This window comes from Desmodus rotundus, chromosome 7, assembly GCF_022682495.2.
Source record: "Desmodus rotundus isolate HL8 chromosome 7, HLdesRot8A.1, whole genome shotgun sequence".
Lineage (NCBI taxonomy): Eukaryota > Metazoa > Chordata > Mammalia > Chiroptera > Phyllostomidae > Desmodus > Desmodus rotundus.
The window spans coordinates 126,136,585-126,280,763 of NC_071393.1; the positions used below are offsets into that span (position 1 = coordinate 126,136,585).

General features: G+C 45.9%; 1 protein-coding gene across 3 annotated transcripts; it reads right to left on the reverse strand.

Moving 5' to 3' along the window:
• Window positions 1-4,335: 4,335 nt before the first annotated feature.
• On the reverse strand, window positions 4,336-118,748 carry KCNK10 (potassium two pore domain channel subfamily K member 10). 3 transcript variants are annotated; one of them, XM_053928701.2, is made up of 7 exons: window positions 118,439-118,748; window positions 65,103-65,437; window positions 46,527-46,644; window positions 36,929-37,089; window positions 16,403-16,589; window positions 12,318-12,460; window positions 4,336-10,405 (listed from the first exon to the last, which is right to left on the reverse strand). In XM_053928701.2, coding segments are annotated over exons 1-7 (1,566 nt in total). In that variant the 5' UTR covers window positions 118,440-118,748; the 3' UTR covers window positions 4,336-9,784. The 3 variants fall into 3 exon arrangements, with proteins under 3 accessions (XP_053784676.1, XP_024423782.1, XP_024423783.1); XM_024568014.4 differs by lacking the exon at window positions 118,439-118,748 and adding an exon at window positions 117,607-118,190; XM_024568015.4 differs by lacking the exon at window positions 118,439-118,748 and adding an exon at window positions 71,356-71,553.
• Window positions 118,749-144,179: the final 25,431 nt, after the last annotated feature.

Consider the following 144,179-nt stretch of genomic DNA (forward strand, 5'->3'; position numbering starts at 1 on the left):
GCCAAAACCTGGGATTTCCTTGATGTGAGACAAGAGGGAGGGAGAAACACAGGAAAAGAAGGAAGCTAACATACTGAATAGTCACCATCACATTTGCCTTCAGAAGGAGTTACAATTTCTGTTGTAATCGGTGACTAGTAGAGCTTGACTTCTATTTATCTTTTGAGTTTTGCTTAGAGTTTGTGATTTATTTGTCATTTTAAAGCATGTCTCCCTTATTAGAAAATGTCTTACAACAAAGTTACCCCAAGTGAGAAATTATTTATGGTATCCTCAGAATAAACAGATCAATCCTAGATACTATTATGCAGAATTATGCTTGAGAGCCATTCACCTTCCTCGCTCCCTATGTTCTTTTCAGATGTTGCCTCTTACAGGAGGCTTGTTTTGACTGTCAAGGTCACTGTGCACTCCAACCCTCATGCTCTCTGAATTTGTTGCATTCTTGTGATAATTCCTTGTACTTCTGAACAGAATCCCGTACAGTCCTGTTCTTGTTCTTCCTCTAACCAGATTGCAGGATTTCACCTCCCAGAACGCATTGCACAGGGCTGCCTAACTACACAACAAGAGATTCTTGAGGGCAGGGACCATGGCTTTGCTATCCCCATGTCACATGCTAAGGGCCTCACGCAGAGTAGGGTTCCATAAGTGTTTGTGAAATGGATGGATGGATGGATGGATGGATGGACTGCACAGCCTTAACGAATTACCATCACCATTAGCTACTTCTCCTTCCCCCATAATAATAATTCAGCAGAGAAATTGTTTTAGATTCAGATTCACTTAGGGATATAATAGAGTGGCCCATTGCTTTTGTGTGTGTGTGTGTGTGTGTGTGTGTGTATGGCTTCAGACAACCAGGGATCAGAGTGTTCTTTAATGCACACATTGATGTTCTTTGTGTGTATTAAAATATTGAAAGGTACCAGCCATAAATTATGCTAGCATTATGCACAGTTCTATTTCATACATTTGCAGCTAATGTTGTTGATTCTGGGTGTGAGGGTTCTTCGAGGTTCTTCAAGCAAATTTTTATCTTACTGAAGTCTTGCACTTGATCTTTGTCTCAGGTGTTTGCAAATAATTCAAAAGAGCTGTTGATGTAGGCAGTTTACAGATATAAACACAGATTACTATATTGGAAAATACTTTAGTGTTATCATATTCTAATGAGGAAAATGCTTATTCATCCTTAATGATTTCAAGTAGTGAATGATGACCTACTATGTGCCAATAAAAATGTATCTTTCAAATAGTGAGACATTTTAAATACTTTTTGAATTTCAGACCGTGAGACATTTTGGTACTTTTAATTTTTAGATCTTTATACTGTATGTTTAAATTTATTCCTAAGAACAAGTCATCAAAATTTTGAAATATTTTCCATGAAGACAATGGACGGGTATTGAATGATTTCATCTCCTGCAGCCACGCACTAGCATTTTAACACTGGGATAGGTTTGTGCTAAGGGTCTTCCCACCACTCTGGTTTCTGGGGTTGATGTGAGTTCAGAGAAGTAACCAGGTTCAAATTGCCATTGGGGTCAGTATTCTGCCTCTAGAGAGCTTCCGAGAGATTCCTATTTGCCAGGACCACTACCCTTTGCCCCGGGATCCCCTCATACAGTGCAACCTTTTAACTCGCCTCCAGCTCCCTGAGATTTGCAGTCTCTTCCTCTGCTCCTATGCTCAGCAGAGACCTTCACTCGATCTGTGCTCTCAGACTGGCTATTTATCCAACAAATATCCTTTGAGCTCCTACCATGTCCCATGAAAACAATGAGGGAAAGAGAGTTCTCTCTGGAAGTTCTCAAAACGGAGAAGATGGGCAGTTTACCAACATGGAGTGACTGTTGTTACCAGGGCATCATTGGAAGGCTAGCTAATCCACTCCTGGTGGGCAGGGAGGCTTCTGGAAAGCTGATCCCAATGCGGTGGTGGCCAAGAAATAGAGGACCTGTGAGAACCCTCTGAGATTCTCAGGGCTATCCGAGGAGGAATTTGAGGAGCTAGACCACCCGAGAGCAGCTGGGCAGGGCCAGAGACATATTTTGCTTTATGGCTGTTGCCAGACTCATTCCTATGAGTCTGATCAGGAAGCCCTTTCTAAGAAAAATATATTTAGGTACTTCTGAGTTCCCTAAGAAATGCAAGTTCATTTACTATAATTTTGGAAAATCCTTTAATGTTCAGAAAAATGTGTCATATTACCTTGCCCATTCTCTGAGTGACTAATGCCACTCAATTCTAAATTCTACACACTCATGAGAGAATGAGAGTGAAAAAGGCAAATAATGTCTTAATATTATTCTCAAAATTGTTTTGACCTCATGGATCCCATGAAAGAATCTCAGGGACCTACCAGGGTCACTGGACCATATTTTGAGAACTACTAACCTCAAATATAATCTTAAAATGAATTCTGAAAATGCACCTGAGTTGACAGGGAAGGAATTCTGTGACCGGTGAGGAGGGGTGGCACATTTGCCATATATTCAACATCCTCACAAAGCATAACCTCATATTTCATTAAGTTCATGGGCATGCAAACTAACTATAGCAATGACAGTGGTTTTAAAATAAATATTCCCTTACCTACACATCTAAATCAGAGCTATTCTTCAGAGTAGTCATCTTTAGAGGTTGGTTATTTCAACAGCTATCACTGTGACTAAAATGTTGGAGTTCTTCGTGTACCAAAAATACAAATCAAACTAACTACTTTGTAGGAAAACTTGGTTTTTTGACCAAGATGATACTGAGGAGTTGGATAAATTACTTATTCCACCAACTGACTCCAAATGACCTCCAATTCATGAAAAAATTAAGTCTGCCTTGAAGGATGCAAATGTGCCACTAGAATTATTCCAAAAGATGTCAAAATTATTCTACCAATAAGTTGAGTATGTGTATGGTATCAGTTGCTGTGCTCAGTGCTGGGAATGGAAAGGAAAGGCCTAATTCCTGCCCTGAGAAGTTTATAATCTGCATCTAACAGACAAGGAAACCAGCAGTCAAAATCCAACAATAGCAAGTCAACTATACCAACTAAATCAACTACAGCAAGTGCTATAGTGGAGGGAGCTCCGGGCATGCTGAAGGCGGCTGACTTTCTCTGAGAGGATGGGAGGAGTGAGCTCAGTGGAAGGACTTCAGTGAGTCAGGTGGTAGTGGAATGGGAGCAGGGGCACATCAACGAGGAGGACTTTCAAAAGGGACAGCACAAGTGAAGGCCTAGGAGAGGAAAGCACAGGCCATTTGGACAGCCTGCAACTGATTCAGAAATGGCAGCAGCAGAAGCTGGTGTACAGCGAGGCAGAAGTGCACACAGGCCCGATAGACCCGAACTGCCAGGTTTTATCCTGAAGGCCAAAGAGATCCATGACCAAACTGCATTTCAGAAAGATCCCTTTGAGCTCCTGCCATGTGCCATGCACTGTGCCAGGCCCCTAAAAGCAACAGAAATGTGTATGAGCCAGATCTGTCTCTGCCCAGCCCATGACCAGTAGTCACATGGGTGAGCCTGGGTGAGGTTCTTGGCTTTGACTACCACGTTAGGCCACTTGACCTTGCTCAGTCCCACAGCCAGCATGCCTCCTTCCCAGATAAGAAGGGAGAGATGGCAAGGACAAGTCAGAAAGGACCACATCACCTATACTGGAAGAGTGCTCCAAGTACCTGTCCCACGCAGCTACACAAGCTAGTGAAACCCTAAGGTTTGGGGCTGACTCACTTGGACTGGAAGTTTCTTATTCCCTCTAAGCCTCCAAGTCGTCACCTACAAAATGAAGAACCCCAGCTTGTTTCATCTGGAAGACTCACATGTTTGTAAACTGCCTAGCACTGTACCTGGTGCATAATAGCTGCTCAAAAATCCTGGGCCTTTTTTCTCCCTGACTCATTGGTTCAAGCCCATGGCCGGTGGACACACGGCAAGGGCAAAACCAAATACAGCTTGGAAATGTGGGCACTGGAGGAGTTGTTCACTTCACATTGGAAGACCTGTCGCAATGTCTAAATTTGGTGTTTCACCTAAGTGATGCGACATCATGATGCCCAATCTCCAGGAACAAACCATCAGGATCAGATAAAACTGTGCAGGTGAAAGTAACAACAACACTGCGTTGTTCTAAGATGCTCTTCCCGGCTGCAGTGCAGTGGGCCCCTCCGCCGGCCAGACCATGAATCTGCCCCAGTGAACCCGTGTGAGTGCCCAGCCACGCAAGGAGCCTGTCCCCACAGGGCCTGTGGTCCTGAGTGTAGATTCCAACCCAGCCACCATCAACCACACTTGGTCCCGCAAAAGGAAGGAAAACAGGAAAGACATCAGGTTGGATCTTCCAGAAGGTCTTTGTTGCGGTTTTCTCCATTATTGAAAAAAAATTACATCATCAAATAAAGACAGTAGCAGCACAGCTTCTTGAAATGTTACAAGCAAGTTTGCTTTTGTCCTTTTCCTAAGGACATTACGCATTATGAAATTCCCTCCTCCCCCCACCCCCACATTATTTTCTGTAAAATGCCTTTTTTTTTTTTAAAGCACCATGAAATCCTACAGAGAGAAAAATAGGTAAAACACCTCCACACATGGGTTTAGCATCGTCGTTGTCACTGGGTCCCCTGCCTGTGACTCTGGGACGGGGAAAGAGGCCTGAGACTGGTGTATGGGTTGGTTTGCATATGTCTTCTGGGCACCGCACACCTTCTCCCTTCCAGCTCGGTGCCCTGATGGAAAAGGAGAGGTTTTTCAATTTTCTTCTGCAGCACGGGTCTGTTGTATCGATGGGGTGGGAATCCTTGCAAGGGTTTTTTGTGTTTTTTTTTAATGCACAGGGAACTATTTGAGATTTGTCTCCTAAGAACTGAGAACAGAGAGTAGATTCCAAATCTCTTAGGCACCTGTGAAAATGATAATGACGTTCAGTAAAATCAGAGACACCTCTTACGTCTTTCTCCTCAATGCCACTGCGCTGATGTCACATGACTTGGCCTGCCATGGGAGGGCCGAGGTTTGCATGGAGAGTGGACAGGTTGGTGAAGTCCAAGGCAGCTGGTTTATGGTGCAAGGACGGAGTGCAGGGCTTTCTTTGCAGCCACGCCATTGGCCTACTATTCGAGAGTTTCCTTATGCAGAATTAACAGCATCCACAATGCCAAGTGAAAGACACCTTTGTTTCTGAGGGTTACAATTTTTTACTTGTTTAAGGCCATGACTAACTAGCTCTTACACTATGCCACCAAAAAACTCCCTCTGCTCACACAGCCGCTGCTTTGCACACAATTGCATCGTAACGGCGAGGAAGAATAACCCCCACTTGAAACGTTAGCGGGTTCAGGAAGCAGAGACATGACTGCAGTACTGGCTCTTTCCTCCCTCTTTCTTTAGAGAGTCTTTGCAGGCTTGTGTGTTTTCCTGTGCCTTCCTTGGGTTCACCATGCACATTGGATGGTCTGCATTCTGACCCCACCCAGCAAGTAAAAACCTGCCCTACCCCAATTCTGGCCACATTCTCACTTATTTCCCAAACCAAGCACACAAATAGATGAGCGGCATTGACTCGGCCAGGAAGTGATATCATCTCAGAGGAAGGCGAGGGGGTGTTTGCTAATGTCTAGCACAACTAGGGCTTTCAACATGGAATGTTCCTCAAAGAACCCAAAGCAGCCATTTCCTGGGAGTGTGCTTGTGTGTACGTGTGTGTCTCTGTGAGAGATGTCTATAGTAAACGAATTCATGAAGTAATCAAAGGGAACCTTTACTTCAATTGACTGCAAATAGCAACAGCTTAAAATTCTTCCAACAGTCTTAACACCATGCAAAAATGCCCGCGCAGCATGAGCCTTCCGGGTGTGCTGTAGGGGAGGACGGGCTGAGCGCACCACAGGGCACAGTCCTAATTTGGACACCAGGTTCTCCACTACATCTGGTCTCCATCAATCACCCAGAACACAAATCCCAAAGAACAGGAGACTAAGCTATTGTCTTAGCCTAAATGAGTGAGCCCATTAGTCAGCATCCACAAATCCAGCTAGTAAACATTCCTAATAAGTGTGATTAAGTCATAGGCCGGGAAACGTCAGTCAGAGAACAGCAAAACTAAAAGGACCTTGACAATTCTCTTTGTTCAACTCCCTTGATGTGCTGAGGAGCTAACAGAGATGTAGGCATGGGGCAGAGGGGCCCACAATCACAGGCTAATAATCCCAGTCACCTTCATTGCAGGCCAGGGACACCCCTACCTGCACACACATTCAGGCCTGACCCCCAAAGTGATAAATTCCTAGAGTCCCAATTGGGTTAGGACTGGGTATTGAGCTACATAGTCTCTTCAAATTATCTCTTTGCTGTCACCGATAAACTTCCATATCTGTTTTGGAAGAAAAATTCAGGACCTAACTACCAGGTGAAGCAAAAGACACTGCCCACTAAAGACCCCGAACATGTGCCCCTTCCGTGTGCAGAGGCAGCACGTCTACTCCAGGGGCACAATGGGGTGCGGGTGCAGGTTGGAGGGCAGGGCTGTGCGTTGGTTAGGATGGGCCCTGAGACCTCGTAACAGCCTTGTCTTATCCCCATGTTTTCTACATGCTATCTGGCCCCATCTTTAAACAGTAACATGCAAGCCACTTCAAAATAACTGGCCACTCCCCGAATCTTCGCTTGTCCACGTGAAGAGGAGTCCAGCCTCCTGTTCCCTCTCAGCTTCTCTTTTGGAGATTATATTATAGTTTGTCAACCACTTTGCCCACATTTGAATCGATCACTCTCCATAGAGGGAGGGGTCTTCTTTGGTTTTATTCACCAGGGCCTTGGGCTCATCTGTCCTCGGGGAGAGAGTTATATATATTGGAAACGTCCCCACTCGCAGCCAAGGGCTATTTTCAATCCCTTCACATTACTGTGATTTAACTCATCTGGGGAGGCGTCTGTGCCCACACCATCACCTGTAGAGAATGTGGCTTAGTGCTCGGAATTGTTTTATTCCTGCTGTATGCAGAGTTCCTACAAGGTAAGCAAGTAAAGTGCAAAAGAGTGCTTTCAAAGGGCATTTTTAACAGTACAGAAAGGGTGCCACACACAGTATCCCCAAAACTAAAACCCAAACCAGAAAAGCATACAGTAAGTGTCTGCAAGGCCGAAACACTGTAGGCCCTGTTTACACAAAGACCTTGTACCCTCTCGGTAGCAGAGATCCTCTCCCATCTCTGTATGCTGTGTCCACGAAACTAGAAAGACACGCGTGTACACAAACAAATACACATTCACTCACAAGGGCGCATGACACGGACATTGTAGCAAAGGCGAGAGCAGACTTTGGTCAGACATGTTGTGAATGCCAGCTCTACCACTTCCTGGCTGTGTGCCATTGGGTAAGTTACTTAGCCTCCCTGAGCCTCCTTGTCCTGGTCTGTGTAAGGGGTTTGCAAACACTTCCCACAGAGTGTCGTCTCAGGTTTCAGTGAGCTAACGCCCCTAAAGTGCCTACTCTGGTGCCTGGCCCTCAGAAGCCTCTGGGCCAATGACAGGGAAGCCTCTGCCAGATTTGTCTGCCGGGTCTAGAATTTTAACATCCTACTGTAAAGAAGGTACCAAGTAACAGAGGGTGGAAACCCAAATATATGAGATCCACAGACAGTTTAATCGGGAGGCTTTTAGCTTGACAGACTTAGAGAGAAAGCCCCGATTACCTACCGATTTCTGAAAACACATTTCTTCAGGCTGCAATGGTCCCAGAGCAAGCACCATTGCCCACACCTGCACAAACATCATGTCTCAAGTGTGTGTTTATTGACATGTGGGCACAGGATGTCACCAGTGAGCCGCAGCTCCCGCCCCGCGGAGGCATCAACCCAAACCTACCTTGGACAGCAAGGGTCTCCTCAAAGTTGATTCTTATTTGGCTCCTTCCCCCAAACAAATGCCAGAACTTTAATTAGAGCCTAAAAGTGTGGGGGTAGGGACGGGGTGCTGCCTGTGCTCCAGGCAAGGGAGAGCTGTGCGTTCGGGGGGAAACAGTCAGAAAGAAGTCTCCCGTGGTACCGGCGGTCAAGGAGGTGGTGGGTATAATTTTCCCTGGAAGTCTCTGCTAGTCCTCTGATCTGGTGACAAACCCACTTGCACATCAGTCGTGTGAAATACCCTAAGAGCGGCACTGAGCATCGATGGCCCGTAAAGAGCAACTCTCTGCTGTGGCCAGGTCAAAATTCTTCCGTGTGGGGCCCAAACAGCTCGGTTTGAACCAGCCCAAGGACGAGCCAATTATGGAAAAGACTGCAAGGCTCACGGCGGGGCTAGTACGTATTTTTCCCTTTCTGATAAAAATCCACTTGAAATCCTCCTCTCAAAACTGATGACTAGCCATTCCCCCGCTTTCTTTCCCTGGCGTTCTAACCTCGTGGGGAAATTACAATCACCACGTGCTGGTTATTGTTTGACTTGAATGAAACAAGCTCGTGGGTGTTTCCACTGGCGTTGGGACAGCAGGTGTAGATAAAGAAATGAGCAAAGAAGAGGAGCGCTTTCGAAATAAAGGAACGCCCAAACGTAAAAGTGAAATATTTGAAATACTTCTTTTAAGAATTATTTTTTAAGTGGCATTAATGGCACTTAAGCTGCAAGCAATGAAAACGATTCAGTCCTCTTGTACAAGAGTTGGCTGAGGGATTAATTTTCCTTTTGTTTGGGGATAGCAAGATTGGCTCTTGTAACTGCGTCTACCCTAAGACACCCAAAGGGACAAAAAGCCCTGAGATGGAATGATGCCATGGTCCTCCTTGGTATGTCTCAGACATGCAGGGTGTCCATTTTCACAAAAATTTGGGATCAGTTAGAAGAGCAAGCCGCTGGCATCATGCAAGGCAATAGTTTTGGTATTTTCCCCCCTCTTATCAAAGCAAGTTATAACTGAAGTTCCACTAGAAAAGGGAACATGAACATTTCAAAACCAGTTTATTTTCACCATTGCACCCACTGAGGAAAATGCATGATTTTTGCTTGTAACCATGCAGCTGTTGAGGTGACCAATGAGGTTTTCACCAATGCGTGCAAGATCGTTTGGACTACCTACCCCTGCAAGAAAGACCAAATTCAGGAGGCTTCTGTCCTTGGTTGAGGTGATATCCACAGTGAGATGCTTGTGATTTTTTTTTTCTTTTGAAATGAGGAAAGCAACTGCACCTTTTAATACGTGTGCTCTGATCTGCTTCCGGCCAATCCCAGGTGCTCTCACTTCCCACGGACATGAGAAAGGCTAGGCATGCACTGAATAGTTTGAACCAGAATTCAAGCTCAGAGCTACCTGCCAAAGTGCCAACTCAAACCCTAGTACAGGTACCAGTTCACCCCCAATTCAGTCCCCTTCTGTGTGTGCATAGGTCACCAACGGTAGGTTCAGGAAGTGAGACTCCATGTAAAAGACACACCTGTTCCTTTCAGAAGGCTGGTCTAAGGAATAGCTGCCCTTTCCTGTGTGCGGTCCAGGGCGGCGCTGCACAGGGGTACGGCATCACCCCTGCCCCCCGCAACGCGCCCTTGACATTTGCAGCCATGGCCTCCAATGGATGCAAACGCTCCCTGGGTGTCCTGCGGTCGCTATGGGAAGCGAAGTCCTTGTTCTTTGATTCCTTTTGGCAGAGCAATCTTTCTCAGTCCTCTATGGCACAGTGAAATATATTCTTCAATGCTATGTAATTCTGGACTAAGGAGAAGTCTGTTTAAGGCACGTGTCTCGGGGTGAATATTAAAAAACACAACGTTTCATCAAGTCCAGTGTCCGGACATTTAAATTCTGTCTTCGAATAATACGTTGTTCTCGTTTTCCCTGTCTTTGGTGTCTGTGGGGACCATTCCGTTCTCCAGCCCCGCCGGCTGCTGGATGCAGTCAGTCAATATGGCAGTGCTGGAGTGGTCCGAATTACACATCTTTTCCGTCTCCTCCTCTTTCTTCTCTTCATCCAGAGAGTAATTCCGGAAGGTCTTGTAGATTTTCTGAACGTCCTCCGGCAAGGTCTTCTTGATGTCCTTGTTTTTCCTCTTGGTGAGTTTGGAGGTGGACCCGAACTTGTTGATGATGTTGTCCTCGGAGGCCCCCTGCCCGTGTTTGTTCAGCTGCTCCGTCCCTTTCAGGCGCAGGTTGTTGGGCCGGTTGTTGATGCTCTCCTGGGACGAGGCCTTGAAGCGGCCCGTGTCCAGCGCGGCGAAGACAGAGCGCTTCTCCGGGGAGAGCATGTCGAGGGAGTGGGCCCTCTGGTCCAGGCCCAGGCGCCGGCGCTCCATGCTGCGGATGGTGGCCGCCCGCTGCAGCTTGTCGTGGATCTCAACGCTGAGCCGGCGCCGGGTCTCCCGGAATTCGGCTGTCACGTTGGCCTTCCACTCGGCCGCGTGGGCCTTGATTTCACCCACCTGGCAGGGCACAGAAGAGCGAGAGCACACTGAGAAATTCCTCTCCGCACGGGCCGCCCAGCGCCCACTGCCCTAGTGTGTCCCAAAGGGAAGGCTGGCTCAGGATCACCTAGAGCACATGCCCAGGGCGAGGGGTGAAACGCTGCCTCTGGCCTAGTCTCTAGCCCCCTCAATACCCGTCTCAGATTGGCTCCTGACTAATGAGGCTCAGGGAGGCACAGGTGCTGGAGAACCAAGGGAAGCTTGGGTTTGGAGATGGGGACTGAAGGAGAAGTGCAGGGCATTCTGGGGGAGACAGCAGTGTTTTGAGTTGGACAGGCATGTAGAGTTCCAGTGATGTGCCCATTCCCTTTTTAACAGTATGGCCTCATTCCTCCAACATTACTGGGGTAATCATGCCTAGCTGATAGAGTTTTTAGTGTTATGTGAGATAAAGACATGCTCAGTCCCGGGCACAAAGCAGACATTCAGAGGCTCCTTTGCCCGTTCCCTATTCTTCCATTGCCTCTGTCTGGGTAGGGTGACCAACCTGTCCCAGTTAGCCTGGGGCTGTCCTGGCTTTAAAAGGGAACGTCCTATGTCCTAGGTACCCCCTCCATCCTAGGAAAACTGGGACTCCTGGTCTTCCTGTATCTGGGCCCTGCTATGATCTTGTGCTATCAGGCTTATTGTGGCTTAAGAAGACCCTCCAGAGCACCTAGTAACGAAACTTTCCTGGTCAGGATGCAGGGAGGAGGCACACTCAGAGCGAAGGGTATCAAATCTCTGGGCCCTTATTCAGTCAGGCAAATAGTACAAGTCCCATGCTTTCCTGTACACGTGAGGAACTCAGAATTTTGCATTAAGGAAAGTCAATATTTATGTTGTTACTTTCTTTGGTTATAGCTGATTTTCCACAGGCCAGTTAGCTACCCGGGGAGTCAGACTGGATGGAGACTGCATTGCCAGTGTTTTTGTATGCCAGGGAAACTGACATTGTGCCCAGCAATGAAATGGCAAATATCTCCACTCAGCAACTTTCTCCTGTCCATTCTATGGAGAATGACCATATTCTGGGATATGAACAGGCGCTCTTAAAGAGGCCCATTGAGGACTCTTTTGATTTCTTGGTGGGTTTTTTTAAATCCCCTTTCCTTTTTTTTTTTTTTTTTTAAATCTCTTCCCTTCTCCTTCCCTTGCCTCCTACTTTCTCCTTTTCCTCTCTTCCTAGAGGAACCACGTGGAGTTTATTTTTTAAAACTCACAAAGAATCTACCTTTCTTTCCTAGGTCTTCCTTTCTTTGCCTTTGAGTGGGATTTCACACATGTTTACATGGGGGAGTAAAGGCTGCGTGCTCCTGGGACATAATTATTTCTACAGATCAGACAACCGGGAGGGGATATAGGTGAAAGGGACCCCTTGAGTTCACGTCCCATGGCTGACCACTGCTCAGTGACTGCAGTCTCGTATGGAATCAAAAAAGATGCATGGCATTCATGTGCATTTCCATACAGACCTCGTGACCGGAAGGACAGGCGTGCTTTCTCAAGCATTTTATGAATTTTCTAAGCCTCCCCCACATATTTTCTGATAAGGGGCAATGACACACCTCCCTTAAACACAGTCTACCTCTGTTGACTATTTCTATATTTTTCTTTTCCTTTTCATTCCATTTTTAAAACTAAGTTGTTTACTAGTCTTTCCAGGATCCGTGGGCTGGTGAGTCACCATATTTTTCTCACCTGCCAAAAAGGACCCAAGAATGACTGCTCTTCCATTGCATTTGGCTTTTAGGTATTGATTCCAAACAAGAAAGCCTGTGAGCCCTCCACTTAGTAAGAAACACTCTAGCCCTCAGAATAGAAACAGCAAATCGTGGACACGAGTTCATCTGATCTCAGGAACATGTGTAGAATCTGGAAGACGTCCTACCTCTTCTTTTGTCTTTTTGGACAGAACCCGTAGCCAGTCTCCAATCATACTGAGGACAGCTGCAAAGTAGGCAAGGCCGACAAGGATCCAAAACCACACTAAGGGCTTATACCACTCCCGGTAATTGATGCCAGCATTTCCCCCTGAAAATAACCAAACGTTACTTTAAGCAGGATCTAGCATACGGTCTTTGCAGAGCAGACGTATTCTGGTCCACGGAGTGCAAACGTCACCCCATCAGCATCTCACACTCGCCCGTTAAGCCTGCTGTATACAAGATACGATGGGGGTTGGAAGTCAAGGAAGAGACATGTCCATCCCTAAAGGAGCCTGACTTGTGGCCAAAATTCTTTAGATTCTTAACCACGAACCACAGTACCCGTGACAAAAATATATCAGTGACCAAGCTGATCTACTTAGTCTCCACCTGAGGTTGGCAATGAATGGCTTGAGCTAGAGGACAGCAGATCAGGCCCAGCCATCAATTTTTCCTTAAACTTCTTTGAATTGAATAAAAATAAACACCATTAAGTCATCCCAAGTGGTTTGGAATTCATGGAACCGTTTCCTTCCTAAGCGCACATGCATTTACTAAGAGCTGAGTGTAAAATTAGACTTAATGGCTTTCCTGAGACTTTGATCCAAGTCACAGTGATTTAATGCTAACTGAGGATGGGTGTGTACATGATGCTAATCCAAAGGGTCAATTAGACTGAGTAATGAGAACCACCAGGCCCATGCTAGAATAAAAAGGGACCTTCAAGGCCCGCAAGTTCAATCCCTGTATTATAAATAGGGTTACAGGAAAAATCCATCAAACCAAATTGGCCCGTTGCCTGATTGCATTGACTGGCTGTTTCGTCGAAAGGACCAGTCATTTATTCCAAATAATTAGCCTATTTATTCCAGCGTTCCTACAGGCACTGCCAAAGGAAGCCATGCAAAATAGTATCCAAGCCCAGCCCCCCCTCCTAAAGAAGTGGGGATGTTCCATGAAGTAACTCTGAGACCTGCTGCCCAATGAACCAGGCAGGTGGCTGTTTCTAAGACAACCGACATTAGCAATGGGTCGGCCACCATGCCATTGCACGATGCCTGACGACTAGTCTTCCCCACTGGGCCCTGCTTGCAACCTCATCTAGCGCCACTGAATCCATCCTGAACCCTTATGGTATCAGTTATGTGTCTACTTCCCAAAGGCAGCAGGGCCGGCACTGTGTCCTGTATCTCTTCTCAATGCAACTGAATCCACTTTAAAGAAAAAAAAAATTCAATTACAGTTTACTTTCAGTATTATTTTGTGTTGGTTTCAGGTGTAAGGCTTAGGGGTTAGACCGTCCTAGACTGTACCGAGTGTTCCCCCGGATACCCAGTACCCATCTGGCAGCACACAGTGTTATTATTACGATATTATTGACTATGTTCCCTAGGCTGCACTTTACATCCCAGCGACTATCTTGTAAGCACCGATTTCTACTCCTTAATCCTGCCACCTCTGTCTCCCAGCCCCACACAACCCCCCTCCACTCTGGCAACTCACTTTTCAATGCAGCCCACGAGGTCTCAACGGCTGCCGCCATTTCTTAAAATTAGAATTCCAAACATGGCTAAAGAGCGCCACGGCAGGCCCCCTTGGTTTGGTTTAGCTGCCTTTGCTTTTTCCCTTTGGGTAACTCCCCTCCGCAGCTTTCTCTAGGGTGCTACTGCAGTTCCTGCAACACTGAGTGGTTTTGGAGGCTCATTTTGTTTCTGCGCTTGGCCAGAGAACTCTGCAGCTTTCTCCTTGGGGCTGACAGCAAATATTCACCTCGGCCAGTCACCAGCACCCAACAAAGATTGTCACTAGGGTGCGCTAGCGAACAACACATTAATCACCCCACCCCTGCCTATTCCTTCACTGGCTGCTAGCCCAGAATTCAACGCTTTCATGGGCTCCCAGCCAGAGCCGTGGAAGGCTATAACGCTGTCCACTGCCCTAAAGTGAGGCAGCCACCAAATAAACCAGCACTGAACCCGGTGTGCTCATTGGTGTGTTCCGGTTACATTTCTAGTAGAGTCACAGCCACCATCAACTCTTGTTAATATACCTTTTTAAACGATTGGGCACCCTTCCCTATCACCCTTAGGGTACTGCCAAAAAAGCTGTGATAAACTTTGGTCACTTAAGGCATGCATTCCTCAGACCAGTCTATGCAGGCCTGGAAGCTGGAGAAGGGCCTGGTCTAACTGCAGTCCGCACTGTGAATTATAAGAGATCCCTGGCTGAAGACCTCGGGACAAAGGAAATACGGCTCCATGATCAGTGGTAAACGCGGGAATTAAAGCAGTGCCGGGCCTGTGACTGTGGAGGTCACAGCCTCACTAGGGAAGTAAGGATAAGGCCCAGAGCTGGTACGCGCTAAGCGCTCACAGTCGGTGGTGGCTAGTACAAATAAATAGAAATCATAACAATTTCAAGAGTCCCGTTCCTGGGGCAGTGCTATGTGTGCCCTGGATTAACAGATTACCAGATTGAACTGAGGGATATTACAGGGCAGAGGTGGTCACCAGTGTCCTCTAACAGGCAGGCCCCCGCAGAGCCCGGGGTGGCACAGAGTGCTCTGAGGCCCCACCCAGCGCAAATTATGCTGGGGGCAGGCGGGGGGGGCTCCAAGATGTTTGTGAAAGGGTTCTAGGCCCCAGCTGCCCGTATAGCCTTCACTGGAACCTCCGCTGAGTTGCACCACAGACCAGCTCCAGACGATGCTAAGGGATTAGCTGGACAACCGTCCTGCTCACTTTTCTCAGTCTCTCTGTGCTTCTCTCCAGAGCTTCAGGCCCCTAATCAGGTGGCACCTGGTGACTTGCGCCCCAAGGTGAGTGGCTGCCCAGCGGTTGAGCGCTGTGCATAAAGGATGGCCAGTGGGTCCCAGGTTTTTTATAAACAGTGTGCCGTCACCTCAACTTTGCAATTCTTAGTATTTGGTCAATAAGAAGGAAGAAAAAATTAAAATTGCTCTTTCTACACAGCGGACAGCAATCTTCACCTGTCCAGTTGGAACAGCTGCAAAGCCACTGTGTTATCTGTACCACAGAATTAACAGGGGGACACTGGCACCTCATGACAAGCCTCTGTCACGCCCTCCAAAATCTCCTGTTCTCCAGATTCCCAGGGACCAGGTCCCTGTCCTCACGTGCAACGCACTCCCACGGAGAGGCCAAGGCACAGCCAAGATCGGGTGCCAAAGGAAGGACAGTTGGCCAGGGGAGTGCAGCCTGCAAACATTCAGCAAAGCACCAACTTCTTGGAGTAAAAAAGAATCCACAGACAGTGTCTGACTCCCTGGAACTCCTGCATTAGGAAGGAGAAGGGTGCCCTCCTCTTTCTGTTCCTGCCTTCCTCTCTTTCTCTGGGAACACGGCACATGCAAGCAGCCAGAAATCAGTTCATTTTCAGCTCCCCGTCCCTAGGTGAAAGGGTCGGTGGTTTTCTTTTGCTTCCATAAACCCAGCCCATTGGATTTCTTTTCAAAATGAAGGTTATTGCTTCCACATACATGCAGAATCCACTGTGCTATATTTCCTTAGGGGGCAGTTCTCTGCTCCCCATTGTCAAGTGAGTCCTAAGCCTTGCGAACATGCCCAGGACAACTTTTTCAGGGACAATGCCCTCGCCTCGATGGCAGCAGGAAGCTTATACTGCAGATCATTGAGGCTAAGCTCTGTGTTAATGTCTCCAGAGTTTCACATTTGCCACTTGCTAATACAGCCTTTATCAATTGATTCAAGGAGCCTTAATATAATTGAGAAGTCCAAAATGCAATGAGATATTCATTTCACTCATGCATAATTCATATGACGATAAGGACGATAAGCATCCTGGGGAGGGTGAGGCTGGCTTTCCTCTCACAGCAGAAGCCTGATGCTGTTTAGATCTCAGAGGACCGAGGGCTACAAATGAGCCCATGCACAGCGGTGGGGATGCTGAGCCTTTTCTATTTGCTTCCCCCACAACTCATTTTCTCATGGTTTGGAAAAGCACTACCAACAAAATATTTCCACCACCCGCGGGGACCCTGGCGACCGCAGGGACCCAGGGTGCTTACCTGCCACAAAATCACCAAAGCCCACTGTGGTGAGAGTGACCACCACAAAGTAAATGGACTCCAAGGCTGTCCACCCCTCGATGTATTTGAAAATGACGGCGGGGATTGTCACAAACACAATGCAGCCGGCCAAGATGAACAGGATGGTTGAGATAACCCGGATCTTGGTCTGACTCACTTGCTTTTTCTGGGAACAGCAGAGGAGAAAGACAAGTCAGCTTCATCACCCCAGATCCAGAAGGCAGAGATACAGAAGAAAATGGATTATGTTGGTGGCTTGCTTTATTGAATTTATTGGCTAATAAAATTGGACAGGATTCAGGTGTACAATTCTATAGTACATCATCTGTACATTATATTGTGTGTTCACCACCCCAAATGGTCTCCTTCTATCACCATTTTCCCTCCTTTACCCACTTCTACCTCTCCCCAAACCCTTATCCCTTTGGTAATCACTGCACTGTTGTCTGTGTCTATGAGTTTGTTGGTTTGTTTTTGCTTAATCCACCCTTTTTCACCCAGCCCCCCAACACTCCTCTGTGACAGATGTCAGTCTGTTCTCTGTATGAGTCTCCCCCTTTGAGACAGTACAGATGGACCTGGAGAGTATTACGCTCAGTGAAATAAGCCAGGCAGAGGACAAGTACCATGTGATGTCCCTCATATGTGGAATCTAATGAACAAAATTGTGACTGTTAACCTCTCTTTGGTCATGGGCAGGCAGCTGTGTGAGAATGTGATGGAAGCCACGGACTTGCCCCTAGGAAAATGCACATCCGGGTGTTTTCAGGTGTTCTAGGCGGCTCTCAGCCCCGTGCAGCCTGTTCGCAGGCTCCATGCAGCTCACATGCTGATTGTCCTCTGCGTGGCCCCACGACCGCAGCCCACGTGCTGGTCCCGCCTCCCTCACTGGTGCAAACGTGAATTCCCAAGAAGGGCCTGCGGCACCCGGCTGGGGAGCCCTTTGCCCAGGGCGGGAGGCGGGCTCTACCTCGTTTCCTTCGCGTCAAAGGGAATCTGCTGGGGGAGAAAAACGGCTGACCTGAAGCAGGCCAGAGTGTGTGTCTGACAGGAGAAACACAGCCACCCCACCGACATGTGTGACAGACTCGAGGCAAGCATCTGTGTGCCTCCTCACCCCGCTCCCCGCCGCTGAGACTGCGCATTTGCCGCACACTTTTAAGCACGCGGGTCCGGGCTGGTGCCGCGTCATCGTGCGTGTGGGCTGCGGTGCCCACAGGGGCCAGGGCAGGAGGCGCAGTCAGAATGACAGGGTCACTGTCTACCATGGGTAGCAGGCATGTCGGCTCACACCAGCTTCCGAAGGAGTCGACAGTGAGGAGGTAAGAATGCCCGTGGGGTGGGACTTACACTGACGCTGGGGTAGAGAAATCACACCCCTGGAGGCGAGAGGTGGACAGGAAGCACCACTGGTGATCCCTTGGATGCACCCCCAACAACCTCGGTGTTCCCGCCAAACTGAACGATCTTTAGGGGCTCAAAGCCCCCAGGATCGGCGCTGGAGATTGTCTTCAGGAGACCCCAGTTCTGTAACCTCGACAAAGCGATGTGCTCTCATAAGTGCATCCTTAACACCAGAGTGCGTGGGCCGTTCCACGCTGCCTGGATGGATTTTCTGCAAAAGTGCACCACATTTGGGGCGGTTGATATAGGAAATCCTTACCGTGTGATCTGTTTTCTAGTCATGGCCGTCTGGTGAATTAGAAAGCAGACGACCTCAGAGTGCAGAGAGACCTTTGCGTTCATAAACCTCATTTGTGGACGCAAAAACAGAAGCCAAAAGGGGTTCAGGGACTTGCGTAAAATGATGCTGCTAATTAAGGGCAGAGCCAAGAATAGAATTCTGATGTGGTTAAGTCTCAGCCCAGGGAGTAATGAAAGAAGCCCAGAAACAGCTTTTCAAGTAATTCAACAATTCACCGGCTCAAACACCGTTGCCAGCATCCTCCCCTAACCAAAGAAACCAGACTAACCTCCATGAAGAAGAGGCCACGCTGTCTCCCTTCTGCGGAGGAAGACTGAGAATAAAAAACTGTCACTGGACGATCTGTTCCAAAGCTTCAGTCATGGCAGACACCTGGGCCAGGTCGCCCCGGACAGGCACTACTAAGGTCGGCCGAGTGGCTCAACCATGGAAATGACTGGATCTCAGAGGACGGAAGCGTGACTACAATCCTGTTTCCCTTCCTCCCATCCCCCTCTCCCTCCCTGATTTTTTGGGAGAAACATCGATGCTGCCTCTTCACTGGAAAGCTCCAAGGGACAAGGGCGGAAAGGGGACAAAGCTGCTCTCCTGGTGATCAAGCCTCAAAACCAGTCAGTCCCACCTGACGGGGGTCCTGAGTCCCAGGTAAAGTCAATACGGCAAAATGGAGGGGGCAACAAAATGAGTAAAAACGGTGTGAATAGAGAATATTATTTGCACACAGCTAAATCAGCACTATTCACGCCCCAGTTCCCAGATCAATATATTCCCTCAACATGCATAGAAAAAGCTAGAAACCTGCCGCAATCCTTCTTTATGAAAAGAAGTCATGTACTCCCACTCCCAAGAGGACACTCGGTATATAAAGTGAAAACGGAAAAATAGTTTGATTCGTGAGCTTATATGGTCCCTGCCCATCTCTTCAGAAAAGCCATCTGAAAAAAAAAGATATTTTATTGATATTTTTGAAACTGCATGTGAAATACCATTTTTCCCACAACTAAAAGTATCAGGGTAGGATAGATTACCTGAAAACCACAGGGAATGGTTTACACGTTCCACGAATTTCCACATTGGATATTACAGGAGGACTTTGGGGGGCAGTTGAGCCCCTGTCAGAACCCAGGACCTTAGTTACTATTAGCCTAGATTTGTATGCAGACGTGTGCAAAAATCCAAAGCCGGAAAGCAGCTCTTCCCAGACCATTCAGTTAATCTAATTACTGGCCGCGGGAACACAACTCCCCACCCCATCTGTCAATCGTCCTCCTCAAACACATGATGAAATTAAAGTGAATTAAATGTCTGTGAGACACTTGTCAAGTCATAAGGCAGGAGGTGAAGGCAACTATACACAGGATGAGGTTGAGGTTGCCGAAGGAGGGTGGCAAGTCCGGGGGAGACCGGAGACACTCTCCCGGGGGTGGGCAGAGGGAAGGTGGCCCAGGACAGGAGTTGTCTGGTGGCCGAGAGGGAGGTGTGTGGCAAAGCCCAGATCCTGGGGTCTTCATGGCATCATCTGTAGGAGAGTTTCTCGGCAAGGTAAACAGCACTGCCAGCTGCTCACGCCAAGCGGTGTGTCCCCAGGCTGCTTCCTCCAGACATCTTGGGGTGAGGGCTTGGGGAATTCAATCCCCAGGGTACTTGGAGTACTTGAGAAATCAAGTGTCATGTGTGTGTGTGTGTGTGTGAAATGTGAATACCCATACTTCACTATGAAAGGAAGAGGTGTAAGGGTTTATCAGTGTCTGTTATTCTGATACTCATGTTTTTTGCTGCCATTTTTTTTAAATGTTGCCTTAATTGAACTGTAACTTTCAAAACATAATCACAAACTATCTTATACGTTATCTGGTGATCTTTGGGCTTCTCAGCCTCCTTAGCCACGCAACTAGTCAGCCCTACTCTAGAATGGTGTTTAAGAGCCTGGGGTTTAGGGGCAGACTGGCTGCCTGAGGCACATTCCACCCCCTCTGAGAGATAGCTGAGTGACCACGAGCAAGTATCTCAACTTCTCTGTGCAGCTGTCTCCTCCTCCATACAGTGGAGAGAAAAGAATCCACCTCCCAGGACCCTTTGGAAGATTACATGGGTGTGTCAGAGCTTAGGACCTGCTGAGTGCTCAGCGATTGCTCACGACCGCTTTTGACGTAACAGCCCGAATATTTCCTTAGTGCAGACAGTCCCAGACTAAAGCTACCCTCGGCTGCAGAGGAATGTTCCCTCACGGCTGACTTGTGATAATCTTTGTTTGGCTTCAGGAGGTCACTGTTGTTGTCCCTTCCTGGATTCATTATCTCATATAATTACCTCATTTCCAATAAAAGAAAAGTCTGCATTGGTTCTTCTAGGCTGACTCCAGATTGAGTTATCAGACGGTCTGAGGTCACAATCCTGAAAGCTTTTTTTTATTTGTCTTTCCATTAATTCCCGCCCCCCCCCCGTCCCCCCCCCCCCCCCCCAGCTCTTGATCATCCCTCTGAAACTGCCAATAATCGCAGATAATGTGTGCGATGTCGGGAACCAGCTGCAGAGGGACCCTGAGAGCCACTGCTTGGCTTTCCTCACTGACCCCGCCGCCCCCCCATCCCCGTCCCCGCCCTCCGCCCCCGACCGCCCCAACCACCACCACCGCTTACAGAGTCAAGCTCTGTTTCCACGGTGGGGTTGCTAGGCGAAATCTCATTGCTTATTTACCAGTAAGCAGAGCAGCTAGCAGAAAGCTTTCGGAAAGCCCAGATCTGACTGAGCTAATGTGTCCTTGGACTGGCAAAACTGTGATCCCAGAAAAGGTGGTTTGATACAGTATTTGGGCAGAAGTGATAGGAGCATTGTGCATATCTGTCCAAATCTGCCCACTTGGTCGATTGTAATAGATAATGTTTTCTCTCCTTCTCCTTGTGCAAATAGTATTATGCAAAACTATTTCCCGTGTCTGATGGACACTAACTGTAGGAATTTTTGAAGAACTCAAAACCTACCTCCTGTAGAGTTCATTTAATTGTCAAAATTATATGTGTGATTGTTTCAAAGAGTGAAATAAGCTTCATAAGCAGGAGCAGGCGGGGCAGCTCTGGGAGCTCTCCTCCGAGAAAGGGATGTATGCGCCCACAATTCTGGAATGTGGACATGTCTCAGACCTCAGGGGGCCAAGCCACATGCCCAGTTCTCATTAAGCACAATGCCCTGCCTGTGTTTGTGGACTTCCACAATCTCATTTTAGAGAGCAAGTATATTCTGTTCATCTGCGTGCTATTTCATTACTTGATTTTTACCCCCTCTCCAATGGTCTTTTTTTTTTTTCACTTTTATATGCTTTCTTAACATTCTGAGAATAGCAACCCAAATTGTTGTGTCTGGCCGAGAAATTGTGTACTTGTTGTGATTTTCAGCCAAGACATTGGAGACTTTTTATAATAATAAAGACACTGCGATAAAGATCCCAGGACAAGAGGTAGACGGGAGGGGCTTCCCAGTATGTTCCAGTTTTGTTTCGTTGAAATGCAGATGTATCACCATGGTAATACAGCTGAACTGAGAATAATTTCTCATAGTGGAAAGACAGGAGGAACTGCCTCACAAAAGAATTGGCTTTATTTTCTCATGTTATGATGTTTTCTACAAAGATTTTTAACAATATTTTCAACATCACAACAAATATTCGTGCAGTACCATATCAACTATGAGAAGACTTTTTAAATACCATTAGCCTATAATCACCATGGCAGAGATACTGTAAACACACATTAGTGAGAATCGTGCAGTAAAATCTCCATGGAGACAATGGAAAATGTCCTTCTCAAAAGCTGAATACACAAATGGATTATAACTATACAAAAAATAATAAAGTTATAGCTAGCCTCTGACTCTGAACCCTGCTGGGGCATCTAACGGATTATTGGCCAACTCAGTATTTTGTTGGTATCAACATGCAAAGTTTTTCATATATAAAATAAAATTGTTTTTATCATGGAAATGCCAAGGTAGGTGCATCTGGGGTGGAAAAAAATTAAGTCCGCAAACAATAAAAATTCTTAGCTCTTCCGCTCCAGGAACCCCTCAGTTAAAATCTTTGAAAATTTTCTGTTCAAAAAGTCAGTGACTCTTAACATTTGAAAATAATACTCTATTGAAACACAAGAATTTGCATTCAAAACTCAATCAATCAATTCAGCACATAATTATTAAGAACCTTTTATATGTCAGGGCTGTTCTAATGGCAAGGTACATATACCCGTTCAAAGATTTTATTTATTGATTTTAGAGAGAAGGGAAGGGAGGGAGAAAGAGAAGGTGAGAACCTTCAATGTAAGAGTGAAACATCAATGGGTTGCCTCTCGCAGGTGCCCAGACCAGGGACTGAACCCACAACTGAGGGATGGGCCCTGACTGGGAATGGAACCAGCAACCTTTCACTTTGCAGGATGATGCCAAACCAGCTGAGCCACGCTGGTCAGGGCAAGGTACACACCATTTTTTTTTAACAAAAAAAGAAAAGTTCCATTGTCATGCACACAAAGCCCGGTGGCAGGGGCAGGGCAAAAACGTCTGAGTGCTGTTGGGCTGAAACCCGGTGTGTGGCGCTCTCCACGGCACCCTGCCCTGGTCCAGGAACTGAAGGCAAGGTGAGCGCCCCATGACATAGCCCTGATTGAAAACATCACCTGGGAGAGAAGGAAGGGACATTCTTGCAGCTCTGGTATGTGGAATACACACGCGTGTCAAGGGACGAGCCTTGGAGCTTTGGCAGCTGAGCATTCAGAAACTGTATCACACAAGCAACCATCTGAACCCCCTTCTTTGCTTTGATGAAAGACAGAGACCTCCTCTCAGTACAGAAGCTGAAGGGTGCCCACTACTCACGTTCTCAGCCTCCCCACTGCAGGGACACACACATGCCACCCAGGCTCCACAATCAGCTAAAACCGTAATCAGATTTGCTTTAACTGCTTTAACGTCTCTGATATTTCTAAAGCTTTGGGGAGGGAAAGTCTTATCAAAAACTGACAGCTTGCTTTGGCTGTGATGTGAAAGGGGCTGGACCCATTGGTGGGATGGGCATGGCAGGGAGAGCAGTGCCAGCCTCCCGCCCTAGGGCCAGCAGGGCAGCAGCGAACGCCAACTGAGGCAGAGGGCTCCGGCACCTGCAGAAGGGGATCGGCGGCACTGCCCAGAGAAGCTAGCTGGTGGCTAGAGTGGAGGTTGGCAATCCAGTGGAGGTGGCAGGGAACACAGGCTGTGGCCAGGACAGACCTGGGTGACACCCCTCCAAATACTAGAGGACAGGGGACCTTGGACAGGAGAGCTAGAGAAGGGCCTGCTGCAGGGTCAGGGCAGCAGCAGGGATGTGGGCTAAAAATAGATGCAAAGAGAAAAGATTTAAAGGTACGATTATTAACATGTTAGTGGTGGATCTCTTTGGAGGATGGACTTTCATGAGATTTTATTTGTTTCATTGTACTCTCCTGTGTTTCCTGGAATCTCTGCAATGACCGTGTATTCTCTTTATAATCTTTGTGAAAAAAGAAAAGGAAAAGGAGGAGGGGTGGGAGAGAATGCAAGGAAGAGGAATAAAGAGGAAAAAGGGGAAGGAGAAAAACTATGAACACGCTCACAACCCCACCTGGTTCCCTCATGAAATAGCACAGCACCCTTGAAAATCATCCAATTTGCCTTCCTTTCTTTGGGAAAGGGATGACGACCATGCTCTTGAGGGAAAACTAAGAGGAGAATAGATATTCCCCACAGTAAAGTAAGAGAGATGGGCCTGTCTGGGCCTTCCGAATCCCAGGGACATCTGCCAAAGGCGGTGGTGGGAGCCGGGAGGAAGCCTTGCTCCAATTCAGTCATTGCACCCCGCTCATTGCCCAGTCCACCTCCTCTGCCTACAGAACTCTGCAACCTCCTCCCCGAGCAAAAGCGCCGGGGGCCCTGCTGTTGGCAAACACTTGCCTTCCCTCTCCATCTGTGGATAATACCAGTTATTTCTGCACCTCACTCTCTAAAGGGACTGGATTGCTTATTGATGCCCCAATACAGCACCATTCCACGCTTCTGTGCCTTTCTAAAGGCTATCCCATCTGCTTGTCAAACTCCTGTTTGTTCCTCGAAACACAAAACACAACATTGCCTCCTGCAGGAAGCCCTCCAGCCTTCTGGTTAGTGTTACGGTGTCCTCCACCCTGCTGTCTTTATGCCTTGCATATTCTCCTCTCAACGGACCCACTCATCCTGAATTGCTGTCTACCTGTGAGTGTGTCTCCCTATCTTTGTATCCTGAGTACCCTGCAGGTACATTTTTCTACACCTGCTCCCTCTTTTTTCACACCTCGAGCCAATGTGAAAGTAATTGGTTAAGGTAAACTACTTGATGAAGGAAATAAAACTACTCATCCAACAAGAGTCAGCTGTCAGGATTTTATAACGTGGAAAGCTAGTAAGAGCGCGCAAGCCGGAGAGGCACAGGGACCGGCATGCGCACACGTGCGCACATCCTGTATTTGTTCAATTGAATGTCAACGCCACAGGAGCCGAGGCAAGGGGAGAACATTGACTATTTGAACAGTCATTGACACAGGAATAGAAATTACACATGTGTGTTTCTGAAAGTTACACTGGAGCTCCTGAAAGTTGTCTTTGTTTTATTTTTTACTTTTTATTTTGGAACTGCATTTAGATTATAAACCCCTGGGAAGTAACTCGAAAATCTGTGAGGATGTTTGTGGTTGTCACACAACTGAAGGGACACTCTTGGCAAGTAGTGGGCAGGGGCATTTCCTGTAAGGCAAGAATTAGTGTCACAAATCAGTAAATTATCCCAAATTTAGCATGAGTTTTAATGTCCCAACAAAAACAATTTATGTTTATAATTACCCAAGCTGAGACCTCCCTTTTACATATAAACACACACACACACACACTACTTTTTGCACTCTTTCAATATAGACTGACTTTTACAAGGATATGACTCCAATGTAAATTGCAAGGCGACTGAATTTTGATTAGTTGGAACCTTGCCAAAAATGGCTCTGCATTTTCATAAACCATCTCACTGACAGGAAAGTCCCTGGTGACATCTCACTCACTGATATGACACACTTGAACCAGCGTGCGTTGGGAACTACAACATTCCACGTATAGATGCAAAAGTCCCACTGCTTCGGTAGGTCCCCTGTAGTTTCATGACCAAGCACCTATTACTGAAACATGTATTATTTATTCTAAATGACCTTCCTTTTATTTCTCCTTCATATTGCAGCTAGAACGTAGTGTTGAATTTTTCAGTTAGATGTGTAGGTATGTTGCACTATCTAATATAAAATTCATTTCAAGGTGGTAAAAGAGCATTAATAAGTATTTGCCCTAAAAGGGGTGTTGGTATGACAGGGCTGAGAACAAGTAGATAAAATTAAACTGGGCATTGCATTTATGGAGTTTCTGGAAGGTTGGTTGTTTTTTCTTTTCATAACCCTGTGCAGAAGTCTATAGAATTACACCTGTGAGGTGACGGCCCTAGTGCGGAGAAAGACCACACGCAATAATCATCCTCAGGGGACAGGACCCCTACTAAAAAGCCCTTTCATCCAAATAATTGCAATTCAGAGGTTAAGACTATTTTGCTTCCCATTGACATTTACTTGCATTCAATACTATTTTTGGTTTCAAGGTTGTTTTCTACATCAACATATACAAGGTCATATCCAGCAATATTCAATCATTCATTCATTCACCAGGTCTTGGCTCCAGGCCCTATCCTGGAGAAGGTGCTGGCCGGGCAGGCAGGGCCCATCCCCACAGAGCTTTCAGGCTGATGGGCACAGCAGGCGTCTGAAACGTAACTCCAACCAGAGATGTGAGTGGTATTCTGGGGGTGAACAGGGTGCTGACCTCAGTGAGGAGTCAGAAAACCTCCCTGAAGGGCTGACATTCACCCCGAGAGCAGGAGGATGGGGACTGTCAGAAGCCCCGTGAATATCACGTGCAGAAGTCTGGAAGTGCAAGGGCATGGCACGCTCAGTGCGAACACACAGGCCCTTCGAATTTCCCCCTCGGAAACAGATTCCTCCCCGATTACGACCCTCCAGCATCTTACTCCAAGAAAGAACGCTAACTGCAAAAAACGTAAATTTTTAGCCAATATGAACTTTCCACAAACTCTGGTTAGTGGGTTCATTTTTTGTTGTTTCCCTGATCCTAAAAGAGAATTGAATTCAACACACTTTTAGAAATACTATTACAACTCAATGCATGTGATAATTTTTTTTTAAATAAGAAAGATGAAAAGCAACATGCCCATTTTCTAGGCAGGGAGCAATCTCTCCAAACCGTCAAGCTCCCCAGGAGAGCTCCCCAGAAGCAGGTGTCACATGTTTATATGACCATCTGGACGGTGCTCTTCCTTCTCTCCTGTGAAGGGAAGGCTCACAAGCCCCCACAGCATAGGTAGCAGAGAGATACACTAACAGAAATATAGGGTCAGAGGGCTAAGGATGACGGAGACTTTCTTAAAGAGGAGCAGAGCAAGAAGCAAAGAGCAAGGGGGAAAAAAGCCAAAGAGAAAGTGGTAATAACACTGCAAGAACACCATATGGCATCTATATGTCATGCATTTCATTATAAATGTTGATATTTGCTTCTTTGTGAGCTTTGCTGCCAACGCCGTTACAGTAACTCAGTAAAACTCATTTTTTAAAAGATCTCAAAGCAGCTTTTGGTATAAACCCCTGGGAAGTAACTCGTAAATCTGTGAGGATGTTTGTGGTTGTCACACAATTGAAGGGACACTCTTGGCAAGTATTTTTCTAACCTTAAAATCATGCATAGATTCCTTTCCTTTTTTAAACTGCATGATATATATATATACATATGTATGTATGTGTATACACACACACACACACACATATCTGTTTCTAACTCTTCAAACTAAACTGCAAAGCAGTGTTAAATTAGAAGGAAAAGTCCTGATAACTGATAGGACATGCCTGACACATTGGTTTGTGCCAACCCAGCAGTTAAAGGGGACCTGGGAGGGGGTGTAGACAGGTAGACAAATATTAATAATAATAATAATTTAACACAAGTCCTTTCAACCATTCCCCAAGCTCATGTAGAACATTTTTTAAAATTATTTTATTGTTGTTCAATAACAGTTGTCTGCATTTACCCCCCCACCACTCCCCTCCCCACCCCAGCCATCCCTACCTCCCTCCCTTGCTTCCACCCCGCTTTGGTTTTGTCCATGTGTCCTTTATAGTTGTTCCTGAAAACCCTTCCCCCCATTATCCCCTCCCACCTCCCCTCTGGTTACTGTCAGATTGTTCTTAATTTCAGTGTCTCTGGTTATATTTTGCTTGCTTGTTTGTTTTGTTGATTAGGTTCCAGTTAAAGGTGAGATCATATGGTATTTGTCCCTCACTGCATGGCTTATTTCCCTTAGCATAATGCTGATTATTGATGTTTACAGTGAAATCCATTTCTGCCAAGGAATGGAAGAAACTAACCCAGGGGACATTGCTCCATCTAACCGGCACCACCGTGGCAAGAATGCAGAATCTAAACACAAGCGCAGCAAAAGTCTCTTTTGAGGGTCCCTTCTGATAGTGGAGGACCAGTTATCTTTTGGGAAGAAAGTCTAGGAGCACTTTGATGCTTTGTAAAAGTATGAACGGGCCCACGTGTTCAAGATCTAGTAAGAGCACCCACAGGCATGTAGCTAAAATAAATTCTTTCCCATTCTCTGATTTTCCTTTCACTAGAATCTATGTATGAAGCAGAATACCATGGGCACATCTGCATAAACAGCTGCAGCCCATTTAGTACAGCCAAGGAAGCAGAGCACAACCTCCCCCCTTGCACAGACTGAATGGCAGGGGTACAGTCAGACCTTCTGTATTCTTTTTGGCTGAGTTATGGCCAATGCAACTTTTCCTCCTAGGGCAATGACTGGTGATGGGAATTGAGTCCCAGCCCCAGGCCCTACTCCCCAACAGGTAGGACTGAGGGTGGTGTCAACAAGCATCTCTTCTTTACTCGGGCTTGTCGGCAGTGTTCCACAGCCTAAGCGTGCAAGGTGTGTGGAAAGGAACCTAGTTCATCCCTCTCTCATCTCCAATGAACCAATAACCAATTAAGTATTAATTGAACACCTCCAAAGTGCTTAGCGCTGAGCAGAGATACAGGAAAAGACATAGTAGCCCTTAGCTTCAAGACCCTCATGCTTTACTTAAAGAGAACAATCCACTCATCAGCAACATAAGACAGGCGCATCACAGAAGATGGGTGTGATGTCAAATACACAAGCTAGAATTAACAAGTCCCTCCTCTGAGCTTCCATGGCCCACAGTGTGCCTGTCATAACGGTGTTTAGCATTTATTGAGTGTTGACAGTATGCCAGGCATTGCTCTCAGCCAAGTACCAAAATACGTAGCTACAGATTATCCCCATTTTCCAAACAAGGAAACTGAGGCACAGCCTGAGGTCACATGGCTCAGGCACTGAGGCAGTGTGACCTCAGAGGCTGTCTGCCCCAGCCCTGGTCTCACCAGGGACATTGGTCTTTACTACGCATGCCTTCTGTTTCCTTCTCAGGTGAAAAGACTGTCTCTTGTTTATTGCCCCAATCCCACAGTGTTGCAAACACAGATGGGGTTATTTGATAATTGCTTCTTAAATTGATCTGGGAAGAGGTGTGAAGGAGAAGTGATAAGAGTGAATCATTATGAGGTAAATAAAGGGATGGCAGTGGCAAGGCAAGGTAGAAACAGATGTCCCCAGCGTGCAGAGGCCCAAGGTGGCCTGGCTTTGGGCCACCCTCCCTCCCAGGAGCTCTGCTGTGGGGCCAGAGCTGGGCAGGCAGGATGGAAATAAGCGGAGGACACAGTTGGAGGTGAGAACAGGAGGAGGGGCAGGTGTCAGAGGGAGGCAAAGCACAGAGCCCCACCTCTTGCTTTCGCTGCCAAGGTAACGGAGTGGCAGCCGCTGGAGCAGCCAAAATTTAAGGAGCCACGAGAGAACAAGTCAGCAAATGCTGTTTTTGTGACCCATAGAAGTTGAAGAAGAAAAAACAAACAGAAAATAACAAGTGTTGGTGAGGCTGTGGAGAAATTGGAGCCCTTGAGCATCACTGGTGGAGATGGAAAATAGTGCAGCGCTGTGGAAAACAGTATGGCAGCTCCTCAAAAAATTAAATATAGAGCTACCATATGGTCCAGCAATTCCACTTCTGGGTACACACCCAAAAGAACTGAAAGCTAGGGCTTGAACAGATGCTTGTACACCCATGTTCACGGCAGCATTCTTCACAGCAGCCAAAAGGTGAAGCAACCCAGGGTCCACCAACAGATAAATGGACAAACGAAATGCAGTAGATACACAGAGTGGGATATTACTTAGCCTTAAAAAGGAAGGAAACTGTGACATGTGCTACTACCTGAATGAGTCCTTAAAGACATTACGCTAAGTGAAATAAGCCAGACACAAAAGAACAAACAAATACCATCTGGTTCCACTTAGGTGAAGTGTCTAGAGCACTCATAGTCAGAGAGACAGAAGGCAGGACGGAGGTTACGGGGGTGGGGTGGGGGCACGGGGAGAATGAGAAGTTGTCACTAAATGGGCACAGACTTTCCGCTGGGGAAGATCAAAAAGCTCTGGAGGTGGAGGGTGCTGACGTTGGGGTTTTTTTCACATTAACAAATATAATTATTTTTAAAGTAGAGTTCTGTAAAAGTGCAAAGGGTATTATTCTATTAAATCAGTGTGCCTGGCAGATGACCCAAACTAGCCTGTGGAAATGGGTGACGAGGGGTGAATGTGGGAAATCATCCATGTATTACACTGACTTCATGATACTTATAAAGATGAAGGCCTGTAAAATTCCTGCATTAAACTAGCAACTCAAAAGTACCTGGAAGCTTTAGTAACAGGTCACCATGTAGGAGATCTAAAGCACCTCTGGACTTTTGGTCTCCCCACATGCAAAGATGTAACAGGTTTGCATTAACAAAACCCGTGGGATCATCTCTTTAACGGGTACAACCTAGCGGATGATGAATACAAACATGTTCCAGAGACTCGCCTCTACTGGGTGACAGTTCAAGAGGACCTTCTTCCAGCACTTTCCTGGAGTTAAGTCCCCAGTGGGAATTAAAGTCTTGGTGTCAGCACTCTGAAACTCCAGGTTCTCAAACCCACTGCAGCCAAGTGCTGAGGCAACTGGTGGAGCCTAGAAAGAGGGCAAGACCAGCTGCCTCGGCTCGCCACAGGCTTGGCTGTGAGCCGGGTCTCCTCTTATTGTCAGCACTGAGTGGTTTGTACAAAGTGTACAGAGAGTAGAGAATAAGAGAATTTCGTCTGCCCAGCTACTTCTCTCTCGGAGGTGGGTCAAAATGAGTCAGCCATCGGGACAGTACCAACCCCTTTTATAAGCCCACCTTCACAGTAGTCACATAGGGGACATGAGCAAGTAGGCATTTAAATCTTAGATTAATCTCCAGGAGTAGAAAACACTGAGAAAGAGATGCTCACTAATAATAAGTCAGTATTGGGGCGGTAGGACAGGTGAGTAGAAAAGAATCAGAGGCTACAGTTCAATTCAAAGCATCAGTAGATGAAATAAAGTTGGAAAACCCTCGGTAAGCAGACACGGGGCCAACATTAACTTTTTCTTAGTTGCCCGTCTTTATCTGTCCCCAGGCCACACTAACCTTCCATGAAGATTCTTCGGAACCATCTGATGCTACCCTTGCCTTATAAGAGAAAGAAGGAAGCAAAGTGGAAAGACTCAGTCTATGCACGCACACTGGAGCATGGAGATCTGGTTTGAAATCCTTGCTCTGTTCCTTATGTGAACATCCTGACCTCCTAAAATTAAGAAGGCAAAATATTCTTTTCGAGGGGGTTGTTGTACAGCTTCCTCTAGGCAAAGTCCACCACCAGTGTCTGGCACAGAGTAAAACCTCCAAACAGATTTGCATCTTATCTCTAGACTTTGCGACTGAAGCGCCACGGTAGTCAGTCTGACCTCAGTCAAATCCTATTGGACAGATAGCAAATCCAGGTCTCCCTACAAAGGTCACTACACACAGAAGCTCATGAGTGACTTCCCAGAAGTTAACAGATTCCCAGAAGTTACCTGTGATTAAAGTTTGCTGGAAAGAAAGAGACTGCTAAAGCTAACATAAAAATATTTAAATGATAAACACTATCCAGCAGTATTTTAAGTGGTTATATTTTAGGCAGAGTTGGATAGCTTTACTGCTTATAGAAAAGAGGGAAGATGCATTTTAAAGGCCATTAAGACCTGCTATAGTGATCTCAGATGGCAACAGGAAACATGAAAGGATGCTGGCCAGTTATCAAAGATAAGCTGAGAAGGAGGAAGAATCATACTGAGTCAGCTAAGGTTGGGGCTGAGATTGTCTGCTTGCTGAGGAATAATAGCAGAACAATCTATCTGGACACTTTCATTGAGTCAAGTCCCCAGGCATTTTCCCAGTGCAAAGTGACCTTATTCCCAGAGTATAACATCTATAAAGCCCACTTTAAGGACCCATCTGAGACAGGAGAGTTCTGAGCAGGAACGGTACTGGCCTTGAAGAACTGGTTAAGACCTTTGGTAGAGACACCAGAACCCATGTAGAAGATTCAGCCAGGAGACCAGGGCATGACCCTCAAGACCTGTGGGGCATCTGACCGCTTCTATCCCAACAGAGTTGTGGTTCTTAACCAGAACGATTTCGTCCTCAAGGGGACACCTCGTAATGTCTGGAGACATTTTTGGCTGACATAACTCCAGGCCTGATGATACTTGGATTTAGTGAGTAGAGAACAGGGATGCTTCTAAACACCCCACAATCACAGGACAGTCACTCAGCCTAATATGTCAACAGTGCTGGGACTGAGTCACTCTGCATTAGAGGAGGGGAGAAAAGAATGGACTGTCACAGACAAACTGTGTCACAGGCTGTCAGTAAGAGATGCCACATAGTCTGTTCTGTGGATGTTATTTATGTAGTCTGTTCCAAGTACACATGCAGACCTATCACTACAGCTAGACAACGTCCTTGAACTAATTTAGAAAAGACCTTGTTGACAAAGGTTTAAAAACATTTGCCTTCTTTGCATTTTAAAACAATTACCTCCCACCCCCTCTAGTCCCTTAGGGAAAAATAAGAAAGCAATTGTTCAGGTTGAAACCAGAGTCTCCGTTCTGATAGAAATAAACTCGTATTATCTGTGTAACATTAATCCCACTGAATTATTTCTCAGGAATTTTTAATAGGGTGTGCACTGGGGCAGGCCTGTTATAGAGGCAGACAGATACACACACACACACACATTCTCGCACACTCTCAGCCCACCACCTGGCTCCCCGCCACACCTATTTAAGTCCAATGCTGATATGCATAACTACTTCCTCAGCAAGCATTTCCGCAACTTAGAAATTCTACCCACACAGCTGAAAATAACACCCAGTTTCCAAAACAAGGATTTTTCTCTTCTTGAAATAATAATTTTTTTTTAAGTGAACCCTATTGCTGCTGGGAGCTCACTCAAAGAGTCCTTGTGAGAAGCAGAAGCCTCCTACCAATGTGTTCCTCAAATCTTTCCTGACTCATGCCAGGCACATGAAAAAGGCCTTCAGGAGTCCTTGGCTTTCACTGCCAGCCCCTTCTTGCAATCCAAAGTAATTGATTAGCCCACCAACTGAACATCATTAGCAGATTGAGATTGTCATCACCTGGTCTTAAGCATTTGGCAGGCTCCGAAGTCCCCGGATAATCGTGGCACCCATAAACCTAAGGTAACTTTGTCATTATTTGCCAACTACACCCAGGGTCCTTGGCCTTCAAAGGCTAATAAACATGTCTGCTGTATCCTTGGGGGAAAAGGCCAAAGAAGAAAAATAAAGAGTGCCCCGTGCTTATAGAGCTAATATCGGAAAGCCTGCTAATCAGCCAGATAAAGAGGCAGCTGCTTCCTACCAGAGACCAAAGTCCAGCTCAGAGCAAGAAAATGGGATCCAGTCCAAAATCTGAGCAGTTTTCCTACAGCATCCTATCAAATGACAGTCGGGCTGGCCCAGCAAAAGAGCCAGCCCACAGCAGGGGGGCAAGAGGCTGCCCATTTCCAAAACCCACTTTGGAACCCGAGATCAGCCTCGCTTAATCCCAAATCATTACCCTTTCTTGCGAAGTGACCAGATTTCCCCCTGGAAACCTAGGAAGAATTCTTTTTACTTTATACTATATAAATATTTATAAATCAACTCCAAGAATTAGTACAGTATATTCAAGACACCTAAACTCCACACCAGTTTCATGGTCTGGGTTAATACATCTGACTGTATTTGTGACCCACCTGGAAGGGGTTAAGGCAGGATTAGTGGTTCGAGCCCAGGCTGTGCCCCCAACTCACTGTGTTGCACTAGGCAAGTTACTGAGCAGATGACAGACTCCATTCCTCGGATGTGAACTGAGCCTCACTAGAGTAGTGTTCCCCGAAGAGTAATCCCGAGGCCTTGTATTCCAAATCCTAAGGATGCTAGAGTGAGTCCAGGAATAGTCCGAGGGAATAAGCACACGAGATCACTATTTTCTCATCTCCTCCCCTTTCTGCAGATCAAACAATACATTTCAGGCCCCCTTTGCAGTTGGGTAGGTCCGAGGGACTGGTTCAGGCCAATGGGCTGTGACTGGAGGCCAAAGCTCTTCACAGCCAGTGTGCAGTGCCTAGCTCTCTTTCCCCAACCCAAACCCGTCAAAACCCCTAAAGCCTGGAGAGGTGCCTGAGCTGCAGCAGACCTGGCAGGGGTGAGAGTAAACTGGGGGTATTTGTTACCATAACATAACCCAGTCTCCCCTAATTGATTCGAGGATCCCAAAGGCCACCTGATTTATGGCAAAAGGGAGGAAAGACCACTTCCCTGTAAGTGGCCTGTGTGGCTAGCAGTTGATGACACCTGTGGCCTATGTTGTCATTCATTGACCCCAGCTTCTTCTTTGCTAACAGAATTCTAACTTAGCCCCTCACAGCAGTGCGGTCAGCCCCAGAACTGTGATGTAATAATGGGTGTTGTTTTCAGTACCCGAATTTGTGATCATTTGTTACACGCAACAGAAAACTCATACAGCTGGGAAGTCCTTCCAACCTAGGGTGAAGTGCTTACTAAGTCCCTCTGGCATCAAAGCTAAAGCTATACTCTCTGGAGAGCTTATGAGCAATCAATTTGACATTGTAATCTCCATATATAACTCCTATGTCTATTTCTTGATCAGTTCTGGGCTTCAGAGGGCAAAAGAGAGTTTTCTCTTATTCACCCCATAAGAACCCCAACAGTCTAGCCAGAAACATTCCTAAATAATACAGCTACCCTCAGCAACTCTTTAAAATGAGGCTCGGAGGTGGTCGAAGGACCCAAATCATGTCACCTCAGAACATAGGCACCTAAAAGGCTGATTTATATTCTCTCTTTACTCCATGAAAAATATTCTCTTTCCCAAGAACTAAAAAAAAACCAAAAAACAAAAACAAAAACAAAAAAAACCCATAACAAATAAAGGGAAAGGCTTAACAATCACTGAGCAGGTAAAAAAAAAAAAATGAACCTTCCCCACAGGAACCACAATTCACAACCCCAAGTTTTGTTGGTTTTTACAATGTTCAATTCTCAAACAATCACCTAAGAGTAACTGGCATTTCAGATATAGTTTAAATGAATGACAATGAGCTTGGAGATTTTCTACCGAGGCTACGTGCAACAAGCCAAACTGCTGTTTGTATCTCCAGGAAGTGTGCTGATGTGGCTCCTGGAACTCATCATCCTTTCCAATTTCCCAACAGCGCCCTCCACCGGGCTGCAAATGCCTACGCGGTGTGCTGACAATTCTGTGACATACTGCCGTCTACCTCCTGGAAGACACCCAGTCTTCAGTGGCGCTGTAAAGAACTGAGTGGGCCATCAGCTTAAAAATGAAATGTGAGATTTTTAAGGCTCTGTCCCTGAGCCAGTTGAATGACCGACTGAGAGGCAGCTTTCAGGGGAGGGAGAACAGCACTCGACTTGGAGTTCAAAATACATTAGGGGAAACTAAGTCCCCAAATTTGGTAACAAATGTCAAATGAGTGCAACCTCTTCCCTCATTTAGAATATGGTAACTCATTTTTTTTTCATAAAGCAGAATTTCAAAGCTCATCCAATCCTTTCCTTTCTACAAATGAAGGCACCGTGATCCAGAGAGGCTACCTGTACCCAAACTCCATTTGAATCCACCAGCTTTATTTTCCTCTAACTCAGGGGGCTGAAAGGGCTCCTCCAAGAACAGCTCTTGGAGACAGGGTTGCTCTGTCTAGTTTAGGGAGACCTGAACCTCTGAGAAGCAGAGAAGCAGAAAAGCTGAGCTCTGGTGGTTTCCATGGTGACCACTGAGCCCAGGTGCATGCTCTAATGGGGCTGGCTGACCAGCCAGTACTTAGGGAGCAAAGGTTGTTGGACATTCCAGAAAAACCCACATGCTGGAGAGCTACTCAGATGACATCCGAATGGGTGGCTAGCCTGCCAACGAACACTTCGTTCTGAGCTCTACGTGTCTGGCCCCTTGCCAGCCTCTTTCCCATACGTTAGTTCGTTTAATCATTATCAAAACATTAAAAGGTAGATTAGAAATCTATCCCCTTTTGCCAATGAGTAAACTGAGGCAGCCCATCCAGGATCACTGAGCTTCTAAAAGGCGGCTCTCAGCCAGCCATTGTGTCGCATTCACCCGCTCTAACAAACTGAAACTGCGCTAACAAAACTGAGCGGGGGACTCTCCTGCATCTCCTAAAGAAAAGTGGAAGTCGTGATTTCTGGTCTCAGAGGGAAAAGCAAGTTCCTATTTAGAGCTTACCACTGGTTTATCATTGCTAGTTTCTGAAAAAGATCTCGAATTGTCATTTTTAAATATTAAGTCATTATGAGAAAAATTCCCTAAAGGAGGTTTGAAAGACTTGAAAATTAGGTCAGTAATGACAAAGAGAGCAAAAATGACCCTACACCAAAGCACAACAAGTGTTCTGTTAAATCACATGACTGGGCGTGAGTGAACGGGCCTGGGAACCCCAGTCCAATCACATCTACTTTACATACTTGCCAGGAATGCCATCGTTACTAACGGAATTGCTTGAGTTGAGAATTTTGTCCCTTGTTTAAAGATAACTATTCTCAAGAGTGGGGGGGAACCACTAACGCAACAGCAATCACCAGCACTGTAGTATGAATGAGTACATCCGTGTACTATTGCTGAGGGAGCATTCAACAGTGGGAGGAGAAAGAGGGAGGGGCCACGAGGAGTCAGATCCAAACACAAAGCACTGTCCAGAAAAAAATGGGCTCTGGAAGAGACCCTCGAAGCCAGGATCATCCTGCAGACACTGTGCTTGTAAATAAAATGCAAGGAAGAAGTTCCAAAAACAAAATGGATGAATTTATAGTTCTCTGTTGCAAATACACTGAGGAACCCATCTTCCACCTTTAAGAAGAAATAGACGCTTCGCGTCTTCAGAAAATCTGTGTTGGCAAATCCATACTTCACCCTCTGTATTGTGATTCCAGAAATACCCTCTGCAGAAGCTAACTACCCAAGAGAAGAGTTTAGGCACAGTACCTGTGAATACCATCAATCAAAGAGATAATGTGACCATAGCATTAGACCACTCTGTTAAAAGTGGTAATGATGTGATACCACCCTGATGATTCCTTCTGCATCCCTAAAGCCAATCAGATCACAGAGGTTTGGGTTTACATAGAGGCAGTACTCACTCGAAAGACCTTCTCCACTCTTGCAATGCTTTTCCCAAAGATGGTTCCAAGTTGGTCTCCAATTCCAGCCAATAAGAAACCAAAAAGTGGAATTCCAAAGATGGCATATAAAATACAAAAGATTTTGCCTCCTTCAGTGCTTGGAGCAATATTCCCATACCCTGGCGAGAAATGTTAAAAAGAGAGAGGGAGAGTGGTGAGGTGGCAGAAAAATTAGAGTAGGGAACCAAAGACTCCACAGACCCCCACCACCACAGACTTTAAAACATTTCTGCATCCCCACCACCACCACCACTTGATGAGCTTTAGGAAGTAGAACTTCATTTCAAAGGCCCATACAATTCAGAACACTGTTCCATTGCTGCCTTCTTTTCTCTCATAAGTAGTTTTAAGGAGATCCAGGTTTCCTGGATCTAATGAATTGAGTTAGATGGCATTTCAGGAAATTTGTGGTCACCCAGAATCACATTTCTAATGGAAAATGGTACCATCCATTTCAGAAGCACCCAACATCCTGGACCTGTCTGGTTTAGGAACGCCCGCACACCTGAAAAGGACTCACCATTGCCATTTGGGGATCAGAAAAGAGCTCCTCCTTTAGAGTCTCATCCCAAGGGCTGCCCCTCCACCAGCCAGACCGTGGCTGCCTTCAACATTTGCCTTCCTAGGGCCCCGGGTGCACTGCCTTAAAGGAGGCTCTGAGGTCATGCACAAATTCAGAAAGGACCCATGGATCACACAGCCCTCCCCCGGGAAGCCTGAAAATAGTAGAGTCAAGGAAGCAAGGCCATGCCCCGTTGCTACTCTGAGTGATGTTTATTCCTGCCTGGCACCCTCTGTAAGACCAGCCTGTCCTCACCCACTTCTTGTATCATGGGTTATCAAGGGCTAAATAAATGTTTGTTGGTGGAATTGATTTTTAAATACAAGAGAACCCTTTCATAGCCAGGTCTGCTAGTATGTTTGTCAAATAGTGCTTTGAAAACACCAACATCCGCACTCTTAAGAATTCTGCAATTGCATAAGTGACTTAGTATGGTGAGCAGCGACCTTACTCTATAAGGATGGGACCAACAACAGTAGTGTTGGAAGAAAATGGCTAATGGCATTAGCACAATTTGTACAGAAATGAGAGTCTGAATTATTTGTCATTCATTTTTATGAGTATCTATAGTCACCTAACTATCCTCCCACACGGGGGTTACTCATGAGAGGTCCGAGTCTAAATCCATCAGTGGGTGAGTCGTTGGGTGCCTGGTTATCGGCGGGCTGCGAATGCCACACAATGAAGAACGATGCTGACGACCGGCGCGTCACTCACCTTCCTGCGCTGGTAAAGAACGCACTGTTGCTTTCTGCTCTTGAGTAATGAGTCACCTAGCTATTTTCCCTTTCAATTTTCCACTCAGAATCATTCAAACTTCTTATCACAACTTATCTAAATTACAGTTTCCATTTTATCAATGAGTGTACAAGCAAACCTCCTAATCTCTCATTTCTTTACTCACCAACATTTTGATTTAATGCTGGAAAAAAAAGAAAGGTCTTGGAATTTTTTTTCAGGAACTTAGACAAAATATTTTTTTCTAAGCATTCCCTTTAACCTGATTTACATTAACATAGTCCTCTTGAAAAGGGAATAAATGTGCCTATACAGCTTCACACTATGCTGGCTTATGGTGACTCTCAGAAACATTCTAGCAACTTCTGGAAACTCTTGCTTGGCTGTCTCATAATTGCTGGATTAGCATCAGGGAGTATAGGTTTTCTGTTAGTCTCATAACTCAGAAAGAAATAGACTGCGGACGCCGGCAAACAAACTGAGGCTTTGAATCTGCTGACTAGGCACCGTCTGAGCCCTGACAAGTGCTGCACACCCTCCCTCTGGCTCTCAGAGAGGATCCGCACCACCCCTGCCTGGGCCCGGGGCCATTCCAGTGCCGTCCAGGAGCATGAGAGGGAAGTGAGAACACAGAAGCTCCAGATCCAGTTCAGTTCATTCTATCCGGTTGTCCTTAGACTCACTTAGCCAACCCAAACCCTAGGAATAACATGGATTCCTGTTCTGTTTCTTCTGCTTACTGACTCTCGGGTCTTGCAGAATCTACCTAACTTTCTGCCTCACTTTCCTCATCTGAGAGGTAAGGCTATTAAAAACACTCACCTTACAGCTATTAAAGATGAGTTGCATGTGAAGCGTGAGTTACCTGTGAAGAGTAAATACGTGTGTGCAAAGCCTGACACAAAGTAAGCCCTCAGTAAGTATTAGCAATTATCCCCTGGCCCAGGGTTTTGTGTAGGAGGAAATCACTTCTGAGCAATATGTCTCCAGAAATAAAAAACTAAGCCCCAGGAGAAAACAGATGGTTGGTTACTACTTTCCCTCCGGAAACTCTGTGGTTCTCCCACAGCCCCAGAACAAGGGACAAAGTGTCTGTACCTCAGTTTGGCTGGCTCGGTGACTCGGGTGGGCCCGTGACTGGACTTGGGGTGCAGGTATCTCTTGGTGCTGCCAGGGGTGGCGAAGGCTGGGAAATGAGAGGGGATACACAGCCACAAGAGAAGCAACCATTCAGGCAGAACTAGCCCCGAAGATTGGAACTGGATTAAAGTAAAGCAAAAGACATCCAAGAAGCTAGTCCGCCAACTGGTGGACTAGTGACTTTCAAAGGAGACGGCCAGCCCAGCAAGGATGGTCTGTTACGAATGAGAAGGACCAAGGCGGGGCTCAGCTCTGTTCATCGCCAGCTAGAAAACAGTCCCACACCTTTTATGAAGAGAGCGCTGATGTCTAAAGAGGATGTATGTCTGAGTAGCACGCATGTGATGCTCCCTTTTGTTATGGACGTGCCAGAGTCAAATCTTTGCCAAACCATGTGCTGAGCAGCCCTGGGACATGGTGAAGAGTGTGCATCCTAGAACCAGAATGCCTGTGCATACAGGGCTGGCTTTATGGATGTGCCACTTGTACAAACAGGCCCCCCATTTAGAAGGGCCCCATTCTCTGTTTAACACTCTGCTCTTGCCATTTTGAGGTTCTTCATCATTTTTTAGCAAAAGACCACATTTTCATTTTGCACTGGGCCCCACACATTATGAAGCTGGTCCCGCTGAATGAAGCGAGGCTCCATTGCTTACCAACCGTGAGATATCAGGGGAATTACTTAATGTCTACAGGCCGCAGTCTTCTCATCGGTAAAATGAGACTAATACCAGTACTCACCTCATGTGGTCAATGAGAGACTAAGATAAGGCGTGTGGAGCACAGTGCCTAGACTCTAGTAAGTGCTCACTAGATGTGACTGTCAGCCACAACGATCACTATTTCCAAAACCATGGGTTAAGTTTCCAATTCAAGTGCTGGTTAATTAGGAATAGCCGCCAGGTTCCTTGGCAGGTACAGCTCTTAAGTGAGGCTGCCAGGCAAGTAACACAGTCACCGGCTACCATCTGGAACCTGACCATGGGCTCTCACTGATGTGGGCGGAGTCAGATGACTCAATCCAAAATTGCCTCAAAGACCAAAATCCAACTGTATTCCAGAGCTGTTGGTAAGAATGCCGTCACTTGCGGCCCTTCTGCCAGTGATGGTTTGCGGGAAAGTCTCTGCCCACAGGAGTGAGTGTCATGCCTCCAGCTTAGAAAAGCCAGTAGCTGGGGACTCACCAGCAGAGCCCGCATTCAAGGGCAGTTGGGACTTCACATCAGTGGTTAGTCTCTGAGAAAGGGGGTAGGTGCAGGGCAACCTCAAGGAAGAACAAAACCAGTCTTCCTTCTGGCAGGGTTCTTGGTTTGGAAAATGCCTGAATGCATTCATTCCCGTTGGCTATACACTTGTAAATCTTCCTGAATGTTGAGTACAAGAAAAGCTTTTTTTAAAAAAGAAGGCTTTGATATCCTTAGATAAAAGGGACTTCTGAGACTGAGTAGGGCTGCTGCTTTTCAGAAAAGAATCTATTATTCCTCAGATCTGTCTATTCACATTCTAAGTAATGGACGTGGTTTTTGTGTGTCTGCAAAGTACATAACCTCATGCAGTTCCTGACAGTCTTTCTGGAAAGCAATTTGGTGAGCCTTTTAAAGGCCCATGACCTTTAACACAGCAATCCCTTGGGGATCTTTCCAAGGAAACAACCAGAGATGAGACCACACTTCACGTGCAAAGGTTTTCATTGTGATGTTAAAAGAAGCAGCAGCTTCGGCCTTGGACAATACGGGATTACAGTGTGGGTAGTAGATCCAATGGAACCCATCAGAGATTGTCTTTCAAGGAAGCTTAGTAACTGGGGCAATGTTTACAGTATCATGTCGCAAATTACACGAACTCAAGCAAGCAGGCTAATAACGTTTGTGTACTTCACAGACAATGAAAAGACAGCTCCTCAGCGCCAGCTACTCCACTGCCTGACTCTTAAATTATGGAAAATGTCTCAAGAAACACGGAAAGAATCAGTGAGTTCTGACTTTTCTTATAAGCTTTCTACCACATGTGATGAATGATGAAAAACCATTATTTCCACACCTCATTATTTTTACTAACGTTGCACCATGGTTCTCTTTAGAATTCTCTACCTGTATGACTTTACACATACTCTCCACTCTGGAGTTAAAATTTAGCCATCTAAATGGTGGACAATTTACAATACATTATTTTGCAATGTATTGAGAGAGACAAAATAGCATTTTTTCCCATTGAATTAAACAAGGACCCGATCTCTAGCACTAACACTGAGTCCTGATACTGAAGTGGGCTTGCAGTTTGGGTTGGGTTTTATTTCTGGTTTTGTTTCATGCCTGTTCTGTAGTTGTTTCTTGTTCAACATCCACCTTCCTTCAGATTTTTGGGAAAGGTGCCACCCTGTGCCTAGGTATGACATGGTGTCCTGCCTCCCGCTGTAGAGGCGGCACCTTCCCAAGCAGCCAGGACACAAGCACATGGACTCCCAGGCCCATCCCATAGGATGCTCTGCCTGAGACTTTAAATCCAGAACAAGTGGCCCAAAGGAGGCAGGAGATGGCAGCTGCAGTGTCCAGCGAGGTCAGGCCCTGGCCATGGAGGTCACAGGATGCTTAGTGGCCCTCCATGATCTCTGACCCCTAAGTATTTGTTAGAATTTCTCCGTGTTAGGTAATAGAAAACCCAATGCAGCTGGCTTAAGCAGTAAGGGAAATGCATTGAGCCCAGTAAATAGGAGATTTAACATTTACTTCTTAACACTTCATGGGTAGCTCCATCCAAAGCTCAAAGGGTGTGAACAGGACCCCCTTTATCAATCCCCTTTTCTTACTCTGCTTCTTTAATGTTAGCTGAATTCTAGGCAAAGCAACACATCAAAGGAAGAAAATGACTGACAAGTCCCAGGCCTATTATCTCTCTCCAGATTGACCTCCATTAAGAAAGGAAGACACTTCCTCCAAAGGTCAAGTAACAGCCCAGGAACTGAGGTTCTTATTGGGCTCACCCAGATCTCACGTCCATCTCTTAACTAAGGACTGTGGCCACTCGCATGCAAGGCAATGGATTCTTAGTCTAGACCAGGTGATTCTTCCCCTGGGACCTGCCTGGTGTGGGGAAGAGGACCACTGGGAAATGGTTATCAGAATAAGTAAATAGGTGTCAGGTGTCAGAAGCAAAGGACTACATGTCATTTGAACAAACTCGAAGATTCTAGAATTAGCATATAAAAAACATATAATGTTACATATCAAATGTTTCTCATTAGAAGCACCATTCCTTAATCACAAATTGGCATGTGGGTCAGTGAACACAGGTGCTCAACAGCCCAGCCCCTGGGTTCCTGACGACTTGATACAGTAAGTACCACCAGAACTCACACCAGTGTAGCTACAGTGTAGTGTTTTTCAGGGTGTCGTACAGGATACTGATGTAGCCGTTTCATGAAACAAGAAAATTCCATTTTATTTTCTGTCGCGGGCTCTGAGGCTGTGGAGTAATAGGGTCCCAATCTGGTCTGGAATGTCTGGAAAGGCTTCTAGGCCCCAGACTCACTAATGCAATACACACCCCTAATATTTGTAATCATTGATCTTAACATATTTGCAGATTTGTGAGCGTGAACCTAGTCTGACATGTAATTAGATGAAGCGTCTTTCTAAAAAGGAATGACGATTCTCTCTCATTCCAAACGGTCTTGTTGCCCATAAAATGTAGAAACAACACAGGACCTAAATACTAGGCCTAAGAACAAAAACAAAAATTTAGAGATTGCGCCTCTAAAACAACCCTTAGGCTCTGCAACTTACACCAGGAAGAAGTTGATCACCAAAGATGTGCACCCCCTAAGGAAGGTGTGACCCCCAGCACCCATTTAGCATGTGGTCATGAAGGATAAGGGAGAGAGAAGCACCTGCCAGAGGGCACAGCTGGCCCTCAGAGGGCAACAGATGGGAAAGTTCCTTCCAGACGTTAAAGAAGGAACCCTCCCACTGTGAGGGCAGAGGGCTCCCCCCCATGCCTGTCCTTCATGGACCGCTGTATGTCTTTCATTCTCTAAATGAAAATTTTTATTGCTATGTGACTTCAGTATCGTATGGGAGTAGATAACTGTCAAACTTTTTCAGCAGAACTAGGAAAGGGATATAATCTAGAAATTCCACCACACAGGAAAAAAAGTAAAGAGAAGTACAAAGAATGACAAAAGGGCCTATCAGCAGCAAATCTCAGAAAGTGCCAGCAAAAATCCAATTATAAAGGTGAGGGTCTCACCCTGGCCGGTGTGGCTCAGTTGGTTGGAGCATTGCCCTGTAACCCAAAATACTGTGGGTTCAATTCTAGGGCGCATGCCTAGGTTGTGGGTTCAGTCCCCAGGGCGTGCACCAGAGGAGACCAATCTATGTTTCTCTCTCACATCAACGTTTCTCTCCCTGCCTTCCCCTACCCCTCCCAAAAAAAGTGAGGGTCTCATCTTGAACTTCAAAAAAAAAATCTTTGTTTGCACCAGGTGTAGACATAAGTTGAAGAGGGATAGCAGCAGAACCCCCCTGAACGGAACGTGGTCCAGAAAAACAGACAAGGCAAGACTGATCATGGAATAACACAGATGGACCATATTTTTGGAAAGCACGTGTCTTTCTTCAGCAGCAGGAAAAGAAGGCAGTGCTTGGGAGGTGCCACCTGAAAAGCTACCTGCTGCTCCCTGCTCTCCTCTCCCCAGCTGAATGGAAAATTCAGCAGATGGCTGGTGCGGGAACATTCAGTTTGTTTGGCGTCAAGTATGTTAAAAAGAAACTGGCCCAGCATAAATATTAAGCTTCCATTTTTTTTAAATGTGAAAAAAGCAGCAAAACTTACCAATGGATGAAAGACACTCAACAGAAAAACGTTGCCTCAACCAGACAAATTGTAATGAACTACGAAGTAATCATCTCTAAGAATCTTCACAGAGAAACCACAAAGCAGAAATGCAAGAAATCAGGGGGGGAAATAGTGAGATAACAAGTAAAGATGAAATGGGAGCTAACAGAACTCAGGAAAGAAAAGGGAAGGAAAAAATTCCACTAATGATCACAAAATGAAAACAAAATTGGAAGGAACAGATGGCAGAATAGGCACTGTGAAGGACACACACACGCACACACGCACACAAGGAATAGAGAGACAAAATTACCGAAATGAAAACCAAATCTTAAGAGTTAAAAAGGTATAGAGGGAAAACGACAGACATAAAATACAGGCAAAGAAGTGATGATATATGTGTAGTTGGAATTCCCAAAGGACAGAACTAAAACCATACAACAGAAAAAATGTTCACCTATGAGTGGAACCTAATCAACTAAACAAACAAGCGAGCAAAACAGAACCAGACACATGGAAATAAAGAACGAACTGACAGTAACCAGAGGGGAGGGGGGAGGGGGGTAACTGGGGAAAGAAGGGGAAGGGTCAAGTCAAGGAACATGTATGAAGGACCCATGGACAAGGACAATGGGGTGGGGGGATTGCATGTGGGAGAGGGAGAGTGGGCAGGGCAGGGGAGAGCAATGAGGGGAAAACAGGGATGACTGTAATTGAACAACAATAAAAAAATTTTTTTTAAAGATTACAATCAGGAATACTTCCCTGAAATCAATAAAACAAAACCTAGTAGTAGTATCAAAGGAAAGATAAAGATAAAACCTTTTGGGCAGTTGAGCAAAAGATCAAGTCACTTACAGAAGGGAAAAATATTGGGCTGACATCAGGTTTCTCTACAGAAGTATAAACATCAGAAAAGAGTGAAATGACACATACAAGACCATTTAAAAGCAGCATGTGAGTCAAGGATTTCATTTCCAGCCAAACTGCCATTCAAGGGCAAAGCTACCATTCTGAAGAACACAAGAACTCAGGGGATATTGCTCCTATAAGCCATGTTTAAGGGAACTATTTGAAGATGAGTTTCAGCCAATCAGATGAGGAAAACCCTGGCAAAGGGACTCGAGATGAACACTAGCGGTATTTAACTGAGAACTACAACTAAAACAAACATGAGCACCAGAGAACAGACCAGAATGTAAATTATATGCCCTGATGTTACAGAACGGCACAAAGAGTAATAATTGATAGTGGAAGAGAGAAAGAAGGTGGGATGTTAAGTTCATTTTACAGGCAATAGCTGAGAACCAAGCGTTATCATCTAAAGTGGGAAAATCATCTAATAGAAGTGGAAGTATATTTAATAACTTAAAAGTAAAAATTAAAAGGATGATGTTGAGAGGAAGATGTCATTGCCCATAATAGGGAAGTAATAGATACTGCTTAAAGACTAGAACACTAAGTCGTTATATACTATTATAATTATAAAGTTAACCCCTAAGATAAAAATATAAAACTCCCCAAGTATCAGGAAAAGAAGGAGGCGTGCAAATATTATAAGAGAAAAATTGCTGCAGGAAGGAAGTATAGATCACCCTCTATGGTCAGTTGTGAAGAGCATTTCCCTAGTCAAAAAAAATGCAAATGCTCCCTTTTGATCTAATCCAACGACGGTGGAGGACAGGGGGATGGGAAGAGCGCCCTTCTCCCCTGGAGCGGATGAAAGAACTAATTCCTCATCTTAGCACCATAGGAAGTCAAGACCTAACCCCCAAAACTGAGCATTCAGGGAGTGGCTATTCAAGTGTGATATTTAGTCATGAAGATGAGTATCAAAATAACCAAGCAAAAGAGAATAAAGAGGTGACCCGGGGGACGTGAACAACTTCTGGTTTTCATAAACAAACTTGCTAGAACAGTCTGGTTCTTTCATATATAACTGTAATAAATAAAACCTACAATTTTAAAAAAGGAATTTGAGTGCAACTGAGCAGTCGGAGCCCCACTGCCTGAGCGATGCATCGTTTCATTTTTCACTCTACCCTTCTCGTGAGGTCCTTGCAAACTAACGGCCCCTGCATCTTCCAGTGTGAAAAATGAAGTTCTTCGTCTGCTTTGCCTTTGACTTAAAGCCACCACAACCACTGCAGTAACGTGGCCGTGTTTTATAAGCCTCCTGGCAACCCCAATATCTGCCATGGATACTGTGAGGGCTGAAGTCTGACTCGGCTCCATTACCCAGGACGCCTGCAGAGGAAGAGAGATCAGCGAACGGACGGCTACCTATGGTGGTGATGACAGTCCCAGCGAAGAAGAAGGCACTGCCGAGGTCCCAGTGACTGCTGTTGTTGGAGGAGTTCCCTATCGGGCTCACCCCCGCGTTGTCAGCGTCCAGGGCGTGCTGCAAACAAAGGGAGAAAGCGTGAGACCCGGTTTAAAAAGTTAAAAAAGTAATAATGATTTCCCTGCTGAAGAACCTTCAGTGACCTACAGAGGACTGGTTACGAAAATGAGGGTACAGTCACAAAGCGAAGCACTACACACCCACTCATTAAAATTAGAAAGCTCATTGTAGGTAGGGGACAAAAACCAGTGTATGTAGTACGGTGCCATTTGTGCAAAATTTGCAGCCACAGATTCATGTGGTGAAGCCCTGGGTTATACAAACTGCAGACAAATTACTTTGCACATACATAGAAAGATGTCTGAAGGATTGTCACCCGAAGTGGCCATTCCCAGAAGGCAGGGTTTCGGTTGCTTTTGACTCTTTTCTGTTTGGTTAGAATGTTTTACCCTGAGCTTGTTTCAGGAGTACTGGAGGTAGGAGCTGGGGCTCCTGGGGCAGACTACGCTGGCTCTGCCTGGTGTTAACTGCAGCACCCTGGGCAAGTTATTTAACCTCTCCAAGCCCACATCTCCTGCTTGGAAAACCAGGAATAATACCTCCCCCACAGAGCCATTGTGAATATTGAATGAGATGGTCCATGCCACGCACTTAGCTCGATGCCCCGCACTGGGTGAGGGTTGCCCTGATAGCCAATCTCATGACTGTCATTTTGCTGTCCTCCAACACAAAGACACAAATTGCTCCTTCTTAAAATATGAGGGTGACTCCTTGCTGCCCACTGGATTTGGAATTCCACAACTTAAAATTCCCAATAAATTGGCCATGATGATGATTCACCCCCGTCTCATAGTACTAAAGCCTGCAGCCTGGCAGGACACTCCATGAGACTGTCCCTTACACTTCTGGACTTTTGAGTCTCGCTTGTGCCCTCCCTAAAATGCCATTACTTTGGGGTCTAGACCAGGCTCGCTTCTTCCAGGGGCATGCGCAGAATAAGGTGAAAATCTCTCCGCAGCCCTTCTGAGTTAGACCCTCCCAACCCCTTTTCCAGACAGAGGAGAGAGAAGGAGCAAACAGATGAGCTGCAGGGAGGAAGGGACAGGTGGGAGTTTCAGGGGGAGGTGACAGACATAGGGCTACTTCTAGAACAACTAGAGATTCTGTCCCCCAGAATGACCCCATGTGGAGCAAACAAGACACAATTAAATACAGAAATGTGATTATATTTATCTTAAGTAATGCCATTTAAGCTTTGTTAAAACAGACATTGTTGCCACATAATCAGATTACAGGTGAAAAGGTCAATCATCAGTATATGTTGCCTTCATGAATCAGAGATATTCTAAAATCTCTAGACCAGGGATCAGCAACCTTTATTTATAAATTACTAGATAATAAATACTTCAGGCTTTGTAGGGCAAGTGTGGTTCCTGTTGCATGTTTTTCCGTTCATTTTACAACCCTTTAAGTATGCAAAGACCATTCTTAGTTCACGGGTTGTACCAAACCAGGCTACAGGATGGACTTGGCAGACCCCTAGACAGTTGACCGAACAATAGGAAAAATCTCTTTTGTTTAAGCCTGTAGCAGATTCTTCCCTGCCTCTAAGAACAGGACGTCCATGCGGGCCAGTTTCTAACATGAACCCTGGCACCCCAGAATGTAAAATCCAGCTGTGCGGGATGAGTACAGACTGGCTTTGCCCATGGTTTAGATCGACCTAATTGACATTTATTCATCAGGGGCTCCGCTCTGCTCTGCTTTAGAGAAAAGACAGCTGGCAAGTCCTTTCTGCTAGCAAACGATCCATTTTCATTATGCTGTGAGCGCCATCACACCCAGCCACAGGCCTAGCTAATGTTCATCTCCCCATTATCCATTCAGCTCTGATGGGCCCACCTGGAAATAATATCTCTGGGACAACTCAAGGCCTCAGTCACTTAGGTGACCTCCAATCACACCACCAATACCTAATACTTACAACAGTTATGATGCCGCACAGAGAGCTTGGTTTCAGCCAAGTCTCACTGGGCTGAGCATGGCACAGAGGCATCATCAGCAGACCCAGTGCTGCGTGTGAAAACACAGATTTGCAGCAAAGGCAAACTGAGATGCTGATCTGTTTCATCAGAAAATCCAAGCCAAGATTCCTTTTCAAGTTTCGGTTTTTTGAATCAGGTAATTTATAGATATTTAATCTTTACATAGGCAACCCTCAAGGAAACTGTCCATTGAAAGGAAACATTTGTTGAGTGTTTGCGTTGAGCCAGGTACAGTAGAAGTGTTATATCCTTTTATCCTTTGCACAACTTGCAGGTTACTCAATTTTTACCCTTTCTACAAATTGCAAGAAAAACTGAAATGATCCCCATCTGCAGTAGTAAGAAAACGGCCTCAGGAAAGTTAAGTAACTTACCCCAGGTGACACAGCCGGGAAGTAGGGGAGTCAGGATTCACACCCTGACTGGTCAGGGTCAAAGCCGTGGTTTTGTCCTGTCCTCTACATAGGGTGCCCAGAGTGCACTTTTCCTGGCCCATACCCATGATCGCCTCCAGGGAGGACAGAAAAGAACAGCCATTGTCTAAGGATTTAGGCAGAAGGGACCACAGGGGATCGATTCTAATTAGACTGCTTCCCTGGAAGTGGAGGCACCAAACTTCATTTTGTCTCCTGGAACTGGAGAGAGCTTAACTGTGTTGCATTAAAAACCTAATTTAAAAACAAATAGACAAAAATTGGGAAAGGTTGATTTTATACCCTGAGAGGGAGGGAACAGAGAAAAGAGACAAGAGAGCCGTGAAAAACAAGGATGGAAAAAGAGAGAACAGAGTATCAACTGACATGTGGGAGGTTCAAGGTGAGTTCCAGCAACGCCCAGAATTTTTGAAGAATACATGCATCCAGTATCCAACTTTCACTTGCCTTATTATGATGTAAATTCTTCTCTTGATCCCCCCAAATCTTCAGTAAAGTAGGCTATCCACGCAAATGCATTTGGGAAGTGGTTTTGTGGACATCACAATACAAGGGCTGTTATGACACTAGGGGGTCAGAGTGTGATTTAGAACCAGAAGTAAGAAGGAAAAGGATAAGCCCTTCAATGAGTCACTGAGCTCTTGCTAAGGCTTTGGACAGTCCCCAGTCCCAGCAATGAGGTTTGACACTATCTAACTCTGATGAGTCAGAAACACTCCAACAAACTGCCAGCATTAAAATGAATCAGCAAACGCGGGTTATGTACCTACAGGGAAAACACAGTGCAAAAAAGACTGTATTCATTTGAATTAATAGCATCATTTTTACTTCAATAAGAATATTTCCCATTGAGTTCATAGTTCTAACTTGACCCTCCTAAAATATTTTCTAATGACCTTGTTTGAACTCAAGCAAACGTTTTAAAATTAAATGCACTTGCTTTAAGTTTCTCTCTCTCTCCCTCTCTCTCTCTGCATCCAGGCTGCAAAAGTGAAGCTAAGCCAGCCCATTAGAAATGTCTGAGCAGAGACAGTGAAATGATGGAACTTAGCTGTGTGCTGTTTGGCTTAAACTCTCCCTCTCCCCCAACGCATCATCCCCGCCCCACCCTAGCGTTAGGACCACCCGGAAGATATAACGGAGAAACTGCAGCCTCTCACAAGTGAGGCGTGTCTGAGGTTGACAGTGAAGGAAGAGAGAAGGGACTATCGATCACTTGGCCCTCACCCCCCGCGGCCCCCCTGTGCTGTAATCCCATAAGGCAAAGCCTGGCTGAGTAAATCACTCTCTGGACGGCGTGCGATACCATCATGAGTGTTCACACTACACCGAGATGAATGGTGACCCACAGGGGACCACTAACTGTCCGTGGCTTTTCTCCTATGATCTGTGTACTCAGTGAGATAATCTGTTTCCTTACGTGGCACCAAAAAGGAAGACGTACAATAATCACTCAGCTTGTCTGAGATTGGCTAAAGAAGAACACCAGTGGGTGCCATTTGCGTGGATATCGACAGCTAGGGTGGTCATCTGATTGATGGCCCCATCCAGCACACTTGCTGAGAGTGGAAGGGGGCTCTCTCCACAGTCACGCTGGGACCACAGGGCATGTGCAACCCAGGATGCACGGGCACTTTACTCATAGCCTGCACCACTGGAACTAAAGGGAAGGACCCCTCCTCAGAGGTCACAAAGGTGACTCTGTGTCTACAGTATACTTCGTCCCAGCCGGCAAAGGGATTTATGGAGTAGAAAGTTAGCCAGGGGTTGAGGCAGGATGACAGGGTGGGTGTGAAAGTGGCTTCACAAATGTATTAAGAGTGAGCAGACTTTCAGCCATTAATAGAAGAAGAGCCGCAGACCCCGTGAGGCAGACGAAGGCCATTGGCAGACCATGTGCATGCCAACTCAAAGATGCCCCTGGTGAGTCAAAGCCCCGCAGCATCCTTCCACCTCCTCACACAGCGGTGGCGGAAGGGCCTCGGGAAGGAAGTGGAAACATGGTGTTAATTTGTTTGCCACGGTTGCTTTTTATTTCTCCTGCTTCAGAAGTTCCTTACCTATAAATATTTAACTGCAGCAAAAGTGAATAGTGGTGCTGGGGGAGGGGCAATTTCACATCCACATGCAAGACCACATCCTAACATTTCAAACCAGAGTGAGAGGGTATCAGGGAGGATATCTGGACCCACCATCAGCAAGGCACTTCCATGGCTGATTCCAAGAAGTCTTTGCTTTAATACAGAGAGATAGAGTATGTAAGCAACTCGTGTTTCTCCTGCAACAGAGAAATCTCATGGCTGAAACAGCAAATGCTCAGCCTGTGCAAGTTACGTAACTTCTCTAAGCCTCATTTTGTTTCCTCATCTATAAATGAAGGACCTTCCTTGCAGGGATTTTTTTTCCATGTGTTTTTGATTTTGGACAGTTGTCCTTACTATTTCGTATTTGATAATATTAATAATACTACAGGAATCTTTTCTGAGGGTTTAACTAGGGCACAGGTTAACTCAGCTCACGCTTGTGGTGACCCTTTGAGATGGGTATCACTACCATCCCCATGGGACACGGACTTGCGCAAGTGCACACCTCACCCACGTGCACGCGCGTAGTGCCCGGCCACACCAGCATGCGGATGCTATTAGAATTGTCAACAGGAAGGTCACCATCTGAAAACGCTGGGAAGGCAGCTTCTCTCCACCCTCTGTGTTCTTTCTCCCCATCTCGGGCCATGTTGGCCCAGCTTCCTGCCTCTGGGGAGAGCAGGCTGCACCCACCCAGGCACCTCGAGTATCTGTGAGAGTGGAGGGAGAGGGAAAGAGGATCGACGCCCATGTGCCTTCGCCGGGCACCCAGACAGATAGCCGGTGGTGGCCTGAGTGGAGCAGCCATCCTGTGGCCACACCACACTCACAAAAACCAGGCCAGGCCATAAAAAGGCCAAGAGAAGGGCACCTTCAGGGCCATGGTGACTATTACGATGGTGTTTATTTCCTGCTGTCCTAGTATCCAGTTATGTGCAAATATTAACCTTTCCTCAGGTCCCCGGGGGAGCCAGGCTTCAGCAGGCTTTCATCAGAACTTTACAGCCTAGTTATAAACCTAAAGTAAAGGCCAGCTGCAGAGAGGAGAGGATAAATGGAAAATCTGTCTGGAAAGTAAGAGAGGGCGAAACCCAAGGTGAACTGGACTGCACAATCCAGAGCCGATGGTCTGGGACAAGTTCGCCTTCCTGGTTTCCACTAGTTAATTCTTTTGGGGGGTGAAATGTTCTAAAACTCAGTTCATCAGCACCTAGGTCTACACCCATGACTGATCTATCGAAACATTGTCACGTGGACCCAGCCCTATTCACAGGAGCTCTTTCACCTTCTGAATTGTGGCTAACAATGCGGAATTAATTTTCTGTCTCTTTGACTACACAGAAGGGTGAAACAAGAGAAATTTTAAGCCACGAGGAAAGCATCCTGTCTACTAAGGAAGCGAAGATGTATGTTCTGATGCGATCAATGAACTTTCAGGCTGTCACCTCTCATCTGAGTCTGGGCTCGTCCTCTACAGACTCAGTAGCAAATTTGCCAAGAAATGTTGAAAAATCGCCCCGGTCCTGAGGAGAATGTGTGACGTACGCTCTGCTTTCTCTGCTTCTGCGATTATTCCTATCAAAGATGAGTCTATCCAGTTTCTGGGGGGAAATTTTTTTACTGGGCTAAAAAAGCAGTTACAGGAATTCTGATTCAATCGCAGCTCGAGCTAAATCGAAGATCGCTATTCCTTTCATTGTCATTCCATGCACTGGAGAGAGTCTGAACTTTAATAGACGATTAAAACCACAATTTAAAAAAAAGAAAAAGATTCTTCTGCTACCTTGTTTTGGTTGTAGCTATTTACTTGAAAGCTTTCTTGGTCTTGAGTGTTCGATATTAATCCCAAATTAATATTTCATTTTCTGGGCACCCTAAGAGAATGTCAGCACCTACAGTCACCACGTTTCTTTGGTACTCACACAGTTTGACATGACACAGAGTGGAGACAATCCCAGGGACTTCAAAGAAAGTTCTAGAATTCTCATAAAAATAATCTTAGGTCAAACATTTGCAATGTGCTTTCTATCTTATTCATCCCTCACCAAAAAAAGAAAAAAATCCTGTAGTAATAAATCCTAGTATTATTTTCATTTTCTAGATGAGTCAAGGGACACGAGAGTAACTTGCCCGCAGCTGTAGTAGTGAGCAAGTGGCAGAGGAGGTTCCGGTTAAAAGTCCACCCTGTCAGCCCTGGCCTTCTCCTGTCCCCACAGATAGATATCTGTTTCTCCAGCCTGCAAACACTTTTCTAAAGCTCATCTGTCATGTCACCTTCCTCCACCTGAATAAAAAGACAATAAAGAGAGGTAGGAATTTGTACTTCGGGTCCTCATTTTTCAAAAAACAAAAGATTAAAACCCTCATTCACTCAGTAAAGTTAACCTGCATCAGCAAGCTTTTCATCCCTTCTGCCCGTTTCCACCGAGAACAAAGGAAAATATATGTTCGCCATCTAAACTGGTGCGGACCTGACTCGCAGCTCATGGGCTCTGCTTGTACAGACATTATACTGACTCAGCCACACCACCTGATGTGAAGGCAGAGAGCCACATCCCTCTAGAGCAGGGGTGTCAAACTCATTTTCACCAGGGGCCACATCAGCCTCGTGGTTGCCTTCAAAGGGCCGAATGTAATTTCAACTCCTTAATAGTTAAGGAGTAATTACATTTTTATAGTCCTAAAATTATTTCATCCCTTTGAAGGCAACTGCAAGGCTGATGGGCCCCCAGTGAAAATGAGTTTGACAGCCCTGCTCCAGAGCCCAGCCAACAGATCATCATTATACCTTGCAGTCTTGTCACAGGTAAATGAAGGCCCTTTTGGGGTCCCACGGGATGAGTCAGAGACTCCTCTCTGTGCATAGAAGCCTGAGTGTTTCCTTATCTTCCAGCACCAGCCACACTGGGCCCTAACTAACTACCCAGGCCAAGTCGCTCTCCCCAACCAGGCACGGAGCCCTGTGGTTATAAAGGGCAGGTGCTGGAGCCCCTGTCCAGACCCCACTTTAACTTCTCACTTAAGCTTCGGCAAGTTATTTAGCGTCTCTGCTCCTTGGCTGCTCCCCCCTCCTGAAAGGGTCCTTATGAAGATTAAATGACTTAAAATACAGAAAGCATTTAGAGCAGTGCCTGGCCACCGTCAACCCCAGGTGGTATCAGCTAGTGACACAATTAATACTGGACCAGAAGCTTCTGGAGGACAGGGAGTAGGCTTCCTGCACCTTTGTTTTGTTTTGCTGATCACCAGAACCTCACACAGCACCTGCTTTATGACAGACATTCAGTAAGTATTAACTACCTAAATGAACACATTTGGTTATAAGCAATGAAAATAATTGCATGAGCCACACACCATCAAAATTTTGCGAAGGGTCTTGCTTCACTTAAAATAAGGAGCAAACACATGCACATTTGTATATAAATGTGGACACAGTAGCATTCATTTCTGGGGTTTTGTTTTATTTTTACAGTAGTTTTTTGGGGAGGAACACTGAATTCTCATTTGCAAATTCATTTTTTCCAGTGACATGCCAATTTCCATTAGCTCTTTAATTGCTGGCTTAGAAGCTCTACATCTTCTTCACTCACCAGTGATGGAATCCACAACCTCAGGGATAAAAACAACAATAATAATAATGAAGTAGAGGCCTGTAAAGACAGGCCAGAGGCTGCAGGCCCAGTCTTGCACACATTGACGAGCTTCCTCGGCATGCGGGCTTCACTGGAGAAAGGGCAGGCCTCCAACTTCAGGGCGACAGCTGCAGGGAGTCACTTCAACTCCTCAGAGATGGGTCCTTCAGCACAAAGAACCCAAACCCGCACTCCCCAGAGGTCACCTGCTGCTTGGGCTGTGGCCTAAACTTCCTGCACAAGATCTACTAGGAAGAAGGGACAGCCCAAGGCAGGGAAAGAAAAAGCTCATCTGGCTTCCATCTCCTACTCATGGCAAGGGTTCCACAGGCTGACAAATGTGTGTCTCAGGTGCTCCCCTCCCACCCCCACTAACATCCTTACATCCCTAAATATGTAAAGCTCTGGGGGCTGGAGATACCAAGGGAATCTGCTCCTGCATAAGTAAGACAGAAGAATGATTTGAAAGGGGTCCTCTTGACAACTGTAAGGGAAAGAAAGGTCTTATATTGCACAGGAACAAAATCATCTTCTGCTTGGTTTCTTGAAGGTTTTAAATGAAGGGCTCTTGGTCTCTAAAACATATTTAGAAGGTCCCATTTATTCCTTTGCTCCTCAAACCTTACGCATCTTCTTTGGGCCAGCCACTGGGCCAGGCATGAGGGATGTAGTGATGGAAGATACAGACTCAACCTACAAGACCTCACAATCATGGGCAGCAGACAGAGGAGAAAAATGATTATCCAACAGAGTCTAAAAAGTAGAGAGGCCAGCGTGAGTGCCTCATGCTTCAGGGCCAAGCAGGGCTCCACTGACCATGGAGGGTCCATGAAGGAGTCCCCTGGACTTGACTTTTGGCACCTCGGAGGATAAACCAGTTCCAAAATCCAGATCAGGACCCTTCGCAGAGCATCATAGTTGGCACTCCATTAATGTTTAGTTGTCAAATGAATAAATCAGTGAACCAATGACTTCAAACCAGCTTCTAACTCCACTGCTACCCTTGAGGATGCTATGAGGGACCAAAATGACAATGTGCTAATTGATGAGATCATGTCACCCAGCCACTCGAAACTTAGCCACAGCTTCACAGTGCTCTTAGGGTTCAATCCAACAACAGGCCTGGCACGATTTGGCCTCTGCTTATCTCCAGTCTAATCACTTACCCAGTTCCCTTTGCTCACTGACCTCTGGCCCCCTTGGCTCCATTCTCTCAGTGCTTACACAGTCCAGCTTCCTTCCACTGCAGACCCTCACTCAGCTCCCTCTCCTAGAATCCCCGTCCGGCTAGGTCGGTTCTGCTCATGTGTTCTCTTAGTGCCCCACGGCTCTACCTCCCTCTCCTTTGCAGCATCCATCCTGGTGTTATTTACCCTTATTTGTGTGATTATATGCATAAGGTTTGCCTCTGCCACTTCCTATCAGTAGGGTGACTGTGAAATTTATCTTTCAAACCAGGAGAGCTTTGAGAAAGAAAGAGATGCTCTTAATTACTTCAGAATCACAAAAACTGGGTTGTTTGGTCATTCTAGCTATAAGCTCCAAGGGGGCAGGGCCCATGTCTGTTTTTTATTCACATGATGTCCCCAGTACTTAATGTGGTTCCTGGCACACAGCAGGCAATCAATACATTTGTGGAATTAATGAATGATTGAATGAATGAGTAAGTGAGTGTGTGAGGACTGATTTGGAACTTGACAGAAGAACAGGATGGAAAATGTCACAGCCTCGGGTCATGGCAATTAATCAACACTTCTGCTTCTAGAGAGAACGGTTTGGCAGCTCATGGTCTCTGGCCGCTCCCTTATCAGCAGAACGGCAGCCTGGGTCACGACGCCAGTACCAAAGGTCCATGCCCAGAAAGTGCCCAGTCCTCTGCCCACATCTTAAAGGAAATCCTGCTCCCCTAAAGCACGGTGGCATCAGGCCCAAAGAGCACAGCCAGGAAAGAACACAGTGAGAGGCCCACGCTCCAGTGCCCTGACTTGGCACAATTGCTCTCTGCAGCTTGGGAAGGTTACAAATCCAGGGAGAAAGGAGGAGGGGACTCTGTGTCAGAAGGGAGCTTTCCCACCCTGTCATTCGAGTGGGTTTTCCCTTAGTCAGGAGGAATTCGTCTTGATACAACTTCACACTCCCCAGCCCTGTTGTGTCAAACCAAGGACAGAGAAAGACAGTGTGGGCCTGAAGTCAGGGAGATCCACATTCCAGACACCTAGCCTCTGCAAACCGGGACAGGAACTGTGGCAGCCACGTGGGATAATGGGGAGTGAAAAATGGGGCTCAGGAATAAGTGTGTAAACTCCCTGGCCCCAAGCCTGAAGAATCGTGCTGAAGAAATGCTGTCAAGTGGTACTCACCAAACCAGCCTGAGGCCCGAGTACTGAGCAAAGCACCTAAGACTTTGTTCGTTTATTAGCAAAGGATAAAAGTCCCTGAGAGGTCACAAAGCGAAAACCAGTGGCTGAGTTTCCATTCACCCACACAAAAGGTCACAAAGCAAGCCAAAGACAGGGAGACATCTCAGGATGGGAAGGGAATCCCCCCCACCCCCCGACCCCTGCCAACAAAGGATCCACGGGATCCTACGTACTTCCAGGAAATTCCAGACCCAGCCCATGCAAGGCAGATGAAAGCTTCAGGCTTCCTTTGGACAAAGAAGCTGCCGAGCATAAAAGGTAACCCTTTTGAGGTCAAGAGGGTTCCGAGAGGTTAAGTAACTTTCCCAGGCACAGACTGTATGCCAGGGGCAGAGCCAGCCTTCTGGGCAGTGAGGTGACCTGCTCAGTCTGGGGGGGATCACACCAAGCTGCCCCAGGACACTTTCCAGCCGGAGAGCAATCCTTGCTGCTTTTACTACATGTAGGTGCTTCCAATGGCAAGTCCCATGTCCCCCGTGGTGGGCGCCTCACCCAACACTGAAGCCACCCCCATGAAACATCTCTCCCTTCACCTGGCTATCACCTGCAGAAGCCGCAGCCACGGGACCGCAGGAGCTACACTGAAGACATTCAACATCTTCAAACATCTAAGAATTCACAGCCTGAAAAATGACTACCACAGATCACCAGCCACACAGGCTCCAGCACTCGTCCTACCCGTCGGTGAAGCCACCTCGGGATCTGGAGGATTACAGAAGATGAATGTGTTCGCTGCTTTCTCCAAGGCGAGTCATGACAGAAGTTTCTAAGACAATTTTATTGGGGACAGGGCCATAAACAATTGTGGCATGTGAATGCGTCGGACGAAGAAGTTCTTGGGATGGAGGGACTGCCAAATCAAGTTCCCTGAAACTGTGCCTTCAAAAAGCAGTCAGTTTACTCTGGCCCACTGCCAAAGAACTGCAAGTACTCCAGGTCTGCCTATCAGTGTCTCTTCCCTTCCCTGCACTTCACCTTGGAAAAGAAAGATGGAACGGGGGCAGGGAGAGGGGGGAAGCAATAATGTTTCCTAAATGCCCACCATACGCCAGCACTCTGTTGGGCACTTGATGTGGGTTATCTCATTCACTCCTGCCAATATTCCAAATGAGGGGGCTCTCTGGTCCCTTCATAGGAGGAGCCTGACACTCGGTGGGACGAGGGACCAGGTCTACCTGACTCTAATTCCCCTACTCCTTCCCTCATTGACACCCCCCTGCATGAAAACACAATAGTCCACATCTGGAGTGCAGTAGTACTATGTCAGACAGCCCAGGTTTCCCCAATAATTTTTTCTTCTCCCTCCAGTCTTTCCCGTGGAGTAAACGCTTTGAGAAAAGGCCCAGATGTGGTGTAGCCACCACCACCGACCCGAGTGAGCAGCACAGCCCAGTGGTTAGGCACTTGGGCTCTGAAATCCTGCCCCCAAGGCTCAAATCCCAGCTCCACCCCTTGCTGACGGTTACTTTACTTGGGTAAGCCGCTTAGCTTCTGAGAATGTATTTGCTCACTCATAAACCAGAATGATGACAGCAGAACCTGCCCGTAGGCTTGTTGCAAAGGTTAAATGGGCTCAAGGACTGCAGCCCTAAGAACCGAGTCTAGAGGAAAGTAAACAACCAACAAACCGGTTGCTGTTTTCTGGTATTACAGCAGGTCTGCGGGATTTCCCGCTTAGAGTCATCTGCAGACGCCTTCACATGTCTCAGGGGTGACATTCTAGAGATGGATGGATCTCACATGTGCTCCGTGGGCTGAACTGCTGAGCCCCAGCACAAGTTAAGTGGCTTGCCCTGGGGCACAAGCTAGAAAGATCCCCGAGCCCCACTGCGGGCTAAGTGGCAGCCAGGCACGGAGAACACAGGCTGTCTCCCTCTGTCACAGCTTGGAATCAATGGTCACCACGCTGTTTGGGTGATCTGCTCATTGGGGAGCTGCCTGAGCCTTCTGGGTCCCCGAGGTTCTCCAAAACTGCATCTCCGACCACACCAGAGAACAACCAGGAGGAACAGATCAATAGAGCCAGCCCCAGAGTCCACCAAATAGATACGAGGCTGAGCTTATCCACCAAAGCTCAGGATAAGAATGATGACCTAGGTGGCTGGGGTAAGCCTTCGAAAGGGAATAGAAAACTGCTATGTGGCTTCCCTGGGCTCCAGCCACAAAGACACAGCAGCAGGGAGTAAGCAGCCCAACCCAGCCCTCGGGGGAACCATTTCTGTGAAGAGGACTTTACACTTTAACAGCAGAAGCAAAATGAGTCAATTTGAATATTTAGAATTTGAAACCCCAAAGGACATTTCAGGTGCTTTCTTCTCTTTTCTCTTAGCCCAGTCCCAGGATGCACATACTTTAGGGGCTTCCTTGGTTTCTTTTTTCTTTTTCTTTTTTCCTGCTTTCCCTAACAAATAAACAGCAGCAATCACAACAGTTAAAAAGCAACCAAGTTTTTTTTGTTTGTTCATTTACCCCTCAGAGCACCCTAACAGGCGAACACTATTACCACAACCTCCATATTGCAGAAGGGACACTGAGACCTAGGGCGACTCCCCAAGGCACAATGCCCACACACAGTGAAGAGATTTAACATGGGAAGGCCAACTCCAGAGTCTGGACACTGATCGCCAGGCCATGCTGCCCATGTCGCTTCTGTTTGAACAGACACGGATGTGGAGACCAAAGCAGGCATTCCAAAATCCTTGCAGAAGGGAGAATAAGTCGTTTTCGAGTTTTCTTTGTCAGACTCTCTTAAAGGCAGCCCCGCCTCTATCTCTTAGGACGCCTCATCTGTGAGGTTGCAGTATTCCTATAACTGGTCTTTCTTCCTCCTCCTTCCCACCCAACTTTCCCACTGTGAAAGGACTTACCTTTCCAACAGAAAACTTCCATCATGTCATTACCTTGCTTAAATCTTTCAGCAACTCCCCATTTCCCACAGCATAAAGCCCAAACTCCTCAGCAAGGCTTTCTGGGCACCTCCCAAATTCAGCCCCCTCCTCCGTCCCCAGCCTCCCTACCACCACTTCCCATACCTCTCAGCTCAAACCACACAGGCCCCTTGCTGATCCTTCACAGGGCCACACGTGTCCTTGGGATGCCCTTCAGCATGGCCTACTGAATGATCCCCTCCCATTTCTACATTCGAAGGTGTGGGCTACGAGTTCAGATACTGCCCAAGAGGAAATCCTGGATCCTCCACTTACTGACCAGGTGACCATGAGCATATAACTTCACCTCCCACTGCCTCAGTTTCTCCATCTGTAAATGGGTACAAAAGACTATCATCATAGGAGATAAACAGCCACAAAGTCTCCCCTATTTGCCTCACTGGGGCTCCATTTTTCCCCCACACTTCAAAGAGCCCCATGCAATGAATTCTAATTATTAATTTACATGTCTCTTTCTCCAGAACTTCTCACCCTGTTCACATATTAGACTGGATAGTTCTTTGTGATGAGACACGATGCTGTGCGTTGTAGGATGTTTAACAGCATCACTGGCCTCTGCCAGCTGGACGTCTGCAGCACTTCCCCAGTCGGGACAACCAAAACGTCTGCAGACGTTACTGTCAGATGATCCGCGAAGGCAAACCCCCTCCCATGAAGAACCCCTACCTGAAAGTCTGAGCAACCTGAATAATGACACAAACAACAGCAGCAATCACTACCATTTTTTGAACAGATGCCAAGCACAGTTCAAAGCTCTATGCATCGATGATAGAATTTAACCCTCTCAACACCCTAAGGGTGGAGGATTTTAGGCACATTTTATTAATAAACTGGATCACAGAGAGGTGCGTACCTTGCTCAAGGTGTGTCTTATTCTCTTTTCCTTACTCAACACCTGGTATGTCACTTGTTACAACAGGAGCTCGATAGCAATTTTAAAAATACATGCATGAATGACCGAAAGAACAAATGAACAGATGAATGCATGAGATGGTCTCCTCCACTACAGCAGTCCATCTTCCTCCACCATTCAGGGACAAAGGCCTGTGGGTCTCCTGCAGAGCCCAGTGGCACCCCATAACACAGTTTAACTCATTGCAAACTGCCTCCCCAGCTATGGCTCTTCTAAGCTATTCAGGCACTCCATGGGGGCTACACTGTTCTGGATACTCTGTTTTTGTTATTAGCAACATTAATCACACTCTCCAGCTTAGCTTTATGGGGGGGTCACTCAATCCAGACAAAAGTCCTGGTATTACCGGATAAATACCATCCATCTATTTTCTACCTATCGGTCACTCTGTTCAGACCTTTAAGAGATGCAGTAATACTATTTCCTGGCTTAGAAAACACCACAGGGAAAACCCTCCCAATGCTGTGTTTCTTGTGAGCACTACACATGGCGCTGCTCGGAGGAATGACATGAGGAACGTCACCAGCTCTGTCAGTGTGGGCATTTTCATCCTACGAAGGGATCAGTGAACTGAGGGCGAACAAGAATGCTTGATTCTTGATTGACACATTTAAACTTAGCCTACCAAAACTGGAGATCCACACAAGTCTCAACCCTTCAACCACAGTAGATAGAGATCGTAAGGTACCCCAGGTCCAGGACTGAAACACAGTGGGTACAGAGGGAACAAACAGAGAAATGCTTCTGTTACACAGCAAGGAACTCCAAAGGTTCTTGATGCTGCTAAAATTCTAGAAAGTGTTATACCTAAAGTACATGTTTAAGAAACACGGGAGCTTAGGATAAAGCAAGACCTACTTAAGAGCTTGTAGACTCACCAGGCAAGGCAAGGCAGAATCAGACAGACCTCACTTTGAATCCAGGCTCTGCCACATTGACAATTGGAAAGTTATTCAGCCTCTTTTAGCATCACCTGTAAAATGCTTATCTGGTATTATAATGCTCATCTGTGAAATGGGCATTCTAATATGAACTTAGAGGGCTGCTGGAAAGATTAAATGGCATGATGGGTATAAGGTGCCTAACTCATAACAGGTGCCTAATATAAGGTAGTTTTTTTAATTATTATAAAAATGGTCTTAAGGACACACCTATACACACCTGATTTTACAGACAAACCCCTCAGCTCAAAACCTGGGGTGGGTCTTAATGGCAGCACGAGAATTAGACCTCTCCACTCCCCCATCCTGTCCTTCATTCTGGCCTCTGAGCCCTTTCTTAAAGGAAAGAGCCAACGACTTAACACTGAAATAATAAACAAATGTATCAATAACCTCAGATATTTCATGGCATCACCAATGTCACAGATCTAGTTTGATATCTCATTCAGAAAGCACTTCTCTATTGGGTAGTAATTAAATGCAAAGCAATGCAAAGGCTACATATGGACACAAAGATAAGACATACGCCATCTCCTCAAGATCTCGCTAAGAACGGAAATTCAAGCATAAGGGTGGATGGACTCAATTCAGACCACCTTTTAGGTTATTACATGTATTGTAACTAAATAAAAAGCATCTTACCACATATCACAACAACACGCCTCAATGGAATTGCATTCTTGGTTAAAACTACTCTATAATTATTTCCTCCGTTCTCGATGGCATTCCAGGCTTTACATCTGGCTCAGAATTACTCCAATACTGTCATCACTACATTTGGAAGCATTTCTCATGAAAGAAAAAAAAGACAAGACCATCCAAGAAAGAGTGATATGAAACATTGCCCTTGAATGTTAGCATTTAACAGTTTTATTTTTCGTCCTGCCCAGTGTGGCTCAGTGGGTTGGGCATCATCCTGCAAAGTGAAAGGTCACTGGTTTGATTCCTGGTCCGAGGACATGGATTGCAGGTTTGGTCCCCCGCTGGGGTGCGTGCAAGAGGCAATCAAGCAATGTTTCTCTCCCTCTCTTCCTCCCTCCCTTCCCTCTAAAAATAAATAAATAAAATCTTTTTTTAAGTTTTATTATAAAAAACTGTAGGGCATATGGATAAATCATATTTATTCCCAGAGGGGAAATGTGTATTTTTATTTATTTAAGAGTCAAGTTAGATTATCAAAACTAATTAAAAAAAAATGATCACTATGAAGGTGCCAGGTCACAAGTAGCCTCAGAATTCCACTCCCCGATCCCTGCAACTTGAAATAGGTAAATAGTAAGCCAGCCCAGACTTGCAAATCCTACAGCATCCTGGATTATGGTGGCCATTAGAATTTAATGCAGATAATCCCAGAGCCAGAAGGAATCAAGGAAGCCGTCTTTTCCATCCCTCTGCTTTCCAAATTTCAGAACCTCAGAAAGATGAGACTCTTCCTTGCCTCCATAACTGTCACCACCTCCCACCATGAACAGCTCTTCCTGGTTCAGGAGGGTGTGTGGACAGGAAACCAAACTTCAGCCTCTGAGGCAGTCACCCCCCCAGACCTCCAAGGGGAAGCCCTCCAGCTGGGTTCCCAACTGTTTCTGTCCCTCCTCCTGTGACTCAGTTCTCTCTCTGCAGACTTCTCAAGCCTCCTGTTTGTTCCCTCCCCTCACACCACCTTAGAGGACACTGCCCTCCCGCAGCCCTTCCCAGCCCTGTTCACCTCTGCCCAGGCCACCTCCCCCCTCTGCTCTCATCGCCTTGCTTCTCTACGTAACAGCCCGAGTTCTCTGACTCCATTTTTTTATGGATCATTTTTCCTTGATATCCAGGTTACACAAGGGCCATAGCACACAGCAAGTGTTCAAAAAGAGCAAGCTTGATTATTACTATTACTGCTATTCTTATTATTTAATCTCCATAAATCCACCAAAATGGCTGTCCCAAGTCACCACCAGCCTCCTCATCCCACATCTGGTGGCCTTTGCTCTACTCCACCCTCATTGACCTTGACAGGTTAACGCATCCCAGCTTGTTTAAAATTCCTTTATCTATTAGAATATATGCACCCCTGTGTTTATCGCAGGGTTATTTACAATCAGCCAAGATCTGGAAGCGGCCCAGTGCCCATCAGTAGATGAGTGGATAAAAAAGCTGTGGTCCATTTACACCATGGTAAGATAAGAAGAGAATATTACCCTTTGCAACAGCGTGGATGGACCTGGAAACAATTTTGCTAAGGGAAATAAGCCAGCCAGAGAAAGAGAAGTACCATATGATCTCACTCATATGTGGAATCTAATGAACAAAATGAACTAACAAGCAAAACAGAAACAGACTCATAAAGAGCAGACTGACAGCTCTCATAGGGGAGGGGCGTTGTGGGGCTGGGTGAGAAAGGTGAGGGGATCAAGGAAGAAAAAAACCTCATGAACACAGACAACAGCACGGTGACTAACAGAGGGAAGGGGGGGTGGGTGGAGATAGGAGAGGATAAAGGGGGGATGTAAGTGGTGAGGGAAGGAGACTTGACTTGGAGTGATAAACGTACAATACAATACACAGACGATGTATTATAGACCTGTACATCTGAAAGCTATATAATTTTATTAACCAATGTCATCCCAATAAATGTCAATTAAAATTTTTAATAAATAAATATTGTTTAATAAAATTTTAATAAATATTTTTTCATTTTCAAAATAAAATTCCTGCTTTCTTTGGCTCCTCGGGCACTCTCTCACCCCAGTGTCTCACACAGACTTCAGAACCAGGAAGTTAATCAGCGTGCATAGGTGGACTTGAATTTGAAAACCCACAGTCCTTTTCCCTGCTGTGGCCTCTGGCCACTGCATCCAAAAGCAGATGATGCAGATCACAGCCTGCTCCAACATCAGGGCCATTGCATATGCGGCCCTTCCGCCCCCACATCCTCACCTGCCTCACTCTCGGGCTTCTTTGCAGCCTCAGCTCAAATGTCACCTCCCCAGAGAGGTTCTCGCTGACCAGCAGGAGCACCGTAACCAACGGTGGACAATTCCAGAACCAGAAAGACAACACCCATGCGGTCCTCTGCCCCCACAGGTTGTTCTATGGTCAACTCACTCCCTGCTCACCTGGATCAGTGTCTCCAGCTCCTGGGGGCTCACACAGACATGATCCCGCAGGAATTCTGCCTTCTCCAAGGCGATGGTATTCTTCTGGCTGCTCTCAAAAGGCTGCTCCAATGCCCGGAAGACGAGACCACCGGTGACAAGGTAGACCACCACAACCACAAAGATGGCGACCACGGTTTTCCACTTCATGACTGTCTGCAGGCCCCCTTGGGAGGCGCCTTCCATCCTGGCTACCACCGTGGCGCGGGAGGAGATGGACAGGCGTGGGGCTGGGTAATGCCCGTTAGTGGCGCCCTTGGGCTGACACACTGGGGGTGCGGCTGCAGGAACGGCCACTGAGGAACAGGGTAGGAGAGAGGGGAAGAGAGAGTTTGTTTATAAATCCAGAATACAAAACTGCTCAGAGATGAAGCACACGTGTCTTCCTCAAGCCAGCTTTCCGATGTGAACATTAAAATCGGTGCAGCAAGACTGCATTTAGGGAATGTGGTCAGTTCCCTATTTGAGTTCTAAAAAAAAAAAAAAAATGAGCACCAGGAGTCCTAGTTTTAAAAAAAAGTTATTGAGTTTGAAATACTTATATTATTCTTCTACAAGGGTCCCAATTTGAAGCCAGGTCTCTGTTATCATTCATCTTCTCCCTCGGCTTCCTTGTTTAAATAATATATAAGATACAAAACAAATGACCATATTTGAAAAACAGACATATTTTTCCACATGGAGAGGAAATAAGTAAGAGATACCCAGCTACCCTGTCCAAGTACTGAGAGCTAAGTGATACCAAAGAGCAGGGAGGAGATGAGCAAGCAACAAGTTTAAAAGTCCCTGACATCAAGGGTTGCGGTCACAAAGCAGAGGGGAAAGGGTAAGCTTGCTGCGAGGGAGAGGCGTCAAAAATGAGACACAGTGAAGAGGGTCCGGGTGTCTGAAGCCTACTCAAGAAGAGCTGGACACAGTGAAAGAAGGAAGCAATGAGTGATGTTTTATGCCAATTAACTTGGTTCCCTAGAAAAAAAATAACAATAATAACATACCTCCTAAACATATCTCTCAACAAAAAATGTGCTGACTCCGATGTAATCACGCCTGATCTATTAGTAATAAAATTTTTCTTCTACTTTCCTCTAATAAGAAGCCATCGGACAGGAAATTTCCTCTCGCTTTCAGAACCCATGGAATTCTCCAAGGCCCCTGGTCCCTGAGCCAGCAGTTCTGTTACCTTGAAATAAATGCACGAAGCCGGAGTCTTTCCTGGAACGGCCGGAAGCGCGGGGTAGTGGTGTATACACAACAGTATCGCGCATTTCAGAAAACGGCCGTCTCACTTCGATTTCGCTCTCCCTTTATTTTACGACCACTTATTATATAGCCTCTGCTGTGGTGCAGCCCAACCTTTGTGTAAATAAGGTGTTAGGAGATGACAAACATAATCACCTAAGCAGGGCAAACAATCGCACTCGTGAGAGCTAAACTGCTCAATCTCTGCCTTGGGAAACTCAAGGTAAATAAAAGCGCAGGAATGTCACTCCTTGTTCAAAACACCAACGACCCTGACAACATCTAGCCAGAGGGATGACCACCTCTGGTGACCTAAGTCTGTATATCAGCCTTCCCTCCCCGAGCCTCAAAATAGGCTTTTCTCTTTGGAAACCAACCTGAGCATCAGCCTTTATTGCATATTATTCTAGCAAATAAAATCTTTAAATGTTATATTTCCTTCTAACATACATGAACATAAAGCTGCCTGGAATCTGTGATTGAAGGGTTTAAGAATTAGAATCAGCCAGCTGGGAATTATGTTCTTGCTAATGCTTCCCTGAAAATGCTACCTTTAAGTTCTTACTTGCCCTTGACACTGAGAGGATGAGCCTTGTCTAGGCTTTCTACCAGCCTTGATCGCACTCCCCACCCATTCCACCTCCTAGTTACTTTATCTCAACCCCTTCTACGTCACCATACCCATGGCCACCAGCCCCTTCCAGGCCACCATCACGTCTTGTCTGAACCAATTCAGCAGCCTCCTAGGTGACCTCCCTGCTTCCACTTTCACCCACCTTCTGACCCATAAGAATGGGGTTAAATAGCACTTCTGGAAGCTCCTCTCTCCTATTCCTCCTGTGGTCTCCAGAATAATGTCCACCCCAAAGATGTCTGCACCCTCATCCCTAGGACTTGTGCCTATACTACCTTACATGGCAAAAGGGACTTTGCAGATGTGATTCAACTGTGATCCAGAGATAGGGAGCTTTTCCTGAGCTATCTAGCTGAGCTCAGCTTAAGTGTCCTTACAAGAGGAAGCCAAGAGGGCCAGGAAAAGAAAGAGATGCAAGGACAGAAACAGTCAGAGTAAGTAGCCATGAGCCAAGGGATGCAGGCAGCCTCTAGAAGCTGGAAAGGCAAAAAACAGATTCTCCCCTGGAGACTCCAGAAGGATCTAGCCCTGCCTATCCCTTAATTTCCTCCCAACGAGGAAGATTTTGAACTTCTGACCTCCCAAACCACAAAATGATAAATCTGCGTTGTTTTAAGCAACTACATACACAGGGATTTGTTCCAGCAGTGACAGGAACTAACGCACCCCCATGAGTTCATCTCCCTTGGCCCACACGTGCTGCACCATGTAGCTGATAGAGCCTGTCTACCTGCCATCCGACTCAGAGCTCCAGGAGGGCAGGCCCGTGTCTCCCCCCTCACCTTTGCACCCCAGTGTCCTGCATAGTGCCTGGCATGCAGCAGGAGGCCGATTGATGGTGGACGATGAGATGAATGAAGAACGGAAGGAAGGAAGAAATGTTGGCACATCCAAACCATACGTACAATGCAGATGAGTAGAGTTAGTGCCAAACAACTTGACATTCCAGCAAGACTGAACAGCAGGCCCTCCAGCACAGCAGAGCGCCACTCTCAGCGCCACGCGGCCACACTCCTCAACCAGCAGCCCCCGCCCTACCCTCGTCTGCGGGGGGCAGTGCCAGCCCACCCTGCTCAGTGTCAGCTGAAAGCCGCCTCCCCTGTGAAGTGGTCCCGGACTCTCCAGGCAGACTCGGCACATCTGTCTCCCCACGAGCCCATGAACTCCTTGGAGTCAGAAAGCCCGTCTTTTAATCATTGGATTTGAATACCTTGGCACAATGCCTAGCATAAAGCAAATATTTGTTTTCTGTTGTTGTTATTGCTGATAATTCCTTCACACTATAAGCAAAGCTCCAACGGAATCACCACCATCCGCCACAACAAGCATTTATTTAACACCAAACTGGACGAGGACCTGTGGTGGTAGGGACATGTCACAATCCCCCCCAGCCTGGGGGTGGGGGCAGTGACAATCCACAGAGGCAGGTAACAACCCCTAGGATGAAGCCTCACTGGGTGGTAAATGAAGGCCCTGAGCAGGGAGGCCAGTTGCAGCTGGGTCTCCATCACCGACTCTTGCATCGTGGCTGGTTCCAGAGCTTCTAGAACCCGAGGCCAGGCAGAATTGGGCTTTAGGAAGGCCTTTTCTGGCCAGTTCACAGTGCCAGTTTGCTAAGATACCATCCTTGGGAACAGAGTTTGAACAGAATCTACCAATCCCTGAGTTTCCAAAGCTTCAGGAGCAAAAACTACACTTTCAGTCCCAAACCTATGAGCATCTGGGTGGCCTTGAAACTGACACTTAGTATCTGTCTTTTCTTATCTGCAAAATATGAATAGTGGCCAACTTCTTTACCCCCACAGGTTTCTCAGGAGCAGCAAATGAGCTGCCCCAGTTTACTAACCGGAGTATATTTGTAGATACCAAGAGTACTGGCAGGGACCTCAGAATACTACAAACCTTTTGTGCATTGGACTAAAAATGGAGCTGGTTGTCTTAGCAAATCAGAGGGCTACACATTTCATTGGCTGGACAAGAATTTGGTTTGTGCCTTTTGCTTTAATAGGATACGTTTTTAAAGGGTGTTTTGATTAACCCATTTCTTCTCCTCAGAAGCCACAGGTGCTCTCACTCTAACACGAAGTTGGCTGTGACCCAGGATGCCACTGGAGCTCTCTGTGCCTAAAATTGGCAGAACAGCCAAATGGCCAGGTGATGGTGACTGCGGTGATGGTGAAGGGAACAGGATGTCCCACCACTTACTGGGCACTTACTTTGTGCCTGTCAACCTAATAAACACTTTGCTTACATCATTGCATTCGGTCCTCACCACAAGGCATTCCCTGCCTGGACAGTGAGTCCAGGTCTTCCCGGAAGCAGACACCAAGAGTGGATTTTGTGCATTTCAATAGGGGAAACGGCCAGCAGATTCACTGTGAGTGTGGCCCAGAGTAAAGGAGAGAGGGAGAGAAGGATGGACACAAGCATCCTAGACCAGGGGTCCCTAACCTCTGGGCTATACTGGTTTAGGCCAGTTAGGAACCGAGCTGCACAGTAGGAGGTGAGCTTGAATGTAAGGCAATTGAATTGTCCCGAAACCATCCCCCCCACCCTAGTCTGTGGAAAAATTGTCTTGAACGAAACTGGTGCCCAGTGCCAAAAAGGTTGGGGACTGCTGTCCTAGACCACCGACAGCCTAAGGAAGGTTCAGCATGGCCACCAAGGAGTTCCGGAGCCAAAGCCACCCATCTGAGGAGTCCTGGCTCTCCTGGGAGACTCCGCCTTGGGGTCCCTGCTGCCCAGTCATGGGTTGGGAGCAGCCCACGGGAAATACGCCCATGAGACAAGCCCACAGTGGATCCCACAGCAGCAGCTCCAGCTCTTGGTCTGAGACACTCCCACCAGTTGGAGGCCTGTAAGGTGCACACCTGCTCACGGCAACTGCACATTCCTACTTCACAGACAAAGAAACTGAGACCCAGGGATGTTCCACGACAAAACTGAGGCCAAGTGGGCAGAGAGTGGCAGAGCCAGGATTGAAATGAGAGGAATCTGACTTTAGAGTCAGTTCACCTCTGGAGCATGGGAACAGAAAAACCAGAGACAAACAAATTCCAGGTGGAAAAGGCCCTTGGATCCAAAACTCGGAAAGACATTCGTCTCAGGCGGGCATGAAACTATTTGCCAGTCTATCAGATTGACTCTAGTTTCCTGGAGGTGACAGAGGTTTTTGCCATATAACAAATCCATCAGGGATGGGTCACACAAGTAACAGCCTGCCCTGCTACGGGACTCCAGCTGATGGGACAGGGAAGGTTGAAGGACAATAAACATTTCCTCACAGACACTGCCCCCTTCCATTTTTCACCCTCAGTGTGGGTGTTTACGAGGGCACATGTGGAAATCTGCTTTTTCTTGGTTGAACAAGTTTCTAATAAGTTCATATTATTCAGGATTTCCCAAGTCCTATGCACTTCACTGTACCATCCATTCATGTATTCAGTCAACAAACACACTTAGCAGGCACCATGCTTGGCCCTGGGGACATACAAGTGAATGAAACACATCCCTGCCTTCAGAGTTAGTGGGAGAGTTGACAAGGATCTTATTGTGCGTGAACCTCATTTATCTTCACCAAAGGGCAGTGGTCATTATCTGCCTCCCCTTGACAGGAGAGAAACCGAGGCCCCGAATGGTGGCACTGATCAGCCTATCACAAGCTCATAAGCATTGGGGGGGTCCCTAGACCAGTCTTCAGACACTTAACCCCAAGTGCCTCCACTCCTCACACACCACCTGAAACAAATAGCACCCACAGGATTCAGGGTCTCCTGGTAACCTGGAATGCAGCCACTTCAGAGGTGCCACGGTCGCACAGCAACGTGACTCTGCCTGCTGACCCAGGCAAAGTGCAGTTGTGACTACAACACACCGGTCTCTCCCCGGACTCCCTCTCGGGTCTGGAATTCTTCCAGGGCCACGTGCACCAAAGCTCAAAGCTTCCAAAGAGGCCCAAGGTACAGCTGAGCCTGGAATCCCCAAAGGCTTCCCCGGGCATAGGCTGGGGGTGAGGGTGGGTGTCAGGAAGAGAAAAGGAGACAGGAAGAGTAGACGATTCCAGCCCCACCTGGTTTCAGCCATGATCAGCCTCTGAGAAGAGCAGAAAGAATGTGTGTGCCCCCCCACTGCAAACCTTGTTTTCCCATTTCCATGGGACAGCTGCTTTGTTTCCAAATGAAAAAGACCAAGGTATCATGAAATTTCTAGGAAGTTTTAGAGACAGACAGCCAAGATAAGAGGAAATGTGGCTGAAACAGGATGAAGAGCGAGCTGAGAACATGCTGCCACCTTGACTCACATCTGTCCTCGCTGTTCTTAGTTCAGACCCTGGCCACTCACCTGAGTCACTGAGACAGCCTTCTTTAAATCCATCCTCCACGCTGCAGCCTGGCGGCGATCTCTGAGGTGTAAATCCGATCACATCCACACGGTACTTAAGCTCCTCTGCAGGCACCTCAGAGATTCAGAATAAGTGCTGGCCCCGTAGCTCACACAAAGACTCTCTTCCAGAGCCTGGCGCCTGCCTGTCTCCCCAGCCTCTCCCACTGCCACGCCCTCACATGCAACCTTCGCCCCAGCCAAACCCAGCTGCACCAGGTCCCTGCTTGCTGATCCTGGAGGAGAGGGTCTTGCTTCCCAGATTCCTTTCTTCTCCCTACTCTTCATCTGGCCAACTCTTCTTTATACTTCAAACCTCACTTCATATATCACTACCTCCAAGAAGTCCTCCTTGATTGTCCATCCCCCACCCCTTAGGGTCAGATGCCCTTCCTCTATGATTTCTGTGTCTCAATATGGATCTTAGCATAGTGCTTACACCTGGAAGGCTCCTAGTTACAATTTGCTCCAGTCCTGAATTCATTCATGCATCCATACCTAAATCTGCCCTGAGCTGGCATTTATAATATCAAGTTCACACACCTGCCCAATTTAACCGCAGAGTTCATTGAGTCAGGTAGATATGAGCAGTCCTGGTCCTATTGTGTGCTTTTGTTATTCTACAGACAGACACCTTGGGTCAAGGTGTTAAATTCTCAAAAAGTCAATAGTCCAAGCCGAGCTCTTCGTGGCTCCATCAATAGCCAGGGAGGACTGGGAAGGAGACAGAGAAGTAATTCACTTCACTGTGCTCCAAACGCTCTGAGCTTTCTCGTCCTCAACACAATGACTAGAAGGTTCTGTTTTACTCATGGATACAAACTATTTGTTAGGTTAAAAACAAAAATCTATTGAATGGCATGAATCACCCTTGGTGAGTCACCTTGGTGGTGCCAAGCAGGCAGAATTTCCCTCTAGTCTGCTTTCCTGGGGTGCCTCTGACTAGGGCCAAACAGCATAATTTGGATCTGAGTACCCCAAAAGCTGAAGCCCTGCCCCCACCCCACAGTGTACTTCTATCCTGGGGAGCGTATAAAGGTGGCTGGTTCATTTGGAGCTCAAAGGACCCGTGACTTCCTTCTAAGGACTTGTAAGCAAATGGTTTCTCCTGATCTCCCCCAAAGCTCTTGTTGTATTTATAAACCAGGGGCATGGCGCGAAGTCTGGGTCCTTCATCAGCACGCAGGACCCGGAGAAGGAGGCTCTGAGGCCTGGGGCCTCCACTCAGGCAGAAGCGGAAGAGATGAAGAAGAGGGGTCAGACACAAAGGCGGTAAAACCAACATGTCCCAGTGATGGATGGAATGGGACAGGTATGGACAGGGTGGGGTCTGGGATGACACCAGGCCTCTGGCTTGGAAGAGCTTGGTGTTCTCCAAGAGAGAAAAGGCAGGAGGCTTAGGCCTGCAGCTCCTGCCGCACATCCAGGTGGAGATAGATACCCAGTAGACATTAGGCATAAGGGGCTGGAACTTGGGGGTGACCGGGGGCGGGGGGGGGAGGATTGGCGGCCGGGGGAGGGAACTAGCTGGAACCTAGATTTGATAGTGATGAGAACAGAAGTGGTACTGAGGCCACGGGGCTGGACGAATCGGTCCAGAGGGCAATGTAGAATGAGATGAGAGTAAAAGATGGTGCTCGAGGGAGCAGCATTCAAGGGACAGCAGAGGGGAGACGTGCCCACGGGAGAACCAGGCCGTGGCTTCCTGGGATCAGAGATGGCAGCTCTCATTCCCCCTCTCTGTTCGTAGCATCATTCACACGGCCTGGCCTGCGAGAGGCCCCAGCCTGTGCTTGCTGAACTGATCCCGGCCATGTAACATTATGTTGCTTCTCATTAATGGTTTAGACCGTTTTCTCTCCCTGACTGCCAGGAAACTCTCTTCAAACGACCCTTGTTCCAGAATTTCTGGACATTGTAGGTTACTCCTGATACGAGGTGGGATGCCTTTGTTGCTGCCGTGAAACAGTCCCTTACTCAGCCACCCCACACAAAGAGCCTGGGACCCGAGTTAGTCCTTAGGCATGCTGAGGTGTTTCCTGCTGGACTGCTCCTCTTTTGGGATCCAGGGCCGCCTACCTCGTGGTTCTCTCAACAGACCTCACACTCATTTGTCTTAACTCCACAGTCAAGGCCTCAAGGCCACAGCTGGGGTTCCTTTGCCTTGTCCCAAAATGCTTCATCAACAACACATTTTGTCCTCTGTCCCAAGTTTTGTCCTCCACAAATTAAATTAACCAGAGCACTTTTAAAAGGAAAGACACGTTTCCCTCCCTTTGGGATTAAAAACAAAATAAGAAGCTGCAGTTCCCAAAAATATCTCCTTTACCCTGGAGCCAAGTGTGTTAAATCCTACTGTGAGGGCCCATTCCTGTGGGGGAGAGGTCTGCCTTTCACAGGTGGCTTGTCACAGCAGTAACCTCTCCAAACTGGACTCCACGCAGAGCACACCCCACAGCCAGGCCGGGACAGGTGATCCTTCCACAGTCCCAGCCTTGCTCCTGCTTAAAACCCCTCCGTCATTCCCATGGCTCCTTGCATGGCCTGCAACAGGCCATGTGCTCAGGGCCCAGCTTATTGCTCCAGCCCCACCTCACCCACCCATGCTCTCCTCCACCCCAGAAACTCCCATCTGCATCAGCAGTCACCAATACACACGTAGTTGTACCAATCTGACCTAAAAGATCCATAGTAGAAAGCAAAACTAAAACACGTGTGTTAACTCATTAGGGAGACAGATCCTATGACCAAGTGCACAGCCACGCTGTGGCCGAATTCCCTAACTTCAGGGAATCTGCGCACTGCACCCCACCCAGGGATGGTGGCAGAAGTAGCTAAAGGCACTTCGATAAGTTCCATATTTTTTAAGAGTTCATATCTACCACAGCCTAAATTGTATCGAAGTGATAAGTGCACTGATGTTGTACAATAATGGGAAAGGAGGCAGCATTCAGAAATGTAATGTGTCAGTCATCCACTTACTCAGCCAGTGATGCCACCTACCTGCCAGGAGTTGTACCACCCCCTGCACTGTGTCCGGGCTGCCGAGCCACCATCCACCAGGAAACTGAAGGCACCGATTCTATTGAGAAGTGCAAGGCCGGCGCAGTCACTGGACAGATGCCCCCATGTAGCTTTGATGTCCCTCCATGTAGCCTTGATCCCCCTCCTGCTCTCCACTTACCCTGCCCTGATCCCACCTTCCCTACCGCTCCCATCCCAGACCTTCCCCAAAACACCTCAGAACCAAAGGCCACCCCTGCATCCTCAGCCTCGTCAGGAAGCCTTCCTCCACCGTCTTCCCTGACCCCTGGACTTCCCCTAAGGATCCTGTCCACTGAGCGTGGCATTCAAAAGAGGCAGTTCAGTCTCCCTCACCCACAACATCAGGGCCACGCTGTCCCAGAAAACCAATAGTCTACACTCGGGGTCAAAACCCCTGTTTGTTTGAGACCCAAGCCCCCTGGCTCTTCCCCTTCCTCCTTTTCCTCAAGGCTGATGGCAGACCTGAATTCTCTCCTAGAGTCCCAAAAGCCTTCTATCCAGGTCCTGCCTCCCTCCTGGGTGACTTCAGGGCCCCACAGACAATCCACCCAAATCCTGCACTCCCATTGCCTCGATTTCATCACCATTGTCGTCGTCTCCATTCCACTTCAACCACTGGCTTAGATCACACTCCTAAGTAGATCCCCTGAGTACATGCTGAAGTCAACATGGTTTGCAAGTGCTTTATTTAGGAAGTGCTTCCAGGAGAAGGCCATAAGGGAGTAGGGAAGCAGGGAAGGGAAGGGCAGGAAACCAAGCAAGGGTATAATTCCAGATGAAGCCCCATTTCTGCCTGAGCTCTTGGCGAACTCTGCAGCATAAGTTATGTGTCCAAGTTCATCCCACCTTGATGAGGCACGGGGACTAGAGTTTCATTCTCTTACCCAGTCCATCATTGGCTTCAGACAACCCCTAGGGAATATAAACACCCAGGACCGTCCTGGAAAGAGGTGCTAGCAGACCAAAAGAAGTCCTCTGACCATGGCTGTCAGTAGGCACTGCAGGGGGAAAGTGTACAGACTTTGAGGACAGGAGCACCGGTCCAGGAACACGATCTGCACAGGCTGGGAATACCAACGGCATCCTCTCCAACATCATCCCTCCCCAGTGGCCACATCATCACAAGAAATGGCCCTGCCTCTGAAATACCCCACTTCTGACCTGACCAACCTCTCCTTCCGGCTCTCACCCTCAGTTAGTCCCACATCACATCCTGTCGTGCCTTCTCGCACTCTCTCATACCCTCTCTATGTTCCCTTTCTTCCTTCCCCACCCAGCTTAGATTCCATGCTCAACGCTGCACTCTTCAGCTAATAGACTCAACTCTCTTTCCTTTGTCCCTTCCTGGAATCTATGTTATACTTTCCTTCCACTCAGGCTCCACCTCCAGGCTGCTGCACCTGCTGGAGTAACCGAACAGCCTCAGGGATTTCTGCTACTCTAAACCCACGGTTTCTTCCTCAACTGCTGTGGATGCCACAGAGCAAGCCTGCCCCGTTTCCCTGCTCAGCCCACAGTCGGGATAAATGTCGTGAAGATGTTAAGGTGGATCTTCCTATAACCTAACCTGAACTCATATATGGTGATTCCTCTGCAACATATTTACTTTACAAAAGAATTTTCTGCAGAAGGTGTTTAAACAGAAAGCTCTGTGTACATGTGAAATTGGCTCCAGCAAATATCTGTATAGTTTTCAGAACAAACCGTTGATGCAGAATGGTGTGCACCCTCCCTTTGCCCTCCTCCCAGGTGGAGTCTCCACGCCCAGCACACTGCTCCGAAAGCAGCCTCAGCCGGCGTCATCGCTCAGTGCTTCTGCTCATTTCATACTCACTAAAACCTCCTACAAAAACACTTAGATGGGGGAAATTTTATTTAGATGGTTCTTCCTCCACTGTGCCTACTAAGTCACAAAAATGAATGAGATCCATCCAAGGAAGAAAATAGTTTCTACAAAATACCCTGCAAAATAGCTTTGCCTTTCAGCATCACCCTCTGGATAATTCCCTCCAAAGCGGCTCCTCGGCTGCAGCGCCCGGGATGCTGACATCAGCAACTTTTCCGTGATTTGCTGCAAATGCAGCTCTCGGAGGCTGGCAGCGAGTGAGGGTGAGCACAGAGATGAACTGAAATGGGAAAAGATGACCCACGTTATTCCTCATGAGTCTGGGGAGAGAATGACACCGAAAATGTACAAGCCCACTTCTCTGAACCCGGAGAAGTGTTTCTGAAGCATTATCAGTAGCTGTAATGAGTGAAGTCTTCAAGGAGTCAACAGACTTACTGAAAAACTGGGGAAGTGAATTTCAAAGGGAGGGATGGGAAGTTTCAATAAACCAGCTCGGTGTATTTCTGGCCACGCCTAAGTCTGGGGGATGAAAGGGCGTGTGAGGAAGGCCAGAGTCAGTGCTGCCAGGGAAATCCTAGGGTGAAGCAGCCTCGGGGGAATTTCCCAGGCCAGAGAGCTGCTTACTCTAAGCTCGATCTTCTACCTAAAACAACACTTCACCTGACCTCCAAAATACCTGCAGTCCTTTCTCACTAGTAATTCCTCCTGCTAGAAGGTAAATTCCTCTGGAATCCCCATGAATGTAGTCGCTTTGTCCCAATCCCAGTGTACACGCTACAGTAAAAGCTCAAGGAATGTTCATGGAATGGATTCAACCAGTGTTGGTCAAGTGCTGCAGGCACCAGGGGACACAGAGGTGGCGGAGCAGAACCCTGCTGTCCAGGAGCTCAACGTTGCATGAACTGGGGTGGGGGTGCCTTCAGAAAAGACCCAGCACTCACAGATCTTGAGAATGCTTCCAAAATGTCAGAGAGCACACCAATCCTTATACGGATCACATAGAAGTCTGCCAGGCTGCTATGCTGGTCCTTAAGCTGCTCCCCAAGAAACAGGTCATAAAGCAAGGGTTTACAGTCACTCGTTCTCAAGGGCTAAATCCCCCTTCCACACTCGTACCCTTAGACCCAAATCTGTTTCCCAGGCAAACTCAGTCTGTGTGGGTTAGTCACAATTAAGCTGTCACCACAAGCATGTTCCCTTTCAAGGAACTGCCCAGCTCTAAGAACCATGGGACATTATTTAAAAATCTAATTTGGTCAACACACAAATTAGATATTGGATACTGGCACAGAGTAGGGCTCAATCAGTTGGTGTGGAAGGCAAATATTGCATTCAGCTTGCCACGTAAACAAACATCAACTGTGGGTCCTTGTACATAGCAAATCTTGGGGGAAGAACACAAGAGAAAAAAACATTTTCATAGAGAGTTAAATCTAACCTTTGGGTTCTCAGGTTTTAACCAATGAATAGAATCTTCATTGAAAGCCCTAACTAATATTTAATTTGTCACACAGTTCAGATTCAACCCGTACGTCATTGCTTTGAAATTGCCTCTGAACGGGATCATTGGAAATACAGTCTTGTGGTTATGTCTCCTCCACCGCTTAGAATGGGGAGAAGGGAAGGCACAGGAATTGGTGTGACCAACTAAAGTAGCGACGGACTCCAACTGGCTGTCTTGGAATGTGTAGGGATTTCCAAGGGCTCCCTGCTTCTTAAAGATTTTTAATGGCCCCTCAGAAGCCAGCTGCCTTTAAGCATCTGTAAGTGGGATGTCCAGAATTCACCAAAGCCATTTGCTCCAGAGCCATGGGGCTGTAATTGGTGCATCATGGAGTAAGTACTGGGTTCCTCCAGCACAGCCACTAGTGCCACATGACTTAGTCCCCTGAGAACTTCCACGAGGCCCATTCCGTGGAGTCCTATAAGTAGTGTCACAGGTGCCAGGTGGTTTCTCATCATTCGAGGGTCACTGATTTTCTATCAAACCTGCTTTTGGGGAGTGCTTACGACATGCCCAGCACTCTGTGAGGTGCCCTAAAGGAGTTTAATAGAAGCATTATCTATCCCCAGAAATAACGTCCATCAAGGTTGGCTTCCTTATTGGCCCAGGCGGCTCAACCCAGAAGCGGAGAATGTGGTTGTTTTTACGTGGCAGTCTAGTTAGGGTAGGGTTACAAGAGTTTCGAGTGTGCTAAAATTCATATAACATAAAATCCATCTTAACCATGTTAAAGTGTGAGATGCAATATGCGCTGCCAGACTCAGAAAAAAAAATCAGATTTTAAAAATGTTTAGCATAAGTGTGTCCCATGAAATTTTTAAGCATACTCTAAATTTTTTTCTGAAATTCACATTTAATTGTGTCCTCTGTGTTTTATCTGGCAACCCTAAACCAGAGAGACAGGAGAAGCACAGCCGTCAGCCCCCCAACACAACCAGCCAACGTGGCGGAAGTGCTATACTGGGTGACATCACCCAAACTGCTCTTGGCAGGGTTTCCACTCTGTCCTCATTGCCAAGTCCAAGGGGCTCCATCATGGGCACATTTGACTTGGCCTCTCGGCAGCACTCCGCACAGAAGGCCTTGCTTCTTCTGAGTACACTCCCACTTTTGGCCTCTTAACACCAAACTCTCAAGATTTTCCTGTATACACTCTCTCTGGGTGAGCCTTTTAAATCCACTCTGGGGATTCCTCATCCTAAAAATTCCTAAATATTGGGCTTAGATTCTCTCCCTGAGTGATTGCTTCCAGGACACGGTTTTAAACACTCCCCACTTGCTGGTGACTGACAGATCTTTATGTCCAGGGAAGCCGCGGGCGGAGTCCAGCAGAAGGAAACTGGGTGTTAAAGTCACAAGAGCTGCAGGTATGCTGCATCCCCAGGCTCTGACCCAAAGGATGTTGGCCAGGCCAACACTGCAGGTGAGAGCTCTGCTGGCTCTCGGGTTACAGGAATACAGGTGCCGGTCACCACGGCCATCGCCAGTAACATCTGGGCGGTTAATGAAGGCCATCTCCAACTCATCCTCATGGGCTGCATGGATGGCCAACCTTCCAAGGACACCACGGGCTTTGGAATGCTCAAGGCCAAGGCTTTGCCTTGGTGTCGTACCTGGAGATGCCAGATAAAGGCATCGCAATGGTCATTGATGGAAGTTCAGGTCAGAAAAAAGAGCTGACCGTCAGGAAGGGCAGGGGCCCCTGGGAAAACCTTCCTGGACTGTAGGAGAGGGTGGGACTTTGTTTTTTCCAAGAATAAACTTCAACTCTTGAAAAAAAAATGTCCCCTGACCGCCAGTTCAGTTTCTCTGGGATATCTTGGCTATGTCTCAGACTTGGCCAGTCCAAATCGCACTTGGTTGCTGACCCAGCCACACAAGAAGGCTCCTCTCACAGCATGGAGTTAACATCCACCCAGTGGGTTCAAGCCAGATGGCCAGACCCTGAGAGGCAGCCTAACTTGCCTATCTGCCTGCCTCTCCAAAACAGAACTAGAAGCGACCCCTGCCCTCCGTCTCCCTGACCAGCATCGCCACCATGTCTCCCCCAGACTTCAGCCATAGCCTCCGCACAGGTCTCCCCCTTCCTCTGCTCATTCCCATCCATTCTCCGCACAGAGGTCAGAACAATATTTTCAAAAGATATATCACTTTGCATTCTTCCTTGCTCAAGACTTTCAGTGCCTCCCTCCACTGCATCTCAAATAAAATGCAAACCCCCTGCTATGGCTCCCAAGGTGTGACAACAGAGCCTCAGCCCACTTCTCCAACTCCACCTCACAACCCTCCGCACACCCTGTGTCCCAGCCTTCACTCAGCTCTCATGGGGTCTTCTTCCTGTCCAAAGGCCCTTCCCCCATTCTTCCCATGGCTGGCTCCTGCCCATCCTTTGGTCTCAGTTTAAATGTTTCCACCTCGGAGAAATCTGTACTGACCATTCTAGACAGCCCTTCCCCATTATTCCTATCTTAGCAGGTACCATGATGGGAGTTCCTATGTTAGCAAGTACTATGATGGGAATTACATTATTTGCTGGTTTACGGCTCATCAGCCATTTCCCCAGTCCCTGCCCCACTAGACTCTCAGCTTCCTGAGGGCAGAGGCCTCGGTCATGCGGCTCAGTTCTGCACACCCAGTGCCAGCACATGGCAGGCATTTGATAAATACTTTGAATAAATGGATGAAGTCAAAGAAATAGTTTATTGTATAATAATTACAATATTATACAAAAAACTAATATAATTTTTTTTACCTAAAAGGGGTCTTGGATATAAAAGCTGGTCATCTAGCCCCCTCAACTAGAGGGTGTAAGAAACTCGTCCGAGGCAAGCGCTGAGACCAGAATACTAGCTCGGTGTGTGTCTAACCCTAAAGCCCATGCTCCGTCGAGTTGTCCTGCTGCCTTCACATCTGTTACAAGAAATTCTCCGAAAAAGCAGATCAAGCCACAATTCCAAATCAACTTGAAATTTTAACTTGAGTTTCTCAATTTGGCACTAACAAGTCATTCCATAATCCCAAATCTTAATCCTTGGCATTTAGGACTGTGTTTAGCCCAAGGGGAGCAGAGAGCAGGTAGCCATGCCCCACCTCAAAGCCCACTGCATTCCATTTAAAAAAGAGGAAATAAAGGAGGTAAGAGAATGTAATCATAGTAAGAGACCTGGAAAACCTTTCAAAAGGACCCCAGAACAAATAAGTCAAGGGTAAAAACTTGTTTTAAAGAAAAAGCCCAAAAGCTGAGGCTTAAAACACACTTGCATTGGAGGCATATCCCAGAACAGAGCAGCAAGCAGCCACCATTTAGCCCCCGACACAGAGGTGCACAACCTCTGTCCCCAGGATTCTCCACGTAAGCACAATCACATAGCATCTCACACCCGCTCCTCCTTTATTCCTAGGCACTCACCAAAGAGGCCAGAAGAAACACCCTAAACTGAAAACAACGGACGTACAGGAAAAGGCACTGGCTTGGAAATGACAGTGTGTGATACCTTCTTATTCTCGCTGCCATATGAAGCCTGGCATGGAGCCCTCCCATGCTGAAGAAGCAACGCAGGCTGGAATCCATGGCCACAGGACCACTGCTCCCAGAGCCGCCGTTCACAGTTGTGCCGGGTACAACCCGCACACCCACACCCAGCAGCCCTTCCGGGCAGGGCCGTCAAGCTGCCATCTCCCTACAATCTGGACATGAACCAGAAATGTCCCTGTGCAGAAAATTCGCATTTCCTTCTACCACAAGTGAATTACTGCTGGATGCATCTATCAAACTCAGCTATCTGATAAAGAAAAAAGTAATTTTCACTCTTACAGATATTTTTAAATCATTTTTAATCAAGAAAACATGATATGAAGAAAGAAACTGAAAACATAATCACGATATGATCACTCTCTTGGGGGCATATTTACGCACAAAAGCAGTCAGGAAAGCCTCGAGACATAACATCTAAATCAAACTGGCATTTTAAAAAGTGAAATGAATGAACCCTTTTGCCTGTTCTGTGACTTTTAGTTTTATGAACTTGTGCCGACGTGGGCATTTTAAAGGTATTTCCTCCAGCAGACGGTCATGCAGATTTTGCCAGCAGAAGAGACCTCAGCTACAGACTGAGGCCTTGAGCCCGAAGTTGGAACAGTGACAGTAACCGTGCTTAGGGACCAAATCCCTAAACCAAAAATACGCAGGGATGGGGTGGGCCAGAGGGGCTCAAACTCGAAGAACAATATCGACCCTCAAAGAAAAGAGTTCTGTTCTACGAGTTTGAATTTTAAATGAAAATTCACTTACATTAAATAAAATTCGAACTTCAAGTGAACCCGATATGTAGTACAGACACAGATACAGATATGAGGTAGATATGAACAGGGATAGAGGTTGGGGCAGAGCGAGAAAGAAAAATTCCACTCGATAGCTAAGATAGCTAAGAAATGGACGAAGTCAGAAGGGAAAACTTAAGAGACTTGAGATCTCAATCAAACTGAACTTTCCTTCAGATGAAAGGGTTTTGTTCTACGGGTTTCCATTTTAAGTGGAAATTCAATTGAATTGAATAAAATCCAAACTTTCCGTGGCAATTCTGTAGCTATAGATGTAAAATTCCATTTGAAGGAACAATTTTGTTCTAAAAGGCTGAATACCTCTGATCCATTTCACACTGCTCTTAGATATTAGATATTGTATTATTATAATCATAATATATTAAACTAAAAATATAATATTACAATATATTCTACTAGAAATATATTAAATATATTAATATACTATATACTGTATTGTTATATATTATACAATATGCTATGGTATAAGTGTATGTAATATAATAAATATAGTATAATATATATAATATATCTCAAAGGCTATTTGGTTAGAATTTAGCACAGGGGCCCAGAGTGGTATGAGCTTTGCCTCCCTCTCAGCACGTACACTGGACCCAAGACCCGCTTAGGACCCAGAAGATTTATGGAACACACTTGGAAAGCATAGGTCTCGAGGAAAGAACACCGAAGAGACAGTCCAGAACTTGGAGGCTGAGTCCCAGCTTTTCACACACACTGTGGGAGCAGAGGACCTGGGAACAAATGCCAGCCTGTGGCACTTAACCTCTTTACTAGTCTCTCCCTTATCGATAAAATTGACACAGTAATCTGTCCCCCTGGGTTACATTGCAAATTAAATGATATAACACTAGTAGGGTGTTTAGTATAGTGAATGGTTATAGTAAGTATTTAATAACTGCTAGCTGTAATAATAATTAATTAGTAAAGTCTATAGAGTAAGAAATGTATTTCTAAACTTTGAATGCAATGCTAATTGAATAAATTTCCATTAAACTCACTTAGTGTCTTGTTCTGACTAGTTTCCGTGTGGTTATCATTACGGATTGTCAATGGCCTTCTTCCTCTCCAGAGACGAGCTCATTGAAAGTCAACTGTCTTGGTCTTCACCTTTTAGCTTGCTGACTTTTTGTGGTATCTCAATTTGCCCCCACGGCAATTAGCACAGGTCTTGCACAAACTCAGGGTTCCATCGATATTTCTTAAATGAATGAGTGCTTACCAGTTCTAATGAGTCAACCTTTGAAATCTAATACAAATTAGGTCAAGAGCAGTCAAGTCCTTCAATAAATAAAAGAGACCCTGCTTTCAGAGCATGTTTAAATTTCAGAAGTAACTGGATCCTAAGCCAATTAGCCTCATAGATGGTCTCCTGGCCAAGCCTCACGACAGACTACATTTCCAAAACTGGCCACAACCTCTCCCATCCCACACGCTCTTCTCGCTCTGTGACTTCGCTATTCCTCCCATGAGAAGGTGAAATCTATGCTCCTTCTCACTGAATCTGGACAGGCTGTGACTGAAGCAGAAGTGACACTATGTGAACTCCAAAGCTATCAAAAAGTCTACATCACTTCTTCCCTTGGGACACTCATTCTTGGGAGCTAGCTGTCATGCTGGGAGAAAGCCCAAATTATACCACGAGATCCCATGGAGTGGTCATATATAGGCGTTTCAGCTAACAGCCAAGCTAAGATCCCAGCTGAGAGCCAGGGTTACCTGCCAATCACATGCCACTACCCACCACCTCATAAACATCTGCAGACTTCAAGTCTTCCCAGGTGCAGCCCCAGACCTCCCTGCCGAGTCCCACCCAAATTCCTGAACCACGGAATCTATGAGCACAATAAAATGCCTGTTGGCCACCTGAAAGTTGGGGTGGTATGGTGTACAACAATAGGAACAGAAACAGGTGTTAATCTAGACTCTTCTAGAAGTGCTGATAAAACTGAATCATGGCAAAATCCAAGGATAAAAGCTGAGCATTCTATATATTGATTAACAAACAAGTTGAATCAATATTCTAAAACAATACTCTTATTGTAACACATCTTACCCTTCCATCTGCTGAGGTGCGCTATACACAGCGAATATAAAGACCACATTGAAATCACTATCATTTACTGAGTGCTTATTAAGTACCAAGCACTATTCCAAGTACTTCATGCGTATTAACTCATTTAAGTGTCACAACTCTATGAGGCAGACAGTAGTATTACCCCGTTTGACAGATGAGCAAACAAAGCACAGAAGGGCTAAGTTAATTTACCCATGAACACACCTCTAGTAACAGGCAGGGCTGGGATTTGAATCTAGCAATCTGGTTCCAGAGTGGGAAATCTTACGCAGTGAACTAGGAGGGCTTCTCAAGCTTTATGCTTTATGAAATAGAATATGTGGGAAGCAGCTAGCACAGTGAATACTGCTTCCTTTCTTTCCAACCTTGACATTACAGCTTCCTAAGGCAAAAGTTACAGCTCTCCAAAGGATGCTCCTGTTCACCTGATGACTTCTACATTTATATCCCCAGCCGTGACCTTTATCCAGAACTTGTGAATTTAATATCTACTCTGTATTTCCCCTTCGATGTCCATCTCGCTTCTCAAATTTAACCAGCACTCATGATTTAAAGAGAAACCCTGATTTCACTCATAACATACCGCCCAAATCCACCTCTTCCCTAGACCTGTCCATCTGTTATTGGCAAGGCTCTTCCCCTAGCAATTCAGCCAGAAAGTCTGGAGTCCGTCGTGGTCCCACTCTGCACCACTGGCCATGTCAGCCAGCCTGGCCAACTCTCCCTTCCAAATACATGCCGATGCCCACTGCTCCCCCGGCCCCCACAGCCTTAATCCAAGCAGCCCAAGAGCATCCTAACCAGCCAGCCCTTCTGCTCCTGCCCCTGCTCCCTCCCTACCACATAGCAGCTGGGTGACTTCTTTCTAAAATGCAAGTTCAACCCCACCACTCCCTTACTTAAACTGCTCCAGATAACCCTTATTTCACCCCAAGAAGCATCCAAACTTCCTCCCTCAGTTCTCCACGCTTTAGCCACTGCCTAGCTCTCCAGCTTCATTTCCCACCTCAACACCTTCCAGCCACTCTGGTCCTCTAGTTTTTCCCAAGTTACCTCCACTTCTGAGAGTTCACATCTGCTCTGCCCTGTGGCTGGAACTTTCTTGCCCAGAGCCTCGCAGGGTAGCTCTTTCTCAATGTTACCCTACTGGCTACTCTCCCCAGTGTTACCTCCTCAGAGAGGCCTCCCTACCTCACCACGGCACTTCAGAAGGCCAGTCTCCCCTCCAGTCACGTTCTAGCTGGCTGCCTGATTTTATTTTCTTTACAGCTGAAGCTGTATCACAAGCTGAAGGTGGTGTGTGTGTATGTGTGTGTGTCCTCAAGTGGAATCTAAACTTCTCACCTGGAGCCTAAGGTTGGGTCTGCTTGTTCAATGCTGCATCCCAGCCCCTAGATTAGTGTCTGCTACACCATCGATGCTCAATAAGTAGCTGCTGGAAAAAATGAATGAACTCCTTTACTGGTCCCTGGAAGTCAGGAACTGGTAAGCATTCATCTTTGTATCTTAAGTTCTGAGCCCCATGTCCATCCCAGCATAAGTAGTGAAAGAAAGAAAAGAGAGGGGGAGGGAGGGAGAGAGAGACACACAGACAAGCAGAGAGAGACAGAGACAGAAAAAGAGACGGTGACAGAGAAAAAGGGAAGGAGGGAGAGAGGGAAGAAGGAAGCAAGGCCATGGTATGCCATTGAATTTTTCTGATATGTGATCTTACACATGGAAAGTCTTACAAATATCCAGAAACTAAGTCCCACATAGTATGCATTTAATCAGTCACCAGTATTTAAAAATAACTGCTTAAAATTACTATCTTAAAAAACCAGGCTGTATGGATGCCCTAACTATATTCTCCTTAATTTAACAAGCCTTTTTCTGTTAGCCAATCTGGGAACCTGTCTGAAATGTCCTGTCTCCTGGGCTCAGGGGTGTAACCAAAGGGGTGGAGAGTCAGCTCAGGAAGAAACAACAAGAAGGTAGAGATGCAAACCCTGCCCCAGCTCCTGCCCCACAGCAGGAAAGAACCCAGGAAGCCTTCACATGTGGTCCCATGTTGGCTCAGCGCGAGGGAGGCGGCAGCATTTTCTAGGTTCCCCAGCCCCACCCCGGAGTTTGTGCAGGCCCTCGGAACCTTCTCCCTCCTCAACTTGTCCCACCAGAATCTTCCAGGCCCCAGGTGAGCTGACGCCAGCAGCTGTGTTAGTGTTAGCGCAACCAGGCAGTCGGGAGGCCAACCTTCCCCTCATCTTCGCCCTTCATGTACAATGTCCACTTCCACTGAAGGAAGTTCTCTCAAAAATCAAGAATAATGTGGCCTTTACTATTCAAATGATTCCCTCCAGACTCACCGGAATGTACCTTCCCTTTGCCCTTTAAAATCAGTGGGTGGTCTCTATGTTAATTACTAGAGAGCGGTTTCACTTCCTCTTCTATTCACCAGCTACCCCCGCAGGAAGCAGGACCCCATTAGCATGAGGACAGTCTTAGAAAGGGACCAGTTCAGTGGGATGATTAACAAATGCTGTTAGGTTCTGTTAAAGGAAAGGTAACATCTGTCCAAAGGTCAGGGCCATGAACTTGCAGTTTTGGACTACAGTAGGGGCTGGAGACAGGTAGCATTTGCCTCCCGTGGGAGATCCGCCCACTGGCCCTGAGTCACAGCCACAGTGTGACCAGCTCTGCAGAAGCTGGTGAGCCTCCATTTACACACACTGTTAGGAAGGGAGCTATGAACTTCAGCGAGCTAACTCACTCACAGTGCCTAGCATAGTACCTGGCGTATAGCAAACACTCAGTAAACGTCAGCTACCCTGATGATCACTAGTATCACTACTGTCATTTATCTATTTTGGTATAGGCGTTGTGTCTTATTTCTTTTTTATGACCAGCACTAAGCACAGTGTCTGGCAATTGGTATGGCAGGTGGAATAATGGTCCCCTTGAGATGTCCATGTCCTAACTCCTGGAACCTGTGACTATACTTACCCTGCATGACAAAGGCACTTTGCATACGTGATTAAATTAAGCATGTTGATTACCCTGGATTATCTGAATGGGCCCCATGTAATCCAAGGGCCCTCACAAGAGGGAGGCGGGAGGGCCAGAAGCAGAGAAGGGGATGTGAAAATGGAAGCAAAGGTCTGCATCCCACAGCCGGGAGCCAAGCACTGTGGGCAGCTCCTAGCAGCTGGAAAAGGCCGGGAAAGGAGCCTCCAGAAGGAATGCAGCCCCGCCGACATTTCGATTTTAGCCCCGCAAAAGCCATTTTGGAAGTCTGACCTGCAGAATGATATGTGAGTAAGTCTGTGCCATTTGGGGCCATTCCGTTGGTGGCAATTTGTTACAGCAACCACAGAAAACCAGTACCGTCCGTGCCAGGCACTGTGTATGTTTCATGGACATTCTCGTTACGCCTCACAACAGTCCTGCACAGAGGTTCCCCTCTTGCCCCGGTTTTACAGATGGAGACACTGAGGCCCCGGGAAGTTAGGTGATTTTTCCTACATCCGTAATAACAGAAGGAATGGGACTGACCTCTGAAACAGAAGAATTATGCGCAAAGAAGAAAACCTCTACAGCAAAACCTTCACAGGAAATTCTTACTGATTTTCCTACTAGGAGCAAAGCCTTAAGTGAAAGGCCACAGAAAATGACAAAAGTGCTCCTGCAAGTTGTGCCGTTGCTATTTTCAGAGCAGGAGGCAGATCTTTCCATTCACAAAAACGGCGCCTGTTGAGCAAGTCTGTGCTGAATGAAGCACAGTGCTCACTGGCAGTGTCCAGGTCCATGTCGGGAGACTAGGGAGGCAGGCATTCGCCTGGCTGAGCTGAGCGCTGAGGTGTCCACTATCGCAGCCTGATGGGCCATCTTCTGCAGCCGAATAGGGCAGCTCTGGGATGGTTTTCATCCCGATATGACTTGCACAGATAGCTGTTTTCACCACAAAGTCTTGAACCGGGCAAACACTGCTGCACGGTGAGTCGGGAACTCTCCTTGTCATGGACCACGTGGCTGGCTTTCCCACTGGGCACAGCAGCCAGACTTGAGTACCAGCCTGTGTTCCCCACCGTCTACCACGTGGCACCGTATCTGCCTGCTTCAGATGTTGGACTTCCCTGAGAGGTTTTATCTGAAGAAAGGGCTTCTCTGCCACCATGCAAAGTCAAGTGAGGCTTTTCCTGTTATCTCAGGGTGTGCAGTCAGTTCCTGGAGCTGAAGACTGAGCATTTATTGATGCAGAAATTGCTAAGATGAGGTCAAACTGGTTCAGAATCCACCTGCCACCTCCAACCCATATAAGAGAATTCATTAGAGATTTCTTAAATAAAGTGTGTGTGTGTGTGTGTGTGTGTGTGTGTAGCATTGGTGAGCACTGCAGCAAAGGGGCAAGAAGAACCTGCTCAGGGATCAGGGTGGCTGTCAGGAGAGATTCCTGGCCTCTGTGACCCCAACTGGGTGTCTGCTGACCTGCAAACTTCATAGGTCTGCCTTGTACTGTCCCAAATAAGTGTATGAGAGCCTTGTTAGAACTCAGGGCTGCTACATTAATTGCACAACTCCAGAATGTGTGCAAATGGTGCCCCCCGGAGTTGTGCAATGAGACAGTCCTGGGAAAATCAGACATGGGGTCCCCAGAATTTGGCCTGTAATGGCTCCTTGTGGACCAAGGGCAGCAGGGGGTGGCCTGCTTTTTCCTGAGTTTGGCAGCACAGAGATGCATCAAGGTTTCTCCTGTGCCCAATGGGCTTGAAGATGGGGTTGGAGGAGTAGCTTAGAGCCTTCCTGAAAAGGGCTTCCGCAAGACGTCTATCTACTTGAGTAATGAAAGCCCAGGGTGTACTCAGAGCAGACGCTGGAGGTTGGGGGTGCAAGGTTATAAGGGACCAGGGAGAGCCTCACTCATGTCTGCAGCAAGAAGGTGTGGAAGTCTTCACAAGAGTCTCCAAAACCTCACCAAAGCTCTTGAATGCCTGAGAGATAGAGAGTATTCCACAGCTAGAGAGACCCACAAAGGGCATCAGCTACGTGAAAAATTTCGCCTTCTCATCACCCCTCTGCCTGCCACCTGACTCTGGAGGGACCAGAAGCCCCAAAGCAATCGGGGAAGGAGTTTGGACAAGGAGAGAAAGAACCAACAAGGGCTCCCTTCCCACTGCCAGTCTGCGGCATCTCCAGCCAGGCCTGACCTACCGGGGAAGGAGAGCTTTGAATTGGATGAGAGGTTATTTGGGTTTAGATTAAACTGGACTTTTGAAGACCTGCAAATAATATCTGATTTTATTATCTATTTTTATCTTGTTTTGTTTTAAAAGTGTCCTGAAATGCTGTGGGATATTTCTGGGATACCGTCCAGGGTTGGCCTAACAGAACAAGTATGAAGGTAGCAGCTGAAGAGAAATAAAATCATCTTCTGTTCACACTCCCGGTAAGTGCAGTCCATTTAACAAGCCAATACCACAGCTTTGTTAAACACTAAAATTGCTGTGGCCATCTCCTTCGTTTTATAGGTTCATATGTCCATGAGTTATGTCTCCAGACCGATCTTCGAAACTCCACATTTCGATCTCCAACTGCCTAGTTGATTCCTCCACTCGGGTATCTGGCAGGCTTTGCAAACTCCCTCAGAGTCACAATAGCACAGTTGACTAAAATAATGATAATAATTTGATTAAATCAAAACCTTTAGTCTTCGTAGCTCAAAAGATTGGTACCACCATTCTCCCAAGTTGTTCCATCCACAAACCTAAAAGTCATTTTTAATTATCCTTTCCTTACCCCTCTTGGCATGTATCCCATCAGTAAATCCTGTGGATTCCGTCTACAAAATGTCAATCAAATCTGTCCATCTCTCTCCATCTCAACTGCCACTCTCTCTTTATCCAAACCACCATAATTCCTGGATTGGACTTCAGTGATCTCCCAGCTAGTATCCCCATTTCCATTTTCATCCGGCCTGCCTCTCTAACCCTTCCATTTGCTCAGCATCCATGACCAGCCATGTTGTGGCAACAGCACCCTGATTTTCTTTAGGGAAACCACTCCAGCCCCACTCCCAACCCTTGTAATTACAGGGCTGAAGCACATGACCTAGACTAAGCCAATCAGCACATACAGTCCCATTCACCACCAGGATTGGTTAAAGGATGAGTATCTGACCTTAGATAGGCCAACCAGGACCAAGACAATTCAACTGCAAGAACTCAGTTTGAGCCTTAGAGAATTTAGCTTTGTTTTTCCTGAAGGATGAAGCCCTGGAGCCATTGGCAGCCCTCCTAGAACCACCAGGACGGAACATGCCAGGGAATGGAACAATGCAGAGAAGAAGAATTGAGAAGTGAAGAATGGTAATACCTCTGTCTGGTGTCAGATGGGTACTAAACTTGTCTGGGGGGCTCGCTTCGTAAGTTATATCAACATCTAACCACTACGTGGTACTCCTGAAACTACCTAATATTGAATGTCAACTGTAACTGAAAAATAAAACAATTCAAAAAGCAAAAATCTGAAAATAAAGAAAAAAGAAATAAATACTCAGTCTCAGATGCATGGAGTCCTGAACCCTACGTTGGGCTGAATCCCACTTGGGCTGGGTTCTCTGTCACCTGCAATAGATACATTGGCTGATCCAGTGAAAACGTTTATGCCCATAAGGCTCAGTTCTCCATTAACCCTCACATACAAATGACCTCATACTGCAAAAGCCCACAAGAGGTTCTGATGGCTCTTCAGGTCACCAATTTTAGAAGTAGTAGTGTGGCCATTAGGATCAATTCCTGCTCTGAAAATTGCCAGCTTTCTCATTCTCCTCCTAAACCTAACATGCAACTTCAAGGACACTGTCCCAACCTTCCCCTCTTGGTGCATTACTAAGGTTGCCCTCAACCTACAGAAAACACTTAAACACAGTCACCTATGATCTTTGTATAGGTTATAAATGTCTTGCTGTGCATTCATAAATATCCTAATTCAGAAATTCTCTGTTCAATGTATTTCTTATATGTATTTCCCCGTCTGTTCTTATGTTGAAAACTCTAAAAGACAAAGAACAAGCCTCTTTGTGGGACACCTTGTGCAAGGCAAGGAGTAGTTAGGGACTTAACAAATGCTTACTGATGACAAAGACAGTGGTGACAAGGGTGATATTGGCTGTGTTACATCATTAGAAAAACAACTATCCTGACCATTCATTGGAGATAGCTCCTCTGGATTAATAATATGTCAACTCTGTGAGAAGAAATTAGAAATACACTTAGGTGAACAACTTAGAATCCTTCCACCACTCCCAGATTTGAATAGCTACCTTTGGCATTTGAAAGCTTGGACTCTTTCTTACAGTTTATAAAATTCTTCCCAGCTATTTGATAACCCTATGCAAAATAAAATAGTGATTTAAAATAATGAACCAAACATATTTTAAATTTCCTTCAGATCTGCACAGGATGAAAAGCTAAAAGGAATCCATTGATGGCAGAACATCCCTACAAATATTAGAAACATAATTAAAAGTATTCATCAGGTCTCAACTACGAACTGTGAGCTCATCTCTGCAGCAAGTTCCTCCTGAGATCACGGGCTTTATTAAAATACACATCACTGAGTTCTGGAATCTTAGAGACAATAGCACTTCTGCTCGCTGGGGGTCTGACCGGAGTCAAGTACAAACTTTTGAACCTCAGCACTTAACTCGCCAGGCTACCAGGTCCTTCCCTGGGCCCACGGGGCCCACGCTCCCTCTCAATCTGGTCCACACAAGGCACCTGGGCCACTGCACACAGGGAAGTTACTCAAGACACCAGTTGATTTCATTCTGTGGCCCTAATTTGGGATTGTGATGCTACTGTGTGGACTTGTTCATGTACTGCCCTGACCCTGGTTGGCTCCTGGGACGTCGCACAACTAGGCATAAAGTCACCACATATTCTGAGACTTTGGATCTCATGCAGCCTGTGGGAAGTGGAGTGGACTCTGATGCTCCGTAAACCAAAGCCTGAGTCCTGGTTCAAGCATTTACAAACCGTATGATGCTGGTCAAATCACTTCCCCTCTCTGAGCCCCAGTGTCACATACAAAACAAGGATAATAATGATGCTCAACAAACACCTATCTTGCGGGCTTATTATCTTAAAAATAGTGCATTTGATTCAAAACCACAATGAGATGGCCCCTCACACTGTTAGGACGGCTATTATCAAAAGGACAAGAGACAGCAAATGCCGGTGAGGATGTCGAGAAAAGGGAATCCGTATGCACTGTCGGTGCAACACAAACTGGTATAGCCACTCTGGAAAAAAGTGTGCAGGTTTCACAAGAAAGTAAAAACAGAACTGCCATGTGGTCCAGTAATCCCACTTCTGAGTGTATATCCGAATGAAGTGAAGGCAGGATCCGGAAGAGATATTTGTATCTATCTTCACTGCAGCGTTATTCACAGTAGCCAAGACGTGGAGACACTTGTGTCCATCAACAGGTGGATGGACTGGAAGAATGATGTGTAATGATATTCCACTGTGTACGTGTGTGTATATATATGTATATGTATACGTACATGTAAGTGTATATATACAGGGACACACTGTCCATCCTTAAAAGAGAAGGAAACCCTGCCATTCGCAACAACACGAACGAACCAGGAGGACATTGTGCTCAGTGAAATCAGTCAGACAGGGCAAGACAAATACTCCATGGCATCCCATGTGCGGAACCTCAGGAAGAGTTGAACCCATAGAAAGAAAGTAGGACGGTGGTTTCCAGGGGCTGGGAGATGAAGGAAATAGGGAGAAGCTGGTGAAAGGATACGGATTTTCAGCTCTAAGATGAATGAGGTCTGAGGGTCTAATGAACACCACGGTGACTGGAGGTGATAACACTGTGTTCTGTAATTGAAATTGGCTAAGGGAGTAGAGCTTAAGTTTTCTCACAAAAGAAAAGGTACCTATGTGCTGTGATGGATGTGTTAATTCACTCGGTGGTGGGCATCCTTTCATCACGCGTATCAAATCATCACATCATACACTTTAAGGACGTTACAACTTATTTGTCAGTTTTACCTCAATGAAGCTAATATCAATGGTGTATCTGAAACGAACAGTAGTAGCACAGGTGGTGAATGAATGTTGCTGTCACCACTGTAAGCTAGTTTGTCGCTTCGCCGTCATCAGGTACCACACGGACCCTGGCCTTCTAGCTCCCATGCTGCAGCCCCGCATGCCATTCTCGTTCCTCCCGTTCCACTCTTGATGTCAGGCAGAGTCACACCCCACTGAATTCATGTGGCCGACCAAAGAGGGAGAGAAGAGGCAGAGACCTGAGGCGTCAGGCCACTTGCTTGAACCACTCATTCTCTACCCATCTTCTAACTGTTCCCTCCTTCTCTGGGCATCCTGACTGCAAACTCCAACATCTCTGGACCGACTCCAATGCCTGAAACTAGTGGCCAAACATCAGTACTCAGCTCCGAATGGGGCCACATGTTGGTCCAAGAATGGCACCAACCGTAGTGCCGTGCAAATATCTGCCATCAAATCTAGTGTATTATCAGTTACATCATGCGTCGTTATTTCCATGTAATTCGAAAAAATTAATACTGCTGATTTAAAAATTACATACCATCAGTCTTAAGGCACAGTCTGATTTCAAAGTGTTATATAAAGAAAGTAATGCATCTTAGAATTAATGTAATGTAGTACAATAGAACATTTTTCTTGGAGAAACATTTCAAAGTCCAAAACATGGCTCTTGTCCTTGTTTTCAAGAGTACTGCACAGGGCTTGGCAGATGGTCAATAAAGTATTTGTTAAATGAATAAATGTACGCATGAACGAATGTATTTCCTAACAGCCCCATTATAATAAATTAACGTACTTCCTAACAGTGGCATTATGAGGTTCTATTGTTTAAAAAGAATATTTGGGGAGACAGGGAAACCATGCTGCAACTTAAACACATCATTTCTCCAAACCTTCTACTTCAATTCACTTAAAAAATAAACTTCACTCCACACAGCTTGTTGCCTCGGCAAAATGGAGACCGAGATACAGTGATAGATGCCAAAGGTTTGGTGTCTACCTAACGGCCTGTTCGAAGGTAGACACTATTGTTAAGTGCACCAGTACCTGGGACCATAAGACATAAGGTGCCTATTCAGACACATCTGGCGGCATCCTCAGGCACACTTGTGGTCCCTATTAGCGAGGGCACAGCACTGGCGTCTTTAATAACAGGAATACAGGTCCCTTCACCAGTGCCTTCTCCTTTCTTTTGCACCACTACATTGGCTGTAGACTGCCTGGAACACAAGCAGTCCTTGCGTGGTGATGGTGGGTAAGTCACAGTCCTCCAAGAAGTTTCCATTAGAAGAATTCAGCATCTACTTCCTGCCCAGAGCAGCTCCTAAGAGTTGCTTTGCCCTATTTATGGCCATTAAAATTAGTGCATTCCACCCCAGGAGCTACAGAGATAGGCATTATACAAAATAGGTAAAAAATGACGTAAAGATGGATTTTGGAGATTCATACATGTAGAAGGTTCTCTGGGAAAACTTCTCATGACAGGTGCCACCAGCATTGGAAGGCCACCATCCTCTTTGCCTTGAATTAAGCCTTGACTTTTCTCTGTTTTGAGAGAGAACTGCATCCACAGCCACAGGAAGCCAGATCCTTTTCAGGTAAAAAAAAAAAAAAAAAAAAACCCACAAGGCTTTGGAATAGAGAACCCCATCCATAAATGTCCCTAAGCACAGGGAAACTGCAGAGGAAATGACTGCTTTGTGGATAAAAACAAGTTGTTCGAATGACTTTTCACAGATGTCTGTGGGCCAGTTTCCCAAGACATGTCACCCTTGTACAGGTCAAGAGCTGTAATGTCCATTTTCAGTGTGACCTAAATAACTCTAGAGTGTAAAAGTCTGCACAGAAATGATACAGCTATTTATCCTTGTGGATATTTAGAGACAAAATAAAAGGAATCAACCACCGACCATGGACTGACTGCCTCTGTTCCTTCTCAGCAAAGCATTATCTGCAGGATGCCTCCTCCCCTCACCCACGTGCACTAGAATTGCAATCGTTGTCTTCTTTCCCCTACAATCCATGTTCCCACATCCCATACCTCAAGGATGACTCCGCCCTCCTCCCTGGAACTTAAGAGAAAGAGCTGACTCCACCATTCCGGAGGCCCGTAGATCCCCAGATCTCTGCACAGTCCCTCTATTTAGACCTTTCTTCTTCACTCCCCCAATGGTCCCTCTAGCCCAGACCTCAGTGAGGACCTCATTATTTTTCACCCAGAATACTGCAGTTTCTTCCTAATAGTCTCTGACTTGCAGTTATTCCTCTCTCCGATTGCTATCTGTTTAGTTGTTTCACAAAGTACAAGTTGTCACATATCATAGACTTCAGTGGCTTCTGATCACCTAGGGAAATAACTCCACGCTCAGCGTAGAGTCTAAGGTACCCACAGACCCTACCCTTCCTTTTCACCTTCATCTCCCCACATTCCCACAAGACACCTGCCGCCTGGCACTTCTCCCACACAGTTGCCTAGGTTTCCCTCTTCAGTGTCTTGTTGATGCCCTTCCCTCTGCTGGACCCCCTCCATCACTGCCCATTACATCAGCTCATCTGTCAAAGTGGGTCTGAAATGCCATGTCTTCCAGAAAGCCTTTCTTGGCCCCCAGAGCTGGCTATGAAGTGAAGTGGATTCGAAGAGAGCTTACCCAGCCCTGGTTCACTCAGCTTACCCAGCAGTTCACTCAGCTGCCCAGTGACAGAGCTGACGTCAGATGGCATAATTAAAAGCTGTTCCACATGGCTGGGATTGGGTTCATCAAGCCTACGCCTCATTTTCTTATCAGTATGCCATTCTCCCTGTTCTGGTCCAAATCCATTAAGAGCAAAGACTGCACAGTAGTTTGCTCATACTAAGTACCGGATAAAAACAGGCAGAACCCACTTATTCGAACCCATCACAACTAGAGAGCTGTAACATGTCCCTCGGTGTTCTCGAAAGTATAGCACAAGAACCACTGATGGCACATAAGATGGTGTTAAGTGACACAGAGGATAAACCCTTTTTAATGGCCATGTGTTTATTTTAATGTGCCCTAGGAAAAATATACCTAGTACAGATTACCTATGATCTCATAGGTATGGCTAAATTTATTCAATTTTTCAAGTGGGGGGATTAATTTAAAGAAAAATGTTAAGTAAATAGTGATAGGCCTTACTGCTTAAAGCAAAGTTAAATTTATTTAAGTTTAAAAAGTAAAATGAACCTATAGAAAAATATTGTTAATAGTAGTACCGGTGATATTCAAATATAGCCAAAAAAATATAAAAGTGAAGGTGACATAGCAAAGGCTGAAGTTAGGAAAACTGGCCCTGCTCTGGCCGGTGGCTCAGTCGGTTAGAGTGTCATCCTGCAGCGCAGGTTGGGGGTTCAATTCCCATTCACAACACATGCCTAGGTTGCAGGTTTGATCCCTGGTCCCTGGTCGGGGAATATACAGGAGTCAACCAGTTGATGTTTCTCCCTCACACAGATGTCTCTCTCTCCCTCCCCCCCCCACCCCCATCCTCTCTCTCTGAAATCAATGAACATATCCTTGGGTGAGGATTAAAAAAAGAAAAGGAAAGAAAAGAAAGAAATCTGGCCCTAACTTGTATTTCCAGTTGGAATCTAGTTTCGCTCCCAAATGCCCCATGCCTGCTGCAATATTAATCCCTTACAAATACTCCTTCATGTCACATCAGGTTTCAGGAACCCCAAGAAGCTCCGCACAACCAGCCCATCTCACCGCCTCTACTGACAGTTCTTTTCTCTAATCCTCTTTTCCAAGCTCCCCTCTGATTCCTCTGGAGGAGGGCTCTGCCCTTTCTTCCCCTTGGCCAAATCTTGAAAATGTGCACCGTCTTGCCTGTGCTAAGAACACCCTCCACCCCCCTTTCCTCTGCACCAGTCCACGTGCATTCCTTCCCCTGAGAAACGGAAGTTCAAGCCCATCACTTCTTCTATTTCTTATTCCAATCCATCTTGTACTGCAGTCTTCATCCATTACATTAATGGGTTTCACTTGTGACTTTGCATTCACTCGCATGTACGTTTCACCACCCAATTAGACTGTGAAGTGGGCAAGGGCAGAGCCTATGTCATTACCATTGTGTGAAGTCCCAATCAGCCTACAAGAGTGCGGAGCATACCAAAAGCACTAAGTGTATGTCTCTTTATAGAATAAACCCAAACCAACACATCCAGAACACATGTAACCCTGGGTGCTCTACTGCTTTGTCAAACATGACCTTGGTTTAGGACGCACACACCTACCACAGCATCCAAGTAGGGTTCTTACTGCACTCATCCCAAGACCAACTTCTAAGTGTTCTCCCTGCATGATGAATCTGGGTTTACCATTACAATATGCCCTCAGGGTATTTTAATAAGGAACTCACTCAATCTGGGTTCATCCCTAACTTTTACAGAACTCAACTATCCCTTCAAAAGAATTTGATGGAGTCTAAAAGTCAGAAGGTTTTTGGCCTGAAAATTAATTTTGGTGATCGTGGATTTAAAATAAACATGAAATCAATCCTTCATTATACTTCTCTTTCTCAATCTGTTAAAGGGTATTTCAACGTTTCAATCATCACTTGAGGAAATATACAGTCCAGTGGTTACAAACATGGACTTTGTATTCACTCAGAGCAAGGTTACACTCTCAACTTCAACATTAACCAGCCCCAGGACTTTGGGAAAATCTATTTACTCACAAAGCAAACATTAATTGCAAGCTACGGTATGTCAGGCCCTGTGCCTGAGCTCCCTAAGCCTCATTGTTCTCCTCTGTAAAACGGGAGTGATAGCATTCCTTGCCAACAGAGACACTGTCAGGGTTAAATAAGATAATCTATGCAAAGTGCCTGGCACTCTGCCAGGGTCCCAGTAACAAGAACTGTTAGTTGTCACTATCATCATCATCGTCATCGTCATCATTATCTTCAGCCTTTGTAGAGCATTTAAAGCTGCTCGTTAAATTCCCCTTCTTCAAACTCTCTCCTCCCTTGAGTTCACAGACATATCACATTAGTATTTTTACTTTAATGTTTTTAGTTTCATCTTATGAATTAATAAGTAGAAATAGCATGTTCAGTGAGTGATGGGTGTAATGCAGAGAACTATAGCAGTGTGCTATGACAGAGGGTGACCTGCCTGAGTGGGCGGTTGGGAAAGCATCCCTGAAGAGGTGACACTGGGCTGGGATTTCAGAGGTGAGTAGGAGCCAGTCCCATGAAGGTCCGAGCAAGAGCATCCCAGGAGGAGAAGGCAGGTCCAGCAATCCAAAGGCCCTCGGCTAAGAAGGGGCTTGGCTTATTCAAGGGACAAGATAAGTCTAGAGAAGGCTAGACTGTAGATGAGGTCTGGGGAGGAAGTCAGCAACAGCCATCACAGGGCTTTGCGGGCAGCGACGGAAGCTTGAAGTTAATGCCAAGTGGAAAGGGACACTATTCGAGAATTCTACTCTGTGAGCATGACAGGAAATGATTTACACTTTTAAAGGATCATTTTGGCTGCTCTGTGGGAACAGATTAGAGAGAGCAGGAGCAGAAGTAGGGACCAATACCAACAAATAGCCCGTGTCAGCCATCCAGCCAAGACAATGCATCACACCAGAGTGGCGGGGGCAGAAAGGGACAGAAACTAACAGATCCTGGATGTGTTTTAGACTCATATTTGACGTGACCTGCTGAGAAATGATTGTGAAATGGCAGGGGGTATGGAAGGAAAGACTCATGCATCCTGCCTAGGTTTTCGTTTCAGCCATTGTATAGATGGTGGTGTCGTTTACTGAGGTGAGGAAATATCAGGGAGGAGCAGGTTAGGGATGGGAAGCCCACAGTCCTGTTTCAGTCTTTGGAGTTTGAAGGGCCATTAGACATGTGAGTGGACACATGAAGGAGGCAGGTGGATGTGCAAATCTGGAGAAATATGCTTGGCAGGTACTCAGGGCTGTGAGCACATAGGGAGGACCACAGACAGACAGGAGGACAGTGAGTATAGATACAGGTAGTCTGGCAGACATGAGGGGCTGAGGGGGAGTGGGGGGAATGAGGTTGTTGTTACCAGTTGCTTCCTTTTTTTCAAGGATGTATGAAATATCTCTCAAAACTCCCCAACCACTGTCAAGTCCATCCTGACTTGTGCTCTCAATCCCCTCCTCCACACGCACATAGAATTGTTTATCTCTCTTCTGGAGGACATATCCTGTCTTGTGTCATTTGAATTCCCGGGCCATCAGAATGAAAACTCCTTAAGGGCAGAGAGCACTTAATTATCATCTCAGAATCCATCTCAGAGCCTGGCACATGTGTTTAACAAACATGCTGAATGGAAATAGAGTCCCACTGCGCTGGGGTAAAGAATCAACCCATATTATTCGCGCATTCCAGATTTGCAAATTCTCCTCCTTCTAAAATGTATTCATACCCCCAAAATCAAGACTCATGATGCTTTTTCAGACATTTGCACACGTGTGCACAGCAGCAAAAAAACTGAGTCATTCAGCACTCATGTTCCCGAACATGACTTCTCTTGTGGGCTCTCGTACTGTAAGTGTCCTCTTCATAGACTATTTAGTGCCATGTTTTTCACGGTTTTGTGCTTTTTTTGGTCATTTCGCTGTTTAAAACTGCACTCCAGCGTAGAGCTGAAGTTCTGTCTAGCGTTCCTGAGTCAAGGTTGTGACACCTTACAGAGAAAATACACATACTAGGTACGTGCCATCAGGCTTGAGTTACAGTGCTGTGGCTGCGAGTTCAATGTTAAAGAATCAGCACTAAACATTAAATAACACTCTACATGAAACAGAAACACCCAGAGAACAAGGTTATGCAATGATCAGTTGAGGGAGACTTGGGGACCGAAGGCTTGCGGGAACCTAAGTCTTGCGGGAACCTACCCCGGTAACTCCCCTAGAAGCAATAGTTCAGCATTTGCTAATTCAGTAATTGCAACTGCTTCACAGAACAATTACCACAAATAACAAGAATCAACTGTACTTTATTTTGCCATCTTCTCAGAAGGGGAATTATGGAAACAATGGTTTGATGAGGCTGAGATGAGTCTCATCAAGCTTTAACCTCTCTTTTCATGCTTTATGGATTACTCACCAGCAGCAGGATCTGTGCTGAAAATGTCCTGGGGAGAAAGCTGCTGATTAACTGAAGACTCTATCCCCTGGGAGCCATTAGCCTGCCTGGGAAGCATCCGGGGGCAAGGTACCCTATCCTCTCACTCAAAGCTGGCTGGCTGAGGAATCAGGCAGAGAAGCGAGAGAAAGATAAAGCTTTGCCATATGTCTAAGGTGGGTTCCCCCAAAAGCTGATCCTAAGATAAGGACTTGAGTACAGTAGTTGTTTGGGAGGTGAAGAAAGCACCAGGAGGAAGTGAAAAGAAAGACAGGGATTGGAAAGCAGCCAAGAAAACCAATAAAAGGTTCAGTATCTCTAGCTATCACAGTGGGAGAGTGGGCGTGCTCCCTCTGGGGAAACTGGGGTCCCATGCAAACTTATTCCTGAGTGCTCCCACCCAGGCTGAGGGGGCTGGGGTATTTATACACCATCACCCATCAGTCATTGGTTGAGAGATGCTCTTGGGGTGCACTAAGTCCCCTGCACTTTCTGCCTTCCATGGGAGTAGCAAAGAAAAAGGCAAAAAAAAAAAAAAAAAAAGGCAAGTATTGGCCATCGGAAGTCAGCCAGTTTTTACAGAGTGCAAGAGCCAAGGGATAAGAATGGGCACATCTGTGGCATCATACAGGGCTGATGCTGAAAGTCTCACAAACCGAGACCGGAACGAGGCCGCTTCCAGGAGAAGTCTACAGAACAGGCTTATCACAGCTTCTGAATGCCTGAACTCTTCTCGTACTTTCAGCTGATTAGCTAATCCAAAGACCAATTCTCATTCACTTTAAGTCAAAGGACGGTTAGTCTCATGTGTTCCTAGAAGATGTTGGGGGACACACAGCTATTTACCTTCTTCTTTGGTAGAGGATGGAAAGCTCACTTACATTTTTAGTGATCAAATGGGGCCTTTTCCCTAGAATAGCATGAGGGAGAACAGCAGGACGGAAGCAGTGACGGGAAATCATGGGGCATCCAGCACTCCTAGGATGGGCTCTGTCACTGTCACGGACGAGCTTGTTCCCTGATGAACGTCCAACAATGACACACATGCCTGCCCGAGAGCTGGTGCAGGGCTTTCCCTTCCACAAACACCGGTGCCCACCACCCCCAGTGCTATCACGGCAACTGGGAAATGTACATTCCATCTCCCGTCTAAGGAAAAGCCCTGGGGCTGGGAGAGGGGAGCTGCCAGACATGTCACAATCTGTTCAGTTACAATCTGTTCCTGCAGACGAGGCGAGAAGGATGACATTTCCTCCATCACCATGAGCAACTGGACTGCTGGGCATTGAACCCAGAAGGCACATTACTCCCTTCATTTTCATTTCTATAACTTTCCCAGTCCATGTATGACCCTTAAGGAATGGACAGAAGAACTAAACTAATCAACGTAAGAGGTAGAAGCTACCTAGTTGGTATATGGCCATGAAACCATATATCATCCTCCGTGAAGTGAATGGACTATATCAGAGGCCTGTAAGGAGCGACTCCAGGGACCACAGCCATGAGGATGGCCAGGCCTGAGGCCCAGGCCATCCACACCTGTGGGACACACTCCCCTACTTAGTGATGATGCTCAGCAGGATGCAGAGGCCCAATCAGAGGCCAGCGAGGAGAAGGAAAAAGAATGGCCTTGGAGCCACCCAGACCTGGGTGCAAACCCCTGCTCAAGCGCTTTCAGGTGGGATGGCCATGAGCGCTCACATACCCACTCTCGGCTTTGAATTCCTCGTCTTCACAATGGACCTCATACTACTGCCTGTCTCAGGTGACAGGCATTCATCAAGATAGATATGCAGGCTACAGCATGAGAGAACCTTGAACGTATTATGCTAAGTGAAAGAAGCCAACCACAAAAAGTCGCACTGCATATATGATTCCATTCATGTGCAATGAATGTCCAGAATAGACATAAACATGGAGACAAAAGTAGATTAGTGATTGCCTGGGCCTGGGAGGGAAGGGGGCTGGGGGAGGGGGGGAGTGGGGAATGACTGACTGCTAATGGGGATGGGGTTTCCTTTGGAAGCGATGAAAATTTCCAGAAATCAGAAAGTGGTAATGGTTGCATAATTCTGAACATAGTGAAAACCACTGAACTGTAAATTTTAGATAGGAACATCTTCTATTAAGTAAATTATATCTTAATAATGCTGTCATCCAGAAAAACTAAAAACCGATCTGGAGCCCGCTCTATGTGCAGGCTCTTTGAAGTCCGTGAGTGTGTAGGTAATTCGGCTAACCGTGAGGATATTGACTGGAAGAACAGGCAGTGACTCAGGCTGCTGCGAAGAACAAATTCTGTCTAATGTGTTCAGCACTGAGGACTGTGCCTCGTGCAAACACTCGGTCAATGGATGTTACCAGTAATATCATCAGCATCATTGGTCAGGCGCCTCCTACGTGGCAGGCGCTGTGCTCTGGTCTTTGGGCACATTGTCTCATTTAAGTCTCACAACCCCTAGGGGATTGGTACTGTGATCATTTCTGGTTCTCGGGAGAGGGCACAGAGAGGTAAATCAGCCCCTAAGACCAGCGGCTTGGGGGCGGCAAAGCAGGGGACAAACCTAAGCTCTGGCCTACCTTCTCATCACACACCCCTCATCCCCATCGTGGCATGGCCGTTGTCACTGCCTTCAGCATCACCAGGCAGGGTTCCCTCAGTCGCTAGGACCGGTTTAAAATAGCGCAGAAACCTTTGGTAGCTGCTGGCAGGATGGCTCCACAAGTCTCTCCCAGCCACTCAGCTGAGCAACATAGCGGGGAAAGTGTGTCCTCACCCCAACAGTGCCTCACACCCCAGGGAGTACTCTCCGGGCTCCCTGGATTCCTAGTGGACACTCCAGCCACTCCGACCCGCTGCTGCCTCTCAAGCCCCTCGTGACACGGGCTGGCACCCTGGAGTCACCGTCAGCCCCAGTCTGCCCCAGCATCCCAGATGTGGCAGAGAGACTGCCAGGCTCCCGACCAACAGCAGCCCCAGTTTCCCCCTATTCAGAAGACATCTAAATTTAGACACTTTGGAAATCCGTGTACCAGAAAGTTCCCATCTGCTGGAGAGAGAGAGAGAGAATTATAGTAGCTAACATTCGGGCCTCTTGCAATTCCTCAGACATTAATTTACATGTCATCATCAATGGGGAGACTCAAACTCTCGTCACGCACGTCCCAGTGATCCGCACACAAGCCACACAGTCCTAATTAACAAAGCCTCTTCATAAAATTTCAATAGAATCGAGGCAGTTCTGAGGCCTTCTTTGAAATTGCCAAATTTTCTAACAGAATGCTGCTGCCTTCAACAGGATCAACCTTCACTTCCTACGAAATTATCAAACTAAACTTTTTTTTTTTTTGGCAGAGCAATATCACATCAGAATGGCCTTGTTTTCTTCCCTATTATCACATTTTTTTAAACTTCTTTACTGTGTCTGAAAGAGATTTCTCAAGTGCACAGGAAGTGGACCCAAGTGCCTGTAAGAAAGACTGAGCTCTGGCCAGGTGGGATGTTTCAGGAGGGCAGGGGCTGTGCTGTCCATCCCTATGCCCCCAGGCCTGAGGCAGTGCGGGGCACAAAGAAGGCACTTGGTAAACATGCATTGACTAGGCGAGTGGACAGCTTCTCCAAGAGGCCGAATACATTCTCACATCCATGCTCGTTATGGACTTACGGAGAACAAGAACGATCTCAGAACCTATATGTTCTAGGCCAAGGGTGTCAAACTCATTTTCACCAGGGGCCACATCAGCTTCACAGTTGCATTCAAAGGGCTGAAATAATTTAGGACTGTATACATGTAACTACTCCTTAACAGTTAAGAAGTTGAAATTACAATCGGCCTTTTGAAGGCAACTGTGAAGCTGATGTGGCCCCGGGTGACAATGAGTTTGCACCCCTGCTCTGAGCTCTAGTACAGCTATAGCTTGTCAATTCTTCCCAAAGGAAGGGGGAGAGAAAAACACCACCTGTCAGCATTACTATGAGAGGCAACGTTGAATAATGAAAGTTATCAGATAAAGCCTCAGAAATGAACTTTGTCCCCTCTGCTGTTTGGGCAAGTCACTTAACCTCTCTAGACTCTGGGGTTACCCTTTGAGAAGCCTCAGAGGGGTTAGGTGGCTCAAAGTCCCTTGCAGTTTCTGATGTGAGATCAGTGTCACCTGGAAAACATTTGCACAAGACAGTTGGCCTTCAGTGCCCTTCCCCTCCAGCATGCACCTTCCCCTCCAGCATGCACCTGCTGCCCCGTGCTTCCCCCTGCAGCACCTCCGCCCCACCTATCCCCATCACACAATGGTACTGGTAGCTGGGGCGGGGCCCTCAGTCTGCTCCCTGCGTGGCGCCTCCCACAGCCTGTCTTCGTGCTGCTGACTTCTCCCTTCCCCACTTTATCCCAGCCCCTCAACAGGTTTTGTCTCTAGGTTCCATTCCCTCTTAGCCCAGCTCTCTGTAGAAATTGGATTAATTTGGCTGTATCGATGGGTAATTGGGAGTTCATATGTTATCCAGAGGAAATATGTTTGCATTTTAACTGCATGCATTCTGGAGATGATGTTTTAATCCATATCTCTATCGGCTCATCAATCATGGTGTATCATAACATGCGTTTATGCACCTGTCTTGGTGGCTAGACTGTCATTTTTCTGCATGTAAAACCTCAGTTCCTTTTGATCTTTCCATGTCTAGTGCCTAGCCCCCTTTCTGTGGGCACTCGCCCAGTTTAAAATGTTTACGGAATAAGCACATGGATGAATGAAAGGTTGATGAACAGCGTAACTGATAGATTTCAGTCAATCTGACAGTCAGGGAAGGAGCGATGTGGGTCCGTTGTAGACAGGGCTTGCTGGGCCCCTCTAATCCCACCCGCTGTGGCTGTCAGCTCCACCGGCCTTTAGAACTGGGTCTGAATGCAGACATCATTGCCAGGCAAGCAGGCATTCATGCTCCTATAGAGGCTGTGCTCTCGCCCTGCCAGAGAAAGGGCCCAGCGCATCATAGCCCCTCATTAATGCAGGCTCCAGGGATGCCTTCCGAGCTGAGGCTACTCAGCTAGCAGGAGGCCCCACAGTAGTCAAAGGAGAAATACCCCAGTGCCACAATGCCATCCGCAACACTCCAGAACAAAGTGACAGAGGGGTTGGAGGGGATGCTGGCAATTTTTGTGAGGCCCATTATGCTGGACTCATAGCTGAATGTTCCCAAAAGGCATATGAAGTACAATCAAATGTGGGTGCGCCATAGTTTTTGATTATTGATGTGTTGACTCCAGATCTGTAAATTATTACAGAATCAAGAGCCATGTAACAAAGCCAGGGAAAAGGTAACTTTAATTAACAGAAATTGAAAATGCAGGACCATTGCTTTAAAATACACCTCCCATTTGCAACCAGAAGTTTGCAACCAAAGATGTCAAGAAAAGCTATTTTCCTGCCTATTTTCCAAAAGTTCCCAATTTCTACAAGAAAACTGAGGCCCCCAGCTGAGTCCTGCCCCCCCTACCATGCCTGACACATGACAGGTCCTCCATAAACATTTGCTGAAATAATCATTTAGTTTATGAGTGGTTTAAATAATTTTTAAAACACAAATCTAACTGTGTCCTCTTCCTGCCTCAAACCATTCAGTGCCTTCCCACTATTCTCAGAAAAAAAAAAAATTCCTCCTTAATGCCTACTATACCTGCATAATCCGGCCACCACCCACCTCCTCACCCTGATGCCACCATGCACCCTCACCAGCCAGCCAGTACCAAACTCCAGGTGTCCTGGCCAGAGACCAGAGCTCTCCTTGCTGCCCCCTATTGGCTTTCTCTGCTCTATGACATGTCCAAACACTCGAGATCTAAACCAGACTGTACGTGTAGGGGTGTTATTTGAGACAGTGAGTGCCACGAGCCACCGTCATCATGCACAGCCACCATTAAAGCTGGAAGATGTACACTACACAATGTATGGCCAATTCCTCACAGTAGAAACTGAAACACTAAGGAAATCACACGCATGTGGCTTAGACCTGCTCGCAATGAACCAGTTGTAAGTCCCAGAATTGAAAATGGGGCCTCAGGGAGTGAAGAGTCCGTGGGAACTTAAATCACCAGTGTAGAAACCACCCTGAAAGTCAGTCGCATGGTGTTGGGGGCGGGGGAAAGACACGGGGAATGAGTACAATGGCATAGCCACAATTTTTCAGCCTTTGGTTACTATGGTTACAGACGCCATGAGAGTTGGCTCAGGCAGCCTCATTCAACCCACTCTCCCCCTGCCCTGGGGCTGGCCTCTCTTTGCTGTCATGTGCGAGGACAGTGACATACTCAACAAAGTCCATGGTGGCACTCAAAAAAAAACCCTCTATTCCCTCTCCTCCGCCCAGGACACAGAGGCTCCAACCCTTTCCTCAGAACAGGAAACCGCCGCAGAAACAAGCCATGTGTGCTGTGTTTGCAGCCCGGGAACCTCTAAGGTATCAAATGCATCCTGCTTCCTGGAAGTCATTTTCTCTTCCAGAATGAGAAGGAAAAGTAACCAGGTAATCAAAAAAAGAGAAATGTTTACTGGAAATGGGACAGAGAGTGCCAACAGCGCTCTCCCGGTGGCTTGTGCCTGTGTGTGTGACGTCACCCCCGGGCACACCGGCCCTGCCATCTCGGCTACGTTCTGACTTGTGCCTGAGTCACGTCTGCACAGGCAGGAGGTCTGCCGCAGACGCACGGCAGACACCCATCCCCTGACGTTTCTGCTGCTCGGCCGGAAGGATGTCCTGTGCTTCTGGCTTTATCCAAGGAGGCCGGGCTTCAGCCACCGAATCTGTAAAGAAGGGAGTTGTCAAAGAAGGGGACTCAGTGACACAAGCAGGTCCGGGAGGGGTCACTCTCAACCTCTCATCTCACAGTGAGAAGAAGGAGTACATCGTGTGGTCATTTGGGGGTGACTCTCTTACAGATGTACACGTAGCATGGTGCCCACACAAGACAAGCTCAGTAGATGTTTTCTGTATTAAATAATCTGCTTAGATGGGAGGTACGCCAGCATCTGTTACAAGTCAGTATATTCATATTCTACATAAACCATCCTCATACTCACTGTCTTTCTAAATTACCATTTCGAGCAGCAGGCATTTGGGGAGGTCAATGGAGTTCAAAGAACCATGGCTCTGTGGGTAACTGGGAAAGGCAAGGTTAGATAAAACCAAGCAGCTTCCTGTACTGCAGGATTATCAGGAGAGGTGTACGAGGGAGAGGTGAAACCTCCAGCATTAACAACAGACACTCAGGTGCAAGTATAGGGCTACAAGGTAACTTCAGACAAGTTGTTTAAGCTCTACAGGCCTCAGTCTCCCTGTTCAGAGAGTAGGGATGATACTTTCACTTGTTTGTTTTGACGAGAAAGAGTAGTATAGGAGATAACAAACATAAAGCACCTAGCGTGGTGCCTGGCACTTAGTATGTATTCAATAATAAGGGGAAATGCTTGCAGTGACTTTAAAATGTCCTCGAATTCCTTGACAGTCCTCCCTTCCAGAGTGAGCGTGCTCTGCCTCCCTTCCCCAAGTGTACACTAAGTTTAGGGACTCGCATCTAATGAAAAGAATGTGGAGGCAAATCCATCTGCAACAACATGGGTGGACCTTGAGGGCATTACGCTCCGTGAAATAAGTCAGACCAAGAAAGACAAACACTGTATGTTCTCACTTACATGTGGAATCTAAAACAATCAAGTTCCGAGACACAGAGAACAGATTGGTGGTTACCACAGGCAGGGCGTGGGCAGCGGGTAAAATGGGCGAAGGTGGTCACAAGCTATGACTTGCAGTTACAAGATAAATGAGTCCTGGAGATACAATGTACAGCATGGTGACTCTAGTTAACAATACTGTATTGTACATCCAAACGTTAAGAGAACAGATCTTAAAAGTTCTCATCACAAGAAAAAAATGCGTAAGTACGTAAGGTGATGGGTGTAGACAAGATTCACAGTGGTGATCATTTCACAACAGACGCGCATGTATCATATCAGTACCTTGTACCCTTAAAACAAACACAATGTTTATGTCAATTGTATCTCCGTACAACTGGGGGGAAATGTAATGACAGCAATCTGATTTCTGAGATTACGTCACAAAAGCCATTGGCAAATCCACCTTGCTCTCTGTTGAGTGGTCTGCTCCGGGGGAAGGCAGACCATGCCGTGAGGACACACACAGCCCATGGAATGGTCCACACTGGCGGGACATGAAGCCCCTCCCCAACAACCAGGGGCAATTTGCAAGTCACATGAACGTGCCACCTCAGAAGCAGAGCCCCCAGTCCCAGTCAAGCCATCGGATGACAGCAGTCCCTGCCAACATCTGACCACAGCCACTGAGTGACTTCTACCCGACAACTCAGCTAAGCTGTTTCCAAAGTCCTGATCCACAGAAATTGTAAGATAATAAATGTTTATCTTAGGTTTAAGCCACTGTGTTTGGGTTACTTGTTACACAGAAATACCTAATAATCAACTAATGTGCATGAAGACTCACCAGGAAGGAATGAGCATGCATCGTTCTGCAAACTGACTTGACCGTGAACCCACTTTTTTCCCCCACAGAGCATCTGAGAGACTAATCTGTGTCCCATGGAACACACTTTTGGAAATGCTGGTCTAGAACCTAAGAGTTTATAAAGATTGTTCCATTTATTATTTCCTTTGATCATCTCAGCAACTGTGAGGGTATTAACTGTGATCTTTATTTTACCCAAGAGAACACTAAGGCTCAGAAAGGTTAAGTGACTTGCCCAAATTCACATAACTAATAAAGCTGGTAGAACAATAACTCAGACTCAAAAATTGTGATTCCCAACCATGTTTTTATTTCCCTCTGGTTTGACCAGAATAGCCTAGGATTTTTAAATGTGGTATAAAAATACTGGGAACCCAAGATAGTCCCAGGAAGGGGGTTCTCTGCAGCAGGCCACGCCCCCCAATGACCTGGAGATTGAACCTGATGCTTCCCAAGAGGCTGGAGCTGGACCCTTCCCTAACTTCACAGAGCAGAGGCCCCTGCAACCATGGTAACAACAGGCTGCAGGCACCAGTCACGGAGCCCTTAACGTGCTCCCGGGACATTCCTGAGAGCTTTGCATCTATCGCTTTATTTAATCCATATAACAAACCAAGGAAGTAGAAAATGACATCTCTCCTTTAGAGATGAGGAGACCAAGTCACAGAGAAATGAAGCTACCTGCCCAAATCAGTCGCTAGTAAGTGATATGGCACGAATTGGGACCCAGGCAATTTAAGACTACCAGGACATGAAGGGACCTTGGCAATCAATACCTCAACTCTCTCCTTTTCCATGAGAGCAGCGGAGCCCAGACACCCCCCACTCTAAGCTCCTATGCTGTGCAGAGGGTGGCATCTTGCCCAGGGGCTTGGTTAAATGAATATAACATGCACTTACTCCCATGAGGCTATTTTAAGGATGTATATGCTGAACCAGATCTATCATAACTACTTCCCATATGGCCTCAAATTCCACTGTGAAAAATTAATGTCTTTGGCCTAAAGCAACATTTTCAACCAGTAGAATCCAGGAGCTGACTCAGGTTGTTTACAGTTAAAATGGGTAACGACAGAGGGTCCCAAATTTGCAGAGAAAAAATAAGTTCATGGACAGAATCTTTTCACATCCTTAAGCTTTCCCCCCCCCCATTGTTTCTTAAACATTTGGCACCTGCTTCTTGTCTCACATGACAAGAGTGAGTGAATGTTCAATTGTCAAACATCACACTTGATAGTGAGCATCTCTAATCAGACTATCCAGGCTTCTATCACGTTAAATCTGGTAAGTTATACTCTTTGTCTTTACCCTGCTAAACTAATGGATGTGTTATAATTTGGGGGACCCATGGGCCTGCTTGCACGTAAGAAACTCATTTTTCCTGCTAGTAAAATTGTCGCTAGCTATCTGTCAGAATTACAAATATTGGCATGGTAGCCCATTCCGCAAAAGTCATGGTGACTTCCAGATTCTTCATCACTTGGCCAAATCTGCATTGCCTCTTCAAGCATCTTTTTTTAAACTGCAAACACTACCACCACCCTACACGCTGGGGAGTTGAACTTTTTAAAAAGTTAGGATCCTTTGCACAAGAGATAGAATCTGAGACTAGAGTTTTGTAGGAATACGAGGGGAGAGGAAGTAAGGGAGGGAAGGAGGGAAAAAGGAGAGGAGGAATAGGGAGGGAAATTTCCCATGATCACATGGTTTATGTATGGCAGTGGTTAACTCTCCGAATCCTATCTTTTCTCACCATTCCACTCTGCTTCAAAATGTCCCCCATGAAAAAGGGAAGCAATGGAACCAGAGTTAGTGGCAGTGCAGAAACTGGAATCCCCTGTACTCCTACCCACCTAGCCCTCCATACAACCCCTTATGCTCACCCCTCCACCTCTCCCTGGCTCTGGGAACGGAGAAGGAAGAGGATGCACTCCCCTAGTGACCACCCCCTCCCTTGCCGATGGTTCAGGCCCTCACCCCACACACCAGCCTTAAATAGAGGATTAGAAAGTCAGTCTTCATTTTCAATTCATAGTACTCAGTTCCAGACACTCATGAGGGAGAAATGAATCTCAGACTTTGTCTGCAAACCACAAGTAAATGTTCCGGAAAGTAAATACGAGATTTTTGTTTCTCCATCCTGGGTAACAATGATGAGCCGGACATAGAAAAACACTAACATTTCCACCAAGAGTACCACCGGGACTAGAGCTCAAAAGTGGATGGTCCCTTTGACCTCCGTAAAGAAAAAAGATGTTCTAAAGGCTGTCTGAGCCAAGGTGTAGTTCCGGCTTCTCTTCCAGTGGTGTCCAAGGGAGCTTCATCATTTTCTTCTTCTTTTTTCTTTTCTTTTTTTTTTTTCGCTAATCCCAGTGATAGCAGGGTAGAATTAAGACTGGGCAGGATGACTTTGAACATCTTTCCTCTTCCCTGCATGAGAAATCTGCCATGTGGGTGTAATCAGCATGGCGCTAGTGCCATGCTTACGTAGCTTCCGCAACCAAGCCTGAGCCCCTAATGAACTCTAGCCCTGTCTGGGCATCCAGTCGGTGTCCGTGAGAACAGAATCTGAGTACAGCAAGAAACTAGTCCCTTTCATGCACCTTTCTGCTTCAGCCAAGGGAGCTACCCAAACTGAAACCTCCTTATTGTCTTATCAATAAAACTGCTTCGTTCTGTTTCGTCATTCGACAGTATTTCCCTCTAATTCTCTATAGACTAAAAGTAAAAGGAATCCACTATCTCAAAAAAACATTCTTCTTGCCAACAGTGGGCCCCTGGCTCTGCGCCTATGTTCAATACACTTTATACCGCATCTCAGTTGTGGTTGAAGTTTCCCAGTTTGGGGCCAGATGTAGATTGTTTTGTTCGATACATCTGGTTTCTGATGCTCATATAAAGGTTGCTATGGACTGAATCATGTCTCCCAAAAATTCATGTTGAAACCTCAGCCCTTCATGTGACTGTATCAGAAATAAGGCTGTCAGGAGGTAATTAAAGTTAAATGAGGCCATAAGGGTGGAGAGCTAATCAATAGGGCTGGTGCCCTTTAAGAAGAAGAGACAGCAAAGCATGCTCATTCCACCCTATGAGGGCGCGGCGAGAAGGTAGCCATCTGTAATCCAAGAGGAGAGCCCTCACCAGACATCAGCCTTGGACTTCCAGCCTCCAGAACTGTGAGGAAAGAACTGCCTGTTGTTTGAGTCACCCTGTCTATCATATAACATTTTGTTATGACAGTCTGAGCAGACTAACGCAGAGCCCAAGCACAGACGTTCTGGAAACGGGTGAAATAACAAAGTCTACCTACCTAGTCTTACTGCTGCTACCCAGAAAGCACTGGGACTGGCAAAGGATGATGAAGCTCTCTTAGACACCACGGGAAAAGAAGCCTGGTCCAAATCTTGGCTCAGGCAGTCTTTGGAACATCTTTCCTCTGTACTTTCTAGGATAATTGTGGTGATTTTGGCACATTATTAATCCCATTTGGAAAGCTGAGCTCCTGAAAGTTGGATATTAAATCAAAATAGATTATTTTCTTTCCAAAAAACCTAAGCTATACAAGTGGGTTTGGAAACACATTAATAAAGATAGCAGTCAAGCAGCCTTGCAAAGTTGAGCATGGCCCCATTCACAGGATACTGCAATCTCAGTTTCAGCCAAGGGCGAAGTAGGATCCCAGAGTCTTCCACTGAATTCCTGGGCACAGCCATTGACTAAGGACTCACTAATCAACTGAGAGCTTTTTCTCCCTAAACCTTTCAGAGAAGCCTCTGAATACATTTTTGGATACGAAGGAACAGGAGAGGGTGGACTGAGCAAAGACCCTGAAAAGGAGGAAAGTTTGAGAGAAATTGCCCCGGACATTAGCATCGAAAGGCTTCAGTTGGCCCCAGCTCTGTCTGTTTGCAGCCTTGGACACCCAAATAAATCATTTACTCTTCCTACTGCCAACAGGAAATCTAGAACTCCAGTGCTGACAAAGAGAGAGCTGCATGAAGAACAAGGGAGATATTTAGTAGAAGTGTTCTGTAAACTGAAAGCACATACAGTGCAGGCCTCTGCAGAACTTTGCATTAAAGCGTGCATTAAAAATGCAGTTTAAAAACCACCAGCTCTTCAGCTTTGCTTCTTTCTTTAAATACCTCAAAAGAGTTACATGGGATTGTCCAATATGAGCCAAATTATTCATTGAACACCAAGCATATCTGTGTCAGCTCACCTATCCTCCCCCACTTCATGCTCAATCAGCCTTTTCACTCCTGATGAACAGAAGACAAGGAGATCAGTCTTCTGGAGGCTTTAGAGAGCTGGGAGCCTGTAAGGAAGAGACAGCATTGTGTCCTTTCTGATATTCCATTATTTAAAGATAGACTTTCCTTCTCTTTATTTGTACTTTGTCATTCATAGTTTAGAGGAGTCTTGGAATTTCCATCCTGCGTGAAGCCTCAGAAATCCTCTCCAATCCATCCTACCACCCATCCATCCTACCATCCATCCATCCATTCGTTCAGCAAGAGGTTGTTGAGTTAGTTCCATGTGCCAGGCACTCTCTTGGGCACCTGGGGATATGACAGGGAAAGTCCCTACCTACTCATGGAGCTCACACACCAGCAAGGACACATAAGTAAAATGGCTTCAGATCATGACAAGTGCCAGGAAGACAAATGAACAGGTGATGTAAGTGACAGGGCAGGGGACGGAGAGAAGAGGTCTTCAGAGGAGACAGGGATGCCCTTTGCTAATGAGCTGACATTTGAGCTGAGATGCAAAGGGCGGAAGGCAGTCAGCTGTGAGAACATGCATCACAAGCTATGGAAAGTCCAAGTGCAAAGGCCCTGAGGCAGGAACAAGTGTGTTCTATTTGAGGAAGACGAGGAAGCCAAGTGGCCCAAAGGTCGGATCAAGGGGGGAAGTTGAAGAGATAGGGTCAAAGAGGCCTTGCCAATGCCCCCCCTCCTTGAGCTTGGGAAGGAAGTGAAGCCCCACAGGGCTAATTGAGCAGCCCAAAGTCATACAGCCAGTTACTGCTACAGCTCATTCTTCTGCCCTCAAATTCAGAGATTTTTTTAAGCCATATTGATCTGCTTCTTTCAAATATTGGGAACATCGTTTGCTAATATTATTGGTTTTTAAAAGCCCTTAACATACATATAGCCCACAAGCCAATACCAATTTTCCACAGAAACTCATCAAGTGATCCCAGCAATTTAAAATCCATGTAAGTTTTGCTATGGAGGCTAAGAGCGTCAACCTACTTTTATGTATGAGCTACACAAACATTAACTATTTGTTAAAGGCTTAGCTTTACAAATAAGAGGAAGGCCAAAGCTCACCAGAGAATAATCATTTTACCTTTAGTTCTTATTTTTGCACCTAAACCTCTTGACAGTGCTTTGCTTAATTCACTCAGGAGCAATCAAAACCTATGTTCTCAGTCCACCTTCAGGTAACAGGGATATAAGCAAAACATCATAATTACAACTTCCTCCCACCATCTGTGAGTGTCTCCACCTGAAGTTTCAAATCTGTGAATACCCAAATCCTACAGTCCGTTTAATGTGAACTGTCCTTTCGTTTTCTGGTATAATGCTAGGTTCCTCTTTATCTTTGTCCTGCTAAATGCACTTGGCCCTTGTAAATGCAAACCTCCAAACAACGACCAAAACTCCACCCAGTGGCCAGTGACTGGCCCACCAGAGGAAAAAGGAGAGATGCTCTCTGGCTGGAGGAGTTAGCAGAGAAAGGAATCTGTGGCAAAGGCTGATTTACTGACTGCTTGACTCTCCTCATCTGCTTTCCCCTCCCTCTCCTACCCCTTTCCTTTTTCCTCCTCCCCCCACTTCTTCTCTTTCTCCTCTAACAAGCTTCTCCAGTCCCTGAGCTCTGGAAGTCTCACAAGGCAAGAGCCAGAAGTCCCAATAACTTAAGAGACAACCCTGAAGGGTGTTTACGGACCCATATTCTAGTCCAACCTCGCCATCATTATCTGTATAACCTTGGGCAAGCTACTCAACCTCTCTGTCCCTCACTTCCCTCAGCTATAAACTAAGGACAGTATCTTCCTCCTAAGATTAAATAAAGAAGACCACATTATTTTAGAATTAAATAACTGATTGACTAATAATTTATGCATTTAATGCATAGAACACAATACAGTGTCTACCACATAGTTCTCTATGGGTGTGAGGTATGTCACCCTTGCTCCCCACTCTTGCCTAGGAAAGACTATTGTCACCCCCAACTTCAGGAACAATTGTGCATGAAGGCACAGCACCTTCCTGGAGGGCAGCTCAGTGGTACCCTGATGGCAGTCAAATGTTAAGTAGAGACAATAACACTTGTGCCATCAGATTTTTATAATGAGGATGATTGTATGAAATAATGTACATAAAACATCTGGCACGCAATGATAGCTCAGTAAATGTTGTGACTTTTATTAGTGTCTTTTCATTTCTAGCACCAGTGGTTGAAACTATAGATGCCCCCCCCCCCATGCTACTTCACAGTGTCAGGCTCTAACGTGGGATTCATCTGCGTTTATCACTGTGACACAAATATATACAGAATGATGGGCATAGAGAAACATGTTTTTAAAAGCCAAGGCAAGCTTCACAAAGGCAGCCCGCAGCCCTCCCTATCAGAGTTTCTTGAAGATCCCAACCTAACTCTTTAGACAATTGCCCACTCGACACACCTCTTGGCTGCCACGGGGACATCTTCCATTCTGCAAGTCCTGGGCTGAATGAACTCACACACCTTCCCTTAAGACTGGTCTGCCCTGGATGCTGTCCCAGTCATCCCAATTCTTCCCCCGCCACAGATTCTTCACTCACAGCCTGTAGACTTTGTGTCCTCCCTCCATAGCTCCCTCCTCCATCCACTTCTCCGTTCCTGGTCCATGCCACCACGGTATCGGGTTCTTCACATCCGCAAGAGCCACACAGCACTTGCTTTGAAACTGAGTTCAGATCATTTCACTCCTCAGCCTGAAACCCTTCAGTGGCTTAAGACAAACACTATAGGTAGTCCTCCTGCATGCCACAATCACACCCTCCCTGCAAGCACATGAGGCTTTGGGGTCTGACCCTATAGATCCCCCAGCCACACGAAAATACACACTCCCTTGCTTTCTGCTCAAAGCCATAGAAACTTCCTTTCAGTTCATCAGATACACATGCTCCTTCTGCCTCGGGGCCTTTGCACTTGCTGTTCCCTCTCAGGAACAGTTCTCCTCATTATTCAGTGAATCCCTACATAACCTCCAGGTCTCAGATCTAGTGTTCACCTGCCTCCCCTGATCATCCGCCTCCCCTGGTCCTGGTCAACCTCTGCTGACACTTTCTTACAATGCCGCTGCTCTCCCTCGTGGACATTCATAAACTTGTAACTATGCACAGAGGTGCAGTAACTGGTTTCGGTGTCTTCCTCACTAGGAACTCTAAGAAGGCAGAGCTTTTGGCTGTGCTATTTTCACTGCATCTCCAGTACCTGGGACAGTGGTTGGTATGTAGTAGGTATTCAATAAGTATGTTTTGCAGGGAATTTTTTTTTAAGCCAAGGCACATTTCCATATTCCCAGAGATCTAGAAACAAAACAGAAGGTGAGGGTTGTATTTAAGGTGTAACATCCTCACGGTTGAAAATAGGCAATAACTCTACTCTTTCCTCAATTGCCAGTCAATTCATAAAACATTTACTTAACAAATGAGTGGGCTTCCTCTTTTCCAGTCTGGAGAAAAGTGGGGGGGGGGGGGAATGCACTTGTAAAGAACACAAAACACACACACATAAAAAAAAATTCAACCCCAACACGCATGGAGGTGTGTCCTAGACATAATCAGCCTTCAGACAAGAGGAATGCTGAAAAGCATTCTTGTCAAAACTAGGCAGTAGCTTTAAACTTATTCTGTTCCCATAGGATCTCAGGAGGAGCCTTAACATCTTTATGTTAATTACGGACAGAGTGGCCACACAAATCTGACTTAGTGGCTGGTGTGGAGGAAACAGTCCAACAATCTTAAGAGCTTGTAAATGACACTACTGCTTGGGCTGCCCCCTCTCCAGCCCTTCCAGCCCCACCCTGTGCACACTCCACTCTCCCCTCCTCCTTCTCCTCAGATCAGAGCCCAACTAGCTGCGTGGTTTGGTAATAAGATTGAGTGAGAAGACTCGGAAGGCCCCGTGGGCTCCATTATCACTCACGCCCTGCAAGCAGGGCCACCTCCAGGGATGGTTGCTGCAAATCTGAGCCTCACTTGGCTGCCAGGAAACATTTCCCATTGAGGATACCCTAGGCAGGAGGCGCAGCCCCAGGTTCGGGGAGGGGGCACCCCACCCATCTGCCCAAGAGACAAAGATCACTGGAAACAAAGGACACACACATACCCAGTGTTGCACTCACAAAGTCAAAAGCAAACCCTGACACTTGGTGCAATTGCAAGCCAAACAGCCAGCCAGCTTGGCGTATCTTTAAATAGATGTTGAAACAATCCAGGAGGGACAATGACTGTATGATAATGACAGGCACTCTCCGGGTTTGGAACCCACGCTGCCTCCGCCCTCCTCCCAGGCGCATTTTTCTGCCTCAGGACACATGCTGCCGGGAGCAAGGGTGCTTCCACTCAGGAAAGCGCGCGCGCGCGGGAGGTGGAGGCTGGGCGAGGGCGGCCAGAAGTGGGAAATACCAACCTTTAGGATCCCAGTTCACCTGTTTTCTTGGAGTCTCGATTGGAAATTTCATTGCTCCGTTGTCCGGATAGGGAGGAAACGAAAAGAATCAAAGTCCTCAAGCTTTACGAGTCTCGCTACAGCAGCCCAACAAAACAATTTCCGAGGCCGGGGGAGCCCTGGGCCGGCTCGCGGAGGAGCCTCGGAGAAAGGCAAGTGGAAAATACGGGCTTGGGAGAGAATTGGAGACGGCTGGGGTGTTAGCACCGGTTGAGGGGTGGCCGGCAGCAGCCCCCTGGGTAGAAGGAAAAGTGAGATCCACGAGGGGAGGGTGCAGAGGGAGGTTCAGGAAGATGAAGGAGCCAAGCTTCCCAAATGGGGTTCCAGCAGGTTGGGGGCTGAGCAGCCGGAGGGCCTGCGCGAGGGAGAAGCCCACTGCAGTGTCACTCCAGCCCCAGAAGGCGTGTGCGCACACACTCCTGCACACACACACACACTCGCACACACTCGCCCGGGCACGGGCACGCGCTCCGGCGGGCACGTCAGCCTGGCTCCACGGCGCAGAGAGCACACGCCCCACCCCAGCGGTGGTTCCTCGCCCGCGGCAACGCCCCCCACTCTCCACCCCCCGAAAGCCATTGGACGTAGGGGTGGCGCGGCACTCGGGGAGCGCGCAGCCAGAGCGACCCTCCCCACTTTGCGCTGCAGACGCCACGCCACGACAGGAGAGCTCCGGCGGCTGAGATGCTTGGCCAGGGCTGTGCCCGCAGTAGTGCAGTGACGGGCGGCGGGAAGCAGCAGCCGGGAAGGCGCGGTGGGGCAGGGCGGGGGCGACAGGCGCGCAGCTACTTACTGGCTCCGCGGGCGGGCGTGGAGGCAGCCGGCGCGCTCTGTGGAGTTGCAGCCGGAGACACGCTTGGCTGCCTGGAAGGCGCTGCAGGAGGCGGAGGGAGAGCCACGGTGGCCCTGCCGCAGACCTCTGCCTCGGGTCACTTCTTGTTACCGTTCCCACCCTGGGCGCATCCCCCTTCTTTGCTCATTTCATATTTTCACTCCAGTCCCCCCTGCGCCGGGTTCTCCAGCCTGCGCTCCGAACCTTCGTCCCCAGCGCACTCGGGAGAGACCTGTGCCAGCCATGAGCCTTTTGTTCTGGGACCGTTCAGTATCATCGTCGCTCTCCCTGCCCGGGGAAGCTCGCTCCCCAGGCGCAGCCCTGTCCCTTCCCCAGCTACCAGCAGCTCAGCTGAGGCCGCTGTTCGGAGGCTGGGAAGGAGGCTTGGAGAGAGACGTGGCCCCAGAGGAAAGCAGAGTTGCCAAGACCTGGCTCCGGGAAGCAGCGGCCCCGGGAGTCCGGGAGTCCAAGAGTCCGAGGACCCAGCAGGTACAGCTGCGAAGGACCTCCAGACTTTTGGAAAGAGGCTAACCCTGGCACATTCTCCCTCCCCTCACTCTCACTGTCCCCACCTGAAGCTCCACAGGGCTTGCCGTGGGACATCAGTCTCCAGAAGAACCCAGTGGGCTGAGATGGTCCTGAATGGGCCACTGGAAGTACCAATATGAACAATGTTTAGAAATTACTTTGGGTGCCTAACAACGGAGCCTTACATGTAGTACGTGCTCAAGAAATAGCCGCTAAATGAAGGCATGAATGGCATAAAGCAGCGCTGGAGAGGAAGTCGTTTGGTTCACTGTCCGTCCCACACATACCTTGAACCCCTTCTATGTGCCATCGCTGCACTAGGCGCTGGCGACATGGCAAAGGACAAGCCAGGGATGGACCTTGCCTTCGTGGAGTTTACTGTCTACTGCCAGGACGCGGGGTGAGATTGTCATTGCCTTCACTCACGAAAGGGAAGCGACTGCCCAGCTCATTCCAGGGCCTGCTTGCTGTGGCTGTGCACCCCCGCACTGGGAGCTGTGCTCTGAACTGTGTGCCACAGTGGGCCACCTGGAAGCTGCTGAGGAGCCCTGTGTCAGCAGCATCTTTCTCGTCGTCTGTTTCCCACAGTCACATCCAGCTCTTGCAGGGAAAGATCCACAGAGGTCCCCTGTCATCTCTGGGGAGGGTTGGTAAGTGCTTTGTCACTGACCCTACAGGCTGCTGGACTGCAGCCCGGAGTTCTCTGTAGACCCCCAGTGCGGAAAAAACTGGTCCCCATCTGACAGTGCCACCTGAGTCCTCAGCCCTTTGGGCAGGCCCAGAGTCCCCGGGCACTCCAGCGACAGCTTCTCTGGGACTCTGTTTCCACACTTTGCTTTTCTCTACTAGAAGGCTGAGGGGATGGTTGAGACATGGAAATGAGACAAGCCAGGAGGTTCTGCTTTTCCAGCCATACCACCAAAGACATCTGTGTGTATGCAAATTCTGCTCCCAAACCCCCAGGGAACTGCTTGTGCGTTCCTGGGAAAGCCTCCAGAGCCTTACTCTGCCCTCTCCTTAACTGCTCAGGGAAAGGAGGGCTCCAGCCAGCCACTGCAATGCCACGTTTTCACCTGCCCCCAAGTCAGAGGTGTCCACAGAGAAAGATACCCTCTCCTGAATCCTCCAAGGACAGGGATGTAAGCCTGGCATTTATCGAATGTGCCCCTCACCTTCCCATGCTTCTCTCATCTTCCCTGCACCTTTCCTCTGAGGAAGCTTTAACTGGTCCCATTTTACAGGTGAGAAGACCAAAGCTCAGAGAGATAAAGGAACATGCCCAAGGTCACAACATGGAGATTCAAACCCAAGTGAGCTCATCTGGTCCCTGACCAGTGAATCTGACCCTGAAGCTCTCTCCTGGGTTCTTCTGAGTAATGAAGCTCTAAATACCATATCATCTAAGACTCCAGCCCCTCTGTGGCAAAACGAGTTGGACTAACCTTGGGCCCTGGGGTCCATAACATGGCATTAGTTCACTGTCCTAGGCAAGTTCCAGAGGCACAAAATACAGCGTTAGGGTGCATCACTCAGCCAACCAATAAATATTTATTGAGCGTCCCCTGTGTACCAGACAGTTTGCAGTTTTTCTTCAAAGTTATACCGGGACCTGGAGAACCTTCTCCAGAAAAGCACCAGCAGGACGATGATTGGGGAGGCGGGGGAAGGTTGGGATGGATCCACTGGGAGTGAGGGAGCGAGGACCAGGCTGTGGAGTCCTCTTGCGGGTCTCAGACGTGCACTAGTCATTGACCCTGGACCTCTTCTGTCTGCTAGGTGCCTCTCCCCCCCCACCACCAACAACAGCAATTTCCGGGGCTTTTTCTCACCTCCACTTTATCCTGCTTTCTCAGAATGTAGACAAAGACAATTTTGCAGGGAGGGGTTAATCCACCAAAATCAATCAGTCAGTCAAACCCAGCACCCCCTCCCCTAACTGGTCTAAATCGAGTCCAACTCCTACACTGTGTAGTATTTGGAATGGACTGCTGGGAGTAGTGGGGTGTAAAGGGGAAGCCCCCCCTCCCCAGGTAAAACAACTTAGCACATTAACTCTTTGTGCTACTGCCATCCCCTTCCATCAGCTGCTATTCTACGCGCCTTCGTTATTACAACCTCGATTCCACTTACCCCAAGCAAGAGGGAAGAAGTGGTCCGAGTAGAAAGAAAGCACCCCAAAAAGATGCCGTGCCAAGCGGTCCTCTCTTTCTCTGTGCCGCCACAAGTTCCATGGCTATAGCTGCGGGCGGGTTAAGTCTGGTGGAAACAGACCGCCTTGGGTTTCTGCAGCAGGAAAACAAAGCATCGTGGCGCAACGTCGCCCTGTGCTGGCCGCCCTGCACTGGCGGAGCTCCGCCAGCTGCTCTGGGCCAGCGGTGGCGTCCCTGCGCATTCGGTGGGACGCAGGGCCTTGCTGGGGAGGCGTGGCTGCGGGTCTCGGGGTCTCTTCAGCTCAGAACTGGGAACCCTTGCACCACTTTAATGAAAGCCGTGGCCCAGTGTGGGAGGACTGGGGGAGCCCAAATATCCCAGACATCTCCCGTGAGGAAGTTTTCCTCGAGTTTGTTCCTTTACCCTCTCCCCACGCTGCAACCCCGGGATGGGTGTGAGAGCAGAGAGGTGCCCACTGCCTTGTGGGGGCTCTCACGGTGACTGACAACGCACGACTCAACCGGGGAATTGCTGGACACGGATTCAGGATGCCCGGGTGGGGTGCGGCAGGAGACAATCCAGACAGGGAATCGCAGGGGGAGATGGAGCAGCTTGCAGAAGCCTACTTAGTGCTGGTTTGGCAAAACGGAAGGAGGAGGAGATCCGATCGCATTAGAATGTACTTCAATTCACGAATATCAGGATGAATTAGTTCATCTGCCTGGGGTAGTTTTCCTTGGGTTTCATCATTCCTCTGAGGTACAGAAGAAATCCCAGTCTTCCAGGATCGCCCCCACTACCAAGACACCCCCAAGTCTTCTTCCCAAAAGAACCACGCATTTTGTCAAGAGAACCCCATACACCCCCTGTGTATACCCACTCAGCGGTAAAACTGATGGGGTCATTACGAATTGAAGTTAACTTAAAAACTTCTCCGACCAGAAATGTTTTATTTCCCCAGGGAAGCTTCCACTTTGTTCTCAGCATGTAAGCAGTCCTACCTTTGCCTTCGTGTCCTAATCAGCATCTGTAAAACCACGCCCTTGAATATATGTTGCTCTCATCTCCAGCTCTGCTTTCGGCTGGGGAAAGCGGGAGGCGGCAGCAGCTATAGGGCAGACGGTGTCAGGTATCACACTGCTCAACGACAAACTCCGGAGCCTAAATCCTGCAGGTTTATTTCGGTGGCTCAAACCTCTGGCTGGGGATTCATGACGACAACATGCTACTATGAACTCCAAAGAACTTGTAGTTAAAGCATTAGGTGGATGAGCATGTTTCATAACCAGGAACTGTATCCTCTCCCTCTGTAAGTTTCTGTGTTTTAAATTGTAGCCCTTAAGAAATATAATTGAAGTGCCCATAAAGCAGTGGGCCAAGCATTTTACCAAAATGGACAGCGCTTCTTATAAAACAAGAAGAGAGAGAGGAAACATCTACTTGTTGTTCCACTTGTTTATACACTCATTGGTTAATCCTTGCTTGTGCCTTGACCAGGGATTGAGCCATAACTCTCATGTATGAGGATAACACTCTGACCAAGTGAGCTAGCTACCAGCCAGGGCTCTTTACAACACGTTTAAACTTGATTCATTCTCTCTCTCTCTCTCTCTCTCTCTCTCTCTCTCTCTCTCATACACACACACACACACACACACAGTTATTACCAATATATATTCCCAGGTAAATTTTTTGAGAGCTGAATCTGGAATTGCTTTGGTTTTACCCTCAATTTTTTATTTTGAAAATTTTCAAACATAAAAAGAATTTAGTAAAACACAGTTTCTAATTAAAATTGTACATTTAGTGCATTTTATTCTAGAAAACTTCCTCCATCTTTTTTTAATGACATTTATTTTTTTTTAAGAGTCCAAATTCCTTTGCTTTCTGGCAATTTTAAATGCCATGCTGCTGTAGCTAAAGATTAGTTGAGCCAAAGGTTGGGGGAAAGATTTCCTGACCATAGCAGGTCATTAAATTAATTCAACATCTTCTATAAACTGTGTCCACGCCAATATCCGTGAATTAGAAGGCAGTTAGTTGTACCCCTGCCCGCTCAAGCTTCTCCCCAGACAAATACAGGACCGCTTAAATGCTGAGAACAAAGTGGAAGCTTCACTGGGGAAATAAAACGCTTCTGGTTGGAGAAGTTTTTAAGTCAAAGTAGTTATCTTTGTTTCTTATGCCTCAAACGGCTGTGTTTCGGGGACGGATGAGTGTTTTCACACATACACATCAAGTTGACAGGCACATATGGTATTTTACTGAATTTAAAAACAAGAATTCAGCAGGTTACACACCATAATGAATGAGTTCTGATTTTCATGTCATTCTAGGAAGGTTTTAATATGAACCAAAATTTTAAGGCTCGTAGAAGGCATACTATGTTTTCAACAACCTATTTATTTATGGGCAAGTCTTAGTTCCAGAGTCTTTCAGCCTGGTGAAGAGTTAAAAATCCTCTAGAATGTCCTGCCATATTGACAGATGTTTCTCCCAGGCAGCCAATAAAAGGCCAGGGATAGTCTGACCAATGGCAAAGGTTTTGTTTTTGAGGAGGTGGGACATAGTCTCAGCGTCCAATGAGAATGTATGAAATGAATTCATCTCATTTTTGCTGCTTTTGAAGCACCTATCTGTTTGGTTGAAAATGACGGGACCAACTGTAATGTTAGAAGTTTCCTCTCCCACCACTAAGTCACCTAAAAAGTCTGCTGAATCATACAACCTGATTTGGAAGAGGGCATGTCAAGATACTTCCTGGTTCAGCTTTCAACCACATAAGAATTGGCTCAGGGTTCCAATTTATGTGAGCATCCAAGATTTCTAAATATATCTAGTGAAAGAGATGCCAAGCTCTGTATTGATAGGCTTTCCAAAGTTTAAGGAACATTGGTTAGGTCAAATCTTTTCTTATTTCCAGTCTACATCTTCCTTCCTTAAATTTCCAATGCCTAAGTGCAGATAAAGAACAACAAGACCATTATAATAACTTTTATCTGCTGCAGATTAAATTGTCCAGCATCCTCTTCTTTGTGCCAAGTAACTCTTTTTACCCCTTTACCAATTTGTACAAGCATTCGGCAACGCATACTTTTCTTAAAGGCATCTTTTCACAAATTTCAGAACAGAACATCAAAATCTCTCTAAGCCTTCCTGAGTTTCTCCATCTATAAAATAGGAATGAGTAAGAAGTACAAAGTTTTGGGCCCACTGCCCACACGTTAGCCAGCCATCCTCTTCAGTAGGCGATACAACCAAGCAAGCAAATGTGGCAAGCCTCCCTCTATTTCTTCATCTATAAAATGGGATGCTAAATATCTAGCTACTTCCACCTACAGGGTTGCCTAAGGAGATGATAGATATAGAAGTGCTTTGGAAACTGCAAGGATTTACAGATTTAAAGGATCATTCTCTTTTTTTTGCAAACACTTTTTTCAACTGTTGAAGCTGTTACACTTGTTCCCACTTTTTGTCGCTTCTCCCACCTCCACCCCACCCCATTATGATTACTTGCTTTGTAAGATTTTTCTTATTCTGTGCCAGGTGCAGAGCCAGCATTTTGAGATTACCCCCATTTATTTCTCATAACGATTCTAGAACATGGGTGCTCTTATCACCATGGTTTTATGTGAAACACTGCCTGGCATGGTTCAGGCACATACGTATTTGTTGAGGAGGAAATTAGAGCTTGGAGAAGCTAGTGACTTCTTCCAGTAAATATGGCTATTTAGGAATGGAAGTAGACATCAAACCAGACCCCCGCTCCTCTGCAAATCAAATTATCATTCCTTATGCACAGCTCATTACACAAAGTTATTTTTACCTCTGAAGTAGAGTCCATTTCACTCAAAATTGCACCTGAAGTTGTCTCTACTCTTTTCTGTATCTTCCCACCTTCCAGAGTCCCGTATTTTCCCCCTTTGGTGTGCTTTCTGTGCTCTCTGAAAGAACTGATGATGCCTAATGAATGTTCTCCCCATCTCAGAAGTATTTGCACTTAAACAGCAAGTGAAACGTTAAGTCAAAGTAGCGGATATGAATCTTAGACCAGTAGGCATTACCAAACGAATGGAAGAAGAATTGTGGAAGAGGTGAGCACAGAGGGAGGTGGGAAAGCCTTTATGATGCCCCTGAAATTATACCTAATGCCCCCAAATGTGGGGCCATCATGCAGTATCCAGTCAGATAAGCAGTCTGGCTGGAATTACTTTGACTTTTCCAGGTCATACCCACTTCTCCACAACCACATTATGTTGCTGGGCTGACTCGGCTCTTTCAGTGGTTGACTAGTGATGCTAATTACGAAAAGAAAATTTCGTTCTGGTTTATGTAATACTCCTATATTTAGATTCTGTTACTAAACCTTTTATTGTTTTTACTGTATTTTTTTCATTACCGTCTATCTCCCTTATACCCACTTCCACCTCCACTCTCCCCCTCCCCCTCCCCCTGCAATTGCCACACTGTTGCCCATGTCCATGAGTTCCTTCTCTCTCTTTTTCTCTTCTGTTGCTCGATCTCCCCCTCAACATCCTCCTAGAGCTGTCAGCCTGCTCTCTATCTATGAGTCTGTCTCTACTTGGTTTTTTTGTTTAGTTTGTTCATTAGATTCCACATATGAGTGAAATCGTCTTTCTCTGACTGGCTTACGTCACTTAGCGTGAGGTTCTCCAGGTCCATCCATACTGTTGCAAAGGGATTTTTTTTTTCTTTTTAAAGGCAGCACCTGACATAGGCCTGCACCAGAGTCTCTGCTGACAATGCACTCTTTAAAGTAGCCATCTAACGTTACTGAGACACAATGAAACATGGGTCCACTCAGACCTGCAAAAATAATTGATGATCCGTACCAGTCTTTTCGTTAGGAATCAAAGTTAAACTGACACCTGTATCTTTTACGGAAGATAATTCTTTTTCACTTCTTTCCAAATATGAGGCACTATTTTTCAGGAAGAGTTTCCACAGAGTCACATCCTTGGGTTCCAAAAAGTTTTAAGTGACCATAACCTACAGTTAGAAAGAACCCAACATTTTTTTGGAAATGCACCAATTATTGCTCCACTATCCATTGCACCATAAGAAAATCTCAGCTCACCAAAACTCACCAAATTAAATCAGCCCCAGCAACATCTTAGAAGGGTCAGTTACTATATTGGTTAGTAGGTAAGCAAGGTCTCTCAAGTCTCCATGGTCACTGCTGTCCTATATATTAGTCAGCAATTAGAGAAAGGCACTCCCTCGGGTGGAAAGAGCACCAGGGGCACTGGCTTGCCTGGCAAACAGTGGCTTTTTTCAATCCAGGAGACTGCCTTGGGGTAGGAGGGGGTGGGGGACATACTGGTACCAGGAAGCAGGGCTGTGTGTCCAGAACTTGGAATGGATTGGAATCCCCACTCACCACCCCCCAGCCTGGTGCCTGTATACAGTGGACAAACGTCAGGACTGTGTGCTCTGGCCCTTTGTACAGTGTATACAGATGGATACAATGAGCGGAGTACCAATTATTCAAAGTTATTTTGGGAAAAAATATTTAAGTACCTTACATCATACATAAATTCAAATTAATTTTAGCTGTGTTTTGAAAGAGAAAGTATATTACTGTTTTTCATTTCTGGACATTTTCAACTTCTCTTGTTTTCCTTCTTTTTCTCAGTTACTAAAAGCTCAAAGGATCATAGATATGCAAAATCATAATCCTGTTCTTTCAGGAAATTTATAACATTAAATTTGAGCTTAATAGTATGGTGATATACCTCCATTGTTCTTGAGCCACGCATGACGGAAATAATAAATTTACTTCTAAAATATGAGGGGGGAATCCATACGCTGCCTCTGAGCAGCTGGGTAAACTGTTATTTTGTTAGGAAAGCTACCCAGAGGATGGGAAGCCCCTACATTTATAGTGATGCTTTTTGCTTTCCTCTATCCCTAGGAAATAGCATCATCTATTATTTTCTGTCTTTGATGCTAAAAATTTTATTGGCAATACAGGTACATTGGCTATGTAGAGTGTTTTTTCTGGCAAATAAAATTTTAAAGCTGACATCAGAGAGCTCATCTATTAAACTTTATATTCAAAAGGGGATAACCTAGGGTTATCCATTTATCCATTCTTCTGCCCTTTCTCCATGGAAAGCTACAGATCCTTACACACTGTGTAACATGTGCAGGGATTCCCAGTCCATGAAACAGAGATTTGTAGGTTTAGAAGGTCTAAGCTTACTCCAGGGAGATCGCTGAATCATTGCATGTAATTAGTCATCAGAAGAAGGGACTTTAGAGACCATATATGAGAGCTTTCTAAATTTTTCTGGAGACAAGAAGCAGATTCCATGGTCCAAGTGCTCCTTCGGGAGATCCTGTTTTGGTGGGTCTTAGGTACAGTCTGGGGATTTGTTTCTTCAACAAGAACCCCAGGGGTTTCTTTCGTGCAAAGTCAGGCAGCCCTCTGTCTTCCAGATGGGACAGTAGGGTCCTGAGGGGAAAGATGACTTTTCTGAGACCAAACAGCAGGTCAGTGACGGAGTTGAGAATGGAACAGAAATATCTTCACTGGTCTGGAGTCTTCATAAAATGGACTAACATATTTGAGAAACATTTTTTTTAATACTAGTGGGTATTTGATTTTATTTTTTAACATTTTTTATTGTTGTTCAAGTACAATTTTCTGCCTTTTCCCCCCCACCCGAGAAACATTTTCAACCATGGTACATATTGAGAGTTATGAAAAAGGAAGTTACATAACCAGAAATTTTAGTTATCTGTAACTCCTTGTTTCAGATGCATTTTGGTTAATTGAGCATTTATGACACCCTTGTCTATTATTTGCTGAGCACATTCCTCCAACCTGTTCTCTGTTTGGTCCCATATGCTTGATTATGGTTTATGGTGCTCCCCTTGGTAACTCTGGGCCAATCATTACCTCTGTCTCCTTCATGTCCCTGATCAGTACTTCTCTTCTCCTTAAAACTTTTGTCAAACCAAACATGTCTCCCTTGTTGACTTACATTGTACAGTTACTTCCCACACCATTCAATTTAGCATCCTTTCATTTTATTGCTCTGTTTCTCTAATCCTCTGTGTAGAACTTTAATTTATTCTTGTTTATATGAATGTTAAGTGTTTGCATATGAGACAGGTGTCACAGAGTGGAAAGACCACCATGACAGGAATAAGAACTCCTAGTTTCTAGTCCCAGCTCTGCCACTAATAAGCTATGTGACCCTGAACAAGTCACTTCACTTTTCTGAGCTTCTGTTGTTCAGTGAAAGGCTTAAATCCTAAGATCCTGAGTCCTTTCTTTCTATATGTCTGCCTCAGTTCTTCAAGGAAGGAAGCAAGGAGGAGAGACAGGGAGAAAGAGAGGGAAGTAAGGAGGAAGGGAAAGGGAGGAACCTTCTTTTCTAAGTTATTTTTCTTTCACACAAAGCCTATTTCACAAAGCTACCTAGAATACTCACATGTAAATTCTGACCCTTCCTTAACTGGTCTAGTTTGACTTTCCTTCTCCTATCATAGATGATGCATGGGCCACACATATCTGATTAGAGCTGACCTTTGTTTTGGTAAAGACTAAAATAGTACAAACTGTGTGTCTCCAATGACATCATCTCTTCCCATGAAACTGCACATCCGGCCCGTAGCCCTCCATATTTGCCATTAAAATAAAAGGTTATTTCCTCATGTCCCTTTTGTCTTACACGTGCTTTGTGATTATAATGACAACACTCTTAATTTGGGGGTGTATCATATTATTTATTCACATTCCTGATGATCTGGTCTGCTTACCTCATTCTTTAGAATATCTATTTGCACTTAGGTCTCTGGTTTGGTTTATGTTTTGGCACTTGTTTAGAAAATACCTGGGCCCTCGCCCGGCGGCACGGTTGGTTGGAGTATCATCCAGTTCACCAAAATATTGTAGGTTCAATTCCCCGTCACAGCACATACCTAGGTTGTGGGTTCACTCCTCAGTCAGGGCACATACAAGAGACAACCGCTTGATGTTTCTCTCTTCTCTCTCTCCTCCTCGCTCTTTCCCCCTTCCTCTCTCTCTAAAATTAATAAATATATCCTTGGGTAAATAGTAAAAAAAGAAGATACTTGATCTCACAATGACAACCATAGCACATTGTTTTGTTTTGTTTTTTTAAGTAGCTCTTAAAGCATATGGCACTCTATCACATATAAATTGCTCTATTCAGTAAGTTGATCCACATTTAAAAGTACTAACTTTAGATAAACATACAAGAAAGAGAATATAAGAAGTATGGAATGATAGAAATTCACTCAGAATCTGAAATAAGACTCAATATTGTAGAATACAAGGATGCAAGCTTTCAGGACCTTGGACAGTTAAAAACAAAACATACTTTTGGCTGTAATCCCTAGTAAAACCACATAGGCGAGCTTGTGGTGCATTTGAAAATCTATAGAGTCATATCAGACTTGGTACTTTGAAATATCTTGCTGGTACTTATTTTTTGAGAAGAAGCAGTATAAATGAATGGACACCAGTATTAGTTTCCCAACACCTTTCTCTGAACTTCTTTCTAAAATTCACAGAATAGGAAAAATTATTACTTAATATTCTGATACCTACCATTACTTGAACTCCATGTTGAAACCAGAAGATGATCACCAGACAGTGGCACATCCAAATTGTTGGGCCACAGACTGAAGCTCAACTTCTAAATCCATAATTTTGTGTTTGTTTCCCCACATGTATTTTCAGAAAATACAATCAACACGCTTTTAAACTCTGATTATGGACAATTTTCTATGATCCACATTTTACAAGAGTATAATAAAGACTTCCAATGAGGATATGAAGCCCAGGCCATGTGCTCAAACCCAGGAGGATAAACGGCTTCAAGGCACGGATAGAATTCTACAGAGGGCGAGGTGGGAGGGTTGCTGCAATGCTGTGCTGAGCAGTGCACACAACTCTCCCTTAGCTGGTTTGCTATTTCTTTTTAAAATGTAAACTAACACTTTTGAATACACAGTCATAAAGAACTACAGATGAGCGCTATCAGGTGCAGAAAAAAAAAGGTTACCTCACTGCCATCCAAGAAATGCAAATTGAAACAACAATGGGATGCTGTTTTTCATCTCTCAGATTGGCAAAGATGAAAAAGATTCCCAGGGATGGATGGCAATGAGCACAGTCGTGCACTGCTGGTGGGAGTGCAAACCGGTACAAGTCTGTGGTGGGGCAATTTGGAAACATGGATCAAAAGCCTAAGAAATAATGATGAAGCTACAATATACCTGTAATGACATGAAAACAGATCCTCGATTCATTGTTAAGTAGAAAAAGCAGGTTACCAAGGTTTTAATCATATATGGATGATATTGAAACCTACATTCTGAAAGGACATAAACCAAAATGTCATGCTCCTAGAGGATAGGATGGTTGTGAAGCAAGGGAACGTATTTCATTCTGTTTACATGTTTTGGAATGTGTCTGTATTCAATATGAATTCTTGTTTCTGTTTTAAAAACAATTTATCCAGCTCTGGTTGGAGTGGCTCAGTTGGTTTGAGCATCATCCCATAACAGAAAGGTTGTGGGTTTGGTTCCCAGTCAAGGCACATACCTGGGTTGCGAGTTCAATCCCTGGCCTGGGTATGTACATTCCCCAGTCTGGACACATATTGGAGGCAACCAACCGATGCCTCTGCCCCACATCAATGTTTCTCTTCCTTCCTCTCTCCCTTCTTCTCTCTCTAAAAGCAATGAAAAGATGTCCTCAGGTGAGAATTTTAAAAATTAAAAGAAACCATTTATCCAATTATCAGCAGAATTCTAGTGGTAATGACTGCCTGGTTTCTTTTTTCTTCGGGGGGGTGGTGTCTACATTTGGTAGAACTGGTTTTGCATATTTAAGATGCTAAAGGGAATCCAGTGGGGCTGGACAGTTATGCGCAAGCAACAACATGGCCCCAAAGCATAGGCGAAGAGCTGAGGAATGGATTACTCCCAGCCCTGATGTCATAGTTAGAGTGTGGACTTTACTCCGGAAGCAATGGACCACTGTTTCAGGGGCAAAACAAGGGAGAAGCAATGGTTAGACCTGTGATATTTTTGTTTTCGTTTGTTTTTCTTGACTCTGGCTTCTGTACAGAGTGAGGCAAGATTAGAAGCCAGGAAGATCAGAAGGACAACCAGTGTGGAATACGGTAGATGAGATTAAGGCGTTGGGTGTGTAGATGGAAGGAAATAGAAAGATTTGGTTTAAACTTTGGAAGTAAAAATGACAGGACTTGCCTATGTGCTAACATAGAAAAGCAGAAAGCAAGGGTATCTCATACATTTGAAGCCAGGGATAACTCTAAGTTACCCTTTAATACCAAATTTAGAAAGGTTAAACTACACCTTTATGATACTAGTTTTCAAATCTTTTTACTGAAGCACACCGTGGCAGTGGGTTAAACGGTGGTCCCCCAAATGAGATGCCCACATCTAATCCCAGGAACTTGTGACTGTTACCTTGTTTGGAAAAGGGGTGTTTCAGAAATACTTTAAATTAAGGATCTTGAGATGAGATTTGCCAAGATTACCTGGTGGGCCCTAAATGCAATGACAAATGTCCTTACAAGAGAGAGGCAGAGAGAGATTGTACACAGAAGAGAAGTTAAGGTGACCCCAGAGACGAGAGAGGGCAGTGAGGCAGCTCCAAGTCAAGCGATGGCAGCAGCCATCAGAAGCTGGAAAAGGCAGAACTGGCTCCGCCCCAGGGCCCCTGGAGGGAGCGCAGCCCTGCTGAATTTTGGACTTCTAGACTCCAGAACTGCGAGCAAATACTTTTCTGTTGTTTATTGACCCAGTTTGTGGTAATTTGTCATGGGGGCCTCAAGAAACCAATAATGACATAGTTTTGGGGAAAAAAAAAAAAACGACCTGCACAAACCATAAGTGCATGGTTTAATTATCACAAAGAGGTTACTACTCTTTCCCATTAAAAAAAATAAAAGAGTTCATTGTGGAAATTTTCAGCACAGCAGAAGCAGAGAGAGTAGCATAATGAACCTCCATGTTCCCCAAACCCAGCTCAACAATGGTCAACACACAGCCATCTCGTTTCCTCTATGCGTCCAAACATCCCTGCCACTGGGTCATCTTAAAGCAAATCCTAATTATATTATTATTCCATCTAAAAATACTTGAGGATATATCTCTAAGAGATAATAACTCCTTTTTCTAGCATAACCAAAATGCGATAGTTCATCTAAAAATTATCAAAATATTAGTAATATGAGATATCTCTACTCACTATTCAAATTTCCCCAGTTGTGCCAAATATGGATTCTTTTTTTGGCTGGTTTGTTTGAAACAGGATCCAAACAAGAGCAGCATTCTTTATTTGGCTCATATGCCTCTAACTTTATTAATCCATGAGTTCTTTCTCCTTCTTTTCTTTTTCCTTCTAATTTATTCTTTGAAGAAACCAAGTCAGTTCATTGACACAGAACAATTCCCTTGATTTCAACCTGTCTGTGAGTGTCTACAGTATGTTCTGATCTCCCATGCTTCCAGTAAACCAGAAACTGGATCTTCACCAGATCCAGCTTCAATAGTTTTGGCAAGAACACTTTATCGGTGGGGTTTGCACTTGGCATCACATCATATTAATGCCTGGGTCTCTTTTTGTGTGATGCTAAGATTGGTCAGTGGTTTTAGGCATTGTCAACCTAATCTATGCATTATAAAGTTCCATGTTAGCTTTCCCCCTAATTGTTTTACATGCATCTGTGATCATCACCCAGAGTTATTTGCGGGGGTGCAAAATTATAATGTTCTAATTCTACTACTCTTTTTGCATTTATTAGCTAGAACTTCTATATAAAGGAAAAAATTTCCTCATAAATAATTTGATTACTTTGAGGTCCAGTGCATGCAGGAAAGAAAGGATAGATGTCCCATTCTTTCTCTATACATGCCAGTTTTCAGCATAAGGAATTGGTGCCCTAGCGCCCCCCAAAGATGACAAATAAATAGAGTTTTTGTTTCCTTTTCTTTTCTGTTATTAGGAAATCATAAATTTTACTTTTACTATTATTTTATTTCTTATTTGGGGGGTTCAGATCAAAAGCCACAGGTGTACTATTTCCTTGGCTGTCTCTGCTGGGAGCCACTGCTTATAAGTGAACCCTAGACCGACTTGCCCGCTTCTATACAGGCATCTTTGGGTTTTTCTTGTTTTTTTTTTTAAATCTATTTATTTATTTTTATTCAGTTACAACTGTCTGCATTTTCTCCCCTTCCCTCCACCCCACCCCAGCCAGTCCCACCTCCCTCCCCCACCTCTACCCTCCCCCTTGATTTTGTCCTTGTGTCCTTTATAGTAGCTCCTATAGACCCCTCTCCCCACAATCCCCTCCCCACTCCCCTGTGGCTATTGTTACAATGTTCTTAATTTCAATGTCTCTGGTTATATTTTGTTTGCTTTTTTCTTTTGTTGATTATGTTCCAGTTAAAGGTGAGATCATATGGTATTTGTCCCTCACCGCCTGGCTTATTTCACTTAGCATAATGCTCTCCAGTTCCATCCATGCCATTGCAAAGGGTATAAGCTCCTTCTTTCTCTCTGCTGCGTAGAATTCCACAGCCCAAGATCTATACAGGCATCTTTGGTTAGACAGAGGGCCAGGTGCCCTGGCAGTCAGCCAAAGGATCTTACCTGGTTTGCAGCAGGATCCAGGTGAGATCCCAAGCCCATGCTCTTTCCGCTGTAAGGTAAATAAGACAGCTAAGCTATTCAGATTGTAAACATCGTGCCGGCACATGCAGAGTAACCACAGTAATTACAATAGTAAACACACGTTTGGCAAATAAGGGAGTAAAATTTGAACTTCTTGTGGTAAGACTTGTTATTGTGGTTTGTTGAGAAGGTCAGTAAGTGCCAATTTGTGCACCAGCAAGAGGGATTTGAATCAATTGTGAAGTCAAAGGACTTGACTTTGGTTAAGAGAGAAACTTTTTTCTATTTTGATACTGAAGAGAATCTGTTTTGCTAGTATTTTAAGGCAGAACATGAAACAGTTGAACTGGACAGTTCTACCTAGCTTTATTTTAATTTTTTAAAATAGTATTTCGATATTGTATATAACATAATGTGCAAGTCTGAAGTTCCAGATTCACAGCTCTTTATTACGTGAATTCCAACAGAACACAGTTCAAATTGTGTGCCCCTCCCTCCTAAAACAGAACTGATGACGGTCAAGTGCAATGTAATACTCCCGGGGCTGCAAGGGATGGGTTAGCTCTCCTTCCTCATACCAGATTTATATGCAAGTGGTTTTAATAATTATTTATTGGTATTTGTTTTCTCATTTAATAGCTGAGGCTGGAGTCTTTTCACATACAAAACTGTGTTAAAGTCAGTATGAGTCCTTAAATTAATCCCGTAGTATATTTTAGTATATATGGTATGTATGGTAATAGAGTTGAAGGAACTAGAAAATTTTAACCCGGAGCAGACTAATAATTGCTGGGGAGGGGGTCATCTCTTGTACCAACAGCCAACTATAAAATGGAGCTGGTATCTCCTTGTGGCTCCATACAAAGGCCAGTGTGCCTGAAATACAACAGTGTGTATTTTGACTCAGCAATGCCACAGGACAGAGAACTTGGTACCACCTTCTTTTCATTTTCTTTCTCATAATCAAAGCATCCAGGAAGAGAAGAGGAATGCATATGGACCTTCACATTCCCAAATCAATTTAGTGTTGTGTATAGAAAGCTTTGGGGGGATGGCTGGGGTGCTGGGGAGGGCTGCGGGGGGGGAAGGCAGAAAATTGTACTTGAACAACAATAAAATTCAAAAGTATTTAATAAAAATAAAGAAAAGAAAGCTTTGGCTCCTTAAAAATAGTATTAAGTCTCTCTTCCCTGCCCCCCTCAACCCAGCAATCTTCACTCTTTTAGCAGCTCTATTTCTCTAATGGCCTGTCTGCACCTCTCTCCCTCCTCTAAGTTTTCTCTCCTGTCCGGTTTATTTCCCTGCCTAGTTCAGAAGTCCTGGAGGAAGGTACACAGGATGTGTCAGTGTCCTGGGGCTGGGGGAGGGGGATCCTGTAAGAAAGCAGCAGTTCCCCAATCTCAGAGTCTGTTCAACACTGCGGATTCTAGATACCATCCCACATTTAGTGATTTGGATCTCAAGGGGGAGCCACAAAATGTATTTGTAACAAGCATTTGTAACGAGCTCCCCAAGGAATTCTGATGGAATGGGTCTAAGGACAGGCGTCTGGGAACCACTCTGAGAAAGTACAGTGATTGTTCGTGACCGCAGAAAGGGGCACACATTTCTCTCTTCCCATCTACCCCCACCAAATGGACCCTAATCACACACTATCACTATAATAAACTTTTAATTCCATACACAAGCCCTAAGAAAGTTAAAATCTTGGTACCTAAATTTTAAAACTATTATTTGAAATAGTGCTTTCCTTTCAGAGAGAAGGCTTTGCCTAAAATCCTATCATTACTTTACTTTGTTTATCACACGTAATGTTGAAAACTCCCACTGGGCCAGGTATTCACATCAACTAAGTCACTTTAGGTCTTGAGTGAGAGAAAAATCAATCCAACCCATCTTAAGCAGACAAGGGATTTATGGGCTCACGTTAGTGAAAAGTCCCAATATGACTGGCTTCAGTCACGGCTTGATCCACAGAGCTCAAAATGTCATTCCAACTCCATTTCTTCTGTCTGCATCTCAGCTTCATTTCTTCTGGGCTGGCTCTGTTTACAGCAGAATTTCCTCTCAGGTTTGCAAAGTGATCTCAGGAGTCCCACATCCTATCCCCCTAAAGGCAAGTCCAGAGAGAAGAGGCTTCCTCTCCCTCGGGAGTTCCGGTACAAGTGTTGGTACATATCATTGGTTCTCACCGGTCATATGGCCATCCTTGAACCAATGACTGTGTCCCAAGGAATGTCATGCTTAATTGTCCAGGGCTGAATCAGTGGCACCTGCTCTCCGCTGGAGCTGATGGTGGATTTGACACAAAGGGACCAGCTGCGATCGGGGTGGCTCTCAAAAGAGATCCAGGGTACTATTACCAAAAAGGAGCAGACCGGACAGACAAAAACAGCATGATTTCAAGTGTATTTTGACCAAGAAATACTAGTAAGCAGCAAAACTGACACCCAAACCAGTATTTGCAATTTTTAATGAATTTCATGATAGATACTTCCCAAAAGGAGAGCCTTCAAGGTCTATTTTTACAACTTTAAAGCAGAATCAGTATCCCTTCCCACTGAAGTTTTTGTCCTTCTTATCTTCCTATTCAATTTGAAGCCCTGAATCGAACAATATCAAAAAGCTAAAAATAAAACATAGATTGTGAATGTGAAAGGTCATTGAATAATGACGATGCCTTGTATGGTACCCGATCGCAGGCAGTACTGCAACTTTGGAAGACGGTTACTTTTTCCGCCTAGGTGTTGTTAGAAGATTTTCGGATCTGAAAGGACAGTAGCGTAAAGGTGCACAGTAAACAGAGTACCTAAAAACAGCAAACATACCCAGCATAAATCTGAACGCTTAAAACCACATTAAACATAAGACAACGAAGAAAATATTCAGCATACATAAAGAATGCCTACGAATCAATAAGACAAAGATAGACATTCAAGACAAAAGTGGGGAAAATCCCCGAAAAGACACTTCACAAAAGAAGCTCTGCAACTGACTAGTACACATGTGAAAAGGTGCTCAACTTTATTAGTCACATAGGGAATGCAAATTAAAAGCATAATGTGATGTCACCTACCCACCCACCAAAAAAATGCGTTGACAGATATACACAAGGACCGTGATTCTTGTCCACTGCTGTTGGTAGTGTAAGTTGGTACAACCATTTGGAAAACTACTTGACAGTATCTATTAATGGGGACATGTGTGTAGTTTATGACACAGCAATTTCACTCTTAAATATATACCCAAAAGAAATGACCAAGAGTGTTCATTAGAAGTACAATTTGTAGCAGTCAAAAACCGAAAACCACCCAAATGTTCATCAACAGTGGAATGGGTCAGTAACGCATGGTATGGTTGCACAATGCAATACTCTGCCGCAGAACGAACAAACAATTACAAAAACAACGTGGATGAGTCTCACAAATATAGAGTTAAACGAAAAAAACCAACCAGAAAAGAATACATATTGTATCATTCCATTTATATGAAAGGGAAGACAGGCTAAATTAATCTATGAAATTAGAAGACAAGATTCCAGGTAATCGTGGAAGGACAGGGACTGGAAGAGTTAGTGGGGGTTGGTACTAGTCTGTCTCTCGATATGACTGCCAAACAAGTATATTAAGTTTGTGAAAATTCAGCTAGCTGGCACTTATGTGCATTTCGCTGAATACATATTATACTTTAAAGGTTAAAAATAAAACAGGAAGAAATCAACCTGTCATTTCCAGCCTATCGTTTCCTACCATTACCAATTCCCTCACTGTTTTAGAAAGTTGCCTTTCGGTGTGGAAATAACTTGCTCTGTTTTAACAAGTTGTGGGTGGTTGATGTGATTGCTCTATAAATAGTATGTGGAGCAGTTTAGGAAGCACACTATAAACGCTAGTGTCAAGCGTTAGAATGTGTGCTCAGTATTTTCTCTCATGGAGATCACACTATGAAGTCATAGTACTTTTACTCAGCTTTATGTGTTACCTGTGTAGTGCTGCACCCAGAAGCACTCAAGATTTCTAGGTGCGGATTGTGTAACAATTGACTCCTATGGAGACCGCAGCTATTAGAGACATTCAATTATGGCAGGAATCAGGCAGAGCCTTCACTGTTGATCCTGAAATCTTGTTGGAAATAATGAAAAAAGTCTGAGAAGATCTGCTGTCCTTTTCCATATTATTACTATTTCCCAGATGTAGCCTATTTCTAGCAGATACAGAATAACGAACGGTTGGGTTTTAATAAAAATCTCCATTTCAGAGCCCATTCAGCTTCCTCCAACATGAGCTCCCCCAAAGTCTTTGATGTGACCAGAGCTTTTCTAAGTGTTGCAACGTCCTCTGTAAATTAAGGTGAAAGAGATAAATAATAGACAAATAAATACAGATACAAGCTGGATTAACATTGAGAATCAACAAGTTATCCTTATAAGCAGCATTCTGTTGTTCAGAGAAATAGAGCTTATGGGTCATGCAAAGCCATAAAAAGTCCAAAGGAATATAAAGTTTTTTGAATTATGAAACGATGAGTGAATGAGCAGACATTGTAAACAGACAATACAACAAAGGGGATGCACCAAGCAGTAAATCAGTATAATCTAAGGACTCATAACAAATACGCAGGGGGAGACAACTCACAACAGTGTCCCCTAATTTCAAAGACCAGGAACATCAAAACAACCGTTTTTCTAACCCCCAGTGTTGGCAATGATAACACCTATCTTTTGGAAGTCGTTATATTTTGTTTTTATAATATGGAGGCTCCAGGCTTCTAAAATTTTCTTATGGCATTATATATTGATATTTCTCAGAACCATAGACTGGCTATTAAAATTGAATGAGACACTAACATTTATTGAAACCAACAGCCCTTAAACTATGTTCTAGGGAGCCCTGGGATCTCCTATGTGGTCTGTCAAGGGTGGCCAGGGATTGATAGGAGAAAGACCAAGGGAGACACGCCCAGGACCCTCCCCCTACCCAGGCCAACATTAACAAGTGGAACTCCACTTTTTCTTTTTTCATAAGGGTCTTCCCTATGTTTTGTTTGAAGAAAGCATTCAGGTACTTAAAAAACAAGAAATGATAAAAAATTTTAAAGTAGACAAACTCCTCTGATCCACATATCCTCAAAACTGAAGAGTTGACAGTCAAGGAAATGGAGGTCCGAGCAGTTAAGTGATTTGCCCCATGTCCCAGAGCTGGCCTGGGGCAGGACTGGAACCGGAACTTCTGTTTTCTGATTGTGACTTGAATGGGCTTCTCAGACCACCAGATGCCCATCGGAGAGCTTTAGCAGTGTCCAAAAAGAGGGGGTGGAAATCTTGACTTGAAACTATTGTATTCTTATTATACAATCTTTATAGATTCCCTTCTCTTCAGTATTAAAGCCCTTCTTACTTTTTAAAATAATACATGACACACTACATAAAATAATACAGTTCACAGAACTGAGGATAAACTATACAGAGTCTACTGCCTGTTTGCTCCTAAGTGCTATTTGCAAAGGCTAAAGAAATTAGCTGCTAAAAATGTTAAGTTCGTTACAATCTGGATTTTTCAACAGAGTAAAGCTGCCATGGGAACTAACTGATTTTAAAGCTTAAAACTGGCATACACACACACACACACACACACACTTCAGGTTTTTTAAAAATATATCAGGATGTTGGTCTTAAAAATGTTATATGATTAGACACCAGCTTTCTCTCTGTCATACTAGCTTTATTTCCTAAAAAGAACCTACTGCAATTAAGTCCTTTATCCAGTTTGGTAGTCAAATAGTTAACTGAAGTTAGGGACCTCTATTTTTAACTGTTACTATAGCCCAACTCCCATTTAATCTAAAAACAGCCATGCCTGTTTGCACCGTTTCTAACCCTGCAAAGCTAAGGCTCATGCCGATCCAAATTAAGGATGAGCTTAAATAGCACATCCTCAGACAAAACCATGGCAACCACTACACAGTACACATCCTGCATCTCGCCCGGTAGTCCTTAAACTTCTTTAACCACAAGGCAGGAAATCTGTTTGGTTTGGTTGTCATTTAAGGAGAGATTTACACTCTAGGGTGGTCAACCATCTGCTTTTATTTAGGGAAAAATAGATTTATGATAGTGTAAGCTTTATAATTAGGGAGAGACAGGAATAATTTGTATTATTTGTGTATGTATTTACTTACTCCCTGCCTTACTTCAAAAAGAGGTCTGCGTTTGGTCCCAGAACCTCCACCAGGGGACACGGAGGCAGTGAGAAGGACGATCGGACTGCGGTTTTCTACAGCGATGGCCGTGTGGCCCGGCGGCATGGCGGTCAGGTCACATGATAAAGACAACACTGGATTCCGTCAGGGACACTGCCCCTGTACCAGTGTCACATTGGGAAACATAAAGGGATTTTCCCTTTCCTGACTTTCTTCAAATTGAAAATAGCTTTACGATTTTGTTCTAATTATAAAGTCAATACATGCTCAAGTAGCCAATCCATGCATTTTAGAAGAGTAAAAAAAAGAAAGTAAAAATCAGCCCAAATTATCCAGAAGCAACTATTAAAATTGCGGCGGCCGGCCTCCCTGCTCCCCCGTGCGCAGACGCACGCACACCCTAGTGAACGTGTAGAAACAATGTGGAGCCCTGCATCGTGTTTTGTGATCTGCTTTTCCTACTCAATTCATTGTGGAGAGCTTTCCATGCCAATTAATATAGATTTGCCATACACTCCACTGCATAGAAGTACCATAAGTTATTTTTAAAACCCCCTACTTAAAAATATTAAGAGTGGCGTTTCTAGCATTTGGCTATTGTGAACAACCTTACAATGAAGATATTTTTACATACATATCTTTATGCAATTGGTCAATTACCTCTGCAAGATAAATTCCTGGATGTGAGATTGCAAAGTCAAAGGATACATATATTTAAATTTTTGGTTCTTATCATCCAGATTGCACCCTGGGGGAGCTGAGCCAATCTGTATATACATATGCTTGTTAGGCATGTGAATAAAGTTTCTCTACACCCTCACCAATATTGAGTATCTCATTTTTTTAATCTTTTCCCATCTAATAGACAAGATGTCATTATGTTTTGGTGGTAGCAGCTCTTCTCCCATCAATTCATAACTCAAAGAAAAGAAGAAATATAATTAAATTCAATGAGATAGTGGAACTAGATGATCTTGAAAGGTTTTGCAGTCTTAACATTCTACAATTCTACAAAATGTCCTTAATTAATTTCTCTATCAAGTATCTATTATAAGTACCTATCTATTCCAGAGGAAGTGAAGCTAACCCTGAGCATCTAATGTGTGTGAAAACAACCCCTTGAGATAATTGTTTTTATGCTTATTACATAGGGGGAAAATATGGGGCTCAGAAGGGGTCGAGTACAGCAGAATCAGAGCAGGCCGACCTGACCAGAAAGCTAAGGTGTGTTTTCCTCACGCATGCTGTGTCTCATTGGGATCCCCGTCCTCCAGCAAAACACAGTCTACTGAGGCAAGAGGAGGAGTTGCAGCAGAGACAGTACTCACATAAAATAATTCAAGCCACATCGGTTGATTCCTAAGGTCAGGCCCTTGTCTTCCCCTACCTGCCCCTACCAACACTTGGTGCCATTTTCTCAGCATTCAATACGGTGCTTTACATATAGTAGATGCTCAGTAAATACCGTCCATGCTTCTTCCTACCTGCCTGAGTAGCTGGCTGGAAGGGGGAAAATGTTCCTGTTTTGGACAAGATGGTTCTACTCACTGTAGAACCTGGCAGCCAGAAAGCAATCAGCCTCGGACTGGTCAACCATACCATCTACTGGGTAGCCCCCTTCCCCTGCCCACCCTGGCCAGGCTTGGAGCCGTGAGCCCAGGGAATGAGAGTAAGCCCACAGACAGAAAGACACTCTACTCCAGGGCACAAGTGAGGCAACTTGTATTCTTTCAAACTTCTGCTTTTACCTGACTAAATTATTACTATATCTTACACCTTTGACGTTTTCTCTCCAGCCCTTTGACACTCCCTGAGTGCCTTTAGACTTTACCAAGATCATTATCATAGTTATCATTGTTGCTATCCATCACTAACCATGTGTAACTTGCATTTTCTATGGTTCAATGTTGGTTTAAGATGGCACATCTCAATTATTACTAATCAAAATGCAGTGTGAGCAACAGCTCGGGCCCCAAAAGTTACTGAAATCTAATTAGTGACTGTTGCTTGTGGCCAACAGGGCCAACGTTAGGGCTGACGTGCATGTGCAGTGGTGAAGGATCTAGACCCTATAAACCACTCTTGCAAAGAAATTATACAATGTGCATTTTATATTTCACATATTACACAATAACTTTCTTATTTGGTTTGTGTAACTATTACAAGCTGCAATTCAATGTCTTCTGCAGATGAACTCTCCCCCCAAAACAGCTGGAAAGACATACACATTTACATTGTAAACTTTACATAAAGTTTATTCACCTAGTGGGTAAAGCAGGGCCACATGTCTATACAATGACTTAGTGTTCCACGTGCTTTGGTTCAGCTGAAGAAACGTTGGCTTTGATCAATGCCTGTGGTTTTTCCAGGACCTTGAGTATGGCAGGCTGTGACCTATCTCACTGTAAGATTAGCCTCTCTATAGGGGAAAGAACGGCCATGGTGGGGACATTTGGGCCATAATGACAGCCCGTCCCCAGAAAGAAGAGTGGGCCTATCATATTTGCTGCAATGGACTCATGCTCGCCTTTCTAATTTACCATCTTTTCCCCCCAAACAAATGTGTTATTATTCAACAACAACGAAGAGTCCGACAAGAAGCCACAAGAGCTCATATTATACAGCACCATAAAAGCAGGAGATGACGAATGTTAAGTGCCTTTGGGCTTGATTCGGTTTAAAGAGATCACTTGCAAGAAACACTTGGGAGCAGTCCTTGAGGTATTAGAGATGTGTCCAGACAGCTGAGGCTTCTTGGAACAAGGGTGGCTTTGTTCGCTTTGATGTCCACTTGTGCTGCATTTGTCGTCGGTGACTGCTCATGCAGAGGGCAGAGCCGGAGATGACACAGAGCAACAGCAGAGTGGGAGACGCTCTCTGACTAATGCTGAGGAGGAGGCATCGGCTGTCACCAGTTCTATTTTTAGTAGATGTTGCTATGATGATTTCTAGAGTGCCGGGTCCAGCCTGTCCCTGCAAATGACTTCATGTTTGGGCATCAGTATGCATGTACACAACCAAACCCATAGCCTCTTGTTCCTGTGCTCTGAGCTGGACTCTATTTCTCCAACTCCCTTGAGAACAGAGCTAATGGAATGTGAGCAGAAGTGATATGGGCCACTTCCAGGCCTGGCCGGTAAAAATGTCCATGAGTAATCCTCCGCTCTCTCCACCATCTGCCAGCTGGGTGCCCAAATAACCAAGATGTCATGTTCAAAGAGTAGTGGAGCCCCGTAAACCAGATCCTAAAATGTGTGCGAAGCTCACCAGCACCAATACTTCTGTTGACTGAAATTCATGAGAAGAAGATATAAACATCTAAACGTGGGGCTGCTGAAATGTAGGCGGGGCAGTGGGGGAGGTTCGTTACAGCAGTGAGCCTGCTCTGACAAGGCGGCCGCGAGAGCCCGGGAAAGAGTGGGTAATGCTCACTGTCAATGTGCCCAGCCTGGCAGCCTGTCTGACCGCCTTTCCTTTGACCTCCTACTCTGCTTGCTCTCCGGTACCTGGGCTGGAGCATGATGGGAGAAACACGTCGAGCTGCTAGACACAAGCATGTTGATAGGACTTTGGAAAAGACACTATGAAGATGGCAATGAACATGCACTCTTGAAGAGAGAAATGCTATCCCAATCAACAAACGTTTGTTGGACACGTTCCCTGAACGAGTCATTTTGCTAACCGCTGAGATACAAAGATATCAAACCTCGTCTCTACCTTGGAATTAAACACAAAAAAGACACATCCCTATCCCGCCTATCCCTCAACAAGCTGACAAACTGTTTGAGAAAACATGGCTTAAAAGATAGCCGCCTACACGAAGAAGACAAGCTTTATCAGACAGAACTGCGTTGAAATGCCAGATATGCCACTGACTAGATTATGGGGAATGAAACAGTCTGTGCCTCAGTATCCACATCTTTACACTGAAATGATGCCTGATACACATGGTGGAGTTTTCTTAACTTTTTATCCCAAAATAATTTTAAACTTACAAAAGAGTTAGAACAGAGTTCTCATCTACCCTTTTCCCAGCTTCCCCTAATGTCAATCATTTACACAGCCATCATATAACTATGAAAACTAGGGAATGAACATCCGTGCAGTCCAATAACC

Bases quoted from the DNA above. Each gene is read 5' to 3' on its own strand.
- KCNK10 (XM_024568014.4), bottom strand. From the start codon at position 117,658: ATGAAATTTCCAATCGAGACTCCAAGAAAACAGGTGAACTGGGATCCT. The intron at 65,438-117,606 runs GTTGGTATTTCC...CCTGTTCCTCAG, and splicing joins GGTGAACTGGGATCCTAAAG to TGGCCGTTCCTGCAGCCGCA. The intron at 12,461-16,402 runs GTAAGCACCCTG...GGTTATTTTCAG, and splicing joins CTTTGGTGATTTTGTGGCAG to GGGGAAATGCTGGCATCAAT.